The sequence below is a fragment of the Phyllobates terribilis genome, unplaced genomic scaffold, assembly GCF_046119375.1.
Source record: "Phyllobates terribilis strain yellow unplaced genomic scaffold, ASM4611937v1 Scaffold_1__5_contigs__length_1240528914, whole genome shotgun sequence".
Taxonomy (NCBI): Eukaryota; Metazoa; Chordata; class Amphibia; order Anura; family Dendrobatidae; genus Phyllobates; species Phyllobates terribilis.
The window spans coordinates 1109943498-1110087676 of NW_027362761.1; positions in this window are offsets into that span (position 1 = coordinate 1109943498).

A 144179-nucleotide genomic window follows, 5' to 3' on the forward strand; every position below is an offset into this window, starting at 1 on the left:
GCTTAGTAGTTCCATGGTCTTAGGCGATACTCACTGTCTCCCAACTTTTGGTTAGCCCACAGATTTTGTGTCTCCAGCCTGTATAGTCTGTATTCACATTCCAAAATCCTCCAGACAACATATAAAATGATAGAATCACAGGTATCCAGTAGCAACAGTCCTTTAAGAAAGTTTACCAAAACCAGACGACAGATCCAAAAACTGTTGAACGTTTATCCAGCCCAGTCAGCAGTCGATCTCTACTCCACATGCCATTGATCCATCCATTGTCCAGGTCCTCAGACTAGATCCTAGCCCTTCGACATAATTCCAACAACTGCTGACTAAACATGTGGCTCCTTTTCTCCTTTACTGGGATCAGCTCCCTCAAAGCTAAATGTGCATTAGGGGAGGTATTTTTCTCAGGTCTAACTCATCACCTGGGACTGCATGTGTGACTCCCTGTGGTGACGGCTCTGCTGGACCTACTTTCAACAGTCACACAATGGGCCTATTCACTGTTTGAACAGTAGCTTAAGGCTCCTGAGATACTGATGATAGTACTGGAATGCTGGACACTTTACAAGTGAAATTAGTGTATATAAACTGACGAGCAAGTAGAACATTAATAAAGCACAGCAAGCAAATCTCTAATAAAACAAAATAATAATATTGATGGAAATGGAGCTCCGTGCTGGAAAAGTCTGATAGTCTTTAGTAAGTGGACACCTCCTCACACACCTGATAACCCCTTCCCTGGAATTTAATGCAATGTACTTTTGCAGGAAGGGGTTAATATATCTTGTCACAGCAGTCTCTAATGTCTAGATTTTCTGAAAGCATCCTTTTAACTTCAAAATATTAATTAGGGCATTTAACATTGCTTGTTGTTGGTGCAGACCATCCAGGTGATATTGCAATTGTTACTTGTTTCTTTTATACTGAGTTTCATACACAATTTCATATAGTATTTTTGAAAATATTTTCTAATTTGTCTATGAAAAGTAACAGTTTTTAGAAAAATAACAGCAGTATTTACCAACACAGGTCACAAAACTAATGGACTTACAGGATGCAGTAGCCCCATTTGATAAAGTTAGAGGAAGCACACATGCAAAATACAGGTGAAACAACCACTCAGACACCTACCATTTCATGGAGGGTGGTTGCCTAAGAATTATAAATGCACAGGGATGTTTTGCCTTCAGCAGTGATATCATACCGACAGTGTGCATCACCACTGTTGCCCATCATTGAGCTTAGAGGCTGTGCCGAGGTAGACAACGCATGTTACCAAGCTCAGTAATTGGCTATGCAAGCTGCCAATGTAACATCAATGCTGCAAAACACTGAGAATAAAGAAAAGTTAGAAAGCCATCTCTAGATCAAGGAGGGGTGGGTAGCTTTGTTATTTTAGGTATTTTACAGCATTTGGGTCCACTTTTCTGCAAAAGTGAAGACAAAAAGCATCATAGCATCAGCTATGTATAGCAAAAATCACGATCTAACTAAGCTCTGGATTTAATAGGAGAATCATAATGACAAGCACAGGGGTTTTCAGCTGAACCTTATTTGTCAAGGTAATCCTTTGGCACCCACAATCACATATCAGGTGTGATGATGGGCCCAAGGAATGATTCACCCTCCTGCTGGTGTGTGTTGAATGCAGCTGTCATTGATTAACAGTGGCATTTAACATGTTAATAGCTCCTCTTCACATGTGGCTCTTAGAGGCTGATGATGGCTGAATAATTCAGCCATCATCAGCTGGGAAATGCGTGGGCTAAGCATGTGAGCCTACATCAAAGTCAGGGACACGACATATGACATATTTGTACATCATATGTCGCATATGTCATATGGGGTTAAGCTCTCTCTTTTTTTCCACTGTGTGCTTCTGTAATGTAGGTATTAGAAATGCAAGGCACAGAGACACTAAGTGAGGACAGTCAGAGATGTGTAAAAACAATATATATACAGTACAGACCAAAAGTTTGATCACACGTTCTCATTTAAAGATTTTTCTGTATTTTCATGACTATGAAAATTTTACATTCACACTGAAGGCATCAAAACTATGAATTAACACATGTGGAATTATATACTTAACAAAAAAGTGTGAAACAACTGAAAATATGTCTTATATTCTAGGTTCTTCAAAGTAGCCACATTTTGCTTTGATGACTGCTTTGCACACTCTTGGCATTCTCTTGAAGAGCTTCAAGAGGTAGTCACCAGAAATGGTTTTCACTTCACAGGTGTGCCCTGTCAGGTTTAATAAGTGGGATTTCTTGCCTTATAAAAGGGGTTGGGACCATCAGTTGTGTTGTGCAGAAGTCAAGTCGATACACATCGGATAGTCCTACTGAATAGACTGTTAGAATTTGTATTATGGCAAGAAAAAAAGCAGCTAAGTAAAGAAAAAGGAGTGGCCATCATTACTTTAAGAAAGGAAGGTCAGTCAGTGCGAAAAATTGGGAAAACTTTGAAAGTGTTCCCAAGTGCAGTTGCAAAAACCATCAAACGCTACAAAGAAACTGGCTCACATGAGGACCGCCCCAGGAAAGGAAGACCAAGAGTCACCTCTGCTTCTGAGGATAAGTTTATCTGAGTCAACAGCATCAGAAATCGCAGGTTAACAGCAGCTCAAATAAGAGACCAGGTCAATGCCAAACAGAGTTCTAGCAGCAGACACATCTCTTCAACAACTGTTAATAGGAGACTTTGTGCAGCAGGCCTTCATGGTAAAATAGCTGCTAGGAAACCACTGCTAAGGACAGGCATTAAGCAGAAGAGACTTGTTTGGGCTAAAGAACTCAAGGAATGGACATTAGACCAGTGGAAATTTGTGCTTTGGTCTGATGAGTCCAAATTTGAGATCTTTGGTTCCAACCACCGTGTCTTTGTGCGACGCAGAAAAGGTGGACGGATGGACTCTACATGCCTGGTTCCCAACGTGAAGCATGGGGGAGGAGGTGTGATGATGTGGGGGTACTTTGCTGGTTACATTGTTGGGGATTTATTCAAAATTGAAGGCATACTGAACCAGCATGGCTACCACAGCATCCTGCAGCGGCATGCTATTCCATCCGGTTTGCGTTTAGTTGGACCATCATTTACTTTTCAACAGAACAATGACCCCAAACACACCTCCAGGCTGTGTATGGGCTATTTGACTGAGAAGGAGAGTGATGGGGTGCTACGTCAGATGACCTGGCCTCCACAATCACCAGACCTGAACCCAATCGAGATGGTTCTGCAGAGTGAAGGCAAAAGGGCCAACAAGTGCTAAGCATCTCTGGGAACTGTTTCAAGATTGTTGGAATACCATTTCCGGTGACTACCTCTTGAAGCTCATCAAGAGAATGCCAAGAGTGTGCAAAGCAGTCATCAAAGCAAAAGGTGGCTACTTTGAAGAACCTAGAATATAAGACATATTTTCAGTTGTTTCACACTTTTTTGTTAAGTATATAATTCCACATGTGTTAATTCATAGTTTTGATGCCTTCAGTGTGAATGTACAATTTTCATAGTCATGAAAATACAGAAAAATCTTTAAATGAGAAGGTGTGTCCAAACTTTTGGTCTATACTGTATATATATACATTAGCTATTGAACACGTTCTATGCCCGGGTGGCGAGCATTTTTATTGGTATATGGTCTTCCATGCTGGTATGTGCTGCTCCTTTCCTGGTATTTGTGCTGCCCCCATCCTGTCCCCACCATCCTATCCTGGTATGCATGGCACCCCTCATCCCTATCCTGTAATGCATGGCACCCCTCATCCCTATCCTGGTATTCATGGCATCCCTCATCCCTATCCTGTAATGCATGGCACCCCTCATCCCTACCCTGGTATGCATGGCACCCCTCATCCCTATCCTGGTATGCATGGCATCCCTCATCCCTATCCTGTAATGCATGGCACCCTTCATCCCCAATCCTAGTATAGAAAGCACCCTTCATCCCCAATCCTGGTATGCATAACACCCTTCATCCTCAAACCTGGTATTCATGGCTCCCTCATCCCAAATCCTGGTATGCATGGCACCCCTCATCCCCAATTCTGGCATGCATGGCTCCCTCATCCCCAATCCTGCTATGCATGGTTCCCTCATCCCCAATCCTGGAATGCATGGCTCCCTCATCCCACAATCCAGGTATGTATGGCACCCCTCACCCCCAATCCTGGTATGCATATGCATGACACCCCTCATCCCCAATCCTGGTATGCATGGCTCCCTCATCCCCAATCCTGGTATGCATGGCTCCCTCATCCCCAATACTGGTATGCAAGGCACCCCTCATCCCCAATCCTGGTATGCATGGCTCCCTCATCCCCAATCCTGGTATGTATGGCACCCCTCATCCCCAATCCTGGTATGCATGGCTCCGTCATCCCCAATCCTGGTATACATGGTACCCCTCATCCCTATCCTGGTATGTATGGTACCCCTCCTCCTGGTATGCATGGTACCCCATCCCTCATCCTGGTATGCATGGTACCCCTCATCCCTATTCTGGTATGTATGGTACCCCTCATTATGATATGCATAGCATCCCGCATCCCAATTCTGGTATGTATGGCCACCTCATCCCTGAAACCTGGTATGCATAGCACCCAATCCCTCATCCTAGTATGCATGGCACCCTCATCCTCATCCTGATATGCATGGCACCCCATCCCTCATCCTGGTATGCATGGTACCCTGTATTCCTATCCTGGTATGTATGGTACCCCTCATCCCTATCCTGGTATGCATGGCACCCCTCACCCCCCAATCCTGGTATGCATGGCACCCCTCACCCCCCAATCCTGGTATGCATAGTCCCCTCACCCCCAATCCTGGTTTGTGTGGAACCCCTCCATCGTAGTATGCATGGTCCCCTCACCACCCAATCCTGGCATGTATGGTCCCCTCACCCCACAATCCTGGTATTCTTGGTACCCTTCATCCCCCAAATCCTGGTATGTGTGGTACCCCTCACCCCTCAATCCTGGTATGCATGGTCCCCTCACCTCGCAATCCTGGTATGCATGGTCCTCTCACCCCCCGATCCTGGTATGCATGGTGCCCTCACCCCCCAATCCTGGTATGTGTGGTACCCCTCATCCTGGTATGCGTGATCCCATCACCCAACAATCCTGGTATGCATGGTCCCCCCACCCCACAATCCTGGTATGCATGGTCCCCTCACTATACAATCCTGGTATGTATGGTCCCCTCACCCTACAATCCTGGTATGCTTGGTACCCCTCATCCCCCAAATCCTGGTATGTGTGGACCATTCACCCCAAAATCCTGGTATGTGTGGACCCCTCAACCCCCAATCCTGGTATGCATGGCACCCCTCATCCTCCAATCCTTGTATGTGTGGCCCGCTCATCCCCCAATCCTGGAATGCATGGCACCCCTCAATCTCAATCCTGGTATGCATGGCTCCATCATCCCCAATCCTGGTATACATGGTATCCCTCATCCCTATCCTGGTATGTATGGTACCCCTCCTCCTGGTATGCATGGCACCCCATTCCTCATCCTGGTATGCATGGTATCCCTCATTCCTATTCTGGTATGTATGGTACCCCTCATCCTGATATGCATGGCATCCCTCATCCCAATTATGGTATGTATGGCCTCCTTATCCCAGAAACCTGGTATGCATGGCACCTAATCCCTCATCCTGGTATGCATGGCACCCCATCCCTTCTCCTGGTATGCATGGTACCCTGTATTCCTATCCTGGTATGTATGTTACCCCTAATCCCTATCCTGGTATGCATGGCACCCCTCACCCCCAATCCTGGTATGCATGGCACCCCTCATCACCCAATCCTGGTATGAAGAGTCCCCTCACCCCCCAATCCTGGTTTGTATGGGCCCCTCACCCCACAATCCTGGTATGTGTGGAACCCCTCCATCCTAATATGCATGGTCTCCTCCCCCCTCCCAGTCCTGGTATGTATGGTCCCCTCACCCCACAATCCTGGTATTCTTGGTACCCCTCATCCCCCAAATCCTGGCATGTGTGGAGCCTTCACCCCCAAATCCTGGTATGTGTGGACCCCTCAACCCCAAATTCTGGTATGTGTGGACCACTCACCCCCCAATCCTGGTATGTACGGCAACCCTCATCCCCCAATCCTGGTATGTGTGGCCCCCTCATCCCCCAATCCTGGTTTGTATGGCACCCCTCATCCCTTTCACGCTTTACACACATACAAAAAAATAAACACTTATACTCACCTTTCTTCCCCGTGCTCCAGCGCTGCTGCATCCTGTTCTGACGGAGGCCAGGGGAGGAGTGTGGTGCCGGAGTACGCGTGTGCCCACACCACGCTGTCTGGCGCCATTTTGTTGAAGAGACACTGCAAATGTGTCTTCAGTAAAATGGCGCCGGATAGCGCTATGCGCATGTGCCGATCCGACCCCTCACTCCTGCCTCGGTCTCTGGCGAAGAGAGGCGCTGCGGCGCTATCCGGTCAGGTAAATACGTAAGTATGGGGCCGGAGATCGCTGTATGCATTCAGTGTCGCATCTCCCTTTATATTATATATATACATATAGATATATATATATATATATATATATATATATACAGTGGTGGCCAAAAGTATTGGCACCCCTGCAATTCTGTCAGATAATACTCAGTTTCTTCCTGAAAATGATTGCAATCACAAATTCTTTGGTATTATTATCTTCATTTAATTTGTCTTCAATGAAAAAACGCAAAAAGAATTGTCCTAAAGCCAAATTGGATACAATTCCACACCAAACCTAAAAAAGGGGGTGGACAAAAGTATTGGCACTGTTTGAAAAATCATGAGATGCTTCTCTAATTCGTGTAATTAACAGCACCTGTGACTTACCTGTGGCACCTAACAGGTGTTGGCAATAACTAAATCACACTTGCAGCCAGTTAACATGGATTAAAGTTGACTCAACCTCTGTGCTGTGTCCTTGTGTGTACCACATTGAGCATGGAGAAAAGAACGAAGACCAAAGAACTGTCTGAGGACTTGAGAAACCAAATTGTATGTGTGGACCCCTCACCCCCCAATCCTGGTATATATGGCACCCCTCATCCCCCAATCCTGGTATGTGTGGCCCCCTCATCCCCCAATCCTGGTTTGTATGGCACCCCTCATCCCTTTCACGCTTTACACACATACAAAAAAAGAAACACTTATACTCACCTTTCTTCCCTGTGCTCCAGCGCTGCTGCATCCTGTTCTGCCGGAGACCGGGGGAGGAGTGTGGTGCCGGAGTACGCGCGTGCCCACACCGCGCTGTCTGGCGCCATTTTGCTGAAGAGACACTGCAAATGTGTCTTCAGTAAAATGGCACCGGATAGCGCTATGCGCATGCGCCGATCCGATGCCTCACTCCTGCCACGTTCTCTGGGGAAGAGAGGCGCTGCGGCAATGCTCCTCCCAGTCAGGTAAGTATGTAAGTATAGGGCCGGAGATCGCTGTATGCATTCAGTGTCGCATCTCCCATTATATTATATATATATATATATATATAAATATATATACTGTGGAGGCCAAAAGTTTTGGCACCCCTGCAATTCTGTCAGATAATACTGAGTTTCTTCCTGAAAATGATTGCAATCACAAATTCTTTGGTATTATTATCTTCATTTAATTTGTCTTAAATGAAAAAACACAAAAAGAATTGTCCTAAAGCCAAATTGGATACAATTCCACACCAAGCCTAAAAAAGGGGGTGGACAAAAGTATTAGCACTGTTTGAAAAATCATGTGATGCTTCTCTAACTCGTGTAATTAACAGCACCTGTAACTTACCTGTGGCACCTAACAGGTGTTGGCAATAACTAAATCACACTTGCAGCCAGTTAACATGGATTAAATTTGACTCAACCTCTGTCCTGTGTCCTTGTGTGTACCACATTGAGCATGGAGAAAAGAAAGAAGACCAAAAAACTGTCTGAGGACTTGAGAAACCAAATTGTGAGGAAGCATGAGCAATCTCAAGGCTACAAGTCCATCTCCAAAGACCTGAATGTTCCTGTGTCTTCCGTGTGCAGTGTCATCAAGAAGTTTAAAGCCCATGGCACTGTGGCTAACCTCCCTAGATGTGGACGGAAAAGAAAAATTGACGAGAGATTTCAACGCAAGATTGTGCGGATGGTGGATAAAGAACCTCGACTAACATCCAGACAAGTTCAAGCTGTCCTGCAGTCCGAGGGTGCAACAGTGTCGACCCGTACTATCCGTCGGCGTCTGAATGAAAAGGGACTGTATGGTAGGATATCCAGGAAGACCCCACTTCTTACCCCGAGACAAAAAAAAGCCAGGCTGGAGTTTGCCAAAAGTTACCTGAGAAAGCCTAAAATGTTTTGGAAGAATGTTCTCTGGTCAGATGAGACAAAAGTAGAGCTTTTTGGGAAAAAGCATCAGCATAGAGTGTACAGGAAAAAAAAGAGGCATTCATAGAAAAGAACACAGTCCCTACAGTCAAACATGGCGGAGGTTCCCTGATGTTTTGGGTTGCTTTGCTGCCTCTGGCACTGGACTGCTTGACCGTGTGCATGGCATTATGAAGTCTGAAGACTACCAACAAATTTTGCAGCATAATGTAGGGCCCAGGGTGAGAAAGCTGGGTCTCCCTCAGAGGTCATGGGTCTGCCAGCAGGACAATGACCCAAAACACACTTCCAAAAGCACTATAAAATGGTTTGAGAGAGAGCACTGGAGACTTCTAAGGTGGCCAGCAATGAGTCCAGACCTGAATCCCATAGAACACCTGTGGAGAGTTCTCAAAATGTCAGTTTGGAGAAGGCACCCTTCAAATATCAGGGACCTGGAGCAGTTTGCCAAAGAAGAATGGTCTACAATTCCAGCAGAGCATTGTAAGAAACTCATTGATGGTTAGCGGAAGCGGTTGTTCGCAGTTATTTTGGCTAAAGGTTGTGCAACCAAGTATTAGGCTGAGGGTGCCAATACCTTTGTCTGGCCCATTTTTGGAGTTTTGTGTGAAATGATCAATGATTTGATTTTTGCTTCATTCTCTTTTGTGTTTTTCCTTGCAAGCAAATGAAGATGAGAATACCAAAGAATTTGTGATTGCAATCATTTTCAGGAAGAAACTGAATATTATCTGACAGAATTGCAGGGGTACCAATACTTTTGGCCACCACTGTGTACAGGCTTTAAATAAGGTGTTTATAACAAGAATGAACAGGTAATTTACAATAACAATGAACAATCTCCCAAAATAATGTGATGTGCCCTGGAGTGGGAGTCACCACAGCGGTTCTTTAACTCCGTGAATGGCCCTAGCGGGGGTCACCTGTTATTCCCACTAGGCCACAAGTCTTTTTCTAACAAAGTCAACTAAATCTAGTTTGGCTCTTTGCACTTCGCCCGTCCCCCTCCCAACCTGACATCCTAAACCCTACTGCCCCCGGTACCATGGATGATCATTTGAAGTGTCGGCCCTGTTCAGCGATGCAGCTCCCCTATTTCTGCTGGCGTGACTCCTCTGACGCAGTTCTCTCTTATCTCCTCTTTGCTCGGCCGCTAGAGGCGGTCTCTCGTGCCTTGGATAGCGGGGTCCGGACCTTGTCGGTTGACAGGCAATGTTGGGTACTGTGAAGTTACTCAGTACCACAAGCAGATCCCTGCTCTCCTCAGCGGCCGCGGTACTCGGGGGACCTCTGCAATGAATCTGGCATTTATTCACCGGCGTCCGCCTGTGCTGCCTTTTATTTCTCTACCTCCAACCTGTCAGGCTGGTTTCCTCAGCGCATCCCTCGCGCGCCTCTTTCTCTCTGCAGCTTGTCGCTGAAATCACCTCAGGTTTGGCGCGCTTGACCATTGTATTTAAAAACTCCTCACTGGACGTCACCTGACCGGGTTTCACGTTCAAATCTGTTTCCCCTTCAACATTCCTAAGGCATCTTGGTTCTGTGTGATTGCGGTCAACCAGCAGATGACAATAAGGCTTTTTGACTTCTATTACACTTCCACCATTTCTTTTTCCTTTAAAGACTCATAGGTTGCATAATACTTTATGAACAATTATTTCAGTTCTCTGAATTGATATATAAGCATCGTATATACATATGACCCCACTCATCATATAAATTATTCATCCTTTTTTGTGTTCATAGAGTATAAATTTCACCTATAAAAATAGACCACGTGATCATTATTGGCATATTCTTCCATTCAGGGAAAAATAGGCTCAGTTCCCTTCTTTATGATAACATTGACTTCTCAAATGGTTGGTATAAAATTTCCATCCTCCGAAAAGGAGTGGATTCTAAAACTTGAATTCCGACACAAAAGGCATTTATCACATTTGCTGTAGATAGCATTTAAATGGGTTTTTCCCACTTTAGACTAACTATACCCCATCATCTATATCTACCTCACTAAGCAAATTGGGACAACTTTACACCAACACAAATGATATAGGAATGAGATGTTTAAGTGTTCATATTTTTGTACATGTAGCTAAAATCTTCTGCAGCATTTCAATTCAATTTTCAACCTTTTTTTTTCATTTGTTTACTGAGAACTTTCTCGGTTGAACAAAGATCTTTTTATTTTCCTTTCATTCTATATTTTATTTGCTTTTGTTCTTTGCTCTTATTTTCCTACTTTACTTGCAATTCCTTGAGCCACTAAAAATATAGTACGGTCCCTAGAGACTTCCCAATAGCCTTTTATTCTTTTTGTAGTTTTAAAAGTATATTTTAGAAAAAACTCCTAACAAACTAAGTGCGGGTTAAACAAAATAATCTTTTGCAGACCTTTAGACATAATTGGTGCTGCAAACTGCAAAAGTAATTCAGCTTCCACTGGAACAAGTTATAAACAGCCCATTTACACAAAAGAACATTTAAGCATGCCGTTGTAGAGTTGAAATCCACTGTTCCATACTGCGGCAGTCCATGATTTTTAGAAAGAATCCTGGGGGCCAGAACCATTAGAGACATGGGAGCCCCATTAGGGATTTTCATACCTATGCATCAAAATAAGTACATTTCCTTAGGGAACCAATTTAATCAGGAAAAAATGCATTTGCTGCCTGGAAATACACTATGTCCTATTTATAAAAACACAATGACTGCAAATTACAGCATAAAAATATAACAAAAAATTATTGTAGTTTTATCCTTGAAAGATACATAAACTTCCTCACATTTATTTAAAGAAAAACAACTTCATCTCCAGACCACATTGATTGCTGATGTATTGTTGTTCCTTATATTCACAGAGAAAAGCTTTAACAGTGTGAATGTGATTTTTTTTTATTTTATGATTTCTTATTGTATTATGAATTTTACATGAAACAATTTGGAAATAGTGGCAATTTTGATGATTCATCTGTATTTATCTTATGAAAATAAAGATGATAACTCAAATGTACTCATCTCAATGTTTTTGTTCCAAAATTCCCTCAGTCACATTATACTTTATCTCCATTGATCTAATGATGCATAAACATATACATTACCTGACTAGCATTTTCTAGTAGAAAATCTACATTCTACCACTGAGTTAGCTAAATAAAAAGTTTAGAACATATACAGATATGAGACAACATTATCAGAATTGTTCACCAATGTATAAGAATATGAAATAAATGTCATAGAATTTTTCTATGACATTTAAAGGAATTTTCCATCACAGAAAGTTTCTTTTTAGCCACTGATACTTTCAGATAAATAATGGAGGCATTCTCACCTACCAGCAACCCAGAGGATCCAACACAGACCACTCCGGAGGTTTAGACCTGCTTAGAAAATTTTATCTGCTTTGTAAGAAAGTCACAGGACCGCTGAAACTTGTGATTGGCTGAAGTGCACAGTTGACTATAAGAATGCATTGGCGTAGAAGGGAGGAGGGGAGAGGAATTGTAGAAAGCTTACCACGTTCTCGATTTCAAAATCATATGTCAGCCGGAATCCATCCTGAGGGTGCCGCACCCATTGGTGATCACAAGCAAATGAAAAAGAAAAGGGAAATCCACCGGCACATCCAACAGGAAATAATTAAAAATTGTTCTTTATTGAAGAAAAAACTATAACATGCTAAAATGAAACCTCAGAAACCTGACGAGTTTCTGGTGTATACAATACCCTTATTCATAGGACGACTGAGGCAACATATAACAGACCTGACTTTATACCAAACTTGCAACAAATGAGCAAAAACAATAGGTAGAGCTCAAATCAATGCTGCAGAGGAAGTTGCAAACAATACAGGTGTTATTGTTTCTTCAATAAAGAACAATTTTTAATTATTTCCTGTTGGATGTGCCAGTGGATTTCCCTTTTCTTTTTCATTTATAAGAATGCATTATCAGAGAAAAATTGGTTCAGAAGCTGATTCTGATCTTCTGAGGGGCCTGCACTTGATCTATGGGGCTGCTCGTTGGTGAATATACTTCTATTTAAATGTTAAAAGCATCCATCCCGACAAAAATAAAAACCTTTGTTTGGACTACCTCTTTAAAGGGAATCTGTCAGTAGGATCAACCCTCCTAAGCCATCTATAAGGGCATGTAGGTCATAGGAAGCTGAACGTAAGAATACCTTGATATCTGCCATCAGATGCCTTATTCCAGAGAAATCCATGTTTTTCTCATAAGTAAATTAACTGCTCAGGACTATAGGCTGGACACAGATCTAGAAATTACCCCTATAAAAAATGCTTTCATTGGGGCAATATGACTCTAAGAAGCCCTATACTATGGATTACCCTCTAATACCTCCTGATGAGCCAATATCAACAATGGAGAAACATGTCAGGTCACTGTGTATTAGTAGCTATGCGGGTTCGTTTTTTGTTTAAGAGACATTCCTGTAATATGTTGTTCTAGTATTCATCTGAGGGCACAGTATATTAGCTGCTATATGGTGTCTTATTTTTTTTTAATGAGGACATCCCTGTACTTTGTTTCGTGGCTATTCACCTAACTGCATGTGGGTTACCTATTTTAATTTTCTCTTAGCCTCTTAGCTTTAGCACTAACAGCACTTTAATTACACTGTTGTGATAAAAGGAGATGTCTGGGACTTTAAAAAAAATGTGCCTAAGCACTAACATGCTTGTAGTTGCTAACAGAGGCAACTATCTTCCTATTGTACCAAGAGCTGGACATTGACCTCTCCTGCTAGAGATTGAGCTGCTCTGTCAACAGAGCAGAAGATTCTCTTCCTGTTGACAGGGTGGGACGACTGGCATCATACTGATTGACAGAAGGGAGCCTGTTCTCAATCAGCATGACAGCTGTAGTCCCGCCCTGTCAACAGGAAAAGAAACAGCTGCTCTGTTGACAAGACATCAGTGGTCGTCTGTGACTGCTCTCTGCCGATGGAAAATGGCTCTTGGCACAACAGGCAGGTAGGTAGCAACTACCTGCCTGTTAGTGCTTAGGCACATTTTTTCTTTTAAATCCTGGATATCCCCTACATATGCTGTTATACTTGCACTAGTAGCACCTTATATTGGATTTATGCCTTGCATGTGATTGCATAGCATTTAACTTGATTGGGATAGTCACTTTATAGATGTTCGGTCTTCCTCATATCAGGAGATCTCATCCATTATTTGAAGTTTGTCTTTATTCAGGGTTCCCTAGGGTCTCCTAGTGTATGTCGATGGCGAGCAGGCGCGATAAACTTGCGTGCTTTATTTAGGATGCCAACCTCCACAGTCAGGCAGGGCTACAGATAGAGGACACATTTAGCCCTGTACTTGTGTGGCAAAACTGTGGATATGCAAACCACCTGAGCCATCATATACTTTTTTGGGTAATTTCATGTTAGTCTTTTTTTAATAGGTAATAATAATGGTTTATTTTTTATAGGGGGTGATTTCTTGTTTTATCAGACACTGTAAATATATTTGTTGATGTTGTAAGTCCCTGTAAACAATCTGCCTCAAGAGATTATTTTAGATGAAAGGGGGCATTACCAGTGTGAGACATGTAACTAACACAGGACACTTTAACTGAACTTTGTCTGATGACAAACACATTAACAGCTGCAGCTCTACAGCTCTGCTGTATTGTAACACTAGTGCAACACTGACTGTGAGATGGAAACTAAAGCACTGAGAGGAACAATCACACACAGCTCTGCAGTGAAATGAAGAGAGCAGAGAGCATCACAGTGTTAACACCTCCTTAGTGTTCTGCCCATAGTTTGAAACAGCTCATTTACATATTAAGAAAAACAAGGATTTCTCTGGAATAAGACTTCAGATTACAGATATCAAAGTATCATTTTTTTCAGCTTCCTATGATTTACAAGCCTATATTGATGGGTTACAAGGGTTGATCCTACTGACAGATTCCTTTTAAGGTATGAATTCTCCTGTATGCATACATGGAGACTAAGCACTCTGAATAGTCTGTTCTGTTCTGAGTTCATTGAGGAAGTACAGCAAGTTTTATACCATGATTGACAATGGAGAGATGCATTGATATCCAATGACAATAGAGAAAATACCACCCTCATGTATATCTTAATAATCCAATAGTATTTGAGTAATACAGCTTTAAAGTATAATTAAACCTTAATAAGTTTTGTTTATATTTCAGTGCCCTTATAATTAAAATCGGATTGAAAGGGGTTTGGATCGCTGAATCTACTTTCAAGAAATGTGCAACTCGGCAGAAATGAGTGTACAGCAACTCCTGGCTGAGTGTGCACACAGAGAAGAATTTACAGTGGGGTGGTGCAATCTGTCAGCCTATCAGCAGCGCACACACGGAGCAAAGTGATTTTTTTCACACAAGCAAGGGCATGTGTCATTGGCAGTGTATGTCACATGTCCTTGCCCTATAAGACCCAGCCATTTTCTCCATCGCCACCATTTTCTCACTGCTGGAGCTGCGTGTTAGACGGCACCGCTGTTGCTGTGTTCATTTCAAGCCAATTTTCGCACAAATCTACAGATAGCTTGGAAGTAGGGAATAGTTGAGATTGCAGACATTTTAAGGACTTGGTTACAGCATTTCCTACGACTTTCATCAGGCAGGTCTGTGCTCTTAAATAGATAGGTTGGGAGTAAAGACTAATTGTAATTGCAGTCACTTCAGGACTAAGTTACATCAGTTCCAATCAGTTTTTGCCAGGCAGGCCTGTGCCAGTGCTGTGCAAGTTTTTTTCACAGCATTTGGCTAAATCTAGCAAAGCTAATCCTTTTTGGCCTATTGCAGAGTGTGCTAGTCAGTGGAGTAGCCTATCTGTGTTGCAAGCTACACCACCTGTGTATAGAATACCAATTTTTTTACTGCACCTAGTGAAGTAAAACCTTTTGGGCATAGCATCATTCTATTAGACCATCTATACTGACCTCCATCAGGTTGCCAATTGAATATAATTTTTTTCTGCATCTAGCTCTGAAAAAATATTTGGGCTTCTAGCAGTGTGTGGGACTTGATCTATTTGTCCATCTCTATTGACCTCCACCAGGTTGCATATTGAATATAATTTTTTTCTGCATCTAGCTCTGAAAAAATATTTGGGCTTCTAGCAGTGTGTGGGACTTGGTCTATTAGTCCATCTATACTGACCTCCATCAGGTTGCAAATTAAAAATAATTTTTATCTGCATCTAGCTCTGAAAAAATATTTGGGCTTCTAGCCGTGTGTGGGACTTGGTCTATTAGTCCATCTATACTGACCTCCATCAGGTTGCAAATTCAATATAATTTTTTTCTGCATCTAGCTTTGAAAAAATATTTGGGCTTCTAGCCGTGTGTTGGACTTGGTCTATTAGTCCATCTATACTGACCTCCATCAGGTTGCAAATTAAAAATAATTTTTATCTGAATCTAGCTCTGAAAAAATATTTGGGCTTCTAGCAGTGTGTGGGACGTGGTCTATTAGTCCATCTATACTGACCTCCATCAGGTTGCAAATTAAAAATAATTTTTATCTGCATCTAGCTCTGAAAAAATATTTGGGCTTCTAGCAGTGTGTGGGACTTGGTCTATTAGTCCATCTATACTGACCTCCATCAGGTTGCAAATTAAAAATAATTTTTATCTGCATCTAGCTCTGAAAAAATATTTGGGCTTCTAGCAGTGTGTGGGACTTGGTCTATTAGTCCATCTATACTGACCTCCATCAGGTTGCAAATTAAAAATAATTTTTGCCTGCATCTAGCTCTGAAAAAATATTTGGGCTTCTAGCAGTGTGTGGGACTTGTTCTATTAGTCCATCTATACTGACCTCCACCAGGTTGCAAATTGAATATAATTTTTTTCTGCATCTAGCTCTGAAAAAATATTTGGGCTTCTAGCAGTGTGTGGGACTTGTTCTATTAGTCCATCTAAACTGACCTCCATCAGGTTGCAAATTAAAAATAAATTTTATCTGCATCTAGCTCTGGAAAAATATTTGGGCTTCTAGCAGTGTGTGGGACTTGGTCTATTAGTCTATCTATACTGACCTCCATCAGGTTGCAAATTAAAAATATATTTTATCTGCATCTAGCTCTGAAAAACTATTTGGGCTTCTAGCAGTGTGTGGGACTTGGTCTATTAGTCCATCTATACTGACCTCCATCAGGTTGCAAATTGAATATAATTTTTTTCTGCATCTAACCCAGACAATAGTTTTGGCCTAGTACCACAGTTTGGCCACTCAGCTCTGCTCGGTTCCCATCCATTGATTTTTTGTGCAAACAACTCCAGAGTTGTGAATTAGTTAACCACCAAAATGAGTGGAAAAAGGCCTGCTGCTGGTGGAAAGGGGAATAGGCATGTTGGTAAGGGGAAAAAAGGTTGTGTCCGTGGGGTAGGTGTTAAAGCAACAGTAACATCTGCAGAAGAAAGACCATCTTCCAGCCAAACTATAATGTCTACTTCTTTTAGCGGACAATGTGATAAGATCCCTTTCTTACGGCCACACCAATCGCTGCAAATTCCAGATGAGGCACAAAAACAGCAGGTGCTTCAATGGATATCAAGTGCTCCTTTAAGTGGGCTCTCCTCCAGATCAACTTCAACATCACAAATACTCCAGTCCTCAGAGGTGTCACCCCAATCGCACTTGCTTGCTCACAGCTCCCAAATCTCCAGCTGCCCATCTGAGTATGAGGTAGAACAGATGGTTGAGTCTGCAGAGCTGTTTATTCATATTATAGCCTAGGAATCAGAGGTCGGCTCCAGCGCTTCTGTGAATCCAGACGAGGAAATGATCTGCACTGATGCCCAGAATCTTTATGAGTCGGATCCAGGACCAGACGCAGAAGGTTCTGACCATAATGTAGACCATCATTCCCAAACTGTAACTCCTTTTGGTGGAGACAATGAGGAAGACGATGATGAGACTCAAATACCTGATTGGAGCGACAACTTTAGTTTTTTATCAGGGCAGGAACAGGTTGGCTCTGAGTTCGACTGTTGTGATAACACACAGGATGATACTGATGAGGTTGGAGATCCCATTTACTGTCAACCCACAGTCAGCCAAGAGATGAGGTCAACAGAGGAGGTGGAGGAGAATGCTAGTGACGATGAGGTCAGTTTGCGCCTTCCTGGACAGAGACATAATACTGGAAGCACGTCAACAACTGCATAATCAAACACAACTCTGCCTCTCACCACAAGTCGTGGTGGCTCTTCAGGTCGCATGGGTGCTAAGCCTTGCATAGCCTGGGCATTTTTTCAGATCGATAAAGATGACCCAACTTGTGTTATCTGTAACATTTGTCAGCAAAAGCTAAGCAGAGGCCAAAAAAAGCATAGTTTGAGTACTTCATGCATGAACCGGCACATGGACATGAAGCATAAGTTGCAGTGGGAAGCTCACTGTGCTACAATGCGGCCTAGCCAGCCGGGCCAGCCACCGTCTGCCACATCTTGTGCATCCGCGGCCTCTTCATCCTCTGTGACTTGGGGGACAGCAGTCACACCTGTTTTGGGACGCAGACCTGCCACCTCTTTACCCGCAACAGCCAACGTGATTGGCAGGTCATCATTTTCTTTAGAGGTGGTAACACCAGCTGGTGTTGAGCGCTGTCCGACATCGATAGCACCACCTTTGGATCAAGGCAACCTAACATGTCCGCCTGCATATTCCTCACAGACCGGCAGTTTGCCGGGGACACCCTTATCAACCCCGTCTAAGCACAACAGCCAGCCCTCGGTCCCTCAGATGTGGACAAGTAAAAGACCATTTCCTCCTAGCCATGAGAAAGCTAAGAGGTTGAATTTCACCATCTGCAAGCTCTTGGCTACAGAAATGCTGCCTTTCCGCCTGGTGGACAAAGAGGATTTTCGAGACGTTATGTCGGTCGCAGTGCCCAAGTACCAGATGACCAGTCGGCACTACTTCTCAAAGAAAGGTGTGCCTGCGCTCCACCAGCATGTCGCACACAACATCACCGCTTCTTTGAGAAACTCTGTATGTGACAGGGTGCATTTCACCACAGACACTTCGACAAGTAGGCATGGACAGGGGCGTTACATGTCGCTGACTGGGCACTGGGTAACTATGGGGACAGCAGGACAAAGGGCTGCTGTCCAAGTCTTGCCGTCCCCACGAGTTGTGCGTCAATCCTCTTTATCTCAAAGTTCCTCCACTGCTTCTGCCTCCTCAACCTCCTCTCGGTCCTCCACCTGCACCCAAAGCCTGTCTGGTCAAGCCACAAGCTTTCTAACTGCGCAGAAGGGATCCTGCACACCTCCTTACTATGCTGGCAGTAGGGCTCAACGTCATGAGGCGGTTTTTACTTTGAAATGTCTGGGAAATGTGAGTCACACAGCTGAGGAGTTGTGGTCAGCTCCGGAGAACCAATTTCATGAATGGTTGTCTCCACTGGATCTGAAACCAGGGAAGGCCGTGTGCGACAATGCAGCAAACCTGGGTGCGGCCCTTCGCCGGGGCAATGTCAAACACGTGCCTTGTATGGCTCACGTGTTGAACCTGGTTGTCCAGCAATTTTTAGTCCACTATCCCAGACAAGATGGCCTTCTGCAGAGGGCACGGTCGCTGTGTGCTCACTTCCGCCGTTCGCATCCCGCAGCTCAGCGACTTATATCTCTACAGAAGTCGTTGGGCCTGCCACTTCACCAGCTAAATTGCGATGTGCCTACCCGGTGGAATTCAGCTCTGCACATGTTGCAGCGACTGTGGCAGCACCGACAAGCCCTGGTGCATTACGTTCTGACGTATAGCCTGGGCCAACGAGATCCAGAAGTGGGGCAAATCACGCTGGAGGAGTGGTCTCAGATCAGGGACCTATGCACCCTTCTGCACAGTTTTGAAATGGCGACGAAGATGTTTAGTGCTGACGATGCCATTATCAGCATGACTATTCCGGTGATATACATGCTGGAGCACATGTTAAACAGAATTCGGAGTCAGGTGGTGGCACAAGAGGAGGTGGAGGAAGTAGAGGAGGAGGAGTTGTATGCGGAAGGGCTAACATCTGCAAGGTCCAGACGGTCGGCAGCACCAAGGCGGCAGGCCTGTGAGGGTGGGGGAGATGGTTTTACCAGGGCGCTTGGTAGCAGCCAAACTAGTGATTAAGGTGCAGGAGCCCAGGAAGGAGTGGAGGACGCACTGATGGAAGACTCATCAGATGAGGGAGACCTTGATCACATTTCTGTTGTGCGAGGTTGGGGGGAGAGGACAGAGGAAGGAAGCATGATTGTTACCTCGCCACCAACACAACAGGGACTTGGTGCTCCTGGATACGCAAGACACATGAGTGCCTTCTTGCTGCACTACCTGCAACATGACCCTCGAATTGTGAGAATTAGAAATAATCCTGACTACTGGGTTGCCACACTGTTAGATCCCCGGTACAAAAGTAAATTTGCAGAAATTATTCCTGCCATAGAAAGGGATGCACGCATGCAGGAGTATCAGCAGAGACTGTTGCAGAATCTTACATGTGCTTTTCCACAAAACACCAGTGGTGCACGTAGTGAATCTCACAGTTCCAACTTGCCAACCGTGGGACCGTCGAGTGTTCAGCACTCAAACCGTAACAGAAACACAGTATCTGCTGGTAACATCAATTTTGCGGAATCATTTCACCACTTTTTTAGCCCATCCATTGCAAGGCCACAGGAGACAAGAAGTCTGACACATAGTCAACGCCTAGAGACGATGGTACAGGAGTTTCTCCAAGTAAACATTGAAGCCATGACTGTGTCACTGGACCCTTGCTCTTTTTGGGCTTCCAATCTGGATAAATGGCCGGAGCTCGCCACTTACGCCTTGGAGATCTTGTCATGCTCCGCAGCCAGCGTTCTGTCTGAACGTGTGTTCAGCGCTGCTGGTGGTGTGCTGACAGATAAGCGCACGCGGCTCTCCACTGATAATGTAGACAGACTCACGTTCATAAAGATGAACAAATCATGGATCTGAAACGACTTTTCTACCTCTGGGCTTTGTAGCAGTGTGCAGTACTGATTCTATTAGGCCATCTATACTAAGCTCCACCAAATTTAAAATTACTAATCATGTTTATCTGTATCTTGGCTGGAAAATAATTTGGGCTTTGTAGCAGTGTGCAGCACTGATTCTATTAGGCCATCTATACTAAGCTCCACCAGATTTAAAATTACTAATCATGTTTCTCTGTATCTTGACTGGAAAATAATTTGAGCTTTGTAGCATTGTGCAGTACTGATTCTTTTAGGCCATCTATACTAAGCTCCACCAGATTTAAAATTAATAATAATTTTTAGCTGTATCTAGCCCGGAAAATAATTTTGGGGCTCCGAGATGCGCAAGACACATAAGTGCGTTCTTGCTGCACTACCTGCAACATGACCCTCAGATTGTCAGAATTCGAAGTAATCCTGACTACTGTGTTGCCACACTCTTCGATCAACCTTTTCATTTTAATAAAGACCAAAAAATGGTCATTTTTGAAATTATAAGCATTAGCAGGTTATTAGAAAGTGAAATCAAACAGTTTTCAACTCAAAACTTTATTCTAGGTGATGTTACATTTGCACATAGGACCTGAATGGGGTAGAGGTCAGGGGAGCATGGGGGTCACACCATAAGTTTGTCCCCTTTTATGCCCATATCAGCCAGAGATGCAGATGTGTTATGTGCAGCATGAGACGGTGCATTATCATGCATGAAAATGATCTTGCTGTGGAATACACGGTTCTTCTTCTTGAACCATGGCAGGAAGTGCTGTTTGAGAAACTCCACATACATTATGGAGATCATCTTTACCTCTTCAGGGATCCTAAAGGGGCCGACAATCTCTCTCCCCATGATTCCAGCCCAAAAAATTACTCCACCTCCTCCTTGTTGGCGCTGTAGCCGTGTTTGCGTGGGGTCTGGACCATCGAGCGTTGCACGGCACTCATCCGTGAGCAAAACAGTTTTGAAATCAGTCTTCATGTATTGTTTGGCCCACTGGAGCCGTTTCTGCTTGTGTGCAGTGGATAGAGGAGGTCGACAGGATGGCGTACGCACAGCTGCAAACCTCTGAAGAACCCTGCATCTTGTTGTTCGGGGGACGTTGGAGGCACCAGCAGCTTCAAAAACTTGTCTGCTGCTATGACAAGGCTTTTTTGCCGCTGCTCTTTTAACCTGACGTAATTGCCTGTGGGAAAGAGTCCTCAATTTGCCCTTATCAGCACGCACACGTGTGTACTGTGAATCAGCTACATACTTCTTGATTACCAAGACACTTCATCCTGATCATCGCACAATGTTGATTGTAGTCATGCCTTGACCTAAACGCTCCACAATTTGTTGCTTCTCAGCAGCCAACACATCCTTTTTCTTTCCCATTTTGGCAGAAAATGTAGGCTGCTTAATAATGTGGGACAGCCTTCTTAAGTAGTCTTGCCTTTCATTGGACACACCTGCCAAACTAATTAGCACAGGTGTCTGCAATTACTTACAGTGATATAAAGAGCCCTGACACACATCACCATCAATGAGTTTAACTGACAAACAAATTCTTCCCTTATCACTCCTAAACACTTTTTGCATAATAATTTGGAACACAGTGTACGTGTGCTTTTCCACAAAACACCAGTGGTTCACGTAGTGAATCTTACAGTTCTATCTTGCCAACCATGGTCTGTATGGAGTTGTTCAATAAAGGGCCCAAAATTAAGATAACATAGATGGGAGAGGTCTCTATGAATAGGGATTCCTAAGTATTTGATACCCTGTGAGGGCCAGGCAAAGGGAAAGTTGGACTGAATGGAATCCTGTATGGATTTGAGGATGGGGACATCGAGGGACTCAGACTTCGCTGCATTGATTTTAAAATTTGACCATGTAACAAAGAGATCTATTTCAGCCATAACAGCAGGGATGGATATATGTGATTGAGTGATATATACTAGGACATCATCAGCAAATAGAGAGCACTTGTACTCGGTGCCTCCCACCTCAATCCACCTAATATTGGGGTTATGGCGAATTGATGAGAGCAGGTGCTCCGTCACTAGGATGTATAAGAGAGGGGGCAGAGGACATCCCTGCCTTGTCCAATTGGTGATTATGAAAGGTGATGAAAATGTTCTGATGCACCCCCTGGGCCTTGGGACACCCGGAGCTGGACCCTTTTTGGTGGATGCTGGTGGTTGTAGTCTCCGTGGCGGCAACCCGGTTCCGTGGCTCAGGGCGGTCAAACCAGTGGCGGAAGTATTTATGTGGTTTTGATGTTTAAACATCCGATTACGCCACCCGTGGATTGCTGTCTGAGTGAACCGCCGCTGCAGAGCAGACCGCTGAGGCTGGTGTTGTGGGTGCAGCAGAGCGTAGCATAACTCCCCACGGGAGGAGTATAGCCTCAGGGCAGTATATGCGGAGGATGGGGGTGATGGTGCAGGGCAGCAGCAGTAACGACACTGAGTCAGTGATGCAGTCCATGGCCTTTACTCACAGTTCTTATTATCCAGACCACGTCTGCAGGTAACGGCTGCCCACGTCGTACTGTGCTCACCAGGTGAGGGGCTCAGACAACTCCCAGATAACTTTGGAGCGCTTCACAGGACCCCCTTTGTTTGTCCTTTGTCTGGCCTTTCTTACCAACCCTTCTGTCCGGCTGCCTCGGGCCTCCTCTTAGTAAACTTGGCGCCAGTTTCCCTGACCCTATGTGGTGCCTTCCTAGCGGGTGTAGCGAGGGGCTGCGCAACATAAAATGTCACAGCCTCCGGTTTCTAGCTGAGGTTCGTTTCCCGCCTCCACTAGTTTCGGGGACCCGTCTCCCCCTTTGGCCTGACTCCTCCTCGCTGGTGGATTCGGGCGTGCAGTGGTGACTCACCCGTCCGCACCCCTGGGATCCCTTCATTCCTCGTTCCTGGAGCCTTCTCCGCTCCTCTTCCTTCCTTCTCCCTCTTCCAGGCCTGGGCCTCTGTTACTAGGCCCGCCTCCGGAGCAGAGCTCATGCAGGGCCCTGCTCCCTGTCACTTCTGCTCAGACTTCTCTGCACTGAACTTTATACTCCCTTCTCAATGCACCCAGGAACTGCTTCCTCCCTGCTCCTGCACTACAGGGTACCCCTTCCTCAATGTTCCCTCCCCCCACTCCAGCTTGGGACAGGGACTGTCGTGGCCCATCTCAGGGGCATATTGGTCGCCCTGCCCCACGGCAATGTGGTGTAATGCATGCAGGTGTCGGGTCCTGATCCACACTCCATCCTTACCTGAGAGTGAGATATCACACCTCTGAGTGAGGTGCAACACCTCTGTAGCAACCGAGCCCTCAGGGTGCTACAGTTCCATTTATCTTCAGCCTAGGTGACGTATTGCGATACAGGGCCGTGATTTTGGCTATAAAAGGGTCCCCTAGACCCCTACCCCAAGCTTTTAAAGAGAATAATATATGGCGTGCCAGGGGACTCTATGGAATGCTTCTCAGCATCCAACGAGAGTATCTAATTACAAATTTTTAACTGCATCTAGCCCAGGAAATACTTTGTGCCTAGTAGCAGTGTCTGCTAGTCAGCGGATTATCCCGGCTGTAAAGCAAGCTACACCACCTGTAGTTTGGACACTTAATTTTTTCAAAGGAAATGCTTCGGGACCACGGGATACTCAGTGAAGAGCATCAGGAGGCACCCCAAGGCATAGGGGCTGGGACTGGTGGTAGGATGCCTTGCGGTTGACAGCAGAGCTCGATCCTTATAAAAGTTTTTTAACTGCAGCTGCTTTAGTGGACGCTACTGGAGCTGGAATTACGCGGCTGCTGGCATGAGACTTGCCCTCCAATATATCCTTGTAAATGGTTTTAAAGTGTATTCATTCAAATTAGAGAGACAATTTAAATTAAAAAGCTTAGAGCTGCCTCCACCACAGGGGGGCTCACTCGACGCACCAGCGGACAGTCACCAGTATTGGGAGAGGGGGGCTGGCCGTCAGGGTCCACTGCGGCTCTGGCACAAACCCGACGACACGGAAGTGGCACGAGCAGGAACGGACTGGCCGTGTCGGCTTCTCACTTTTTGGATTTTAGAATGGCATGACATGCCTATATCTGTGTCTCCCCCTCCTTTTACTCCTCCACCTCTTTTCTTTTCGCATGACTATATGTACTTGTCACTTTTCCATGTGTTAGTTATGTCTTCTGAGCAGTTTGTCAGCTTTTGGACACCTTTGAAGGTGTTTTCTATGTGTTTCTATGTGTTTTTGTTTGCCTGCCATTGGTTTTAACGGTGTTCGAAGGTGTTCGATGAACAGTTCGACGAACAGTTCGGCGAACACACGGGCGTTCGACGAACCGAACTGAAATCGAACACTACGGGGGTGGCTCAACACTAGTCAATAGGACTTAGTTCAGGGCTCATAGAAGCCACTTCAGAAGAGTCCAGTGCTTTGCTCTTAGCCATTCTTCGATGTTTTAGTTGTGTGTGTTGGGTCTTTATCCCAATAGGGGACCCATCACTTGCTACTCATTCCAAACTTTCTGACACTGAGCAGCACATTTTGCTCCAAAATCCCTCGACAGTCTTGAGATATCATTGTACCCTGCACAGATTCAAGACACCCTGTGCCAGATAAAGCAAAGCAGCCCCAGAACATAACTAAACTCATCCATGCTTCATAGTAGGCGCAATGTTCTTTCTTTTGTATGCTTAATTTTTGCATCTGTGAACATAGAGCTGATGGGACTTGCTAAAAAGCTTCAGTTTTGTCTCATCTGTCCAAAAGACATTCTCACAAAAGCTTTGCGGCTTGTCAATATGCATTTTGCTAAATTCCAGTCTCAGTTTCTTTATTTGCTTTTAACTGCCAATGTGTTTTTTAACTTTAACAAAAAGGTACCAACTATTTTGTCCACATGTGTATATTTATATGTATGTTGAAGTGGTTGACCACAACATTGGAACTGGTCAGTAAAATCCATATTTGCTTAAAGAAGAAACCAATTTGCAATTGCGTTGAGCAAGCAGTTTGACCTTTTAACCCTAAAAATGAATCTTAATTTAATTAGAAGTTTAGATAAAATGAACAAAATGGTCATTCTATATTAAATTTCTCCTACAACAAGAATATGCCTCAAAGGTCCAGCAGAAGACAATCACATTTAGAAATGATATATTGCCAAATTAATACAGATATTTTTGCAACTCTACTCTTATTCTAGAGCAGTGGTTCTCAACACCTGTCCTTAAGACCCACCAATAGATCATGTTTTCAGGATTTCCTTAGTATTGCCCAGGAGATAATTCCATCACTTGTGCAATATGAATGGAAATCCTGAAAACATGATTTGTTGGTGCGTCTTAAGGACAGGTGTTGAGAACCACTGCTCTAGAGTACCTAGATCCCAACATCTTTATTTGAAAGATTTCATGTTCAAAGGTTTTTTTTCACTTCTTTTGTTTTTTGGAGGGGTGGGGGAGCATTTAAAAAAATTCTAACCATGACAAAACCTTGAGTTATATTAAAACAATCGTGTACAAGTAGATTTTTTCAATTTTCCAGTAATCCTGGTGACTCGAGGTTTCAGCCCATCACAGTTTGTAATTGCTTTCTACTTACTGAATTGGACTGGCATCTCAACAAGCTCAGTATTCCCCAGACAGTACATGGTTATTAAATATATGCTTTTGTTCGAGTGGACTTTGGATACAGGTGCATCAGACATGCAAGTGGCCTGAACATCCATGGAGAAAGCTGATCCAAGGCATGTAAATGTAGAAGTTATTTCAGCTCTGACATGATGTACATTCAGACATTGGATTGGACACAAAGTATGATTGGAGTGATATGTGTGATGTCAGTGGAAATGTGAAAGGAAATTTTATAAAGTATTATGTGCAGCAAGATCAGATCTAGTAATACAGAAGCTTTAAAATGCAAGTAATTAGGAAAGTTGCTTAAATGTACATGTTTAGTGTAACTGTTGGTAGAAAATTGGTCTTATACCAGAAATTGATGCAATTACATTGATGAATCATAATTATGTTAATTTGTTAACCAAAAATTTAAAAAGCCTCGATTCATGAAAGCAATTTCAGCAAAATTCTGGAGTAAATTTGCCAAATTCCAGAGCAATTTCAGAGCAATTTATAAGAATTCTGGCGTAAGCTACTTTGAAAAGTTGCCAAATTTTTGTGCAACTCGGAGTTGAGCAAAAATTTGGCAACTTTTGCCATTTTCATGCCAGTTTCTAGCAGCTCTGCCAAAATTGGCGGAGATTGAGTGGGATGGGGGGGCAACTTCACTCCAGTGACTGGAGTTTGATTTCTGGCGAGTAACACGGAGATGATCGCCCCTTGTCTGATTCTCCTGATTCATTAAGAGGCGTGGGCCAAAGTCTAATTTTGTTTCCTGCAAAAATATTGTCTACATAGAAGAAGTAACAAATGGAAAAAAAAATAAAATAAACAGAATTACAATGAAACAAACTAAGTATATCACTAAATCTAATATACCTCAGACAATCTGTTCTCATACTAGAACTGTCAGAAAAATCCACTATTTACCATAGAGGTGGATTTAAATGGATCTGCCTACAAATAGTGAGGTAATTGGGAATGGAAGCTGCAAACTGTTTAGATAAATTATTGACCCTAATATATGACTGCACTGAGTCATTTGGCAAATAGAGCTGTGTTTCCAGTGAGTTAAACTATGAGTCTATGACATATACAGTATTTTCAATAATATAATGGACAAGTATTTAAACAGATGAGACAATGGGACTAGTGTTGAGCCACCCCCGTAGTGTTCGTGATGTTCGTGGAACTGTTCATCAAACACCTTAGAACACTGTCGAACACCGTTAAAACCAATGGCAGGCAAATAAAAACACATAGAAAACACCTTCAAAGGTGTCCAAAAGCTGACAAACTGTTCAGAAGACACTCTCTTTAAAAAAGCCGACCGGCAATTCAGCATCGGTACCTGACAATTTATAACAGAAAGAATAGAGCATCACACATAGATTAGATAGATAGAAACATGTCAGTCACATATATAAGAAGTACAGTGACAGTGTTGGTTACATTACTTGTCATTTAGCGTTAAAATAAAGGATTTATTAAAAAAAAATTGGCGTGGGGTTCACCGTAATTTTAGTCTCTAGCGGGGGTTAAACAGAAGGCTGGGGCAAATGTTTGAAGCCTGGGAAGGGGGTAATAGCCATGGAGCTTCCCAGGCTACTAATATCAGCCTCCAGCTGAATACCTAGCCTTTACTAGCTATTAAAATGGGGGACCACCCAAAAAAATGACATGGGGTCCCCCCTATTTTAATAGCTAGCAAAGGCTAGGCGGACAGCTGGGGGCTGATATTAATAGCCCAGGAAGGGTGCCATGAATATTGGCCCCCTCCCAGGCTAGAAACACCAGCCGTCAGCCGCCCCAGAAATGGTGCATCCATAGGATGCGCCAATTCTGGCACTTAGACTCGCTCTTCCCACTGCCCTATAGCGGTGGCAGTGGGGTAATAGGGCTGGGGTTGAAGTCAGCTTATAATGCCAGATGACATCAAGCCCAGGTTAGTAATGGAGAGGCGTCTATAAGACACCCCCCATTACTAAACCCATAGTCAAAGTTAAAAAAAAACACAAACACCCAGAATAAAGCCCTTTAATTGAAATAAACACACAATTCTTTATTGTTCTAAATTAAACTATACTTACCATCACGCCCATTCCAGCTGAAGCCAACGATCTCCGACAATAAAAGTAAAATAATAAACCAACCTCAGCCTTACCTTTCCATGGTTCCCAGTTCTGCTACATCGAGATGACAGGCTGGATCGCAGCAGAATGGTGCCACCCATCTTGCCATGCTGCAGACACTGAGAAGCGCAAACATTCTTGCGCTCCTCAGTGTCTGGCTGTGACGGCATCCAAATGAGCCGAGTTCATGTCCAATGAACTCAGCTCACCTCATGCACGTCACTGACAGCATGGGAGAATTCTCCTGCGCATGCGGTGAGCATGAGAGAATTCTCCTGCGCTCACGGCAAGCGCAAGCGCAGGAGAATTTTCCCAAGCTTTCAGTGACGTGCATGAGGTGAGCTGAGTTAATTGAAAGTTCATGTATTTCATGAAATAATTAAAAAAAAAATTGCCGTGGGGCTTCGCCCTATTTTTGTGTCCAGCCAGGTACATCTAGGCAGCTGGTGGCTGGAATCCACAGCGCAGGAAGGCCCAAGCTTTCTGGTTCACGCCCTCCGCAGCCACCCCAGAAAATGGCGCGTTCATAGAAGCGCCATCTTCTGGCGCTGTACCCAACTCATCCAGGGCCCTGGTGCGGTGGCTCACTGGGTAATAAAGGGGTTAGGGCCAGCTTGGCATTATTAGCTGGCCCTAAGCCCAAAATTCATAGGGTCACGACTATATTAGACATGACTGTTATGAATTTCTAGTAAAGTATTTAAAAAAACACAACACCCAAAATAAAGTCCTTTAATTGAAATAAACACACAATTTTTTAATGTTCTAAATTAAACCATACTTACCATCACGCCCATTCCAGCTGAAACCAATGTCTTCTGCAATAAAAGTAAAATAATAATGCAACCTCATTCTTACCTTTCCATGGTTCCCACGACGGCTCCAGCTCTGCTACATTGACATGACAGGCTGGATCGCAGCCGAAAGTTCCCATCCAGCTTACCATGCCGCAGACACTGAGAAGCGCAGGCATGCTTGCGCTCCTCAGTGTCTCGCTGTGACGGCATCCAGATGAGCGGAGGTCATGTCCAATGAACTCAGCTCACCTCATGCACGTCACTGACAGCGTGGGAAAATTCTCCTGCGCTTGCTATGAGCGTAGGAGAATTCTCTCACGCTCACCGCATGCGCAGGAGAATACTCCCACGCTGTCAGTGACATGCATGAGGTGAGCTGAGTTCATTGGACATGACCTCGGCTCATCTGGATGCTGTCACAGCCAGACACTGAGGAGCGCAAGCATGCCTGCGCTTCTCAGTGTCTGCGGCATGGCAAGCTGGATGGCAGCTTTCGGCTGCGATCCAGCCTGTCATGTGAATGTAGCAGAGCTGTAGTCGTCCTGGGAACCATGGAAAGGTAAGGATGATGTTGGTTTATTATTTTACTTTTATTGCAGGAGATCGTTGGCTTCAGTTTTTAATGGGCGTGATGGTAAGTATGGTTTAATTTAGAACAATAAAGAATTGTGTGTTTATTTCAATTAAAGTACTTTATTCTGGGTGTTTGTGGTTTTTTTTTAACTTTGACTATGGGGTTAGTAATGGGGGTGTCTTATAGACGCCTCTCTATTACTAACTTGGCCTTGATGTCATCTGGCATTATAAGCTGGCATCAACCCCAGCCCTATTACCCCACTGCTACTGCTACAGGGCAGTGGGAAGAGCGAGGCTAAGTGTCAGAATTGGCGCATCCTATGGATGCGCCATTTCTGGGGCGGCTGACGGCTGGTGTTTCTAGCCTGGGAGGGGGCCAATATTCATGGCACCCTTCCTGGGCTATTAATATCAGCCCCCAGCTGTCTGCCTAGCCTTTGCTAGCTATTAAAATAGGGGGGACCCCACATCATTTTTTTGGGGGGTCCCCCATTTTAATAGCTAGTAAAGGCTATGTATTCAGCGGGGGGCTGATATTAGTAGCCTGGGAAGCTCCGTGGCTATTACCCCCTTCCCAGGCTTCAAACATTTGCCTCAGCCATCTGCTTAACCTCCGCTAGAGACTAAAATTACGGGGAACCCCACACCAATTTTTTTTTAATAAATCCTTTATTTTAACACTAAATCACAAGTACAGTAATCAACACTATCACTGTACTTATTATATGTGTGACTGACATGTTTCTATCTATCTAATCTATGTGTGATGCTCTATTCTTTCTGTTCTAAATTGTCGGGTACCGGTGTATGCCGCTGCTGAATTGCCGGCTTTTCATGTTTCACTGTGAGCACTGTTTCCATCGATTTGGGCCGCCACTATAATGCCACAACCACCATGGCTGTGACATTACAGTGAGTGGCAGACAATCCCTGCATGATGTGAAAAAATCCAGTTACGATTTTGCTGCACGAACAGTTATCGAACATAATCTCGAACAGCCGAATTTTTTGCAAATCGTTTGCGTTCGTCGAACGGCTCGAACACCGCCCAGAACAGCTCAAATTTGAGATTGGCAAACAGTTCTAGTCGAACACCGCTAATAACTAAATGAGACGTATAACCTCACTTTTTTAACTGTTATTATAACTAATAATAAATAAAACTTTATTCTTAATGCAAATGAAAAACGCTGAAAAGAGTTTAAAAAGTACTAATAAATAAAGATGAATATTTGATGACTACTTATAGCCACAACCAAATACATCTTGAGAATGGTGCACTGTATTGTGGGGAGGTGTGAATGGAGAGATTGCTGCATATGTCTAGATCTCTCAATTTACCTTCATGGGAGTTATAAAAATAGCCAAGTGTATGATTGACTCTTTTTTGAATTTACATATAAATGAATGGTGAGAGGCACTAATGGGAAGTGTTTTCTCCATTTGTTGCACCACAGGTTGAAGGTCTCCTGTTCTTAATATAGGTGTGGGTCTCCAAGGTGAGACCTACACCTATCAGACAGTAAAACCATACCCTGTAGATATGCATTAATTGTTTGCGATGTGAATAACCTTTTAGAGCAGAGCTTTATTGGAGTGTCTGTAGCGCCGGAGTACCAATGCGATTCCCATTCCCCTCTCCTTCGGCAGGGACACCGACCAACTCACTGCCCCAGCCCTCTGCCTACGCTTCTACCGGCTGCTGCTGTCGTCCGGGTTCTGCGCACATCTTGCAGATCCCGAGGAACTATGCTTAGGGCGCAAGCATGCATTGTTCTAAAGTTTTCTCAGCCAATAGCTGGGAGACACTTATTATTTAGGGCACCTCCACCTGTTGGGAGATGCCTAAGCAACGTGTTCTTTAAGTTTGTCTGCATGCTTGCTAGTTGTCAGGTCCCCTGTGCTTGTATCCCTGTATACCAGCCGTGTCCGCCAGCCTCTGCTGTGCATGTCTGTATACCAATAATGTTTGCCAGCACCTGCCGTGCTTGTCTGTATACCATCTGTGTCTGCCAGCACCTGGCGTGCCTGTCGGTATACCAGCCATGTCCACCAGAACCTACCATTTCTGCCTTTTTACCAGTCGTGTTCGCCAGCACCTGCCGTATCTGTTTGTATAACAGCCATATCCGCCAGTACCTGCCATGCCTGTCAGTATACCAGACGTGTCCGCCAGCACCTGCTGTGTTCACATGAATAGCAGCCATATCTGCCAGTATCAACTCAGCACCTATCTATGCCTACTGTGCCATCCATTCCAGGCCGTTCCAGCTTCCTTCCTTTGGGGTCAACTGCCGTATGTCTGAGGAGTCAAGTCTAACCACACCATCAGAGGCTCTAGTGAAGAGTCAGGTGTTCGCCTAGTCACAGCCCTCCAGGCTCTCCTCGGTCCACAGCACAGTGGTTCCACTGCTACATGCGTTATAGTGTAAGCATAATTGACCCAATTCTCTTGCATGAGAGAATCTATGTTCATGTGACCCTGTCCTAAATGACTTGATCAACAATTATACGTTACAATTAGAGATGAGCGTTGTTCTACTCGAACTGTTCGCCAATCTCAAATTCGAACTGTTTTGGGCGGTGTTCGAGCCGGTCGGCGAACACGAACAATTTGAGAAAAATTCGGCTGTTCGAGGTTATGTTCGATAACTGTTCGTGCACCAAAATCATAACTGGATTTTTTCTCAGTAATGATGAAAATTAATGTTAATACGCAGTTTGAGTGTACAGCGGGGCGGGGGGAGGGGCAGGGGATGGATCTCTGCAGGAACAATGAAGATCTCCATTTTTTTTTCTCTTTCCCGCATTTGCAGTGGGGAGGTGCAATCTGTCAGCCTATCAGCAGCGCACACACGGAGCGAAGTGCTTTTTTTCACACAAGCAAGGGCATGTGTGATTGGCAGTGTATGTCACATGTCCTTGCCCTATAAGACCAAGCCATTTTCCCTGTCGCCACCATTTTCTCACTGCTGCAGCTGCGTGTTAGACGGCACCGCTGTTGCTGTGTGCCCTATACCTTGTTAATTTCAAGCCAATTTTCGCACAAATATACAGATAGCTTGGGAGTAGGGAATAGTTGTGATTGCAGTCCTTTTAAGGACTAGGTTACAGCATTTCCTACGACTTTTATCAGGCAGGTCTGTGCTCTTAAATAGATAGATTGTGGGAGTAAAGACTAATTGTAATTGGAGTCCATTTCAGGACTAGGTTACATCAGTTCCTATCAGTTTTTGCCAGGCAGGTCTGTGCCAGTGCTGTGCAAGTTTTTTTCACAGCATTTGGCTGAATCTAGCAAAGCTAATCCTTTTTGGCCTATTGCAGAGTGTGTTAGTCAGTGGAGTAGCCTATCTGTGTTGCAAGATATACCACCTGTGTATAGAATACCAATTTTTTTACTGCACCTAGTGAAGTAAAATCTTTTGGGCATAGCATCATTCTATTAGTCCATCTATACTGACCTCCATCAGGTTGCAAACTGAATATAATTTTTTTCTGCATCTAGCTCTGAAAAAATATTTGGGCTTCTAGCAGTGTGTGGGACTTGGTCTATTAGTCCATCTATACTGACCTCCATCAGGTTGCAAATTAAAAATAATTTTTTTCTTCATTTAGCTCTGAAAAAATATTTGGGCTTCTAGCAGTGTGTGGGACTTGTTCTATTAGTCCTTCTATACTGACGTCCAGCAGGTTGCAAATTGAATATAATTTTTTTCTGCATCTAGCTCTGAAAAAATATTTGGGCTTCTAGCGGTGTGTGGGACTTGGTCTATTAGTCCATCTATACTGACCTCCATCAGGTTGCAAATTAAAAATAATTTTTTTCTGCATCTAGCTCTGAAAAAATATTTGGGCTTCTAGCAGTGTGTGGGACTTGGTCTATTAGTCCATCTATACTGACCTCCATCAGATTGCAAATTAAAAATAATTTTTTTCTGCATCTAGCTCTGAAAAAATATTTGGGCTTCTAGCAGTGTGTGGGACTTGGTCTATTAGTCCATCTATACTGACCTCCATCAGGTTGCAAATTAAAAATAATTTTTTTCTTCATTTAGCTCTGAAAAAATATTTGGGCTTCTAGCAGTGTGTGGGACTTGTTCTATTAGTCCTTCTATACTGACCTCCAGCAGGTTGCAAATTGAATATAATTTTTTTCTGCATCTAGCTCTGAAAAAATATTTGGGCTTCTAGCGGTGTGTGGGACTTGGTCTATTAGTCCATCTATACTGACCTCCATCAGGTTGCAAATTAAAAATAATTTTTTTCTGCATCTAGCTCTGAAAAAATATTTGGGCTTCTAGCGGTGTGTGGGACTTGGTCTATTAGTCCATCTATACTGACCTCCATCAGGTTGCAAATTAAAAATAATTTTTTTCTGCATCTAGCTCTGAAAAAATATTTGGGCTTCTAGCGGTGTGTGGGACTTGGTCTATTAGTCCATCTATACTGACCTCCATCAGGTTGCAAATTAAAAATATTTTTTTTCTGCATCTAGCTCTGAAAAAATATTTGGGCTTCTAGCAGTGTGTGGGACTTGGTCTATTAGTCCATCTATACTGACCTCCATCAGGTTGCAAATTGAATAAAAAAATTTTCTGCATCTAGCTCTGAAAAAATATTTGGGCTTCTAGCGGTGTGTGGGACTTGGTCTATTAGTCCATCTATACTGACCTCCATCAGGTTGCAAATTAAAAATAATTTTTTTCTGCATCTAACCCAGCCAATAGTTTTGGCCTAATACCACAGTTTGGCCACTCAGCTCTGCTCGGTTACCATCCATTGTTTTTTTGTGCAAACAACTCCAGAGTTGTGAATTAGTTAACCACCAAAATGAGTGGAAAAAGGCCTGCTGCTGGTGGAAAGGGGAATAGGCGTGTTGGGAAGGGGAAAAAAGGTTGTGTCCGTGGGGTAGGTGCAGAAGAAAGACCATCTTCCAGCCAAACTAAAATGTCTGCTTCTTTTAGCGGACAATGTGATAAGATCCCTTTCTTATGGCCACGCCAATCGCTACAAATTCCAGATGAGGCACAAAAACAGCAGGTGCTTCAACGGATATCAAGTGCTCCTTTAAGTGGGCTCTCCTCCACATCAACTTCAACATCACAAATACTCCAGTCCTCAAAGGTGTCACCCAAATCGCACTTGCTTCCTCACAGCTCCCAAATCTCCAGCTGCCCGTCTGAGTATGAGGTAGAACAGATGGTTGAGTCTGCAGAGCTGTTTACTCATACTATAGCCTGGGAATCAGAGGTCGACTCCAGCGCTTCTGTGAATCCAGATGAGGAAATGATCTGCACTGATGCCCAGAATCTTTATGAGTCGGATCCAGGACCAGACGCAGAAGGTTCTGACCATAATGTAGACCCTCATTCCCAAACTGTAACTCCTGTTGGTGGAGACAATGAGGAAGACGATGATAAGACTCAAATACCTGATTGGAGCGACAACTTTAGTTTTTTGTCAGGGCAGGAACAGGTTGGCTCTGAGGACGACGGGTGTGATAACGCACAGGGTGATGATGATGAGGTCGGAGATCCCACTTACTGTCAACCCACAGTCAGCCAAGAGATGAGGTCAGCAGAGGAGGTGGAGGAAGATGCTAGTGACGACGAGGTCAGGTTGCGCCTTCCTGGACAGAGACGTAGTACTGGAAGCACGTCAACAACTGCATCCTCAAACACAACTCTGCCTCTCACCACAAGTCGTGGTGGCTCTTCAGGTCGCATGGGTGCTAAGCCTTGCATAGCCTGGGCATTTTTTCAGATCGATAAAGATGACCCAACTCGTGTTATCTGTAACATTTGTCAGCAAAAGCTAAGTAGAGGCCAAAAAATACATAGTTTGAGTACTTCATGCATGAAGCGGCACATGGACATGAAGCATAAGTTGCAGTGGGAAGCTCAGTGTGCTACAATGCGGTCTAGCCGGCCGGGCCAACCACCGTCTGCCATATCTTGTGCATCTGCGGCCTCTTCATCCTCTGTGACTGGGGGGACAGCAGTCACACCTGTTTTGGGGCGCAGACCTGCCACCTCTTTACCCGCAACAGCCAGCGTGATTGGCAGGTCATCATTTTCTTTGGAGGTGGTAACACCAGCTGGTCTTGAGCGCTGTCCGACATCGATAGCACCACCTTTGGATCAAGGCAACCTAACATGTCCGCCTGCATCTTCCTCACAGACCGGCAGTTTGCCGGGGACACCCTTATCAACCCCGTCTAAGCACAATAGCCAGCCCTCGGTCCCTCAGATGTGGACAAGTAAAAGACCATTTCCTCCTAGCCATGAGAAAGCTAAGAGGTTGAATTTCACCATCTGCAAGCTCTTGGTTACAGAAATGCTGCCTTTCCGCCTGGTGGACACAGAGGATTTTCGAGACCTTATGTCCGTCGCAGTGCCCCAGTACCAGATGCCCAGTCGGCACTACTTCTCAAAGAAAGGTGTGCCTGCGCTCCACCAGCATGTCGCACACAACATCACCGCTTCTTTGAGAAACTCTGTGTGTGACAGGGTGCATTTCACCACAGACACTTGGACGAGTAGGCATGGACAGGGGCGTTACATGTCGCTGACTGGGCACTGGGTAACTATGGTGACAGCAGGACAAGGGGCTGCTGTCCAAGTCTTGCCGTCCCCACGAGTTGTGCGTCAATCCTCTTTATGTCATTTTTCCTCCACTGCTTCTGCCTCCTCAACCTCCTCTCGGTCTTCCACCTGCACCCAAAGCCTGTCTGGTCATGCCACAAGCTTTCTAACTGCACAGAAGGGATCCTGCACACCTCCTTACTATGCTGGCAGTAGGGCTCAACGTCATCAGGCGGTTTTTACATTGAAATGTCTGGGAAATGTGAGTCACACAGCAGAGGAGTTGTGGTCAGCTCTGGAGAACCAATTTCATGAATGGTTGTCTCCACTGGACCTGAAACCAAAGAAGGCCGTGTGCGACAATGCTGCAAACCTGGGTGCGGCCCTTCGCCGGGGCAATGTCACACACGTGCCTTGTATGGCTCACGTGTTGAACCTGGTTGTCCAGCAATTTTTAGCCCACTATCCCAGACTAGATGGCCTTCTGCAGAGGGCACGGTCGCTGTGTGCTCACTTCCGCCGTTTGCATCCCGCAGCTCAGCGACTTACATCTCTACAGAAGTCGTTGGGCCTGCCACTTCACCGGCTAAAATGCAATTTGCCTACCCAGTGGAATTCAACTCTGCACATGTTGCAGCGACTGTGGCAGCACCGACAAGCTCTGGTGCAATACGTTCTGACGTATAGCCTGGGCCAACGAGATTCAGAGGTGGGGCAAATCACGCTGGAGGAGTGGTCTCAGATCAGGGACCTATGCACCCTTCTGCACAGTTTTGAAATGGCGACGAAGATGTTTAGTGCTGACGATGCCATTATCAGCATGACTATTCCGGTGATTTACATGCTGGAGCACATGTTAAACAGAATTCGGAGTCAGGTGGTGGCACAAGAGGAGGTGGAGGAAGTAGAGGAGGAGGAGTTGTATGCGGAAGGGCTAACATCTGCAAGGTCCAGACGGTCGGCAGCACCAGGGCGGCAGGCATGTGAGGGTGGGGGAGATGATTTTACCAGGGCGCATGGTAGCAGCCAAACTAGTGAGGAAGGTGCAGGAGCCCAGGAAGAAGTGGAGGACGAACTGATGGAAGACTCATCAGATGAGGGAGACCTTGATCACATTTCTGTTGTGCGAGGTTGGGGGGAGAGGACAGAGGAAGGAAGCATGATTGTTACCTCGCCACCAACACAACAGGGACTTGGTGCTCCTGGATGCGCAACACACATGAGTGCCTTCTTGCTGCACTACCTGCAACATGACCCTCGAATTGTGAGAATTAGAAATAATCCTGACTACTGGGTTGCCACACTGTTAGATCCCCGGTACAAAAGTAAATTTGCAGAAATTATTCCTGCCATAGAAAGGGATGCACGCATGCAGGAGTATCAGCAGAGACTGTTGCAGAATCTTACATGTGCTTTTCCACAAAATACCAGTGGTGCACGTAGTGAATCTCACAGTTCCAACTTGCCAACCGTGGGACCGTCAAGTGTTCAGCACTCAAACCGTAACAGAACCACAGTATCTGCTGGTAACATCAATTTTGCGGAATCATTTCACCACTTTTTTAGCCCATCCTTTGCAAGGCCACAGGAGACAAGAAGTCTGACACATAGTCAACGCCTAGAGACGATGGTACAGGAGTATCTCCAAGTAAACATTGAAGCCACGACTGTGTCACTGGACCCTTGCTCTTTTTGGGCTTCCAATCTGGATAAATAGCCGGAGCTAGCCACTTACGCCTTGGAGATCTTGTCATGCCCCGCAGCCAGCGTTCTGTCTGAACGTGTGTTCAGCGCTGCTGGTGGTGTGCTGACAGATAAGCGCACGCGGCTCTCCACTGATAATGTAGACAGACTCACGTTCATAAAGATGAACAAATCATGGATCCGAAACGACTTTTCTACCCCTGTGTCATCCTGGGGAGAGTAAAAGCTTGATGATTGGTTAAAATCACCCTACCAACCGTTTTAAGCTTCCAAATTACTAATCATGTTTATCTGTATCTTGACTGGAAAATAATTTGGGCTTTGTAGCAGTGTGCAGCACTGATCCTATTAGGCCATCTATAATAAGCTTCACCAGATTTAAAATTAAAAATAATTTTTAGCTGCATCTAGCCCGGAAAATAATTTTGGGGCTCCGAGATGCGCAAGACACATAAGTGCCTTCTTGCTGCACTACCTGCAGCATGACCCTCATATTGTCAGAATTCGAAGTAATCATGACTACTGGGTTGCCACACTCTTAGATCCCCCAAACTTTTCGATCAACCTTTTCATTTTAATAAAGACCAAAAAAATGGTCATTTTTGAAATTATAAGCATTAGCAGGTTATTAGAAACTGAAATCAAACAGTTTTCAACTCAAAACTTTATTCTAGGTGATGTTACATTTTCGCATAGGACCCCTTGTTCGAAAGGAGCTTCTGAACTCTCTCGTCCATTGAATTTGTCAGGTTTTGGATGGTTTCTGCTTCAATTGTTTTGCATGAGGACAGAATACCCTCCCAGAGCTGTTGCTTAGATGTGAACTGCCTCCCGCCATCATAGACACTCCTTTTAATGATGCTCCAAAGGTTCTGAATGGGGTAGAGGTCAGGGGAGCATGGGGGTCACACCATAAGTTTGTCCCCTTTTATGCCCATATCAGCCAGAGATGCAGATGTTTTATGTGCAGCATGAGATGGTGCATTATCATGCAGAAAAATGATCTTGCTGTGAAATACACGGTTCTTCTTCTTGAACCATGGCAGGAAGTGCTGTTTGAGAAAATCCACATACATTATGGAGTTCATCTTTAGCGCCTTCAGGGATCCTAAAGGGGCCGACAATCTCTCTCCCCATGATTCCAGCCCAAAACATTACTCCACCTCCTCCTTGTTGGCGCTGTAGCCGTGTTTGCGTGGGGTGTCCATCAACCAGCCATCCTCCACTCCATTCATCTGGACCATCGAGCGCTGCACGGCACTCATCCGTGAACAAAACAGTTTTGAAATCAGTCTTCATGTAATGTTTGGCCCACTGGAGCCGTTTCTGCTTGTGTGAAGTGGATAGAGGAGGTCGACAGGATGGCGTATGCACAGCTGCAAACCTCTGAAGGACCCTGCATCTTGTTGTTCGGGGGACGTTGGAGGCACAAGCAGCTTCAAAAACTTGTCTGCTGCTATGACAAGGCTTTTTTGCCGCTGCTCTTTCAACCTGACGTAATTGCCTGTAGGAAAGAGTCCTCAATTTGCCCTTATCAGCACGCACACGTGTGTACTGTGAATCAGCTACATACTTCTTGATTGCCAAGACACTTCATCCTGATCATCGCACAATGTTGATTGTAGTCATGCCTTGACCTAAACACTCCACAATTTGTTGCTTCTCAGCAGCCGACACATCCTTTTTCTTTCCCATTTTGGCAGAAAATGTAGGCTGCTTAATAATGTGAGAGAGCCTTCTTAAGTAGTCTTGCCTTTCATTGGACACACCTGCCAAACTAATTAGCACAGGTGTCTGCAATTGCTTACAGTGATATAAAGAGCCCTGACACACATCACCATCAATGAGTTTAACTGACAAACAAACAAATTCTTCCCTTATCACTCCTAAACACTTTTTGCATAATAATTTGGAACGCGGTGTACATGTGCTTTTCCACAAAACACCAGTGGTTCACGTAGTGAATCTTACAGTTCTAACTTGCAAACCGTGGTCTGTATGGAATTGTTCAATAAAGGGCCCAAAATTAAGATAACATAGATGGGAGAGGTCTCTATAAATAGGAATTCCTAAGTATTTGATACCCTGTGAGGGCCAGGCAAAGGGAAAGTTGGACTGGATGGAATCCTATATGGATTTAGGGAGGGAGACATCGAGGGCCTCAGACTTCGCTGCATTGATTTTAAAATTTTACCATGTAACAAAGTGATCTATTTCAGCCATAACAGCAGGGATGGATATATGTGATTGAGTGATATATACTAGGACATCATCAGCAAATAGAGAGCACTTGTACTCGGTGCCTCCCACCTCAATCCACCTAATATTGGGGTTATGGCGAATTGATGAGAGCAGGTGCTCCGTCACTAGGATGTATAAGAGAGGGGACAGAGGACATCCCTGCCTTGTCCCATTGGTGATTGTGAAAGGTGATGAAAATGTTCTGACGCACCCCCTGGGCCTTGGGACACCCGGAGCCGGACCCTTTTTGGTGGATGCTGGTGGTTGTAGTCTTCGTGGCGGCGATCCGGTTCCGTGGCTCAGGGCGGTCAAACCAGTGGCGGAACTATTTATGTGGTTTTGATGTTTAAATGTCCGACTACGCCACCCGTGGATTGCGGTCAGAGTGAACCGCCGCTACAGGGCAGACCGCTAAGGCTGGTGTTGTGGGTGCAGCAGAGCGTAGCATAACTCCCCACGGGAGGAGTATAGCCTCAGGGCAGTGTATGCGGAGGATGGGGGTGATGGTGCAGGGCAGCAGCAGTAACGACACGGAGTCAGTGATGCAGTTCAGGGCCTTTACTCACAGTTCTTATTATCCAGACCACGTCTGCAGGTAACGGCTGCCCACGTCGTACTGTGCTCACCAGGTGAGGGGCTCAGACAACTCCCAGATAACTTTGGAGCGCTTCACAGGACCCCCTTTGTGTGTCCTTTGTCTGGCCTTTCTTACCAACACTTCTGTCCGGCTGCCTCGGGCCTCCTCTTGGTAAACTTGGCGCCAGTTTCCCTGACCCTATGTGGTGCCTTCCTAGCGGGTGGAGCAAGGGGCTGCGCCACATAAAATGTCAGAGCCTCCGGTTTCTAGCTGAGGGTCGTTTCCTGCCTCCACTAGTTCGGGGACCGGTCTCCCCCTTTGGCCTGACCCCTCCACGCAGGTGGATTCGGGCGTGCGGTGGCGACTCGCCCGTCCGCACCCCTGGGATCCCTTCATTCCTCGTTCCTGGAGCCTTCTCCGCTCCTCTTCCTTCCTTCTCCCTTTTGCAGGCCTGGGCCTCTGTTACTAGGCCCGCCTCCGGAGCAGAGCTCATGCAGAGCCCCTGCTCCCTGCCACTTCTGCTCAGACTTCTCTGCACTGAACTAAGATGGTGCCCACCTTTTATACTCCCTTCTCAATGCACCCAGGAACTGCTTCCTCCCTGCTCCTGCACTGCAGGGTTCCCCTTCCTCAGTGTTCCCTCCCCCCACTCCAGCCAGGGACAGGGACTGTCGTGCCCATCTCAGGGGCATATTGGTCGCCCTGCCCCACGGCAATGTGGTGTAATGCATGCAGGTGTCGGGTCCTGATCCACACTCCATCCTTATCTGAGAGTGAGATATCACACCTCTGGGTGAGGTGCAATACGTTTGTAGCAACCGAGCCCTCGGTGCTACAGTTCCATTTATCTTCAGCCTAGGTGACGTATTGTGATACAGGGCCGTGATTTTGGCTATAAAAGGGTCCCCTAGACCCCTACCCCAAGCTTTTTAAGAGAATCATATATGGCGTGCCAGGAGACTCTATGGAATGCTTTCTCAGCATCCAACGAGAGTATCTACTTACAAATTTTTAACTGCATCTAGCCCAGGAAATACTTTGTGCCTAGTAGCAGTGTCTGCTAGTCAGCGGATTATCCCGGCTGTTAAGCAAGCTACACCACCTGTAGTTTGGACACTTAATTTTTTCAAAGGAAATGCTTCGGGACCACGGGATACTTAGTGAAGAGCATCAGGAGGCACCCCAAGGCATAGGGGCTGGGACTGGCACTAGGATGCCTTGTGGTGGACAGCCGAGCTCGATCCTTATAAAAGCTTTTTAACTGCAGCAGCTTTAGTGGACGCTACTGGAGCTGGAATTACGCGGCTGCTGGCATGAGACTTGCCCTCCAATAGATCCTTGTAAATGGATTTAAAGTGTATTCATTCAAATTAGAGGGACAATTTAAATTAAAAAGCTTAGAGCTGCCTCCACCACAGGGGGGCTCTCTCGACCCACCAGCGGACAGGCACCAGTATTGGGAGAGGGGGGCTGGCCGTCAGGGTTCACCGCGGCTCTGGCACAAACCCGGCGACACGGAGGTGGCACGGGCAGGAGCGGACTGGCCGTCTCGGCTTCTCACTTTTTGGATTTTAGAAGGGCATGACATGCCTATATCTGTGTCTCCCCCTCCTTTTACTCCTCCACCTCTTTTCTTTTCGCATGACTATATGTACTTGTCACTTTTCCATGTGTTAGTTGTGTCTTCTGAGCAGTTTGTCAGCTTTTGGACACCTTTGAAGGTGTTTTCTATGTGTTTCTATGTGTTTTTGTTTGCCTGCCATTGGTTTTAACGGTGTTCGAAGGTGTTCGACGAACAGTTCGACGAACAGTTCGGCGAACACACAGGTGTTCGACGAACCGAACCGAACTCGAACACTACGGGGGTGGCTCAACACTAGTTACAATCACTGTGTAGATAATAAAAAAGGAAATATACAATTTAATTTGATAAAAGTGATCCAATGAGGAAATTTGACAAATCGCTAACACTTATGTGCCGACGATGCAGAAATTAAGCAGAAACTTTCCGGAGCATTTCTGCATGTCCTTAGCAGGAAAAACGCATGCAGATTTTACACTCGTTTTTGATGCATTTTTCAAGCCTTTTTACTTGCGAATTTGCCATGCGTTTTTTCCAATGCATTGTATAGGCAAATTTGCATGCGCAAACGCACAAGAAATGGTCATGCTGCGTTTTTTTCTGCACTAAAAGAAGGGGGGAAAAAATCCTGACAATGGGCACAGAACTTGCAAAATGTCATGGGATAAGATCTGCAATGCGTTTCTGCTGCATTTCCGCACAGAAAAAAATGCACAAAAATGCACCAAATCCGCATCATGTGAACATAGCCTTAAAAGGAATAAATGTATAAATCACAAAAAGAAAGAAAGACAAAGGGTATCATGGCTGCTATAGGACACTAATTCAGGAAATTCATCTATATTTAAAACAGTGTTCCTTAATACAGAGAATAATACATTTGTGGCTCTTCGGGAGCTTTGGGGGATGTGATAGGTTCACTTTAAACAATCATGAGGACTAGTCAGTTTTTTGGATGATAAAGAAAGCAGTGTTAACTGTAGTAAAGTAAATATTTTAGAGAAAGCATGAAGAAATCTCAGTAAAAAATGAAATTCTTAATTATAAATCAGTTTGGAGCGCTTCTGTTAACTTTAAGAAACAAAGTTTTTAAAACATGATGAGATAATACAGCAAGCGTTGCTTATTTGCAAAGTTATTGAACATAAAAATTCACATAATAGTTCCTTCACAGTGAGACAATTAAAAATAAATGGCTGCAGTTTTCTATACCAAATTTTATTGACTTTACCAAATCATCTTTAGTAATGAAAATAATAGGTTTACAAGATAAATGTAAATACATAGAGAGCATCATTTTCTTTAAAATGTGATCAGAAGTTTAGTATCATCAGCTGGATACTTGTAACATTATTACAATGGATAGTTTTCTAATAAACGTAGAAGTAGATGGATTATTGCATAATTGTTTTCAATGTTTCTTGACAACTAAAGGAACCTTATGTATTGCCTTTAAAGGGAACCGGTCACGTCCTAGCTACTATCTACACTGACCCCATAGCGTTGTTAGTGATGCAATGTGCATCAGTAACAAGCTTTTTTTCATAAAAGTTGTTGGTATTAGAATGATTTTATTTATTTATTTGAATATTGCTCCTGGCAAGCACTATTATTATGGGGTGCTGCGCATTTGTACATGTCCGTCCGAAGGTCGGTGGTGAGCCCTGGCTGCGCACTACGAAGGTGGTGGGTATTTGTTCTGCACTGTTGGAACGCGTGTCTCATTAAGGCAGAGGTTGAGGGCACAGATGGAGGCCCTAGAGGAGGCGGAGGAGGCAGAAGCAGTCGAGGAAGTGTTAAATACAGAGGTTTATCTCGCAAGACTTGGGGATTCCAAGACTTGTGGAGCAGCCCCTTTCTCTCCTGCCCCCACAGCCACTAAAGTCACCCAATGCCCAGTCAGCGAGATATAACGCCCCTGGCCATGCTTACTTGTCCACGTGTGTGAGGCGAAATGCACCCTGGCAGACATAGATTGGGTGATGTTTTCTGCGACATGCTGTTGTAGTACAGGCACAGCTTTCTTAGAGAAGTAATGGCAACTGGGCAACTGGTACTGGGGGACTGCAACAGCATCAGCTTTCGGAAACTGTCTGTATCCACCAGGCGGAAAGGCAGCATTTTTGTGCCCAACAAATTGGAGATGGTGGAGTTCAAGCTCTTAGCTTTGGCATGTGTAGGATCAAACACTCTTTTACGTTACCACAACTGTGGGGCCAAGGGCTTGCTGCTGCGCTGAGAGAGGGTGGAGTAGTGTGAACACGACAAACTGCTGAACAGTGAGTGAGGTGCAGGCGGAGTAGATACAGTGGATTGAGAAAGATGTGGTGTGCTCGGTGAAGCAAAATAGCAGGCATGTCCACTTCCATTACAGCTGATGGGCTCTCTCAGTCTGACTGGAGTGGGTAAACAAGTGGAGGTTCTGCGACCGGAGACCTGTGTGACAACACTTGGCACAGTGAGGGAGGAGGAACAAGCAGCAGATGCGGTTGATGGGGCCCGCTGTTCCGCATTTTATTGCAGTGAGATTCCCAGACTAACAAATGTTGATCATGCATTTGACAGCTCATGCATGTAGTAGTCAAATTATTGCAATTTTTCCCTCTACTGAGTAGTTTTTGCAAAGTTGGCAGATAGCTTTTAGAGATGAGCGTTGTTCTACTCGAACTGTTCGCCAATCTCAAATTCGAGCTGTTTTGGGCGGTGTTCGAGCCGTTCGGCGAACACGAACAATTTGAGAAAAATTCGGCTGTTCGAGGTTATGTTCGATAACTGTTGGTGCACCAAAATCATAACTGGATTTTTTCTCAGTAATGATGAAAATTAATGTTAATACGTAGTTTGAGTGTACAGCGGGGTGGGGGGAGGGGCAGGGGATGGATCTCTGCAGGAACAATGAAGATCTCCATTTTTTTTTTCTCTTTCCCGCATTTGCAGTGGGGAGGTGCAATCTGTCAGCCTATCAGCAGCGCACACACGGAGCGAAGTGCTTTTTTTCACACAAGCAAGGGCATGTGTCATTGGCAGTGTATGTCACATGTCCTTGCCCTATAAGACCAAGCCATTTTCCCCGTCGCCACCATTTTCTCACTGCTGCAGCTGCGTGTTAGACGGCACCGCTGTTGCTGTGTGCGCTATACCTTGTTAATTTCAAGCCAATTTTCGCACAAATATACAGATAGCTTGGGAGTAGGGAATAGTTGTGATTGCAGTCCTTTTAAGGACTAGGTTACAGCATTTCCTACGACTTTTATCAGGGAGGTCTGTGCTCTTAAATAGATAGGTTGTGGGAGTAAAGACTAATTGTAATTGGAGTCCTTTTCAGGACTAGGTTACATGAGTTCCTATCAGTTTTTGCCAGGCAGGGCTGTGCCAGTGCTGTGCAAGTTTTTTTCACAGCATTTGGCTGAATCTAGCAAAGCTAATCCTTTTTGGCCTATTGCAGAGTGTGTTAGTCAGTGGAGTAGCCTATCTGTGTTGCAAGATATAACACCTGTGTATAGAATACCAATTTTTTTACTGCACCTAGTGAAGTAAAATCTTTTGGGCATAGCATCATTCTATTAGTCCATCTATACTGACCTCCATCAGGTTGCAAACTGAATATAATTTTTTTCTGCATCTAGCTCTGAAAAAATATTTGGGCTTCTAGCGGTGTGTGGGACTTGGTCTATTAGTCCATCTATACTGACCTCCATCAGGTTGCAAATTAAAAATATTTTTTTTCTGCATCTAGCTCTGAAAAAATATTTGGGCTTCTAGCAGTGTGTGGGACTTGGTCTATTAGTCCATCTATACTGACCTCCATCAGGTTGCAAATTAAAAATAATTTTTTTCTGCATCTAGCTCTGAAAAAGTATTTGGGCTTCTAGCAGTGTGTGGGACTTGGTCTATTAGTCCATCTATACTGACCTCCATCAGGTTGCAAATTAAAAATAATTTTTATCTGCATCTACAGTACCTCTGAAAAAATATTTGGGCTTCTAGCAGTGTGTGGGACTATTTGTATTAGTCCATCTATACTGACCTCCATCAGGTTGCAAATTCAAAATAATTTTTTTCTGCATCTAACCCAGCCAATAGTTTTGGCCTAATACCACAGTTTGGCCACTCAGCTCTGCTCGGTTACCATCCATTGTTTTTTTGTGCAAACAACTCCAGAGTTGTGAATTAGTTAACCACCAAAATGAGTGGAAAAAGGCCTGCTGCTGGTGGAAAGGGGAATAGGCGTGTTGGGAAGGGGAAAAAAGGTTGTGTCCGTGGGGTAGGTGTTAAAGCAACAGTAACATCTGCAGAAGAAAGACCATCTTCCAGCCAAACTAAAATGTCTACTTCTTTTAGCGGACAATGTGATAAGATCCCTTTCTTACGGCCACGCCAATCGCTACAAATTCCAGATGAGGCACAAAAACAGCAGGTGCTTCAACGGATATCAAGTGCTCCTTTAAGTGGGCTCTCCTCCACATCAACTTCAACATCATAAATACTCCAGTCCTCAAAGGTGTCACCCAAATCGCACTTGCTTCCTCACAACTCCCAAATCTCCAGCTGCCCGTCTGAGTATGAGGTAGAACAGATGGTTGAGTCTGCAGAGCTGTTTACTCATACTATAGCCTGGGAATCAGAGGTCGACTCCAGCGCTTCTGTGAATCCAGACGAGGAAATGATCTGCACTGATGCCCAGAATCTTTATGAGTCGGATCCAGGACCAGACGCAGAAGGTTCTGACCATAATGTAGACCCTCATTCCCAAACTGTAACTCCTGTTGGTGGAGACAATGAGGAAGACGATGATAAGACTCAAATACCTGATTGGAGCGACAACTTTAGTTTTTTGTCAGGGCAGGAACAGGTTGGCTCTGAGGACGACGGGTGTGATAACGCACAGGGTGATGATGATGAGGTCGGAGATCCCACTTACTGTCAACCCACAGTCAGCCAAGAGATGAGGTCAGCAGAGGAGGTGGAGGAAGATGCTAGTGACGACGAGGTCAGGTTGCGCCTTCCTGGACAGAGACGTAGTACTGGAAGCACGTCAACAACTGCATCCTCAAACACAACTCTGCCTCTCACCACAAGTCGTGGTGGCTCTTCAGGTCGCATGGGTGCTAAGCCTTGCATAGCCTGGGCATTTTTTCAGATCGATAAAGATGACCCAACTCGTGTTATCTGTAACATTTGTCAGCAAAAGCTAAGTAGAGGCCAAAAAATACATAGTTTGAGTACTTCATGCATGAACCGGCACATGGACATGAAGCATAAGTTGCAGTGGGAAGCTCAGTGTGCTACAATGCGGCCTAGCCGGCCGGGCCAATCACCGTCTGCCATATCTTGTGCATCCGCGGCCTCTTCATCCTCTGTGACTGGGGGGACAGCAGTCACACCTGTTTTGGGGCGCAGACCTGCCACCTCTTTACCCGCAACAGCCAGCGTGATTGGCAGGTCATCATTTTCTTTGGAGGTGGTAACACCAGCTGGTGTTGAGCGCTGTCCGACATCGATAGCACCACCTTTGGATCAAGGCAACCTAACATGTCCGCCTGCATCTTCCTCACAGACCGGTAGTTTGCCGGGGACACCCTTATCAACCCCGTCTAAGCACAATAGCCAGCCCTCGGTCCCTCAGATGTGGACAAGTAAAAGACCATTTCCTCCTAGCCATGAGAAAGCTAAGAGGTTGAATTTCACCATCTGCAAGCTCTTGGCTACAGAAATGCTGCCTTTCCGCCTGGTGGACACAGAGGATTTTCGAGACCTTATGTCCGTCGCAGTGCCCCAGTACCAGATGCCCAGTCGGCACTACTTCTCAAAGAAAGGTGTGCCTGCGCTCCACCAGCATGTCGCACACAACATCACCGCTTCTTTGAGAAACTCTGTGTGTGACAGGGTGCATTTCACCACAGACACTTGGACGAGTAGGCATGGACAGGGGCGTTACATGTCGCTGACTGGGCACTGGGTAACTATGGTGACAGCAGGACAAGGGGCTGCTGTCCAAGTCTTGCCGTCCCCATGAGTTGTGCGTCAATCCTCTTTATGTCAAAGTTCCTCCACTGCTTCTGCCTCCTCAACCTCCTCTCGGTCTTCCACCTGCACCCAAAGCCTGTCTGGTCATGCCACAAGCTTTCTAACTGCGCAGAAGGGATCCTGCACACCTCCTTACTATGCTGGCAGTAGGGCTTAACGTCATCAGGCGGTTTTTACATTGAAATGTCTGGAAAATGTGAGTCACACAGCTGAGGAGTTGTGGTCAGCTCTGGAGAACCAATTTCATGAATGGTTGTCTCCACTGGACCTGAAACCAGGGAAGGCCGTGTGCGACAATGCTGCAAACCTGGGTGCGGCCCTTCGCCGGGACAATGTCACACACGTGCCTTGTATGGCTCACGTGTTGAACCTGGTTGTCCAGCAATTTTTAGCCCACTATCCCAGACTAGATGGCCTTCTGCAGAGGGCACGGTCGCTGTGTGCTCACTTCCGCCGTTCGCATCCCGCAGCTCAGCGACTTACATCTCTACAGAAGTCGTTGGGCCTGCCACTTCACCGGCTAAAATGCGATGTGCCTACCCGGTGGAATTCAACTCTGCACATGTTGCAGCGACTGTGGCAGCACCGACAAGCCCTGGTGCAATACGTTCTGACGTATAGCCGGGGCCAACGAGATTCAGAGGTGGGGCAAATCACGCTGGAGGAGTGGTCTCAGATCAGGGACCTATGCACCCTTCTGCACAGTTTTGAAATGGCGACGAAGATGTTTAGTGCTGACGATGCCATTATCAGCATGACTATTCCGGTGATTTACATGCTGGAGCACATGTTAAACAGAATTCGGAGTCAGGTGGTGGCACAAGAGGAGGTGGAGGAAGTAGAGGAGGAGGAGTTGTATGCGGAAGGGCTAACATCTGCAAGGTCCAGACGGTCGGCAGCACCAAGGCGGCAGGCATGTGAGGGTGGGGGAGATGGTTTTACCAGGGCGCATGGTAGCAGCCAAACTAGTGAGGAAGGTGCAGGAGCCCAGGAAGAAGTGGAGGACGAACTGATGGAAGACTCATCAGATGAGGGAGACCTTGATCACATTTCTGTTGTGCGAGGTTGGGGGGAGAGGACAGAGGAAGGAAGCATGATTGTTACCTCGCCACCAACACAACAGGGACTTGGTGCTCCTGGATGCGCAACACACATGAGTGCCTTCTTGCTGCACTACCTGCAACATGACCCTCGAATTGTGAGAATTAGAAATAATCCTGACTACTGGGTTGCCACACTGTTAGATCCCCGGTACAAAAGTAAATTTGCAGAAATTATTCCTGCCATAGAAAGGGATGCACGCATGCAGGAGTATCAGCAGAGACTGTTGCAGAATCTTACATGTGCTTTTCCACAAAATACCAGTGGTGCACGTAGTGAATCTCACAGTTCCAACTTGCCAACCGTGGGACCGTCAAGTGTTCAGCACTCAAACCGTAACAGAACCACAGTATCTGCTGGTAACATCAATTTTGCGGAATCATTTCACCACTTTTTTGGTCCATCCTTTGCAAGGCCACAGGAGACAAGAAGTCTGACACATAGTCAACGCCTAGAGACGATGGTACAGGAGTATCTCCAAGTAAACATTGAAGCCACGACTGTGTCACTGGACCCTTGCTCTTTTTGGGCTTCCAATCTGGATAAATGGCCGGAGCTAGCCACTTACGCCTTGGAGATCTTGTCATGCCCCGCAGCCAGCGTTCTGTCTGAACGTGTGTTCAGCGCTGCTGGTGGTGTGCTGACAGATAAGCGCACGCGGCTGTCCACTGATAATGTAGACAGACTCATGTTCATAAAGATGAACAAATCATGGATCCGAAACGACTTTTCTACCCCTGTGTCATCCTGGGGAGAGTAAAAGCTTGATGATTGGTTAAAATCACCCTACCAACCGTTTTAAGCTTTCAAATTACTAATCATGTTTATCTGTATCTTGACTGGAAAATAATTTGGGCTTTGTAGCAGTGTGCAGCACTGATCCTATTAGGCCATCTATACTAAAGCTTCACCAGATTTAAAATTAAAAATAATTTTTAGCTGCATCTAGCCCGGAAAATAATTTTGGGGCTCCGAGATGCGCAAGGCACATAAGTGCCTTCTTGCTGCACTACCTGCAGCATGACCCTCATATTGTCAGAATTCGAAGTAATCATGACTACTGGGTTGCCACACTCTTAGATCCCCCAAACTTTTCGATCAACCTTTTCATTTTAATAAAGACCAAAAAAATGGTCATTTTTGAAATTATAAGCATTAGCAGGTTGTTAGAAACTGAAAACAAACAGTTTTCAACTCAAAACTTTATTCTAGGTGATGTTACATTTTCACATAGGACCCCTTGTTCGAAAGGAGCTTCTGAACTCTCTCGTCCATTGAATTTGTCAGGTTTTGGATGGTTTCTGCTTCAATTGTTTTGCATGAGGACAGAATACCCTCCCAGAGCTGTTGCTTAGATGTGAACTGCCTCCCGCCATCATAGACACTCCTTTTAATGATGCTCCAAAGGTTCTGAATGGGGTAGAGGTCAGGGGAGCATGGGGGTCACACCATAAGTTTGTCCCCTTTTATGCCCATATCAGCCAGAGATGCAGATGTTTTATGTGCAGCATGAGATGGTGCATTATCATGAAGAAAAATGATCTTGCTGTGAAATACACGGTTCTTCTTCTTGAACCATGGCAGGAAGTGCTGTTTGAGAAAATCCACATACATTATGGAGTTCATCTTTAGCGCCTTCAGGGATCCTAAAGGGGCCGACAATCTCTCTCCCCATGATTCCAGCCCAAAACATTACTCCACCTCCTCCTTGTTGGCGCTGTAGCCGTGTTTGCGTGGGGTGTCCATCAACCAGCCATCCTCCACTCCATCCATCTGGACCATCGAGCGCTGCACGGCACTCATCCGTGAACAAAACAGTTTTGAAATCAGTCTTCATGTAATGTTTGGCCCACTGGAGCCGTTTCTGCTTGTGTGAAGTGGATAGAGGAGGTCGACAGGATGGCGCATGCACAGCTGCAAACCTCTGAAGGACCCTGCATCTTGTTGTTCGGGGGACGTTGGAGGCACAAGCAGCTTCAAAAACTTGTCTGCTGCTATGACAAAGCTTGTTTGCCGCTGCTCTTTCAACCTGACGTAATTGCCTGTAGGAAAGAGTCCTCAATTTGCCCTTATCAGCACGCACACGTGTGTACTGTGAATCAGCTACATACTTCTTGATTGCCAAGACACTTCATCCTGATCATCGCACAATGTTGATTGTAGTCATGCCTTGACCTAAACACTCCACAATTTGTTGCTTCTCAGCAGCCGACACATCCTTTTTCTTTCCCATTTTGGCAGAAAATGTAGGCTGCTTAATAATGTGAGAGAGCCTTCTTAAGTAGTCTTGCCTTTCATTGGACACACCTGCCAAACTAATTAGCACAGGTGTCTGCAATTGCTTACAGTGATATAAAGAGCCCTGACATACATCACCATCAATGAGTTTAACTGACAAACAAACAAATTCTTCCCTTATCACTCCTAAACACTTTTTGTATAATAATTTGGAACGCAGTGTACATGTGCTTTTCCACAAAACACCAGTGGTTCACGTAGTGAATCCTACAGTTCTAACTTCCCAACCGTGGTCTGTATGGAGTTGTTCAATAAAGGGCCCAAAATTAAGATAACATAGATGGGAGAGGTCTCTATGAATAGGAATTCCTAAGTATTTGATACCCTGTGAGGGCCAGGCAAAGGGAAAGTTGGACTGGATGGAATCCTATATGGATTTGGGGAGGGAGACATCGAGGGCCTCAGACTTCGCTGCATTGATTTTAAAATTTTACCATGTAACAAAGTGATCTATTTCAGCCATAACAGCATGGATGGATATATGTGATTGAGTGATATATACTAGGACATCATCAGCAAATAGAGAGCACTTGTACTCGGTGCCTCCCACCTCAATCCACCTAATATTGGGGTTATGGCGAATTGATGAGAGCAGGTGCTCCGTCACTAGGATGTATAAGAGAGGGGACAGAGGACATCACTGCCTTGTCCCATTGGTGATTGTGAAAGGTGATGAAAATGTTCTGACGCACCCCCTGGGCCTTGGGACACCCGGAGCCGGACCCTTTTTGGTGGATGCTGGTGGTTGTGGTCTTCGTGGCGGCGACCCAGTTCCGTGGCTCAGGGCGGTCAAACCAGTGGCGGAACTATTTATGTGGTTTTCATGTTTAATTGTCCGACTACGCCACCCGTGGATTGCGGTCAGAGTGAACCGCCGCTACAGGGCAGACCACTGAGGCTGGTGTTGTGGGTGCAGCAGAGCGTAGCATAACTCCCCACGGGAGGAGTATAGCCTCAGGGCAGTGTATGCGGAGGATGGGGGTGATGGTGCAGGGCAGCAGCAGTAACGACACGGAGTCAGTGATGCAGTTCAGGGCCTTTACTCACAGTTCTTATTATCCAGACCACGTCTGCAGGTAACGGCTGCCCACGTCGTACTGTGCTCACCAGGTGAGGGGCTCAGACAACTCCCAGATAACTTTGGAGGACTTCACAGGACCCCCTTTGTGTGTCCTTTTTCTGGCCTTTCTTACCAACACTTCTGTCCGGCTGCCTCGGGCCTCCTCTTGGTAAACTTGGCGCCAGTTTCCCTGACCCTATGTGGTGCCTTCCTAGCGGGTGTAGCGAGGGGCTGCGCCACATAAAATGTCAGAGCCTCCGGTTTCTAGCTGAGGGTCGTTTCCTGCCTCCACTAGTTTCGGGGACCGGTCTCCCCCTTTGGCCTGACCCCTCCACGCAGGTGGATTCGGGCGTGTGGTGGCGACTCGCCCGTCCGCACCCCTGGGATCCCTTCGTTCCTCGTTCCTGGAGCCTTCTCCGCTCCTCTTCCTTCCTTCTCCCTCTTCCAGGCCTGGGCCTCTGTTACTAGGCCCGCCTCCGGAGCAGAGCTCATGCAGAGCCCCTGCTCCCTGCCACTTCTGCTCAGACTTCTCTGCACTGAAGTAAGATGGTGCCCACCTTTTATACTCCCTTCTCAATGCACCCAGGAACTGCTTCCTCCCTGCTCCTGCACTACAGGGTTCCCCTTCCTCAGTGTTCCCTCCCCCCACTCCAGCCAGGGACAGGGACTGTCGTGCCCATCTCAGGGGCATATTGGTCGCCCTGCCCCACGGCAATGTGGTGTAATGCATGCAGGTGTCGGGTCCAGATCCACACTCCATCCTTACCTGAGAGTGAGATATCACACCTCTGGGTGAGGTGCAATACGTCTGTAGCAACCGAGCCCTCAGGGTGCTACAGTTCCATTTATCTTCAGCCTAGGTGACGTATTGCGATACAGGGCCGTGATTTTGGCTATAAAAGGGTCCCCTAGACCCCTACCCCAAGCTTTTTAAGAGAATCATATATGGCGTGCCAGGAGACTCTATGGAATGCTTTCTCAGCATCCAACGAGAGTATCTAATTACAAATTTTTAACTGCATCTAGCCCAGGAAATACTTTGTGCCTAGTAGCAGTGTCTGCTAGTGAGCGGATTATCCCGGCTGTTAAGCAAGCTGCACCACCTGTAGTTTAGACACTTAATTTTTTCAAAGGAAATGCTTCGGGACCATGGGATACTTAGTGAAGAGCATCAGGAGGCACCCCAAGGCATAGGGGCTGGGACTGGCAGTAGGATGCCTTGCGGTGGACAGCCGAGCTCGATCCTTATAAAAGCTTTTTAACTGCAGCAGCTTTAGTGGACGCTACTGGAGCTGGAATTACCGCGGCTGCTGGCATGAGACTTGCCCTCCAATAGATCCTTGTAAATGGATTTAAAGTGTATTCATTCAAATTAGAGAGACAATTTAAATTAAAAAGCTTAGAGCTGCCTCCACCACAGGGGGGCTCGCTCGACCCACCAGCGGACAGGCACCAGTATTGGGAGAGGGGGGCTGGCCATCAGGGTTCACCGCGGCTCTGGCACAAACCCGGCGACACGGAGGTGGCACGGGCAGGAGCGGACTGGCCGTGTCGGCTTCTCACTTTTTGGATTTTAGAAGGGCATGACATGCCTATATCTGTGTCTCCCCCTCCTTTTACTCCTCCACCTCTTTTATTTTCGCATGACTATATGTACTTGTCACTTTTCCATGTGTTAGTTATGTCTTCTGAGCAGTTTGTCAGCTTTTGGACACCTTTGAAGGTGTTTTCTATGTGTTTCTATGTGTTTTTGTTTGCCTGCCATTGGTTTTAACGGTGTTCGAAGGTGTTCGACGAACAGTTCGACGAACAGTTCGGCGAACACACGGGTGTTCGACGAACCGAACCGAACTCGAACACTACGGGGGTGGCTCAACACTAATAGCTTTAGATGGCTCATCCTTTGTGGTCTCAAAAAAGGCCCACTCAAGGCAACCCTTGCCACCCCTTTGATCTTCAGACCTTGGACTTCTGCTGGCCACAGCCACAGCTAAGGATGCAGTGCTCATCGTGGTTACATCACTCCATGCGTGTTCGATAGGGCACAATGTAACCTCCTCTTCATCCACCGTCTCCACCTCCTAAGCTGAGCTACTCAGCTACGTGCCTCTGGGTTCACACCAAGTGGGATCTACATCCTCATTATCATCCTCTCTATTCTCCCATTCCTCACCCTGAAAGTCACCCTCCTCCACTTCCTGCCCTAACAGCACAGTGCACCTCAGATATCTGAGTCTCATCAGGATTAACTTACCCCAGGGGTTAACATCTGGTTATGAGGGTCAGGATTCTGCTCAGACCCTATATCGACCTGCCCCGGATCCAACAGAAAAAAAGTTGGGCATCAGTGTGCATGCTTTCCTCCTCTTGAGCCTGTGAATCTTTGGAGCAGACTTCTGATGCCCATTGCATAGAATGTGTGAACAGCTCTGCAGACTCGCCCATCTGTGGTTCCTTACAATCAGTAGGGTGGTTGGAGAGTTGAGATGCAGGGGAAACAAGGGTAATTGGGATGCCAGCTCTGAGGACTCTACTGTGTGTGATGTTGATGTGGAGGACGAGGAGGAGAGGCCACTTGATGTAGCGCTTGCCATCCACTGGAGCACATGGTCTTTTGGCCCTCATCTACTTGGCATACCACTGTGCGGCTGCCAAAGAAAGGGAGTGGAGTAGCCTGTCCAGTAATAGAAGTTGTCAGTTGTATTTGGAAAGAATGTGATGATGTTGGTTTGGTAAAGCTTTCACTAACCATACCACCTACCCCATGTACACCTTGAGCACCAAGCCTATCCCCCTTCAACCACAACCTTGCTTTTTCCCACTCATATTGGATGTACCATTTCCCTCTTTTAACCAGCTGTTTAACAAACCTATGCCCAGACCTCTGAGTCACCAGTCAGTAAATTGCCAATCAGTATTTATTTGCTCAGATAGTGTTGCTGGAACATGTTATTAGTAACCAAAAATTAGATTTTCTACTGTGGAGACCTGAATAAAGCAACATTTCAGAGCAAGAGAATTAGAAGCCGAGATGTGTCCTGCTGTATGTATCACAGTAGTAACAAAATAAATGAGATTTTTTTACTTTGGACGAGCCCTGGATACAGCAGAATCTCAGCACAAAATAATTAGAAGCTCATATGTGGCCTGCTGCATGTATCACGGTAGTAACAGAAGAAATTAGATTTTTTACTGTGGATGAGTCTTGGATACAGCAGAATCTCAGCGCAAAAGAATTACAAGCTGATATGTGTCATGCTTTATTTAGCATGGTAGCAACAAAAAAAAAAAATATTTTTTACTGTAGATGAGCCCTGTATACAACAGAATCTCAGCGCAAAGGAATTACAAGCTGAGATGTGGCCTGTTGAATGTATCACAGTAGTAACAGAAGAAATTATATCTTTTACTGTGGATGAGCCCTGGATACAGCAGATTCTCAGAGCAAAAGAATTATAAGCTGAGATGTGACGTGCTTTGTGTAGCATGGTAGGAACAGAAAAAAGACCTCTCCCCTCCCCCTCTCCCCATCAAACACGTGTCCCCCCAATACGTGTCCCCATCTGCTCATCATATAGCATCACTATCCTAGCCAAAGTCCTAAAAAATACAGTAATGGAAAAGCGAACATTTACCGGACTTTTGCCGAATTTTGCCGAATTTCAGTAAAATGCTCAGGGTCTGATCATGATTCCGAATGTGCAATGTTCGTGCCAAATTTGAAAAAGCCGAATGTTTTCCAAATATATTCGCTCATCTCTATTCATGACATGTTCTACTTTATGTTAATGGTACATTTTGGTCAATATGATTTGCATTTATTTATGAAGATATTGAAAATGTAACAAAATAGCAATTTTCAATCTTTGAATTTTTATGCCGTTTAACTAGATAGTTTTACCACACAAAATAGATAATAAATAGGGATGAGAGGAGCCGTGGAAGCTCAGGTTTGTAGGGGTTCATCCAAAGTTCGTTTTGGGTATCAGATCTTGACCTTAACTTGACCCTGAATTCGAACCCCATATAAGTCAATGGTGACTCGAACTTTGGTGGTGTAAAGTGGTTGTATTAAAGGCTATAGGGCTGAAAATGGAAGCAAATTGGCGGTAAGAAGCAGGACAATTGCTCTGCAAATAAATGTGGATAGGGAAATTACTTATATATAAAAATAATACTCTTGAACAAGGAGGCAGAGGTCCAAGTGAAGGAGTGAAGCAATGCATTGTGTGTGCAGTTTACTGTACTTGTTAATAAATAACAAGTACAGTAAACTATCTACCAGCCAAGGGAAATCAGACAGCTGTGAGCTGGTCTTGTACTAGGAAAAGGCCAATATCCATGGAGCTTCTCAGCCTAATAATATCAGCCCCAGCTGTTTGCTTTGCCTTTGCTGGTAATAAAAATGAGGAGACCCAGGAAAAATTACACGCCCCCCCTATTTTTAATAACTAGCTAAGGCAAAAGCAGATAGCTGGGGGCTGATATTAATAGGCTGGGATGGTCCATAGATTTTGGTCCCTTCTCTGCCTAATAAGACCAGCCCAAAACCTCCCCAGAAATGGCCCATCTTTTAGATAGGCCAATTCTGTCGCTTAGCCTCGACTTTTGCCGATTGCCTTGGTGCAGTGGCAAACAGTGTAATAGTTTTTGGGGTTGATGTCAACTGTGTAATGTAAGCTGACATCAAGCCCAGTGGTTAGTAATGGAGATGCGTCAATCAGACACCCCCATTCCAAACCCGTATTTAAAAATAAAAAGACACACACACAGGAAAAGTTAATTTGAATAAAGACTCCACCACACATTCCCTGGTTAACCCATTTATTATTAAAACATAATCCCAGCAGTTCCGACATAATCCTCGGTTTTCCCACTATGTCTACCAATTCTCTAGTGCAAAATATGAAGCATCATTCTGAGAATAACGCTTCATAGGTTACTCGTGTTCATGTCCCATGAGCGTTGACGTCAATAATGTCATCACCCATGAGACATGACCACGAGTGACCTATGCAGCCTCGTTCTCAATGAAAGAATGAAAATGTTACTTTTGGGGATACAAGTGACCCCATTTTGAATTTTAGCAATCAATATATCTATAGGTGTGGTGAGCAACTTGAACTTGCAGATGCTTCACAGAATTTTATAATGTTGAGCCGTGAAAATAGAATAATCAAATTTTTCCCACAAATATGGTGCTTTACCCCAAATTTTTAATTTTCAAAAGGGTAACAGGAGAAAATGGACCTTACAATTTGTTGTACAATTTCTCCTGAGTATACCCATGCTTCATATACTGGGAAACTACTTTTTGTGCCCATTGCAGGGCTCTAAAGTGAAGAAACACCATTTGACTTTTGGAGCACAAAATTGTCTGGAATGGATAGAGGATGCAATTTCGCATTTGCAGAGCCCTTGATGTGCCTAAACAGTGAAAAACTCCCCACAGGTGTCCCCATTTTGGAAATTACACCTCTCAAGGAACTTATCTAGAGGTGCTGTGGGCACCTTGAAGCAACAGGTGTTTCGCAATATTTTATAGCATTGAGCCGTGAAAATGAAAAAATATATTTTCCCACAAAAATGTTTCTTCAGACCCAAATTTTTCATTTTCAAAGGGGTAACAAGACACAATGGACTGTATAATTTGTTGTGCAATTTCTCCTGAGTACATGGATACCCCATAGGTGGTGGAAAACTACTGTTTGGGTGCACGGCAGGGCTTAGAAGGGAAGGTGTACAAGTTGAACTCTGGAGCACAATTTTGGCTGGAATAGATTGCGGATGCCATGTCACGTTTAAAGAGCCCCTGACATGCCAAAACAGCAGAAACCTCCCAAGTGACCACCACCTCTTGAATTAATCTGGAGATTGACAGAATTGTATAACATTGGGCTGAGTCAATGGAAAATATTTTACTATTACTATTTTGAATTTTTTTCCACTAAAATGTTGCTTTGGCCCTAAGTTTTCAAGTTTTCTATAGTAAAAACGTATAAAAGGAGAAAATGAACAGTAAAATTTGTTACATAATTTCTCCTGAGTATGTATATACCCTATAAGTGGTGGAAAACTACTTTTGAGGCACAGTGCAAAACTTAGATGGGAAGGAGCTCCATATTGTAGTTCAGATTTTTCTGGAAGAGCCCTTGAGGTGCCAGAACAGCCGAATCTTCCCAACAGAACACTCCATCCCATTACAAAATACATCTCAATGAATTCATCTAAGGGTGCAGTGATCATATTGACACCACAGAATTTTATACCATTGGATAGGGAAGAATAAACTATTTTTACAAAAAAATTTAGTTTTAGCCCCAGATTTTACATTTTCACAAGGGAAAATGGGTAAAAATGCCACCGAAATTTATCACATAATTTTTGCTGAATGTGGCAATACCCCATATGTGGCTGTACAGTTCTGCATAGTCACACGGTGAGACTTGGGAGGAAAAGAGCACAATTTATCTCTTGGAAAACAAATTATAATTTAATAGTTTGCATACTCCATACAAAGAACTTCTAAATGCCAGAAAAGCATAATTCACCATCAAGTGACCTCATTTTGGATATTATACCCCTCTGGGAATTTATTTAGAAGTGTAGTGAAAATTTTGACTCCATATGTGTTTTAAGAAACACACTACGTGGTAAATCTGCCATTGTAGTGTCAGTACATTGTAGTGGCCATACATTTTAGTGCCCATACATTGTGCCCAGGTCATGCTTCTGGAGACATGGACCCTGTAAATTAAGTGGCCTCTCTTTGCTAAACATGTGGATGCTAAATGTCATTTAGTGGTTTAGGCACACTATGGGGCTCAGCAGGAAGGTGGGCATTTGGATTTGGTAGTATAGAATTAGCTGGATTTCTGACGTATAGGTACGTCAAATGTCGTGAAGGGGTTATAAGTAGTGTTGAGCGAACATGCTCGACACTGCTCGGTACTCGCCCGAGCATCACGCTACTCGGGATGTTCGGCGAACACCGAGCATTTCCGGGTTACTCGGGCGGGAGCTTGAGTCTCCGTCCTGCATGTTTGGCGCTCTTTACAGAGCCAATGAACATGCAGGGATTGCCAGCCAGTCACTGTAATGCTGCAGCCATGTTGGTTGTGGGCATTACAGTGATTGGCTGGCCGCACAGCGTCACCTCAAGTATTTAAAACGGGGCGCCGCCATCTTGGACACAGTTGCTCCGGATTAGACAGTGTAGGGACAGCGCTGCTGATTTAGGGAGAGATATAAACTGCGAAATAGTTAGTGTAGGGTCTGTACAGGCTGCCAGAACAAACAAACAGTCCTTTTCAGGACTAATATCCATCCCAGATACCAGGCAGGCAGGCTGTATAGGAGACACAGTGGTTATACCAGCAAACGCTGCATTACAGTCCTGTGTGCTCCTGTTGCTGAAATTGCTGGACTTAGCACCAGGTGTTAGGTGCCAGGAAAAATCCTTTTTTTTTCATCTAAATCTTCCTATTTTTTTCATCCTTCACAGTGTACAAATACCCGTCTTATTAACCTTTTGGTGTGTCCCCCCCCCCCAAAAAAAAAGCGTGTCTCTGATTTTTCAGACACAAATATAACTGTTGAAAATAGTCTGGTGTAGGCTAGAGAAACAGAAGTGTTGTTTTGCACTTCCACGGTTCAAACCTCTGTATTATCCGTTTTGGGCCATTTGTATCTAAAAAAAACCAGTTTGAGTGTGTCGCTCACTGTTTAGCCGCAAATATCTCTATTTAAAAAAGTGTGGTATACCCCAGTAAACAATAACTGTGGTTTTGCCATCCCACGGTAAAAAATCTCTATTATTCAGCTTTTGGTAGTTTTTTCCGTAAAGAAAAACAGTAGTGTCTCCTGACTGTTGTGACACAAAAATATATCTGTTGAAAATAGTCTTGTGTAGGCCCAACATCCCCGTGTGGTTTCGCAGTTCCACGGGTCAAATCGCTGTACTATCCAGTTTTGGGCCTTTGGTATCTAAAAAAAAAGCAGTTTGAGTGTGTCGCTCTCTGTTCAGCCGCAAATATCTCTATTTATAAAAGTGTGGTATACCCCAGTAAACAATAACTGTGGTTTTGCCATCCCACGGTAAAAAATCTCTATTATTCAGCTTTTGGCAGTTTTTTCCGTAAAGAAAAACAGTAGTGTCTCCTGACTGTTGTGACACAAAAATATATCTGTTGAAAATAGTCTTGTGTAGGCCCGACATCCCAGTGTGGTTTCGCAGTTCCACGGGTCAAATCGCTGTACTATCCAGTTTTGGGCCTTTGGTATCTAAAAAAAAACAAGTTTGAGTGTGTCGCTCACTGTTCTGCCACAAATATCTCTATTTAAAAAAGTGTGGTATACCCCAGTAAACAATAACTGTGGTTTTGCCATCCCACAGTAAAAAATCTCTATTATTCAGCTTTTGGTAGTTTTTTCCGTAAAGAAAAACAGTAGTGTCTCCTGACTGTTGTGACACAAAAATATATCTGTTGAAAATAGTCTTGTGTAGGCCCGACATCCCAGTGTGGTTTCGCAGTTCCACGGGTCAAATCGCTGTACTATCCAGTTTTGGGCCTTTGGTATCTAAAAAAAAAGCAGTTTGAGTGTGTCGCTCACTGTTCAGCCGCAAATATCTCTATTTAAAAAAGTGTGGTATACCCCAGTAAACAATAACTGTGGTTTTCCTCTTCCACGGTTCTAATCTACTCTTTATTACCCTTTTTCCATTGATAGTGCAAGTGTAAGCTATTTTACTTCATTTACAATGGGCAAGGCGCGTGGCAAGGGATGTGGAAGTGGACGTTCTGGTGATGGTTCGTGCAGAGGACGGGGCCGTGGCCAAGGTGAAAATGTGCCACAACCAACAGCCACATCTTCTCGCTCCCACTTCTTGACCGAATTACTAGGGAAGCACAGAACAACACCAGTATTGAGAACTGATCAGTGTGAACAGGTTATTAATTGGTTAGCAGATAATACTTCCAGTTACCTGGGCACCACCACCTCCAGTCTGTCTTCCACACGGTCAACTCTTAGTAGCCGTGAGTCTCGACCGCATACTCCTCCTCACCAAGATGCTCCTTCCTCCCACCATGCCGAGTGTCGTCAGACATCAAGCGATCCCACACTTGGACACTCTGAAGAGCTGTTCACTGGCCCATTTCCATATTTGGGCCCCTCGCATGATACGCTTGAAGTCGTGGAAGAGGAGATCCCATGTTGCGATGCCCAAATATTTGAACAGCCACGGCCACAGGAAGTCGACGTTGGCAATCTGTCACAAGACGTGGACGATGACGAGACACAATTGACATGAAGTGAGGAGGAGGATCGTGGTGTGCAAGTGGAAGAGGAGGAGGTGGTGGATAGAGATGAGCGGTGTTCGACTAGAACTGTTCGCCAATCTCAAATTCGAGCTGTTTTGGGCGGTGTTCGAGTTGTTCGACGAACCCGAACGATTTGCAAAAAATTCGGCTGTTTGAGGTTATGTTCGATAACTGTACGTGCACCAAAAGCGTGTCCTGCATGTCTGGCGCTATTTAGAGCACCAATCATGCAGGGATTGTCTGCCACTCACTGTAATGCCACAGCCATGGTGGTTGTGGCATTACAGTGATTGCCCAAATCGATGGGAACAGTGCCAACAGTGAAACATGAAAAGCCGGCAATTCAGCAGCGGCATACACCTGTACCCGACAATTTAGAACCGAAAGAATAGAGCTTCACACATAGATTAGATAGATATAAACATGTCAGCCACATATATACGAAGTACAGTGACAGTGCTGCTTACTGTACTTGTCATTTAGCGTAAAGGATTTATCAAAAAAAATAATAGTGTTTTCATGCACCGTCTCTTTAAAAAAGCCGGCGGCAATTCAGCAGCGGTACCCGACAATTTATAACAGACAGAATAGAGCTTCACACATAGATTAGATAGATAGAAACATGTCAGCCACATATATATGAAGTACAGTGACAGTGCTGCTTACTGTACTTGTCATTTAGCGTAAAGGATTTATCAAAAAAATAATAGTGTTTTCATGCACCGTCTCTTTAAAAAAGCCGGCCGGCAATTCAGCAGCGGTACCCGACAATTTATAACAGACAGAATAGAGCTTCACACATAGATTAGATAGATAGAAACATGTCAGTCACATATATATGAAGTACAGTGATAGTGTTGGTTACTGTACTTGTCATTTAGTATTAAAATAAAGGATTTATTATTAAAAAAATTGGCGTGGGGTTCCCCTTAATTTTAGGCTCTAGCGGAGGTTAAGCAGACGGCTGGGGCAGATGTTTGAAGCCTGGGAAGGGGGTAATACCCACGGAGCTTCCCAGGCTACTAATATCAGCCCCCCGCTGAATACATAGCCTTTACTAGCTATTAAAATGGGGGACCCCCCAAAAAAAATGACGTGGGGTCCCCCCTAATTTAATAGCTAGCAAAGGCTAGGCAGACAGCTGGGGGCTGATATTAATAGCCCAGGAAGGGAGCCATGAATATTGGCCCCCTCCCAGGCTAGAAACACCAGCCGTCAGCCGCCCCAGAAATGGCGCATTCATAGGATGCGCCAATTCTGGCACTTAGCCTCGCTCTTCCACGCTGCCCTGGTGCGGTGGCAGGGGGTAATAGGGTTGGGGTTGATGTCAGCTTATAATGCCAGCTGACATCAAGCCCAGGTTAGTAATGGAGAGGCGTCTATAAGACACCCCCATTACTAACCCCATAGTCAAAGTTAAAAAAAACACAAACACCCAGAATAAAGTCCTTTAATTGAAATAAAGACACAATCCTTTATTGTTCTAAATTAAACCATACTTACCATCACGCCCATTCCAGCTGAAGCCAACGATCTCCTGCAATAAAAGAAAAATAATAAAGCAACCTCATCCTTACCTTTCCATGGTTCCCACGACAGCTTCAGCTCTGCTACATCGAGATGACAGGCTGGACCGCAGCAGAACGCTGCCATCCAGCCTCTCATCCCGCAGACACTGAGAAGCGCAGGCTTGCTTGCGCTGCTCAGCGTCTCTCTGTGACGACATCCAGATGAGCCGAGTTCATGTCCAATGAACTCGGCTCACCTCATGCACGTCACTGACAGCGTGGGAAAATTCTCACGCTGAAGCGGTGAGTGCAGGAGAATTCTCCCACGCTGTCAGTGACGTGCATAAGGTGAGCTCATGTCCAATGAACTCAGCTCACCTCCTGCACGTCACTGACAGCGTGGGAGAATTCTCCTGCACTCAGCGCTTCAGTGTGAGAATTCTCCCACGCTGAAGCGCTGAGTGCAGGAGAATTTTCCCACGCTGTCAGTGACGTGCATGAGGTGAGCCGAGTTCATTGGACAATAACTCGGCTCATCTGGATGCCCTCACAGAGAGACACTGTGGAGCGCAAGCAAGCCTGCGCTTCTCAGTGTCTGCGGGATGACAGGCTGGATGGCAGCGTTCTGCTGCGGTCCAGCCTGTCATCTCGATGTAGCAGAGCTGAAGCTGTCATGGGAACCATGGAAAGGTAAGGATGATGTTGCTTTATTATTTTTCTTTTATTTCAGGAGATCGTTGGCTTCAGCTGGAATGGGTGTGATGGTAAGTATGGTTTAATTTAGAACAATAAAGAATTGTGTGTTTATTTCAATTAAAGGACTTTTTTCTGGGTGTTGTGTTTTTTTAAATACTTTACTAGAAATTCATGGTGGTCATGTCTAATATTGGCGTGACCCCATGAATTTCGGGCTTAGGGCCAGCTGATAATGCCAAGCTGGCCCTAACCCCTTTATTACCCAGTGAGCCACCGCATCAGGGCCCTGGATGAGTTGGGTACAGCGCCAGAAGATGGCGCTTCTATGAACGCGCCATTTTCCGGGGTGGCTGCGGACTGCAATTTGCAGCGGGGGTGGCCCAGAAAGCTTGGGCCTCCCTGCGTTGCGGATTCCAGCCCCCAGCTGCCTAGTTGTACCTGGCTGGACACAAAAACAGGGCGAAGCCCCACGTCAATTTTCTTTAAATTATTTCATGAATTTCCTGAAATAATTTAAAAAAATTGAAGTGGGGCTTCGCACTATATTAGTGTCCAGCCAGGTACAGCAGGCAGGAACGGGCTGCCCCCATCCACCAGCTGCCTATTTGTACCTGGCCGGACACAACAATATAGGGAAGCCCTTTTTTTCTTAATTATTTCATGAATTTCATGAAATAATTAAAAAAAATTGAAGTGGGGCTTCGCACTATATTTGTGTCCAGCCAGGTACAGCAGGCAGGAACGGGCTGCCCCCAACCACCAGCTGCCTATTTGTACCTGGCCGGACACAACAATATAGGGAAGGCCTTTTTTTCTTAATTATTTCATGAATTTCATGAAATAATTAAAAAAAAAGTACGTGGGGCTTCGCCCTATTTTTGTGTCCAGCCAGGTACAACTAGGCAGCTGGGGGCTGGAATCTGCAGCGCAGGGAGGCCCAAGCTTTCTGGGCCCCCCCCCGCTACAAATTGCAGTCCGCAGCCACCCCGGAAAATGGCGCGTTCATAGAAGCGCCATCTTCTGGCGCTGTACCCAACTCATCCAGGGCCCTGGTGCGGTGGCTCACTGGGTAATAAAGGGGTTAGGGCCAGCTTGGTATTATCAGCTGGCCCCAAGCCCAAAATTCATGGGGTCACGCCAGTATTAGACATGACCGCCATGAATTTCTAGTAAAGTATTTAAAAAAAACACAACACCCAGAATAAAGTCCTTTAATTGAAATAAAGACACAATTCTTTATTGTTCTAAATTAAACCATACTTACCATCACACCCATTCCAGCTGAAGCCAACGATCTCCTGCAATAAAAGAAAAATAATAAACCAACCTCATCCTTACCTTTCCATGGTTCCCACGACAGCTTCAGCTCTGCTACATCGAGATGACTGGCTGGACCGCAGCAGAACGCTGCCATCCAGTCTGTCATCCCGCAGACACTGAGAAGCGCAGGCATGCTTGCGCTCCTCACTGTCTCGCTGTGACGGCATCCAGATGAGCCGAGGTCATGTCCAATGAACTCGGCTCACCTCATGCACGTCACTGACAGCGTGGGAAAATTCTCACGCTGAAGTGCTGAGTGCAGGAGAATTTTCCCACGCTGTCAGTGACGTGCAGGAGGTGAGCTGAGTTCATTGGACATGAGCTCACCTTATGCACGTCACTGACAGCGTGGGAGAATTCTCCTGCACTCACCGCTTCAGCGTGAGAATTTTCCCACGCTGTCAGTGACGTGCATGAGGTGAGCCGAGTTCATTGGACATGAACTCGGCTCATCTGGATGTCGTCACAGAGAGACGCTGAGCAGCGCAAGCAAGCCTGTGCTTCTCAGTGTCTGCGGGATGAGAGGCTGGATGGCAGCGTTCTGCTGCGGTCCAGCCTGTCATCTCGATGTAGCAGAGCTGAAGCTGTCGTGGGAACCATGGAAAGGTAAGGATGAGGTTGCTTTATTATTTTTCTTTTATTGCAGGAGATCGTTGGCTTCAGCTGGAATGGGCGTGATGGTAAGTATGGTTTAATTTAGAACAATAAAGGATTGTGTCTTTATTTCAATTAAAGGACTTTATTCTGGGTGTTTGTGTTTTTTTTAACTTTGACTATGGGGTTAGTAATGGGGGTGTCTTATAGACGCCTCTCCATTACTAACCTGGGCTTGATGTCAGCTGGCATTATAAGCTGACATCAACCCCAACCCTATTACCCCCTGCCACCGCACCAGGGCAGCGTGGAAGAGCGAGGCTAAGTGCCAGAATTGGCGCATCCTATGAATGCGCCATTTCTGGGGCGGCTGACGGCTGGTGTTTCTAGCCTGGGAGGGGGCCAATATTCATGGCTCCCTTCCTGGGCTATTAATATCAGCCCCCAGCTGTCTGCCTAGCCTTTGCTAGCTATTAAATTAGGGGGGGCCCCACGTCATTTTTTTTTGGGGGGGTCCCCCATTTTAATAGCTAGTAAAGGCTATGTATTCAGCTGGGGGCTGATATTAGTAGCCTGGGAAGCTCCGTGGGTATTACCCCCTTCCCAGGCTTCAAACATCTGCCCCAGCCGTCTACTTAACCTCCGCTAGAGCCTAAAATTAAGGGGAACCCCACGCCAATTTTTTTAATAATAAATCCTTTATTTTAATACTAAATGACAAGTACAGTAACCAACACTATCACTGTACTTCATATATATGTGACTGACATGTTTCTATCTATCTAATCTATGTGTGATGCTCTATCTTTCTGTTCTAAATTGTCGGGTACCGCTGCTGAATTGCCGGCCGGCTTTTTTAAAGAGACAGTGCATGAAAACACTATTATTTTTTTAAATAAATCCTTTACACTAAATGACAAGTACAGTAAGCAACACTATCACTGTACTTATTATATATGTGACTGACATGTTTCTATCTATCTAATCTATGTGTGAAGCTCTATTCTTTCTGTTCTAAATTGTCGGGTACAGATGCTGAATTGCCGGCCGGCTTTTTTAAAGAGACGGTGCATGAAAACACTAATATTTTTTTTAATAAATCCTTTACACTAAATGACAAGTGCAGTAACCAACACTGTCACTGTGCTTCTTATATGTGTGACTTACATGTTTCTATCTATCTAATCTATGTGTGATGCTCTATTCCTTCTTGTCTAAATTGTCGGGTACCGGTGTATGCCGCTGCTGAATTTGCCGGCCGGCTTTTTTAAAGAGAGTGTCTTCTGAGCAGTTTGTCAGCTTTTGGACACCTTTGCAGGTGTTTTCTATGTGTTTCTATGTGTTTTTGTTTGCCTGCCATTGGTTTTAACGGTGTTCGACGGTGTTCTAAGGTGTTCGACGAACAGTTCGACGAACAGTTCCTCGAACATCCCGGTGTTCGACGAACCGAACCGAACCCGAACACTACGGGGGTGGCTCAACACTAGTGGTGGATGATCTAGTAACTGACCCAATGTGGAAGGAGGACATGAAGAGTGAGGCCAGCAGCACACAGGGGGAGGGAGGCAGAGTAACCCAACAGGCAGGAAGAAGCAGTGTGGTGGCTGCAGACAGAAGGCAGGCAACCGTTCCCCGTAACACCAACACGAGGGACGTTGCCAGTACAAGCGGTAGGTCTTTCAGAGTCTGGAATTTTTTTAAAGACTCTGCTGATAACCCCAAAAAGGCCATATGTTCCACCTGCCATGCCAGCATCAGCAGGGGTGACAAAACTACCAGCCTGACCACCACCAGCATGATCAGGCACATGGCAGCAAAGCACTCAACTTTGTGGGGCGAAACCCAGGGTCCACGACCAGTGTCAGCGGGTGTCACCCCCTGCTTTTTCCACTGTTGTGCATGCAATAGAACCCCCTGTTGTGTATGCAAGTCAATCCCCTGTCCTTACTGCATGTAAAGATGCCCCCTCCTCTCAGTCTTCACTTGTTATGGCAGTTTCTCAAGAAACAGCATCAACGTCCACTTCCACGTCCCACCGCAGTGTTCAATTGTCCATATCCCAGACCTTTTAACGAATGCGGAAATTCGCAGCTAACGCCCCACAGGCCACAGTCCTAAATTCGCACATTTCACGACTGCTTGTATTGGAAATGCTGCCTTTTAGGCTGGTGGAGACGGAATCCTTTCGCAATCTTATGGCGGTGGCCGTCCCTCAGTACTCGGTCCCCAGCCGACACTATTTTGCCCGGTGTGCCATCCCCGCACTACACAAGCACGTGTCCCACAGCATCTGCCGTGCCCTCAACAACGCAGTTACTGGGAGAGTCCACCTGACAACGGACACGTGGACAAGTGCTTGTGGCCAGGGGCGGTACATCTCTCTGACGGCACACTGGGTAAACATAGTGGAAGCCGGGACCCAGTCGGACCTTGGGACGGAACACATCCTCCCCACACTGAGGATTGCGGGCCCTATGTCAGTCAGAGTTGCCCCCACGGTGTACAGCTCCTGCGCATCCTCCTCCTCCTCCTCATGTTCAGCCTCCATCTCAGATATCACCACATCAGTTAAAAGCTGGAAGTATTGCAGTACTGCCTCCGCCAAGCGGCAACAGGCTGTGCTGAAACTCATAAGCTTAGGTGATAAACCTCACACTGCTTGTGAGTTGTGGACAGTTGTGAAAGAGCAGGCAGATCTGTGGCTGAGACCGCTGAACCTACATCCCAGCATGGTCGTGTGTGACAATGGCCGTAACCTGGTGGCGGCTCTGAGGCGAGGTGAGATCACACACGTACCATGCCTGGCTCATGTGCTTAACCTCGTGGTTCAGCGGTTTCTTAAATCGTACTCCGAGTTGCCAGATCTGCTCGTGAAAGTACGCCGCCTGTCAGCTCATTTTCGCAAGTCGTCTACAGCTTCCGCCGCCCTTGCTGTGTTGCAGCAACGTTTGCAGCTTCCGGCACACCGACTGGTGTGTGATGTCCCCACACGTTGGAACTCTACCCTCCACATGTTGCAAAGGATTTGTGAGCAGAAGAGAGCAGTTGTGGAGTACCAGCTGCAACAAGGCCGTCGATATTCAGGTCAGACTCCACACATAAGACCTCAGGAGTGGACCTGGATGTCTGACATATGTACCATCCTGACAAACTTTGAGGAGGCCACCAAGATGGTGAGTGGCGATGACGCCATCATTAGTGTCAGAATCCCACTTGTCTGTCTTTTGCAGAGAATTAAAGAGGAGGCATTGCAGCCAGAGTATGATGAGATGGATCAAGAAGCCGTAGCGGGCGATTACACACAGCCCAGCCTCATCTCATCCCAACGTGCATTGGGGGACAATGAGGGAGAGGAGGAGGAGGAAGAACAGGAGCTGCTATCATACGTTGTAGACGGTAGTACCTGTACAAGTGTCATACCGTCTGTTCAGTGTGGGTGGCCTGAGGACAGGGGGGAGGAGGAAGAGGAGGAGGAGGAGGAGAGCATGGTCAGTCGTCATCTTGGTGAGGACACGGAAATCTTGCCCGTTACCAGTCTGGCACGCATGGCTGACTTTATGTTACGCTGCCTTAACCGTGACCCTCGCGTCGTCAAAATGTTGGGTGACAGTCATTACTGGTTGGTGACACTTGTAGACCCCCACTACAAGGGGAACTTTCACTCTCTTATTCATGAGGTGGAGAGGTCTGCAAAAATGGGGCAATACCAGAAGGCCCTTGCTGCAGAACTCTTAAAAAAATTCCCATCTGAACATGCCAGCGGCAGAGGTCACAGTTCGTTGCCCAACCAAGGCGTACAGGCGAGAGAGATGCAACTCCAATCCAGCAGAGGCAGGGGAACACTGTCAACATTCTGGGACAGTTTTCTGACACCCGCCCAGCTTACAGGCCCTGAGGCGCGGGGTACTCTCACAAGGAGTGGAAAGTTTCAAAAGATGGTGAGGGAGTACCTTGCCGATCGTACCAGCGTCCTCCGTGATTCCTCTGTGCCTTTTAATTATTGGGTATCCAAGCTGGACACTTGGAATGAACTCGCTCTGTACGCCTTGGAGGTCCTGGCCTGCCCTGCCGCTAGCGTGTTATCGGAGCGTGTTTTTAGTGCCGCTGGGGGAATTATAACTCGCCTGTCAACTGACAATGCTGACAAGCTGACCCTTATCAAAATGAACAAGGGCTGGATTGGGCCAGACTTCTCATCACCACCAAATGACAGCAGAGTAACATAAAGTCAAATCCACTGTGTTATTTCGGGAGGTGTATTCACATGCACCGCTTCACACCCACACATGGGTATACGCTTCCTCGTTTCGGCTGTTTAATCTTCTTCTCCTTCTCCTCAGCCTCCACCACCACAATACCACCAGGGTGCCAGCATTGCAAGTTCCTCCGTCCTAATTTTTGGCAGCTTTTGCTTGCAAGGCATAAGCAAATACAATGGGACACCCACTCCCCAATAATGGGACTTATGTTTGTAATATGCTGTACTGCATGGCTCTTGTAAGGGGCATTGCAAGTTGCTCCGTCCTTATTTTTGGCAGCTTTTGCTGGGAAAGCATAAGCAAATACTATGGGACTCCCACTCCCCAATAATGGGACATATGTTTGTAATATGCTGTACTACATGGCTCTTGTAAGGGGCATTGCAAGTTGCTTCGTCCTAATTTTTGGCAGCTTTTGCTGGGAAAGCATAAGCAAATACTATGGGACACCCACTCCCCAATAATCGGACTTATGTTTGTAATATGCTGTACTGCATGGCTCTTGTAAGGGGCATTGCAAGTTGCTCCATCCTAATTTTTGGCAGCTTTTGCTGGGAAAGCATAAGCAAATACTATGGGACACCCACTCCCCAATAATGGGACTTATGTTTGTAATATGCTGTACTGCATGGCTCTTGTAAGGGGCATTGCAAGTTGCTCCATCCTAATTTTTGGCAGCTTTTGCTGGGAAAGCATAAGCAAATACTATGGGACACCCACTCCCCAATAATGGGACTTATGTTTGTAATATGCTGTACTGCATGGCTCTTGTAAGGGGCATTGCAAGTTGCTCCATCCTAATTTTTGGCAGCTTTTGCTGGGAAAGCATAACCAAATACTATGGGACACCCACTCCCCAATAATGGGACTTATGTTTGTAATATGCTGTACTGCATGGCTCTTGTAAGGGGCATTGCAAGTTGCTCCATCCTAATTTTTGGCAGCTTTTGCTGGGAAAGCATAAGCAAATACCATGGGACGCCCACTCCCCAATAATGGGACTTATGTTTGTAATATGCTGTACTGCATGTGACGTGCCCCCTGGGCCGTGTGTACACGTGTGTGGGATACCCGGTGCCGGGTCTGTAGTCTCCGTGGCGGTGACCCGGTCCCGTGGCTCAGGCTGGTCAAACCAGTGGCAGTCTTTCTTTGGTTTTGAGGTTAATTGTCCGACTGCGCCACCCGTGGATTGCGGTCAGGGAGTATCACCGCTGCGAGGCAGACCGCTGAGGCTGGTATTGTGTGCGCAGCATAGAATGGGATAACTCCCCTCGGGAGGAGTATAGCCTCAGGGCAGTGAGTGTGGATGATGGGGTGATGGTGCACGAGCGCAGCAGGAATGACTCAGAGTCTTTGCAGTACAGTTCAGGGTCTTTACTGATGATTATGGGAGTACTGGGTAGCATAAGAGGCCTGGTCAGTCTGTGAGCAAGCAGGAGTTCCCCTGGCCAGGTGGAGTTGTAGGCCTCCCCGTCTGTCTGCACTCTTCCTGGCTACCTTGCTGTAAGCGGGTAGAAGTAGCCCACGTCCCTGAGTGTACCGTGTAGTGCTCACCCGTATGGCTGGTGACTTGGGGCTTTCTGTTAGCCTCCACTCCACGATGGCGGTGCTGGTCCCTTGCTTGTGACTGAGCCTCCGGGCTTCTATGGCCAGAGGACCTGAAATCCCCTGCCGGCTGGTTTCTGCTGCTGGATATATAAGTCCTCACAGCTTCGGACTCGTGTGTCCGGTTCCTATTGTCTTCTGCCAGGGCGAGCTCTGCTCAGCTTCCAGACCCTGGTCTTTAGCTCCTAGATCCTACAGAGCTCCTTGCTGTTACTTTCCCTTGCTCTCACTCTGACTCTGACTGTTCTCTGACTCACTCAACCCCGCCCCAGATCCAGTTTATAAGGGCAGAATTCTCCTCTCCCAGGATTGGGGCAGGAGGATGTTGCATGTTTAAGGGATCCTGACCAGGAAACCTCCCACTTGCTCTCCGACGTAATATCTCTATTACTGTGGTGACCAAACCCCTGGGGTGCCACACATGGCTCTTGTAAGGGGCATTGCATTTCCTCATAATTATTGGAAAGCTTTCCATTCACTGCTTAGGCCAACAATGCACGGGAGACCCAGCTGCAATAAATGGAAAAAAGGTTTAGTTAACGCCCTCTGACCTCCATGTCATTTCCAAGGGGCATTGGAGTGGCTCGAAATTTTTGGTACGCAATGCACTCACTGTATGCCCTATAACTGTGTAGCCGAACCGCTGTTTTTGTTACAGAAACATATCCTACAAGACATATCTGGTTGACTGGCCTTATATTGATGTGACTGGTCCCTGTTCCTCCTGCTCTTTCTCCTTTGCCACTACTTCATCCATCATTTATCACCTGAAGCTTTGTTTTAATGGGAGTCATAGAACTTGGTTAGTAGCAGGAAAACATCCAGCAATCCTCGGAGGAGGTAGGATATGCGCCAAAACGCTGACCACCTCAGGCCTAGCCGCTACTACATACATGCGCTTGCATTACAACAAAGCAAAGCAGATGCTAACTTCTATCATCCTCATCATGCTCCTCACCTTGGCACTCTCAACTCCCCTGATGGAGAAGCCAGGGCCCACCGGAGGAGTCTGATAGTCCGGTGGGCTCGGCCAATGCTGCCCTAACGCAGGCCAGGCTAAGAAAAGTGTGGGAAAGGTTACCGGGACAAATAGGGGTGGCTGGGGACCAAGTATGGACACCTGGCCACCCCCTGGAGGCTGGGGAACAAGCGGGGATACCCGGCCACCAGGCGGCTGGGGACTGAGTATGGATACCAGGCCGCTAACACAGCCATGGCGTGGTGGCCAGATTCCGCTTCCACATGCCTAAAAGGCCCAATTTAAAGTGCAAGCAGGCAAGCAGTATGCTATTGCAGCCTGGGTGTGGGTGGGTGGCAGGCTGCATACTTGCGCTTGCATTGCAAGGAATGGGAGAGGTACAATTGAACACTGCCCTGGGACAAGGACTTGAATGGGGATAGTTGCAAGTCTGCAACGACAGGTGCAAGGTGGGAGGCATCTTCGCATGTACCATGAACAGGGGTTTGGCATGCACACACTACAGCGGAATAGGCTCTCCTTCTGACTAAATGCACTGGGGAGGGCACAGGTAATGTTTTGGTATACGCGCTTAATCTTATGTATAAGGCACACCAGGACAAATAGGGGCGGCTGGGGACTGAGTATGGATACCTCGCTGCCGAAGCAGCCATGAGGAAGTGGCCAGCTTCGGCCTCCTCCAAACTAAAAGGCCCCATTTCAAGTGCAAGCTAGCAGTATGGAATTGCAGTCTGGGGGTGGGTGGGTGGCAGGCTGCACACTTACACTTGCATTAAAAGAAAACATAGCAGATGCTAACTTCTGTCATCATCATCATGCTCCTCACCTTGGCACTCTCAACTCCACCGATGGAGAAGTCAGGGCCCACCGGAGGAGTCTGGTTCTCTGGTGGGCTCGTCCAATGCTGCCTAAACCAGGCCGGGCTAAGAAAAGTGTGTGGGGGGATGTGCCAAGGAGAAATAGGGGCGGCTGGGGTCCGTTTATGGACACCCGGCTGCCCCCAGGCGGCTGGGGACCATGTGTGGACACCCGGCCGCGGGGCGGCTGAGGACCGAGTTTGGACACCCGGCCGCCGCGTGGCTGGGGACTGAGTATAGATTCCAGGCCGCCAACACAGCCATGACGTGGTGGCCAGATTCCGCCTCCACATGCCTAAAAGGCCCAATTTCAAGTTCAAGCAAGCAAGCAGTATGGTATTGCAGCCTGGGGGTGGGTGGGTGGCAGGCTGCATACTTCAGCTTGTATTGCAAGGAATGGGGGAGGTACAATTGAACACTGCCCTGGGACTAGAACTTGCATGGGGATAGTTGCAAGTCTGCATCTTCTGATGCGGTAAGGATCACTTATGATGGGCACACTTTTAGACAGTGACCAGGGAGTCAGAGATGCTTCCAGGGTTCTTCCCCATGCTGTTTCCTTGTCTTTTCAGCACTTTATGCATGTGTCACACAGCACATGGCCAGATAAGGTTGTAAAATGTTAAAATGACATTTCACGGTGAATGAATTTGTCATAGTTGAAAGCAATACAAAAGTGCAAAAACGCATAAAAAATGCTACTTGTGAACATAGCCGAAGGTGTGGAGGAGTATTTTTGTTTTTGGTCATTTATTTTAACTTATGCACAAGTCTTTACCCTGGAAAGGATGTTCCTTAACATATTTCACAGGAAAAAAGTTTCACTTTCGTTTTTGAACGTTTTATTGTGAGCTTGTAAAAGTGGCTTAATATCTCTGACCACGTTGTTGACAGCAGTGACCTGGGGGTCAGAAATGCTTCCTGGGGCGATCCCCATGCTGTCCCCATGTCATTTGAGCACTGTCACTATCGTTTTGGGCACTTGTTAGGCTTTTAAAAGACTGCTGGGGGTGCCACCGCAAAAATGCTCGAGTCTCCCATAGACTAACATTGGGCTCGTTGCTCGGGTCGAGCACCCGAGTATCACGGCGAGCTCGGCCCGAGCTTCGAGCACCCGAGCATTTTAGTGCTCGCTCAACAATAGTTATAAGAAATCTCAGGTTCTTTAACGCTATTAAGCTGCAGATATAAAGATAATATGTAGGTTAATAGCATTATGCCCGCTGGCAGTACTGAAAGTGTGGGACCAGGAAGAAAACTTCCATTATTTGTCCCGGGATCCCCCAGCTTTCAGTTATACAGGCGTGCCAGTAGTAGCTATAGTCTTCACACACAGCACGGTGAGTGGCAGCTATAAGCATGCCCCGACAATGACTGCCTGCCGGCTCTACGGTGCATAGCTGGCTGTCAGTGCCAGGACGTTCTTACTGCTGCTCTCTCTGTGCTGTAACTATAATTACTCAAAGCATGCCTGCATAACGGAAAGCTGAAGGCTCCCAGGAGAAAAAAAGTTAGTTTTCTCCTGAGTGCTGCACTTTCAGTACTGTGGCTAGCCACCTCCATAATGCTATAAATCTTCAGATTAACCCTATAACTGCAGGTTAAAGGACATATCCAGGACTTTATGTAAAAACAAAAAATCTGCTTAAGCACCAACAGGCAGCTAATTGCAACTAACATGCCTGTTGTGCACTGCGCCGTTTTTCCCCAGCACTGAGTGGTCACAGATCGCTCCTGCCAGGAATTCCGATGCCCCTGCTGATGCGACAGGGCGTGACTTACGATGTCATCCTGATTGACAGCTCACTCACCCAGTTAGGCAGTGGGGATCTGGTTGTCAATCAGAATGGCGTCGGAAGTTCCTCCCTATCAACAGAGCGGAGCGGAAAAGAAGACTCCGCTTTGTAGACGTGACGTCAGCAGAGGCTTCCGAATCCATGGCCGGAGTGGTCTGTGACCGTTCTTTGCTGAGGAAGAAACGTGCTGTGCACAACAAGCGGGTAAGTTGCAATTACTTGCCTGTTAGTGCTTAGGTACATTTTTTGTTTTTTATAAAGTCCCGGATATCCCTTTAAATAGTGATATCAGACCTGACAGGTTACCTTTAAAAAATAGTGCATCAAAATGAAGAGACATTCAACTTTACTTTACCAAATATTCCAGTTAAATCATCTAGTATCGAAAATTAAACCCATTGTTACAATACACAGTGATTTATAAGCAACAGATAAGGTGTTAGTAATGTGTTATAGACAAAAAATACTATCATGTAGATGAGAGAAATGTCTAACCTTCTTCCGCTATGTATTTACTTGCTTGACTCATGCTATTTTGCTGTTTAGAAGTTTTTTATGTGGATATTATACTTTCCCTATGTAGCTCAAATTTGATAAAATATAAGTAGGGGTGTCTATACACACACACACATATACAGGTGCATCTCACTAAACTAGAATATCATCAAAGAGTAAATTTATTTCAGCTCTTCAATACAAAAAGTGAAACTCATGTATTATATAGACTCATTACAAACAGAGTGATCTATTTCAAGTGTTCATTTCTGTTATTGTTGATTATTATGGCTTACAACCAATGAATACAAAAAAGTCATTTTCTCATTAAATTATTTTAACAAAAAACACCTGCAAAGGCTTCCTAAGCACTTAGAAAGGTCCCTTAGTCTGTTTCAGTAGACTCCACAATCATGGGGAAGACTGCTGACTTGACAGATGTCCAGAAGGCAGTCATTGACACGCTCCACAAGGTCCCAGAGTTCCAATTTTCTAATTTTCATTTGGAAATCAAGGTCCCAGAGTCTGGAGGAAGAGGCACACAATCCAAGTTGCTTGAGGTCTAGTGTCAAGTTTCCACAATCAGTGATGATTTGGGAAGCCATGTCATCTGCTGGTGTAGGTCCACTGTGTTTTATCAAGACCAAAGTCAGCGCAGCCATCTACCAGGAAATTTTAGAGCACTTCATGCTTCCCTCTGCTGACAAGCTTTTTGGAGATGGAAATTTCATTCTCCAGCAGGACTTGGCACCTGTCCACACTGCCAAAAGTACAAATGCCTGGTTTAAAAACAACAGTATCACTGTGCTTGATTGGCCCTCAAACTCGCCTGACCTTAACCCCATAGAGAATCTATGAGGTATTGTCAAGAGGAAGATGAGAGACACCAGACCCAACAATGCAGACGAACGGAAGACTGCTAACAAAGCAACCTGAGCTTCCATAACACCTCAGCAGTGCCACAGGTTGGTCGCCTCCATGCCACGCTACAATGATGCAGTAATTGATGCAAAAGGAGCCCCGACCAAGTATTGAGTGCATTTACTGAACATATATTTCAGTAGGCCAACATTTCGGATTTTAAAATAATTTTTCAAGCTGTTGTTATAAAGTATTTTAGTTTGCTGAGATAATGACTTTTGTGTTTTCATTGGCTGGAAGCCATAAACATCAACATTAATAGAAATAAACACTTGAAATAGATCACTCTGTTTGCAATGACGCTATATAATTTATGAGTTTCACTTTTTGTATTGAAGAACTGAAATAAATTAACTTTTGATGATATTCTAATTTAGTGAAATGCACCTGTATGTGTATATGTGTATATGTATATATATATATATATATATATATATATATATATTTATATATATATTTAAATATAAGATAAGATAAAATAAAGTATATCTTATCTTATCTTATCTTATATTTATATATATATATATATATATATATATATATACATATATATATACATATACTGTCAGAGTACTGATAGCTTTACTTTAAGACACCCTCCTACTCTGCACTTATTACCTGTATTAATTACACCTGTTTAAACTTGTTACAAGTATTTAAGATTAGAGATGAGCAGTGTTCGACTAGAACTGTTCTCCAATCTCAAATTCGAGCTGATTTGGGCAGTGTTCGAGTCATTCGACGAACGCGAATGATTTGCAAAAAATTTGGCTGTTCGAGGTTATGTTCCATAACTGTTCGTGCACCAAAAGCGTGTCCTGCATGTCTGGCGCTATTTAGAGCACCAATCATGCAGGGATTGTCTACCACTCACTGTATTGCCACAGCCTTGGTGGTTGTGGCATTACAGTGGTTGCCCAAATCGATGGGAACAGTGCTCACAGTGAAACATGAAAAGCCGGCAATTCAGCAGCGGCATACACCGGTACCCGACAATTTGGAACAGAAAGAATAGAGCATCACACATAGATTAGATAGATAGAAACATGTCAGTCACATATATAAGAAGTACAGTGACAGTGTTGGTTACTGTACTTGTCATTTAGCGTTAAAGGATTTATTAAAAAAATAATAATAGTGTTTTCATGCACCGTCTCTTTAAAAAAGCCGGCTGGCAATTCAGCATCGGCACCCAACAATTTAGAATAGAAAGAATAGAGCATCACACATAGATTAGATACCTAGAAACATGTCAGTCACATATATAAGAAGTACAGTGATAGTGTTGATTACTGTACTTGTCATTTAGTGTTAAAATAAAGGATTTATTTAAAAAAAAAATTGCAGTGGGAATCCCTGTAATTTTAGTCTCTAGCTAGGCATTCCTGCGCTCTGCAGTGTCTATGAAGGATGGCATGCTGGATGGTAGCGCTCAGCTGCGATCCAGCCTGTCATCTCAATGCCATCCCAGTATGGGAGAATTCTCCTGCTGATGCGCTGAGCGCAGGAGAATTTTCCCACGCTGTCAGTGACGTGCATGAGGTGAGCTGAGTTCATTGGACATGACCTCGGCTCATCTGGATGCCATCACAGCCAGACACTGCAGAGCGCAAGCATGCCTGCGCTTCTCAGTGTCTGCGGCATGGCAAGCTGGATGGCAGCTTTCGGCTGCGATCCAGCCTGTCATGTGAATGTATCAGAGCTGGAGCCGTCCGGGGAACCATGGAAAGGTAAGGATGAGGTTGCTTTATTATTTTACTTTTATTGCAGAAGACATTGGCTTCAGCTGGAATGGGCGTGATGGTAAGTATGGTTTAATTTAGAACATTAAAAAATTGTGTGTTTATTTCAATTATAGGACTTTATTCTGGGTGTTGTGTTTTTTTAAACACTTTACCAGAAATTTATGGCTATCATGTCTAATATTGGCGTGACCCCATGAATTTCGGGCTTAGGGCCAGCTGATAATGCCAAGCTGGCCCTAACCCCTTTATTACCTAGTGAGCCACCGCACCAGGGCCCTGGATGAGTTGGGTACAGCGCCAGAAGATGGCGCTTCTATGAACGCGCCATTTTCTGGGGTGCCTGCGGACTGCAATTTGCAGCGGCGGGGGCCCAGAAAGCTTGGGCCTCCCTACGCTGCATATTCTAGCCCCCAGCTGCCTAGATGTACCTCGCTGGACACAAAAATAGGGCGAAGCCCCACGTATTTTTTTTTTTTAATTATTTCATTAAATTCATGAAATAATTTTAAAAAAAAAGGGCTTCCCTATATTGTTGTGTCCGGCCAGGTACAAATAGGGAGCTGGTGGTTGGGGGCAGCCCATTCCTGCCTGCTGTACCTGGCTCGACACAAAAATAAGGCGAAGCCCCAGGTATTTTTTTTAAAATTATTTCATGAAATTCATGAAATAATAATAAAAAAAAAGGGTTACCTATATTGTTGTGTCCGGCCAGGTACAAATAGGCATCTCGTGGTTGGGAGCAGCCCGTTCCTGGATGCTGTACCTGGCTGGCAAACAAAAATATGGTGAAGCCCACGTCAACATTTTTGGGAAAAATTAATTTAAAAATAATAAAAAAATAATAATAATTTAGGGACTGCATCTTTATTAACCCCTCACGTGGAGGGGTTAATAAAGATGCAGTCCCTAAATGTGTTTTTTTTTTTAATTTTTATTGAATTTTTCACCAAAAATTTGACGTGGCCTTCGCCATATTTTTGTGTCCAGCCAGCTACAGCAACCAGGAACGGGCTGCCCCTAACCCCCAGCTGACTATTTTTACCTGGCCGGACACAACAATATAGGGAAGCCCTTTTTTTTTTTAATTATTTAATGAATTTCATGAAATAATTTAAAAAAAAAATACGTGGGCTTCGCCCTATTTTTGTGTCCAGCCAGGTACATCTAAGCAGCTGGGGGCTGGAATCCACAGCGCAGGGAGGCCCAAGCTTTCTGGGCCACCCCACCGCTGCAAATTGCAGTCCGCAGCCACCCCAGAAAATGGCGCGTTCATAGAAGCGCCATCTTTTGACGCTGTACCCAACTCATCCAGGGCCCTGGTGCGGTGGCTCACTGGGTAATAAAGGGGTTAGGGCCAGCTTGGCATTATCAGCTGGCCCTACGTCTGAAATTCATGGGGTCACACCATTATTAGACATGACCGCCATGAATTTCTAGTAAAGCATTAAAAAAAACACAACACCCAAAATAAAGTCCTATAATTGAAATAAACACACAATTTTTTAATGTTCTAAATTAAACCATACTTACCATCACGCCCATTCCAGCTGAAGCCAATGTCTTCTGCAATAAAAGTAAAATAATAATGCAACCTCATTCTTACCTTTCCATGGTTCCCCGGACGGCTCCAGCTCTGCTACATTGACATGACTGGCTGGATCGCAGCCGAAAGTTGCCTGCGCTTCTCAGTGTCTGTGGCATGGCAAGCTGGATGGCAACTTTCGGCTGTGTTTTTTTTTTTAACTTTGACTATGGGGTTAGTAATGGGGGTGTCTTATAGACGCCTCTCCATTACTAAAGTGGGCTTGATGTCAGCTGGCATTATGAGCTGACATCAACCCCAGCCCTATTACCCCACTGCCACCGCTACAGGGCAGTGGGAAGAGCGAGGCTAAGAGCCAGAATTGGCGCATCCCATGGATGCGCCATATCTGGGGTGGCTGACGGCTGGTGTTTCTAGCCTGGTAGGGGGCCAATATTCATGGCAACCTTCCTGGGCTATTAATATCAGCCCCCAGCTGTCTGCCTAGCCTTTGCTAGCTATTAAAAAAGGGGGGACCCCACGTCATCTTTTTGGGGGGTCCCCCATTTTAAGAGTTACATAGTTCCATAGTTTATAAGGCCGAAAAAAGACAAGCGTCCATTCAGTTCAGCATAATTCTTGTGCACTGCAACTATTCCGCAGCGTTGATCCAGGGGAAGGCAAAAAAAAAACCATGCGGTATAGGCCAATTTACATCATTGAGGAAAAAATTCACTTTCCGACACCAATCTGGATTAATTAACTATCACTAAGCATAAGATGTAATTTTATTGTTCTCAAGAAAGGCGTCCAGGCCTCTCTTGAACTCATTAAGTGAGTTGGACATCACCACTTCCTCTCCCAGAGAGTTCCAGAGTCTAACGGCTCTGACCGTAAAGAATCCCCTTCTATGCTGGTGCAGGAACCTCCTTTCCTCCAGACGCATAGTGTGCCCCCTCGTCTTTGTCACCATCCTTGGTATAAAAAGGTCATGGGAGAGATCTCTGTACTTCCCCCTGATGTATTTATACATGTTTATGAGGTCTCCCCTAAGCCTTCTCTTTTCCAACGTAAATAGGCCTAATTTTGACAACCTCTCTGGGTATTCTAGTCCCTCCATTCCCTTTATTACCTTAGTCGCCCTCCTTTGTACCCTCTCTAGCTCCAATATGTCTTTCCTGAGCACCGGAGCCCTGAACTGTGCACAATATTCTAAGTGCGGCGTTACCAGCGCTTTATACAGAGGAAGAACAATGTTCTCATGATATGCCCCTATTCCTCTTCTGATGCATGCCATGACTCTATTTGCCTTCGCAGCTGCTGCCTGACACTGGGCACTCCAATTTAATTTGCTATTAACCAAGACGCCCAGGTCCTTCTCCATGTCAGATTTCCCCAACGTTTTCCCATTTAATATGTATGGGTGACTGCTGTTTTTCTTTCCCATGTGCATGACCTTACATTTATCGGCATTGAACCCCATTTGCCATTTTTTGGCCCAACTCCCCAATTTATCTAAATCCTCCGGTAGCTGTGCCCTATCCTCATCTGTATTAACTACTTTACAAAGTTTAGTATCATCTGCAAATATTGCTATTTTACTATGCAACCCTTCGACTAGATCATTAATAAATATATTAAATAATATAGGGCCCAAGACAGACCCTTGAGGCACCCCGCTAGTAACCCTGACACACCCTGAGCTTACTCCTTTGATAACCACCCTCTGCTTTCTATCACTCAGCCAGCTATTTACCCACTTGCACACATTATCCCCCAGACCAAGCATTCTCATTTTATATACCAACCTTTTGTGTGGCACGGTATCAAACGCTTTGGAGAAGTCAAGGTATACAACATCCACTGACTCTCCCCGGTCCAGCTGTGAGCTCACTTCCTCGTAGAAGGCAATCAGGTTTGTTTGGCAGGAGCGATCTCTCATGAATCCATGTTGATATGGAGTTAGACAGTTATTATCATTAAGATATTCTACAACAGCATCTCAAAGAAATCCTTCAAGCAATTTACCCACAACAGACGTTAAGCTGACTGGTCTATAGTTCCCAGGGACACTTTTAGACCCCTTTTTGAATATTGGTACCACATTTGCTTGGCGCCAGTCTAGTGGGACAGTCCCTGTCCGTAAAGAGTGCTTGAATATAAGATACAGCGGTCTGTCTATCACATTACTTAATTCTTTTAGTACCCGGGGGTGTATGCCATCTGGGCCTGGTGACTTGTCTATTTTGATATTATTTAGGCGTTTCTTAACTTCCTCCTGGGTTAGGTGGGTGATATTTAGCGGAGGGTTTAGTTTATCACTTTGCATTTCCTCCGATAAATTGTTTTCTTTTGTGAAAACAGTGGAGAAGAAGCTATTGAGTAGGTTTGCTTTACCCTCATCGCCCTCTATGATTTTACCCATGTTATTTTTCAATGGGCCAACTCCATCAGTTTTAATCCTTTTACTGTTTATATAGTTAAAGAACAGTTTGGGACTCGTTTTACTTACCTTGGCAATTAGTCTCTCTGTCTCCTCTTTTGCTATTCTTATTTGTTTCTTACAGATTTTGTTCTTTTCCCTATAAGTTATTAGCGCTTCCTCGCTGCCTTCTTGTTTAAGTTTACCGAAAGCCCTTTTTTTGTTTTTCATTGCCCTCTTGACTTCCTTATTTAGCCACATTGGCTTCCTCCTATTCCTAGCCCTTTTATTCCCATAAGGTATGTAGCTTCTACAGTGACTATGTAGGACTGTTTTGAAAATTTTCCATTTTCTATCCGTGCTCCTATTACTGAAGATACTATCCCAGTCTATAAGGTGAAGGGCATCTCTTAGTTGATCAAACTTTGCCCTCCTGAAGTTCAGTGTTTTTGTGACTCCCTTGCTGGGCACCCTACTGAAGCACATGTGGCACATAGCTAGTAAAGGCTAGGTACTCAGCTGGGGACTGATCTTAGTTGCCTGGGAAGCACCGTGGGTATTACCCACTTCCCAGGCTTCAAACATCTGCCCAAGACATCTGCTTAACCTCCGCTAGATACTAAAATTACGGGGAACCCCACGCCAATTTTTTTTTTTAATAAATCCTTTATTTTAAAACTAAATGACAAGTACAGCAATCAACACTGTCACTGTACTTCTTATATATGTTACTGACATGTTTCTGTGTATCTAATCTATGTGTGATGCTCTATTTTTTCTGTTCTAAATTGTCGGGTACCGATGCTTAATTGCCGGCGGCTTTTTTAAAGAGACTTTGCATGAAAACAGTATTATTTTTTTAATAAATCCTTTATCACTAAATGACAAGTACAGTAAGCAACACTGTCACTGTACTTGTTATGTATGTGACTGACTTGCTTCTATCTATCTAATCTATGTGTGATGCTCTATTCTTTCTGTTGTAAATTGTCGGGTACCGGTGTATGCCGCTGCTGAATTGCCGGCTGGCTTTTTTAAAGAGAGTGTCTTCTGACGAGTTTGTAAGCTTTTGGACACCTTTGACAGTGTTTACTATGTGTTTTCTATGTGTTTCTATGTGTTTTTGTTTGCCTGCCACTGGTTTTAACGGTGTTCGACGGTGTTCTAAGGTGTTTGACGAACAGTTCCACGAACATCCCGGTGTTCAACGAACCGAACCAAACCCGAACACTACGGGGTTGGCTCAACACTATTTAAGATACCTTTCCACACACTCAATCAATCACACTCCAACTGCTCCACTATGGCTAAGACCAAAGAGCTTTCTAAAGACACCAGGGACAAAATTGTAGATCTGATCAAGGCTGGGATGGGCTACAGGAAAATAGGCATGCAGCTTGGTGACAAGACAACAAGTGTTGGCAAAATTATAAGAAAATGGATGAAACACAATGTGACTGTCAATCTTCCTCAGTCTGGGGCGCCATGCAAGATCTCATCTCGTGGGGTAAGGATGATTCTGAGAAATGTCAGGAATCAGCCCAGAACTACACGGGAGGACCTGGTCAATGACCTGAAGAGAGCTGGGACCACAGTCTCAAACATAATTGTTAGTAACACATTACGCTGTCATGGATTAAAATCATGCAGGGCAAACAAGGTCCCCCTGCTCATGCCAGCACAGGTCCAGGACTGTTTGCAGTTTGCCAATGGCTATCTGGGTGATCCAGAGGAGGCATGGGAGAAGGTTATTTGGTCAGATGAGACCAAAATAGAACTTCTTGGTATCAACTCCACTCGCCGTGTTTGGAGGATGAAGGATGAGTACAACCCCAAGAAAACCATCCCAACCATGAAGCATGGTGGGTAAAACATCTTACTTTTGGGGGGTCATTTTCTGTAAAGGGGCAGGACGACTACAACTTATTGAAGGGAGGATGGATAGGGTCATGTATCGCGAGATTGTGACCATCAACCTCCTTCCCTATATAAAAGCATTGAAGATGGGTCGTGGCTGGATATTTCAGCATGACAATTGCCCAAAACAGACAGGCAGCGCCACTAAGGCGAGGCTCCATAAGAAGCATTTTAAGGTGCCGGAGTGGCCTAGTCAGTCTCCAGACCTGAATCCAATAGAAAATCTTTGGAAGGAGCTGAAACTTAATGTTGCCCAGCAACAAACCCAAAACCTGAAACATCTGGAGAAGATCTGTATGGAGTAGTGTGCAAACTTGGTCAAGAACAACAGGAAACATCTGACCTCTGTAAGTGCAAACAAAGGTTTCTGTACCAAATATTAATTTCTGTTTTTCTACTGTATCAAATACTTATTCTATGCAATAAAATGAAAATTAATCATGTAAAAATCATACAATTTGATTCTTGGATTTTTTTTTAAGATTCTTTCTCCCTCAGTTGAAGTGTACATACTATAAACATTACAGACCTCTCCATTCTTTGTAGGTGAGAAAACTTGAAAAAAATCAGCAGTGTATCAAATACTTATTTTCCCCACTGTATATATACAGTATATGTATATATTATATATATATATATATATATATATATATATATATATATATATATATATATATATATATGTGTATATAAATATATATTTTTTTTTGCTATAAATCATATCAAGCATTTTTCAGATTCCAAAATATCAAGTATAGAGACTTTGAAATTGATTCAGTTATTTTCATTCATCCATTGGGACTCATTCATGCAAGACATACACATAATGAAGACATTAACAATGATTGTAGTACATAAAAATAAAAGATTTCAGATGAAGACAAAATGTAATTAAAATAGCATATTATAGGTTATACTGCTGACAGTAATATATTAATACAACATCAATAAAAAGACACAGGAGCCATCTTAAGTATTCAATATATGTGACAAGGTATTGCCACTTGCCAGCCAGTGACCTTTTTATCATTACCACCTCACAGGAAGAACTCACCTTCTAAAATAAAATCCAGATGCTTCATTTATATGTTTCATAAATACTTTGCCCCAAATAATAATACTTTTTAATTATAATTTCTACCCTATTAATCAGCAGCATATTTATTTAAACCTTGAAATTCATTTAGCAACTTCACCTCAAAAAAATTCAAACATTTTAGGCAGATGTGGAAAAAATGCTGCAAAGTAAGAATGTTTAATTAAAAATATGTTCAGCATAAATAAGAATAAGGAGTCCTGGAGGTGATGATATGGCCCCACAGAGCCCAGATCTCAACATCATCGAGTCTATGTGGAAATACATGAAGAGACAGAAAGATTTCCTCAAGCGACATCTACAGAAGATCTGTGGTTAATTCACCAAGATGTTTGGAACAACCTCCCTGCTGAGTTCCTTCAAAATCTATGTGATGGTGTACCTAGAAAAAGGAATGCTTTAATGCTGTTTTGAAGGCAAATGGTGTTGATTTGATTTAGATTTGACTTTTCTTCTTACATCTTGCATTTTGTTAATTGATGAAAATAAATGATTAACACTCTTATTTTTTAAGCATTCTTACCTTGTAGCATTTTTTCCACACCTTTTTTATTTAGTGCACTGGAAATGTTCTCTAGAAGCTGATGAAAAGTTGTCAACTTCAAAACAGTCTGTTGTCTTGGCATCTGGCTGTCTTCTTTAGACTACATTTTCAAATTTTAGAGTGTCAGCCTATTGCATGAGATTTTCAATCTGAAGGGTCCGATAATAAAAAAAATTAAAAAAAACAGTTGTCCCTTACAGAAAAAAAATATTAAAACATATAATGTGGCACCCCAGGGGTCCGGTTGCCACAGTGGCATTGCCTCCCTCAGAAGAGGTGATGCCATACCTGGGAGCAAGCAGGGGTCCCCTAGTCAGGTATACTAGCATGCAACAATTTTCTGGCTCCAGACCAGCAAGGGGAGCTCCTCCCCTTAGCAACCGGAATCTGGAGGCAGGGTTAGTTAGAGTTAGTGAGAAGAGTTGAAGTCAGGGCAACGAAGAGGAAAGACCTGGGTAGTGGAGCTGCATGGCCGCTCACCCCCAGAGAGGAGCGTAGAAGAACCTGACACCGAAGTCCGAGGTTGTGGGGCACTGAAGGCCCAGCAGCAGAAACTGGAGGGCTGAAGACTGCAGGTCTCCTGGCCCCATCAGACGCCTAGAAGCTCAGCAGCACATAGGGCCCAGCGCCCCCACGTGGGAGCGACACTCCAGGAAGGCCCGAGCTGCCTGCCATACGGGTGAACACAAAGAAGTTTTACTCAGGGATGAGGGTCACAGCACTGCTATAAGCAGCAGGGCCAAAGAGATTAGCACAAAGGGAAGGCCTCCAACTTCACCTGTTGAAGTGGATTCTCAACTTGCTTCCAGGCCGCCCGGTCCTCAACTACCAGCTAGTACCCGTACCACCCCGGTCTGCCTAACCACCGCAAGTAAAGATAAGAGGAAACCGTCATTAAGTTGTGGACTGGTTATTATCTACACCACCCCCTGCACTACACTGCACAGCAACATCTTAAACATCACCATTTCCTGCCCTGGAGCTAAGCTCTGCCCGTGGAGAGCTGTCCCAAACCTGCTGCGTCATCATCAGCTCCAGAGGATCTGCACCGCAGTGGCGGCTCCATATAGCCGCATACCACAGGTGGCGTCACAAACATTAAACTATAAAAACTATAATCCCCTTTTATTGACCGCCCTGGGTCACGGACCGGGTCACTGCCACTGTGACATCCCCTGCACCGACCGGCCTGGCACCGAGTACCCCACGGCCCAGGGGGTGCGTCAATAGCATTTCCCCAGACAAGAGAGTGCTACAGCCATGCAGTAGGAGAGTGACATAGTACTCTATTTTATTATCTTTAATCATTCTGGATGCTTTGATGAAGCTGTATCTAGTACCATTTAGATCATAAATACAGCTTCCTAATAATCTCTTTGATACCTGGGCGTGATTGACATCCTACAGTCTTGCAGTTTCATTGCTTCTATGCTTGAAATCTCATGCATGAACATGATGTCTTTGCATCGGAGGCAAAGATGAAAAGAAGCAGCTAGTCAGCAGGATGTCAATCACATACTGAGGGCATGATTACAATCTGAAGAATTCTCATTGAAGAAATGCCTCCTCCCACTTTTCACCCAGGTTTCTTTGCACATGACAAGGATGCATTGAAAGTTTATTTTTGATAATAACAACTATTGTCTAAGTTATAAGAAACATTACAGGGAAGCTGGATTCCCATTCTAAATTGTACTGGTGGCAGTTTCTGAGGATTGACTGACCTGAGAAGATACTTTTAATACTACTGCCCTACTATCAGTATTTGGTCAGTATTTTTCCTCAGTATTTGTAAACCAAAACCAGGTGAGGAACAATCAGAGAAAAGGTATAATAGAAACAAGTGCACAAATTCTGCATTTTTGACCCACTCCAGGTTTTGGCTTACAAATACTGAGGAACAATACTGACCAAATACTGATAGTGGGGCTGTAGCCTAAACACAACTTCAGGAGTAAACCACTTCTTTAAAGAAAAATTGTCGTTTTCACTACAGTTTCGTTTATGATTTTAGTTTTACTACTAAAGGTTCAAAATAATGTGGAAAAAAGTAGTGTGCGCACTAAAGGAGCTTATACTATTAAAATCAATTGGAAACTTATTCAAAGAGTATTTAACTGATCTTGGGAGATGAGATCTTGTGCCACCACTGAACGCCTTATCCTACCAGCATGGGGATCGCAGCCATCTCCTGACTCCGGCCTCTGAACACCCCGTCCTACCTCCGCAGCATCTCCTGCCTCTGCCAGCAGCGATTGTGCCAACTGGGCCCCCTCTTCACCAATGCCGCCGCCGCCCTCCAGGTAAGCTATTTTCCTCCCCAAAAATTGGGTGCATCTTATAAACTGGTGCGTCTTATAATCTGCAAAATATGGTATGTACTTTCAATATGCCATAAGTGTCACAAAAGATAATACCCCTTTAATTTTTAGTGTGGCCTCCAGATTCGTTCAAAATGACAATGTGGTCCTTGAGTCAAAAAAAGTTGTGCACTCCTGATATAAAGGATGACATTGCACTTGACTTAGCTGTAAAGAAATTGCTACAAATATGTATAATATGTTCAACAAAATGATTCTATTTGTAATTCAAATGTTTTTTTTTTACCTTGGATATAAAAAAATTGTGCCTCTTTTTTCTGACAAATTTTGCCTTCCTTTAATTCAGCATTACAGGACAATAACTAAAATTAGAACAAAATTTTGGTGTTTTCCACACTTATGTCACTATGTTTACAGTATGAAAAAAAAAATAATTTAGAAAACAGCACTATGAACTCAAAAAAATAAAAAGTGCAAAAAGTATGTCAATTTCACATGAACATAAAAAGGTACTTAAAAATAACCTTCACACTATTGATTGTCTTTGTTTGTTATAGCTCCCAGGTAGGATTATAGAACTAGAAGAAGAAATGTGTACAGAGCATCAAAGAAAATGAATATGTAAATACATCTGTGCTGATGGGTTTCAACTATTAATTATTAAAGCATACATTTTGCATTATAATCCTCAAATGTATAAATCATCCATAACAATCTCAATGTATAAATATGTGTATCATTACCTGGGTATTTAACAAGAAAGAAGACAATAGTTTTTGCTGTGTGGAAATCACTCTATATAAGAGTAATTTGAGAGAATAAGACATTACTGTGATGGGTGCCATGAGTATACATAAAACCATGCAGTGTGTAAGAAGTGTTGTCAGTGCAGAAAAGCATATGTGTTGTGCTATAAAATAACACAGTCCTCGGCTTTTTAATGGTCAAAAATGAAACGTTTTTCTTACCTAAATCCTCAGTTTGCTTAACCTTTGTAGTGTCAATGGAAAGGCTTTAAATTTCCATTAGGATGTTCATTGCATTTAAAGAACTATTGTTTGTGAAACTCTTTGGTGAGAATGAAGTCATTGCAGAGAATGAAGTAATGAAGCAATCAGGAACTGGACAGCAATATACACTGAATTAAAATGAATGTTTTTCTAAGTTCCGATTTATTTTTTAATATTTATCTTCATAGAAGCTGAAGCTCCATTTTTCTGATGCAGAATTTTAAATTTCCTGTTTAAACATAAGTTTAATGCCTGACTCTGTGGATGCCTGAAGCCACCACTAGATGGTGTGTAGGGGACTACTGCATACTATTTTTACATTTAATTCCATAATGTCATATTATGCAGTAGACTCTATGGCTATATTGACAGAGGAATAAGTTGACTCTCCAGGGTCTCAGTGAAAATTATGTAATGTAGCCCAACCTACCATGTGCCATGTATATTTTGGATAGAGATGATGAAAACTTTTAAAATTTGAATTTTCCAAGTTTGACAAATTTTTCCCCAAAATTAAATTTGCAGTGAATCAATATGTTTAATATCACAAGTATGGCTAAGCCTTTAATTGCTCAGAAAAAAAAGAGTTTAATACACTAAGATGAGGACTCCTAAGACTAAATGAAACATATTTTATACTCTTTAACTGCTTTGGAGGTGGTAGTGTGCCCCCGCTTTTCTTGGACCCCTGCAAAGCTGCACAAGCAGGACCAATTGTATGTTCGCCCCTGTATCAATGTGTACATAGTTTATACTAATGATCCCCAACCTATTTACCAAGAAAGCCATATTGACCACTGATAGATGATTATAAGCCATATTCAGCAGGACCCCTCCCATTTACACCAATGTGACACCAAGAGACCCATGGTACTAAGGACAGCCAAAGCTTCCCCATAAGAAGCATAACGAAACTTTGTGCCATGCTACCTTATAGACAATAAATTTATCTTCACTTATATACTTACATACAAGGATTCCACTTAAGCCCCATTCAGTTTTCTTGCATCAAGCACATTCATCACACTATCGCACCCAACTTCAATCACCTCCTCTATCTGACAGTATCATCTGTACTTGATTTATTCCTCCTCCCCATCAGTATACACATATTTACATCTATTCTACTCACAAAAGTCACGATCTGGAGACCTTCTCTTCATACTTGTTTGCTAGATCTGGTGCCAATGCACGAACCAGGCATCATGGGCCCATAAGCCACATAGGGCTCCGGATCTGCAGATTGGGGACCCTTGTTGTATACCATCTTGAACACTTCTCTATCATTTATTCCACACTATCTTTCATACATTAAAACATGTCTGGCTCTTGAATATATTATCATCGAGCACCCATCTCCTATGCAGAGTATTAATATTGCTATATATTTACTATCGGTATAATCCTTACTTGTATTTATTTGTGTTTCATTGCTAATCTGGTTTAACCATATTTTTATCTGATGCTATATGTTCTTTTGAATATACATATAAAATGTTAATCAGGCATGAATGAAGAATATACTTTTTATTGATATTTATTGAGTTTTTTACTTCTTCATCGTATATGTTAAAGTGGTTGTCCGGTCAAAAGTGATAAGTCTGCAGTCACTCTGTGTGACTGCAGACTTATGAATCCCCCAGCACAGGCACTAGAGGAAAACTGCTTGCCTGGAGCAGAAAAAAGATGTAGATAGCAAACTACACAGTATACCTAAACTACAGTATGTAGCTCTGTATGCACAGATATAGCTTTTAAAGGGGCTGTCCGGTCAAAAGTGATAAGTCTGCAATCACTCTGTGTTGCTGCCAACTTATAAATCCCCCCAGCACAGGCACTGTGCGCTGTGGGGATTCGCCGGTATGAGATCCGGTAACAGAGGGTATGTATACGTTATACATACCCCCGGCCAGTGGGCGCGGCCTCACTCTCCATACACTAGTATTGAGTGAGGCCACCCCTTCTAGTCGGACGCGCCCACTGGCCATCTATGTCACTAGACTGGGCATAGCCTCGTTCCATACAAGTGTATGGAGTGAGGCAGTGCTGAATGGCCGGAAGTATGTATAAAGTATAAATAGCCTCCGGTCCCGGGTCTCATAACAGCAAATTGCCAAATCCACATCTCTTTTCTGCTCCAGGCAGCCAGTTTTCTTCTGCATCTGCCCTTACTTTTTTATGTCTGCCAATGTGTCCCACCTTGCTCATTTGACTACTCTCCAGCAGAGCCTATTGTCCAAGTCCTTACTATTCCATGTGTCTTCCACCCTGCTGTACCCCAACCCTGGGTCCAAGTTTGCTTCATGTATCTACATCACCAGGTGAGCCTAGTGATAAAAATGGAGGTGTTTTGAATCAAACCTGAGACTTGGGGAAGCGGTCATGTCAGTTGAAGAAGATATGGAGGATGTGTAGGAGGAAACAGATTATTGCCTCCTTGGCATTGTTAAGACATGTATTGTAGCTCACAGTCACACAGGTTTTACAACCTGTCCTAGCTGGTACTGCATTTCTGCCACTCAAAACATTTACCCAAAGGGCTGTAAGACTTTTGCATTTTCCCTGAGCATAGTTACTGTTTCAGGTGTCTACAGTGCAGTATACTTTGAAGCTCAAAGACAAATCAAGAGAGCCACTCACATTTTTATGCAGTGCAAGCTACTTGACCAGGTAGAAGTTTGGTTGGCACACAAGTAGATTACTGGGACACATATGCCAGTTTATTTTATCAACACACGATCAGAAATTGATATCTGGAGGTGCCATGGTAAAAGATCAATAATTCTCAAATTATGACAAGCATAATTGGTGTAAGACAATAATGGTGATGGTTACACCAACCAGGTACTACTTGAGGATGCAATCTGGCTCATAGAAAGACAGGTTTGAGGAGAAGGTGTAGGAGGCCAACTTTAGGCTTTTCTCTAATTCCTCCTATGGAAGCTACAGACTGCAAAGATTCATCTTTCGGAAAACTATAAAATAACTCCCATACACGAGATTACAATTCAGGACCACATAGACCAGAGCTTCCAGGCACTACACCAAAATATGCATGACTTCACCTGATCCGCCAATGCTAGCGACAGAGCAGTCAATTTCTTAACCGCATGTCGCCTCCACTGTATATTGCTGAGGTCATCACTCTTCTCGGATAACATCACTTCTTCGTCACTGCTATCTGGTTCCCAGGTCTTCTTTACTGCAGAGTTGTCATCATTGTCATCATCCCTAATAAGGCTGACAGTTGCCTGTGTGTGGAAAATGTCCTATGCTCCTTTATCTCCCCATCAAATTCTGAAATGCTTCCTGTCTTAGAGTATCCCTACCACTGCCAGTGCCACACCCACCATGGCTCACAGAGGTGTTTTAATCATCTTCATCTCCTCTGTCCTAATTTCATCTGAGTTCAAAGGTTTGCTGTTCATCTCTTCTAATAAATGGACTGAAAATTTTTTTTTCGTTAAAAATTTTCCTTAGCCCATGGGGCCTATCACTTTCAACATGTTGCTGTATTAGTGTGGCATGTTTGGATGTAAAGTTTAACTAGCAAAAGAGAGAAAATAAAACTGGTACACACACTTTGTTTGGTGCATAGTCACAGTTAAATATCTACATTATTGGAATTTCCTTCTGTTTGTTTAAAAACATGATTATTTTCCCTTTCACAAAAATTATTTCACAAGAACTGGAAAAAACTCACTACGGTCACTCGTGACAAGCGTCTAGCACTGACTTCAGTTTTTTTTGTGCAAAAAATATAGTATGCATTGCTTCTACTTTCTATTGCAAAAATGAAAAAAAAATGTATAATTGGGATTTCAATGAAGCAGGACAGATCGCAGGTATATCACATCACTGAATAATCATGAAAGTCTGTCTCTGTTGCCAGCACCTCACCTATTTCTCTCTGACCCCTTATCAATTGAATGTCTGTATTATTTGCAGAATACTACTCGTATGTTCTTCACTGCTGCAGTTATTCAATACATTATTGTATGCAGCATTTGTCCAATGCTTTAGGAATTTCTCTTCTTATCTCTATTGCTGAGCTGTGAGCTCTGATATCCTCTCTCTATCCTAAATCCCCCTAAAATACTGCTGCATTTCCTGCTTCTGCTTTCATACATGCTATGAAAGTCATTCCTTATAGTTATGTTATACTTTGTGTTGTGATATCTGCAGGGCATTATTGGGAAGCCCATGCAGTCGAACCTAATGTCATATCAACCTTCTGAAACTAATGCAATGTTTACAATGTGTAAAATGGAGGCAGGCATATTATTTTTTTTGCGATTCACGCAAATTGAATCGCAAAATGTTTGAATTCACCAGGACTTGGGGATTTAATTCAATCCAGCTCAAATTCGATTTGGTTCAAATCGATTCAATCTTATGTAATGTCTATTGGGTCTGGGCTATAGTTACTACATTCATTGGAGATGGATAGTCAAATAAGACGTAGAGGCAGTGAAAAGATGGCTTCCTATGTATCATCAGTGGCATGTTTTTACTTGTGGTTTACCAAAATGATTCCAAAACTGCATTGTCTTTTCTGTGATTTTGGATAATGGAGCTACTGCTCCTTCTGTATATTGCACTCACTGAGTATATGTATATGAAACACAGATAATAAAACAAGTTAAATTTAATTTTGTCTTCATTCAGGGTCAATGCTGATCTTTGGCAGCAGATGAAAGGATGTTCGTCATCCTGATTATTCGGACAGCCTGCTTACATGAATGCTTTAAGCACCTGGGCTGCCTGCCATAAATTCAGTATATGTCAGACAGTTTTTACCAGATAAAATGGACCTACAGTATAATTATACTATGCTTCCAATTGAAGATCAACATAGTATGACAAGTCTGTACAAAAGGGTCCATAAAATATTGTAAAAATTATCTTAAAATATATGAGACATAATTATAAGTTTGATGTTTTCAAAAGAAATGATCCTCTACCTGAAGCATCGCACATCTCAATGTAGAGGACGGCACTTAGTGATGTCATCGCGCTGAGACGTCAGACGCTGATGAAAAATGATGGAAATAGGAAGCATCAACTGACGCTCCCTCCTCCATTGCTTTCAACTGTATCGACAGATGCCAATACAGCTGCACCCTCTGACCCCCGGTAGCTACGCTACTTTCCTCTACTCTTTTTCCACATTTCCCCATTTTAATCAACAGTATAAATCTTGGACGTGTATCTCAATTGTGATGTGTTAATCCGTTATATTTTTATTAGTATCTAATATTCCAAGATTTAAGCATACACAATATAATAAAAAGAAATGACCATAACTCACTTTTTGATTCACTCTAGTGATTGTCTGCAGTGGCCACACATGGACAGCAAGTAATCACTGCAAGACAAGTAAGCACAAACTGGTGGAAACTACTGGAGGAGCAGCAGCACTGAATCACCAAGGGATTGCAAAGATGAGATATGGTTAACTTTTACCTTTACTGCTTTTGCTGCTTTTGGGGAACTATTTAAACATTTTGGACAACCTCTCTAAATAGGAGAATATTGTATGTTGATAGATTTGCTTTAACCTGGGATTCTTTACTATCAGCAGTTCTGTGTAGAGTAATAATACCATCATAATAAAATCCATATTCTAGGTTAGTTTTTTTATTTAGAAAATGAGATAGAAGGATTTATGACATATAGTAGGTTTGGATGGAGATGGAGTATATATGCCCTATGGCAATAAGGAAATGCAGAATCCTATGCAGCTATAGAGTGCATGACCATTCATAAATCAAGTAAACAGAAAGCAGAAAATAGATGTCCAGAGGTTCATTTTGATGGAAAAAATCTTGTTGTGATATTCGCATTGCTTTCTGTAAGGCTCTGGATGTAGACTTCATTTTGTGCCGTTGTTCCCAGCAGGTAATCACTTACTTGTCTTCAAGTATCTGTGTCACTTCTTCACATACTCTAACTGATCTTTTTCCTTTTCTGATATCTGAAAAACTCTTTTCCTGCAAAGTCCTTTTCGCATATTCTACAGCTTCTACAAAACTGCAGCTATTTGTGCTCTGATTGAAATATTGATCTTCCCACAGAATCTCGTTTTTGCTTCAGCAATGTTTTGAAATCGTCTCGCTTAAACTTACTTTTAGCCGATTAGATGTATTATTTTTTGGCTGAATATTCACTAACTTGCTTAACTGAAATTTTCAATCCTTAGCGTTTCATATCTATATTTCCTTCCTTATGTTTGAGCTCTAGACTCTGACTTTACTCACTGTTACTATATTTAGTAAATTTAGATCATGCAAAACATAACAATCTTTCCCTTGTAATCATGAAAAAAAAATTCTGCTTCAAAATAACGTCTCTAAATACTTGTTATGGCATCTCCTGGTCATCCTTACATTTTATCTAAGAGCATCCACGAGGTATGTCTAATGCTAGTGGTTACAAATGCTCAGTGTCTGAATTTCCCCATCTGTCATACTCTTTGTACACTAGTAGTTCAGTGATTACTACTATTTTACAATTAAGTGATTTGAACAACAAGCACAATCTTTCTTTTATGTATGTTGTAAAATAAAACAATAGAAAGAGGAAAGAAAAATATGCTAAACTGCTGATGTCACTCCAACATTGTGTAACATCAGTCCAGGGGTAAGGTAACGTTATCTATTTTCACCATATAGTGTCTTAAAAGGTTGCGCATTTTGGGAATTGTGACATCGATGCTGGTGCCTGGACCTATCTACTCCTGCTTCACTCATCTGCAATTGCAGAGTCATTGTTCAGTAACCACAGTTTATTCCTGGGACTTGTGGCTCTGGCCAGTCCAGAAGCTATGGGGTTAATTATGTTATTTATTTGTTTCTTCCTGCTGTCAGCACTAAGTGAGGCTGCTCACTATATAAATCCCTGAGAGTCAGTTTCCACTGCCAGTTAATGTTTGTGTTACTTGTAGTGTTGAGCGAGCACTAAAATGCTCGGGTGCTCGAAGCTCGGGCCAAGCTCGACGTGATACTCGGGTGCTCGACCCGAGCAACGAGCCCAATGTTAGTCTATGGGAGACTCGAGCATTTTTGCGGTGGAACCCCCGGCAGTCTTTTAAAAGCCTAACAAGTGCCCAAAACAATAGTGACAGTGCTCAAATGACATGGGGACAGCATGGGGATCGCCCCATGAAGCATTTCTGACCCCCAGGTCACTGCTGTCAACAACGTGGTCAGAGGTATTAAGCCACTTTTACAGGCTCACAATAAAACGAAAGTGAAACTTTTTTCCTGTGAAATATGTTAAGGAACATCCTTTCCAGGGAAAAGACTTGTGTATAAGTTAAAATAAATGACCAAAAACAAAAATACTCCTCCACACCTTCGACTGTGTTCACAAGTAGCATTTTTTATGCGTTTTTGCACTTTTGTATTGCTTTCAACTATGACAAATGCATTCACCGGGAAATGTCATTTTAACATTTTACAACCTTATCTGGCCATGTGCTGTGTGACACATGCATAAAGTGCTGAAAAGACATGAGAACAGCATGGGGAAGACCCCTGGAAGCATCTCTGACTCCCAGGTCACTGTCTAAAAGTGTGCCCATCATAAGTGATCCTTGCCGCATCAGAAGATGCAGACTTGCAACTATCCCCATGCAAGTTCTAGTCCCAGGGCAGTGTTCAATTGTACCTCCCCCATTCCTTGCAATACAAGCGCAAGTATGCAGCCTGCCACCCACCCACCCCCAGGCTGCAATACCATACTGCTTGCTTGAACTTGAAATTGGGCCTTTTAGGCATGTGGAGGCGGAATCTGGCCACCACGTCATGGCTGTGTTGGCGGCCTGGAATCCATACTCAGTCCCCAGCCGCCCGGCGGCCGGGTGTCCATACTCAGTCCCCAGCCGCCCCGTGGCCGAGTGTCCACACGGTCCCCAGCCGCTTGGGGGCAGTCGGGTGTCCATAAACGGTCCCCAGCCGCCCCCATTTCTCCTTGGAACATCCCCCCACACACTTTTCTTAGCCCGGCCTGCTTTAGGCAGCATTGGACGAGCCCACCAGAGAATCAGACTCCTCCGGTGGGCCCTGACTTCTCCATCGGTGGAGTTGAGAGTGCCATGGTGAGGAGCATGATGATGATGACAGAAGTTAGCATCTGCTATGTTTTCTTTTAATGCAAGTGTAAGTGTGCAGCCTGCCACCCACCCACCCCCAGACTGCAATTCATACTGCTAGCTTGCACTTGAAATGGGGCATTTTAGTTTAGAGGAGGCCGAAGCTGGCCACTACCTCATGGCTGCTTCGGCAGCGAGGTATCCAAACTCAGTCCCCAGCCGCCCCTATTTGTCCTGGTGTGCCTTATACATAAGATTAAGCGCGTATACCAAAACATTACCTGTGCCCTGCCCAGTGCATTTAGTGGGAAGGAGAGCCTATTCCGCTGTAGTGTGTGCATGACAAACCCCTGTTCATGGTACATGCGAAGATGCCTCCCACCTTGCACCTGTCATTGCAGACTTGCAACTATCCACATTCAAGTCCTTGTCCCAGGGCAGTGTTCAATTGTACCTCCCCCATTCCTTGCAATACAAGCGCAAGTATGCAGCCTGCCACCCACCCACCCCCAGGCTGCAATACCATACTGCTTGCTTGAACTTGAAATTGGGCCTTTTAGGCATGTGGAGGCAGAATCTGGCCACCACGTCATGGCTGTGTTGGCGGCCTGGAATCCATACTCAGTCCCCAGCCGCGCGGCGGCCGGGTGTCCATACTCAGTCCCCAGCCGCCCCGTGGCCGAGTGTCCACACGGTCCCCAGCCGCTTGGGGGCAGTCGGGTGTCCATAAACGGTCCCCAGCCGCCCCCATTTCTCCTTGGAACATCCCCCCACACACTTTTCTTAGCCCGGCCTGCTTTAGGCAGCATTGGACGAGCCCACCAGAGAATCAGACTCCTCCGGTGGGCCCTGACTTCTCCATCGGTGGAGTTGAGAGTGCCATGGTGAGGAGCATGATGATGATGACAGAAGTTAGCATCTGCTATGTTTTCTTTTAATGCAAGTGTAAGTGTGCAGCCTGCCACCCACCCACCCCCAGACTGCAATTCATACTGCTAGCTTGCACTTGAAATGGGGCATTTTAGTTTAGAGGAGGCCGAAGCTGGCCACTACCTCATGGCTGCTTCGGCAGCGAGGTATCCAAACTCAGTCCCTAGCCGCCCCTATTTGTCCTGGTGTGCCTTATACATAAGATTAAGCGCGTATACCAAAACATTACCTGTGCCCTGCCCAGTGCATTTAGTGGGAAGGAGAGCCTATTCCGCTGTAGTGTGTGCATGACAAACCCCTGTTCATGGTACATGCGAAGATGCCTCCCACCTTGCACCTGTCATTGCAGACTTGCAACTATCCACATTCAAGTCCTTGTCCCAGGGCAGTGTTCAATTGTACCTCTCCCATTCCTTGCAATGCAAGCGCAAGTATGCAGCCTTCCACCCACCCACCCCCAGGCTGCATTACCATACTGCTTGCTTGCTTGCACTTTAAATTGGGCCTTTTAGGCATGTGGAGGCGGAATCTGGCCACCACGCCATGGCTGTGTCGGCGGCCTGGTATCCATACTCAGTCCCCAGCCGCCTGGTGGCCGGGTGTCCCCGCTTGCTCCCCAGCCTCCAGGGGGTGGCCGGGTGGCCATACTTGGTCCCCAGCCACCCCTATTTGTACCGGTAACCTTTCCCACACTTTTCTTAGCCTGGCCTGCTTTAGGGCAGCATTGCCTGAGCCTACCGGACTATCAGACTCCTCCGGTGGGCCCTGGCTTCTCCATCAGGGGAGTTGAGAGTGCCAAGGTGAGGAGCATGATGAGGATGATAGAAGTTAGCATCTGCTTTGTTTTGTTGTAATGCAAGCGCATGTATGTAGTAGTGGCTAGGCCTGAGGAGGTCAGCGTTTTGGCGCATATCCTACCACCTCCGAGGATTGCTGGATGTTTTCCTGCTACTATCCAAGTTCTATGACTCCCGTTAAAACAAAGCTTCAGGTGATAAATGATGGATGAGGTAGTGGCAAAGGAGAAAGAGCAGGAGGAACAGGGACCATTCACATTAATATCAGGCCAGTCAACCAGATATATCTTGTAGGTTATGTTTCTGTAACAAAAGGAGCGGTTCGGCTACACAGTTATAGGGCATACAGTGAGTGCAATGCCCCTTGGAAATGACATGGAGGTCAGAGGGCATTATCTAAACCTTTTTTTCCATTTATAGCAACTGGGTCTCCTGTGCACTGTTGGCCTAAGCAGTGAATGGAATGCTTTCCAAAAATTATGAGGTACTGCAATGCCCCTTACAAGGGCCATGTGTGGCACCCCAGGGGTCTGGTCACCACAGTAATAGAGATTACGTCGGAGAGCAAGTGGGAGGTTTCCTGGTCAGGATCCCTTAAACATGCAGCATCCTCCTGCCCCAGTCCTGGGAGGGGAGAATTCTGCCCTTATAAACTGGATCTGGGGTGGGGTTGAGTGAGTCAGAGAACAGAGAACAGTCAGAGTCAGAGTGAGAGCAAGGGAAAGTAACAGCAAGGAGCTCTGTAGGAGCTAGAAGCTAAAGACGAGAGGCTGGAAGCTGAGCAGAGCTCGCCCTGGCAGAAGACAATAGGAACCGGACACAGGAGTCCGAAGCTGTGAGGACTTATATATCCAGCAGCAGAAACCAGCTGGCAGGGAATTTCAGGTCCTCTGGCCATAGAAGCCCGGAGGCTCAGTCACAAGCAAGGGACCAGCACCGCCGTCGTGGAGCGGAGGCTAACAGAAGGCCCCAAGTCACCAGCCATACGGGTGAGCACTACACGGTACACTCAGGGACGTGGGCTACTTCTACCCGGTTACAGCAAGGTAGCCAGGAAGAGTGCAGACAGACGGGGAGGCCTACAACTCCACCTGGCCAGGGGAACTCCTGCTTGCTCACAGACTGACCAGGCCTCTTATGCTAGCCAGTACTCCCGGGAGAGTCTACCTTATAATCATCAGTAAAGACCCTGAACTGCACTGCAAAGACTCTGAGTCATTCCTGCTGCGCTCGTGCACCATCACCCCCTTCATCCACACTCACTGACCTGAGGCTATACTCCTCCTGAGGGGAGTTATCCCATTTTATGCTGCTCACACAACACCAGCCTCAGCGGTCTGCCTTGCAGCGGTGGTACTCCCTGACCGCAATCCACGGGTGGCGCAGTCGGACAATTAACCTCAAAACCTAAGAAAGATTGCCACTGGTTTGACCAGCCTGAGCCACGGGACCGGGTCACCGCCACGGAGACTACAGACCCCAGAGACCCGGCACCGGGTATCCCACACACGTGTACACACGGCCCAGGGGGCGCGTCACATGCAGTACAGCATATTACAAACATAAGTCCCATTATTGAGGAGTGGGTGTCCCATAGTATTTGCTTATGCCTTGCAAGCAAAAGCTGCCAAAAATTAGGACGGAGCAACTTGCAATGCCCCTTACAAGAGCCATGCAATACAGCATATTACAAACATAAGTTCCATTATTGGGGAGTGAGTCTCCCATAGTATTTGCTTATGCTTTCCCAGCAAAAGCTGCCAAAAATTAGGATGGAGCAACTTGAAATGCCCCTTACAAGAGCCATGCAGTACAGCATATTACAAACATAAGTCCCATTATTGGGGAGTGGGTCTCCCATAGTATTTGCTTATGCTTTCCCAGCAAAAGCTGTCAAAAATTAGGACGGAGCAACTTGCAATGCCCCTTACAAGAGCCATGCAGTACAGCATATTACAAACATAAGTCCCATTATTGGGGAGTGGGTCTCCCATAGTATTTGCTTATGCTTTCCCAGCAAAAGCTGCCAAAAATTAGGACGGAGCAACATGCAATGCCCCTTACAAGAGCCATGCAGTACAGCATATTACAAACATAAGTCCCATTATTGGGGAGTGGGTGTCCCATGGTATTTGCTTATGCTTTCCCAACAAAAGCTGCCAAAAATTAGGACGGAGAAATTTGCAATGCTGGCACCCTGGTGGTATAGTGGTGGTGGAGGCTGAGGATAAGGAGAAGAAGATTAAACAGCCAAAACGAGGAAGCATATACCCATGTGTGTGTGTGAAGCGGTGCATGTGAATACACCTCCCGAAATAACACAGTGGATTTGACTTTATGTTACTCTGCTGTCATTTGATGGTGATGAGAAGTCTGGCCCAATCCAGCCCTTGTTCATTTTGATAAGGGTCAGCTTGTCAGCATTGTCAGTTGACAGGCGAGTGCGCTTATCAGTTATAATTCCCCCAGCGGCACTAAAAACACGCTCCGATAACACGCTAGCGGCAGGGCAGGCCAGGACCTCCAAGGTGTACAGAGCGAGTTCATTCCAAGTGTCCAGCTTGGATACCCAATAATTAAAAGGCACAGAGGAATCACGGAGGACGCTGGTACGATCGGCAAGGTACTCCCTCACCATCTTTTGAAACTTTCCACTCCTTGTGAGAGTACCCCGCACCTCAGGGCCTGTAAGAATGAGATGAGGCTGGGCTGTGTGTAATCGCCCGCTACGGCTTCTTGATCTATCTCATCATACTCTGGCTGCAATGCCTCCTCTTTAATTCTCTGCAGAGAGCGTTGCAAAAGACAGACAAGTGGGATGCTGACACTAATGATGGCGTCATCGCCACTCACCATCTTGGTGGCCTCCTCAAAGTTTGTCAGGATGGTACATATGTCAGACATCCAGGTCCACTCCTGAGGTCTTATGTGTGGAGTCTGACCTGAATATCGACGGCCTTGTTGCAGCTGGTACTCCACAACTGCTCTCTTCTGCTCACAAATCCTTTGCAACATGTGGAGGGTAGAGTTTCCTACGTGTGGGGACATCACACACCAGTCGGTGTGCCGGAAGCTGCAAACGCTGCTGCAACACAGCAAGGGCGGCGGAAGCTGTAGCCGACTTGCGAAAATGAGCTGACAGGCGGCGTACTTTCACGAGCAGATCTGGCAACTCGGGGTACAATTTAAGAAACCGCTAAACCACGAGGTTAAGCACATGAGCCAGGCATGGTACGTGTGTGATCTCACCTCGCCTCAGAGCCGCCAACAGGTTACGGCCATTGTTACACACGACCATGCCGGGATGTAGGTTCAGCGGTCTCAGCCACAGATCTGCCTGCTCTTTCACAGCTGTCCACAACTCACAAGCAGTGTGAGGTTTATCACCTAAGCTTATGAGTTTCAGCACAGCCTGTTGCCGCTTGGCGGAGGCAGTACTGCAATGCTTCCAGCTTGTAACTGATGTGGTGATATCTGAGATGGAGGCTGAACATGAGGAGGAGGAGGAGGAGGAGGATGCGCAGGAGCTGTACACTGTGGGGGCAACTCTGACTGACATAGGGCCCGCAATCCTCGGTGTGGGGAGGATGTGTTCCATCCCAAGGTCCGACTGGGTCCCGGCTTCCACTATGTTTACCCAGTGTGCCGTCAGAGAGATGTACCGTCCCTGGCCACAAGCACTTGTCCACGTGTCCGTTGTCAGGTGGACTCTCCCAGTAACTGCGTTGTTGAGGGCACGGCAGATGCTTTGGGACACGTGCTTGTGTAGTGCGGGGATGGCACACCGGGCAAAATAGTGTCGGCTGGGGACCGAGTACCGAGGGACGGCCACCGCCATAAGATTGCGGAAGGATTCCGTCTCCACCAGCCTAAAAGGCAGCATTTCCAATGCAAGCAGTCGTGAAATGTGCGAATTTAGGACTGTGGCCTGTTGGGCGTTGTTAGAACCTTGTTCTTAGGTTTTTTCCTTTGCTGGTCACATGACCTTGTTGGCCTATTTAATCCTGCTCCGCCCTTCTGGCTTTGCTGGACTTCATTGTTTAACTACTTTCTAGCTAGCCTGTGCTCTGTATCTAACTCTGTTAGTTTGCTTGGTCTACGGACCTCTATGTTCTATATATTTTGTTTGTTCGTCTGTCTGCTACTATTTCTGTTAGGAGGTGTCCCATTTTCCTCCCAGTCCTTAGTACTTGTAGGGATTCCTTCCCCACATCTATAGGTCTCCGTACAGACTAGCTTAGGACTTTAGCAGGTCTGATCGCAGGATCAGGTTCCCTGTTACATCGTAGGGATTAAGCTGAGTTCTATCGTAGGGACAGATCTCCTCTCTTTCCTTAGCTCTGGTAGCAGAACATAACAGTAAGTCCAGCCCAGCAAATGCTCTAAGGAAAGATTTTTTCTGTTCCATCATGGTGTCGGTTCTGGATTTGGCTAAACACCTGCAGGGACTCTCTTTGGAGGTGGCTGAGCTCCGTCAACACGTGAGTAACTGTCCTGGAGCACATTTCTTGGAGCCTAAGGTACGTTTGCCGGATTTATTTTTTGGTGAACACCGAGAATTTTTTTTCATTTAAAAATGCTTGCTTATTGTATTTTCGTTTGAGACCCAAGTCCTCTGGGGATGATTCCCAGCGCATAGGGTTTATAATGTCACTTTTGCGCAAAGAGCCTCAGGAGTGGGCCTTTTCTTTGCAACCTAGTGATACATGCTTCAGTTCAGTGGATAGTTTTTTTTCTGCTTTGGGACTATTATATGATGATCCTGACCGTGTCTCATCAGCTGAGACTGAGTTAAGACGTTTAAGACAGGGATCAGGTAATGTGGAAAAATATTGTACTCATTTCCGTCGATGGTCTACTCAAACAGGGTGGAACGATTCTGCTCTGAAAAGTCTATTTCTTGCTGGGCTCAGTGAAAGGGTTAAAGACCTGCTAATTGCTTATCCTACACCTGAAGATTTGCAACAGGCTATGCAATTAGCTATACGGGTGGATAGGAGACTGCGTGCAAGGGTTAATGAGAGCAAATCCTCTGCTATGTCAGTTTCTGGTTATGAGAATATGTGTACTAACAGTGGTGAATCGATGGAGATTGGAGCGATGGCACCTCGCTCTCAAGAAAAAGATCGCAGATTTTCTGAAGGCTTGTGTTTCTATTGCGGAAAATCTGGTCATTTAATTTAAGACTGTAAGCTTCGTATCAAGAAAGAAAAAAAAATGGTCAGTCATGCCCGTATTGCCTGTTTAAATTCCAAGGGTGTATTTTTAGCTGCTTCCACGATTGCTCAGGAAAAATTAATGGAATTTCGGGTGTTTGTTGATTGTGGGTCTACTCTGAATGTTATTGATGGGGGATTCTTGGAAAGACTCAATTTAAAACCCGAACCTTTATCATCCCCCATTGCTGTGGTTTCTGTGGATGGTTCCCCTTTGAAGAATATTACTCTCAAGGTCTGTGAATTTCCTCTCACTATTAATGGTGTTCACCAAGAGAAATTGGATTTGGTAGTGTTGAATAACTTGCCTTCTCCAGTAATATTGGGATTGCCCTGGTTAAAATTTCACAATCCTGTACTGGATTGGTCTACCAGTGAAATTAAATCCTGGAGCCATAAATGTTATGACAAGTGTTGTAACGGGCGTATTGCAGCTTTGGATAGGGGAGAATTGCCTGTTCCTATTCAGGATTTTTGAAGAGTTTTTTCTGAGAAGGAATCGCAGGTTTTGCCTCCCCATAGAGACTATGATTGTTCTATTGAATTTGTCCCTGGAGCGACTCTTCCTAAAAGTCGTTTATTTAACCTTACTATTCCTGAGAGAAAGGCTTTGGAGGAATACATACAGACAAGTTTGGCCGCCGGTCACATTAGGCCCTCTAAGTCTCCTGTGGCGATTGGATTTTTTTTTGTGAAAAAAAAGGACGGCGGTTTACGTCCTTGTCTGGATTTTCGTGAGATTAACAAAATTACTGTACGCAATCCTTACCCACTGCCATTGATTCCTGATCTGTTTAACCAGTTAATGGGGGCCAAGTGGTTCTCTAAAATCGACCTTAAGGGGGCATACAATCTGTTGCACATGAAGGAGGGTGATGAATGGAAGACTGCTTTTAACACTCCTGTGGGTCATTTTGAGAATCTGGTTATGCCTTTTGGTCTTACTAATGCTCCTGCATTTTTTCAGAATCTTATTAATGACATCCTTAGACCTTTGATCGGCAAAAATGTGGTTGTGTATTTGGATGACATTTTGATTTATTCGCCGGATCTGGAGTCTCATTGGCGGAGCGTACGTGAGGTATTACAGTTATTAATGGACAATTCGCTTTTTGCTAAGCTGGAGAAATGTGAGTTCGCTGTACAGAGAATTAGTTTTTTGGGCTACATTATCTCCAGCGAAGGTTTTGAGATGGACCCGGTTAAAGTTCAAGCTGTACAGGAATGTTCTAGGCCTATTGGTTTGAAATCGATACAGAGGTTTTTGGGTTTCGCCAATTATTACAGAAAATTCATAAAAAATGTTTCTAGTATTGTCAAACCTCTGACCGATCTCACCAGGAAGGGTGCTGATGCGGTTCAGTGGTCTTCTGAGGCCATTGAAGCTTTTGTGTATCTCAAGGAGAGATTCACCTCTGCTCCCATCCTTATGCAGCCTGATGTGACTAAGCCGTTTTTGGTTGAGGTTGATGCTTCCTCTGTGGGGGTTGGCGCAGTATTGTCTCAGGATAACGGGGATGGATTACATCTCTGTGCCTTTTTTTCAAAAAAATTTTCGGAGACTGAACTGAATTACGATATTGGTAATCGGGAATTATTGACTATTAAACTCGCATTTGAACACTGGCACCACTTCTTGGAAGGTGCGGAATTTCCCGTTCAGGTTCTTACGGATCATAAAAATCTGATATATCTTGATGCTGCCAAGCGCCTGAATGCCCGTCAGGCTAGGTGGGCACTGTTTTTCTCGCGGTTTAATTTCTCCGTTACTTACATCCCTGGTACTAAGAATGTTAAGGCGGATGACTTGTCTCGCAGTTTTTCTCCCATAGTCGGTGCTGAGAAAGAGGAGAACATTTTACAAGAAGGTGTTGTGATAGCTGCTTTGGACTCCGTTTTGGAAGATGAGATTCTTAAAGCACAGGAGAATGCCCCATCTAACACTCCTCATGGGAGGTTGTTTGTGCCTGGGACCTTTAGGAGAGATTTGTTTGTTGAGTGTCACGAATCTCGGTTGGCAGGTCATCCCGGAATCTCTGAGACCAAGAGACTGGTGGGTTGCAGTTTTTGGTGGCCTGGATGGCAGAAGGAAGTCATTAAGTGGGTGCGCCAATGTACTATATGTGCTAGATCTAAGTCCTCACATACTCCTGCTGCGGGGTTGCTTTGTCCTTTGGAGGTTCCCAGTGCTCCTTGGACACATTTGGCTATGGACTTTATAACTGACCTTCCCCCCTCTGAGGGTTTTACTGTCATCTGGTGGTCGTGGACCGTTTTAGCAAGATGTGTCACTTGGTTCCCTTCGTCAAACTGCCCTGCGCTAAAACTCTCGCTAAGGCCTTTGTCAAGGAAATTGTCAGACTTCATGGCGTTCCTACTGACATTGTTTCTGATAGAGGTCCTCAGTTCGTGGCTCGTTTTTGGCGTGCCTTTTGTGACAGGCTGGGAGTTCATTTGTCGTTCTCGTCAGGATATCATCCTGAATCTAATGGCCAGACAGAAAGGAAAAACCAGGATGCTGAGCAGTTCTTGCGTTGTTTTGTGGCAGACAATCAAGAGGGGTGGTCTGAGTTTCTGCCACTTCCTGAATTTGCTCTGAACAATCATACATCTTCTTCTGCTGGTTGTTCGCCTTTTTTTTGTTGTTCTGGGAGACATCCGTCGTTTGGGTCGTTCTCCAAGTTGGGATCTGCCGTGCCTGAGGAGGAGAATTTTTCCGGTGATTTGGAGAGAGTTTGGACGGATGTGCGTGGTAATCTTCAGGAGGCCAACAGAAAATCTAAAGACTACTTTGATAGGAAACGACAGGAGGTTTTGTTCGCTGTTGGTGACATGGTTTGGTTGTCCTCTAGGAATCTGCGGTTGATGATTCCTTCTAAGAAATTGGGTCCCAAGTTTGTAGGGCCCTTTAAGGTGCTTCAGGTTGTCAACCAATCTGCTGTTAGGTTGGAGGTTCCTACCTCCTGGAGAATTAATCCGGTATTTCATGTCTCTCTGTTGAAAAAAGCTGTTGTATCGGATTGTGACGCCTCTACCTCTGTTCCTCCGGTGGTGGAGGACGGGGAATATAAAATTTCTCGCATCCTTAACTCTAGACAGTATAGAGGTAGTTTGCAGTATCTTGTGGCCTGGAAAGGTTTCAGACCCGAGGATAACTCTTGGGTGAGGTCGGATGATGTTTCCGCATCCAGAGCGTTTCACAGGAGATTTCCTGATAAGCCTGGTCCTAGGGGATCCGGAGGATCCTCTTAGAAGGGGGGGTACTGTTAGAACCTTGTTCTTAGGTTTTTTCCTTTGCTGGTCACATGACCTTGTTGGCCTATTTAATCCTGCTCCGCCCTTCTGGCTTTGCTGGACTTCATTGTTTAACTACTTTCTAGCTAGCCTGTGCTCTGTATCTAACTCTGTTAGTTTGCTTGGTCTACGGACCTCTATGTTCTATATATTTTGTTTGTTCGTCTGTCTGCTACTATTTCTGTTAGGAGGTGTCCCATTTTCCTCCCAGTCCTTAGTACTTGTAGGGATTCCTTCCCCACATCTATAGGTCTCCGTACAGACTAGCTTAGGACTTTAGCAGGTCTGATCGCAGGATCAGGTTCCCTGTTACAACGTAGGGATTAAGCTGAGTTCTATCGTAGGGACAGATCTCCTCTCTTTCCTTAGCTCTGGTAGCAGAACATAACAGGCGTTAGCTGCGAATTTCCGCTTTCGTTCAAAGGTCTGGGATATGGACAATTGAACACTGCGGTGGTACGTGGACGTGGACGTTGATGCTGTTTCTTGAGAAACTGCCATACAAATGAAGACTGAGAGGAGGGGGCATCTTTACATGCAGTATGGACAGGGGATAGTCTTTCACACACAACAGGGGGTTCTATTGCACGCACAACAGTGGAAGAAGCAGTGGTGACACCCGCTGACACTGGTCGTGGACCCTGGGTTTCGCCCCACAAAGTCGGGTGCTTTGCTGCCATGTGCCTGATCATGCTGGTGGTGGTCAGGCTGGTAGTTTTGTCACCCCTGCTGATGCTGGCATGGCAGGTGGAACATATGGCCTTTTTGGGGTTATCAACAGAGTCTTTAAATAAATTCCAGACTCTGGAGGACCTACCGCTTGTACTGGCAACGTCCCTCGTGTTGGTGTTACGGGGAACGGTTGCCTGCCTTCTGTCTGCGGCCATCACACTGCTTCTTCCTGCCTGTTGGGGTACTCTGCCTCCCTCCCCCTGTATGCTGCTGGCCTCACTCTGCATGTCCTCCTTCCACGTTGGGTCAGTTACTAGATCATCCACCACCTCCTCCTCACTTCCTGGCAATTGTGTCTCGTCATCGTCCACCTCTTTTGACAGATTGCCAACGTAGACTTCCTGTGGCCGTGGCTGTTCAAATATTTGGGCATCGCAACATGGGATCTCCTCTTCCACCACTTCAAGCGTATCAGGCGAGGGGCCCAAATATTGAAATGGACCAGTGAACAGCTCTTCAGAGTGTCCAAGTGTGGGATCACTAGCTGTCTGACGACACTCGGCATGGTGGGAGGAAGGAGCATCAGTGTGAGGAGGAGTATGCGGTCGAGACTCACGGCTACTAAGAGTTGACCATGTGGAAGACAGACCGGAGGTGGTGGTGCCCAGGTAACTGGAAGTATTGTCTGCTATCCAATTAATAACCTGTTCACACTGATCAGTTCTCAATACTGGTGTTGTTCTGTGCTTCCCTAGTAATTCGGTCAAGAAGTGGGAGCGAGAAGATGTGGCTGTTGGTTGTGGCACATTTTCACCTTGGCCACGGCCCCGTCCTCTGCACGAACCATCACCAGAACGTCCACTTCCACATCCCTTGCCACGCGCCTTGCCCATTGTAAATGAAGTAAAATAGCTTACACTTGCACTATCAATGGAAAAAGGGTAATAAAGAGTAGATTAGAACCGTGGAAGAGGAAAACCACAGTTATTGTTTACTGGGGTATACCACACTTTTTTAAATAGAGATATTTGCGGCTGAACAGTGAGCGACACACTCAAACTGCTTTTTTTTTTAGATACCAAAGGCCCAAAACTGGATAGTACAGCGATTTGACCCGTGGAACTGCGAAACCACACTGGGATGTCGGGCCTACACAAGACTATTTTCAACAGATATATTTTTGTGTCACAACAGTCAGGAGACACTACTGTTTTTCTTTACGGAAAAAACTACCAAAACCTGAATAATAGAGATTTTTTACCATGGAACAGCAAAACCACAGTTATAATTTACTGGTGTATACCAGGCTTTTTAAAATATATAAATCAGGGAGACACTATTATTATTTTTATACAGCAAAAAATGCCAAAAACAGGATAATAGAGATGTTTTACCGTGGAACATCAAAACCACAGTAATAATTTACTGGTGTATACCAGGCTTTTTAAAATATAAATATATTTGCGGCTGAACAGTGAGCGACACACTCAAACTGTGTTTTTTAGATACAAATGGCCCAAAAGTGGATAATACAGAGGTTTGTACCGTGGAACTGCAAAACCACACTTGTATTTCTCGGGCCTACACCAGACTATTTTCAACAGATATATTTGTGTCTGAAAAATCAGGGAGACACTATTTTTTTTTTTCACAGCAAAAAATGCAAAAAGCAGGATAATAGAGATTTTTTACCGTGGAACAGCAAAAGCACACTTCTGTCTCTCTTGCCTACACCAGACTATTTTCAATAGATATATTTGTGTCTGAAAAATCAGGGAGACACTATTATTATTTTTATACAGCAAAAAATGCCAAAAACAGGATAATAGAGATGTTTTACCGTGGAACATCAAAACCACATTAATAATTTACTGGTGTATACCAGCTTTTAAAAATATATATATATATTTGCGGCTGAACAGTGAGCGACACACTCAAACTGTTTTTTCTAGATACAAATGGCCCATAGAACTGAAAAACCACACTTCTATTTCTCTGGCCTACACCAGACTATTTTCAACAGATATATTTGTGTCTGAAAAATCAGAGGCACACTTTTTTTTTGGGGGGGGGGGCACCAAAAGGTTAATAAGATGGGTATTTGTACATTGTGAAGGAGGAAAAAAAAAAGAGGATTTAGATTAAAAAAAAGGATTTTTCCTGGCCCCCGGGACCTGGAGCTAAGTCCAGCAATTTCAGCAACAGGAGCAGCACACAGGACTGTAATGCAGCGTTTGCTGGTATAACCACTGCGTCTCCTATACAGCCTGCCTGTCTGCCTGCCTGATATACCTGGGATGGATATTAGTCCTGAGAAGGACTGTTTGTTTGATCTGGCAGCCTTTACAGACCCTACACTAACTATTTTGCAGGATATATCTCTCCCTAAATCAGCAGCGCTGTCCCTACACTGTCTGATCCGGAGCGACTGTGTCCAAGATGGCGGCGCCCAGTTTTAAATACTCGAGGTGACGCTGTGCAGCCAGCTAATCACTGTAATGCCCACAAACAACATGGCTGCGGCATTACAGTGACTGGCTGGCAATCCCTGCATGTTCATTGGCTCTGTAAAGAGCGCCAAACATGCAGGGCGGAGACCCGAGCTCCCGCCCGAGTAACCAGGAAATGCTCGGTGCTCGCCGAACATCCCGAGTAGCGTGATGCTCGGGCGAGTACCGAGCAGTGTCGAGCATGTTCGCTCAACACTAGTTACTTGTCATTACATGTGTTCTGTGCATCCATTGTTTCATCCTTTGCATCCATTGTTTCATCCTGCATCCATTGTTTCATCCTGACTATCTTTCCTGCCAACCTGCACCATTGAACAGCAGCTGACAGCTGACTCCATGGCTGTAACCCAGGTGCCCCTGTATAAGTCTAGATGCCTGTACCCGGGTTAAAGGATGAAGGCCAGGACAACCCCTGAGTTCTAGAAAACAGAGTAGCTACTACCAAGCCTGATCATGGTAGCCATTTTTGAGCTGCCAGGTAACCACGGACAGTACCTTCATGATAGAGATCTGCTTTCCTTCATCAGGCAAAAAAAGAATTGTGTACATATACTGAATATGTGCACAAAAACAAAAGTTTGGATGTTGGAGATAGTCGTGCTATAGGGGCGTAGGAACATCATTTGATTGAAATTTCACTAAATAGATAAAATACTAATTCATTAGATTTGAGAAGATCAGGCACAATTCTAATTTGACCGTTCAAATGTATTTTCCTGGGAAGTTTGATTATGAAGGAATTTAATGTCTTTATTATGATCTGGGGGTCACAAAAACCCAAAGGTATAAGAAACGCAAGATGTAAAAAATAGAAGAATCCTTACAATCACCTTACCGCTACCCTTTCCGTCTCCTGGATGGATCTTCAGATCAACACCTTTCTTGGTCTAGAATAAGAGGCAAGGAAAGGTTATTTGCAAATGCATGCAAGATCACAGCACACATCATTACACCATGATGCCGTGATCTTTTAGGCACTTACATGTTATCTTTTTGGGTCGCATCAAAGCCGGAAGTCTGGGTCCAGTGTGTGAGGCTCAGGGATTTCACCGAAAGCAGTAGTGATCTGAAGATGCAGCAAGGACCTGACAGGTCATGAGGAAGGTCTGGAGAAGTGAGCAGTAAAGTGTGTATAAGAATTATTTTATATTTGTTAACACTTTGATGGCCTTTCATAGTTGAAAAAAATGGCGGACAGTGCCCACTATCTAGCTCGATTTATGCAAAAGCGAATTACAATTACGGGTAGCATGGTAGCTCAGTGGTTAGAACTGCAGCCTTGCAGCACTGGGGTCCTGGGTTCAAATCCCACCAAGGACAACATCTGCAAGGAGTTTGTATGTTCTTCACTTGTTTGCTCCCACACTCCAAAGACATACTGATAGGGAATTTAGATTGTTAGCTTCAATGGGGACAGTGCCAATATTGTCTTTGAAGCACTGGGGAATTAATGGTGCTATATTAGTGAGTAAAAGAAAGAAATAAAAATTTTGATGAATGCGGGTTTTTGAAAAATTTGAGAAGAATTTCATTCCATTTGATTTAGTTGCTCAACTTCAATCAGTTATTGACATTTTATGAATTAATTTGTATTTGTGCATTTATTAAGGATGTCAATTAAGTGGTGATCCCCACCCCTGTAGCTCCATTTCCTCTTTTAACCCAATTCTTGTTTTTGGCTGCAATTTTGTACAAAAGGCAGGTGAAATAACTATTGAACACGTCACCAATTTTCTAAGCAAATATATTTCTACAGGTGCTATTGACATGAAATTCTCATCAGATGTCAGTAACAGCCCATCCAATCTACATAAGCAAAGAAGTCAAACCATAGAATTAAGTTATGTGTATAATAATGAGAATTGACATGGGAAAAAAGTATTGAACACATGAGACAAGAGAGGAGTGAAAAACCATGGAGAATCATGACACCAACTGAAATCTATCAGTAAATAGAAGGCAATCCTGGCACTTAGTGAAAAAAATTATGAGCTGGTTCAACTGATGGCCTAAAGAAAGGTGTCTCATTACCAAGGTGCTACACAAAAAACATTTCATGATGGATAAAACTAGTGAGCTTTAAAAGACCTTTGCAACCTTATTGTTACAAAACATATAAATGCCATTAGCTACAGAAGAATTTCTAAACTATTGATGTTTCCAGTGAGCACTTTTGGGGCAATTATCTGGAAAAGGAAAGAACATAATTTCACCATAAACTGGCCATGATCAGGTACTCCCCGCAAGATTTCAGACAGAGGAGTGAAAATAATTATCAGGAGAGTTGTCCAAGATCCAAGGACCAGCTGTGGAGAGCTACAGAAAGACCTGGAATCAGCAGGTACAATTGTTTAAAAGAAAACAATAGGTAATGCGCTCAACCTTCATGGCCTGTATGTATGCTCACCACGTATGACTCCATTGCTGAACAAAAAGCATAATCAAGTGTGTTTAAAGATTGCTCAACAATATATTAGACAATCCTGTAAAACATTGGGAGAATATAGTCTGGTTAGATGAGACCAAAATTGAACTCTTTGGATGCCATAATACACACAAATGTTTGGAGGCCAGGCAGGAGGCAATGTATATCAGCTCAAAAACACCATACCAACTGTTAAGTTTGAAGGTGGAACAACATGGTGTCTGGCTGTTTTTCAGTATATGACACTAGCAAACTTTACATTATTGCAGAAGGAAAGATGAATGGACAAATGTACCAAGATGTTCTTGAAAAAAATCTGCTGTCATCTACCAGGATGATGAAGATGAAACAACAATGAATATTTCAGAAAGACTATGATTCTAAACACACAGTCAAGGAAAGCCTCATTTGGTTTCAGAAAAAGAACATAAAGCTGCTAGAATGGCATAGCCCATCACCTGACCTGAGTCCAATAGAAAATTCATGGAAGGAACTAAAGTTCAGAGTTCATAGAAAGAGGCCACAGAACCTTCAGGATTTAAAGAGTGTTTGTATGGAAGAATGGTCCAAAATCACATTTAAGCAATGCATGCGGCTAGCTTCTCCATACAGTAGGCATCTTGAAGCTGTCATCACCATCTAACGCTTTTGTATGAAGTAATTAAATTTCAGTAAGACTGTTCAATACTTTTTCCTTGTGCCATTTCTCATTTTTACACATAATTAAATTTATGGATATCTATGGTTTTATTTACTTGCCTGTGAAGATTGGATGGGTTGTTACTGACATCTAGTAAGAATTTCATCTCAATAGCATCTATAGAAATATATTTACTTAGAAGATTAGTGACATGTTCAATACTTATTTCACCAACTGTATATACTGTGAATATACAAACTTCTGTAGATGTCTTGTTTAATTCTGATGAAGGGGAGTAGTTTCCTGAAATGTATAAAAGAAACCTGTCACCAATTTTCTTACTTATAAACCATGCCAATCTCCTTTACTATCATAAAAATGAGGATCCTACAACCCCTTTATATCCTCAGACATGCCCCTGCATATCTCAGAAAAAGTGTTTTATATTTGTCCAGTGCTGTGTGTAAATTGTGTGATTCAATCAAATAGGTGTTTACAAATTGTGATCAGTGCCACCCCGGGTCCCTTCAATAGCCACCCCAGTACCGTCAAAAGCCTCCTCTAATAACTGCATGTAATTGAATGATGCCTCTCCGTTATCCACGTAGTGCCAAAAGGCTTGTGCCTGTGTAGTGGAATCGGAGAGCTGCGCAGGCGTGCCTCACTGTGTCCTATTGAACAGCCAATAATTCCACCGGTCACAAGACCTCATGCACATACATGCAGTTAGAAGAGGCAGCATTTGAAGGAACTGAGGTGGCGCTGATCATAATTTGGAAACACCCATCTGACCGGACCACGCAATTTACATACATGGCGGGAAAAGTTTAAAACACTTTTTCTGAAGTATGCAGAGGTAAGTCTGAAGATATATAGGTTGTGCAGCATCCTCATTCTTCTGATCTTAAAGGTGATGGGCATAGTTTACAAGCAACAAAACTGGTGACAGGTTCCCTTTAAGACTCTGTATGAATAAAATAGCATTTTAACCAGAGTTGCATTAAACTTTTGGAAACTTTTTGTGTTTTTGAAAATTGTGCAAAATTTCACCAAGAGGAAGTGTGGCTAAATGCAGCAGGCAAATTCATATAAAAGGGCCATAAATTATGACAGAAATGTAATCCAGTCTAATACCTGAGTACAATTTTTGCAAGGGTGCATCACAGCTGAAACATACACCAAATTAATTAAAAGTCAAAAGACTCTTAATGAATTTGGCGCATCCTACTCCAGCACACTGTTCATCAATAGTTGCATACAAAATTATAGTCTTGATGAATCGAAGGAAAAGTCTGCAAATTGCAATAAAACGTAAGTTTTATATCAGTTAATTCTGCATGCTTGTAATAATGGAAAGGAAAAGTCATTCATCTTTTATATTAATCTTTCAGTGGGTAGCCCTATGGCCTTGATATACACTGCTCAAAAAAATAAAGGGAACACTTAAACAACAGAATATAACTCCAAGTAAATCAAACTTCTGTGAAATCAAACTGTCCACTTAGGAAGCTACACTGATTGACAGTCAATTACACATGCTATTTTGCTAATGGAATAGACAATAGATGGAAATTATTGCCAATTATCAAGACACCCTCAATAAAGGAGTGGTTCTGCAGGTGAGGAACACAGACCACATATCAGTACCAATGCTTTCTGGCTGATGGTTTGGTCACTTTTGAATGTTGGTTGTGCTTTCACACTCGTGATAGCATGAGTCGGACTTTACAACCCACAGAAGTTGCTCAGGTAGTGCAGTTCATGCAGGATGGCACATCAATGAAAGCTGTGGCAAGAAGGTTTGTCGTGTCTGTCAGCGTAGTGTCCAGAGGCTGGAGACGCTACCAGGAGACAGGCCAGTACACCAGGAGACATCAAGGGGGCCGTGACTGCTACCTCCGCCTTTGTGCAAGGAGGAACAGGAGGAGCACTGCCAGAGCCCTGCAAAATGACCTCCAGCAGGCCACAAATGTGCATGTGTCTGCACAAACGGTTAGAAACCGAATCCATGATGGTGGTATGAGGGCCCGACGTCCACAGATGGGGGTTGTGCTCACAGCCCAACAGCATGCAGGATTAGTGTTGAGCCAACCCCGTAGTGTTCGAGTTCGGTTCGGTTCGTCGAACACCCGTGTGTTCGCCGAACTGTTCGTCGAACTGTTCGTCGAACACCTTCGAACACCGTTAAAACCAATGGCAGGCAAACAAAAACACATAGAAACACATAGAAAACACCTTCAAAGATGTCCAAAAGCTGACAAACTGCTCAGAAGACATAACTAACACATGGAAAAGTGACAAGTACATATATTCATGCGAAAATAAAAGAGGTGGAGGAGTAAAAGGAGGGGGAGACACAGATATAGGCATGTCATGCCCTTCTAAAATCCAAAAAGTGAGAAGCCGACACGGCCAGTCCGTTCCTGCCCGTGCCACCTCCGTGTCGCCGGGTTTGTGCCAGAGCCGCGGTGGACCCTGACGGCCAGCCCCCCTCTCCTAATACTGGTGCCTGTCCGCTGGTGGGTCGAGCCCCCCGCGGTGGGGGGGGAGTAACATCTGCAGAAGAAAGACCATCTTCCAGCCAAACTAACATGTCGACTTCTTTTCGTGGACAATGTGATACGATCCCTTTGTTACGGACACGCCCATCGCTACAAATTCCAGATGAGGCACAAAAACAGCAGGTACTTCAGCAGATATCAAGTGCTCCTTCAAGTGGCTCTCCTCCACCTCAACTTCAACATCACAAATACTCCAGTCCTCAGACGTGTCACCCCAATCGCACTTGCTTCCTCACAGCTCCCAAGTCTCCAGCTGCCCGTCTGAGTATGGGGTAACACAGATGGTTGAGTCTGCACAGCTGTTTACTCATACTATAGCCTGGGATACGGAGGTCTGCTCCAGAGCTTCTGTTAATCCAGACGAGGAAATGATCTTCACTGATGCCCAGAATCTTTATAAGTCAGATCCAGGACCAGATGAAGAAGGTTCTGAGCATAATGTAGACCCTCGTTCCCAAACTGTAACTCCTGTTGGTGGAGACAATGATGAAGACGATGATGAGACTCAAATACCTGATTGGAGCGACAACTTGACTTTTCGGTCAGGGCAGGAAGAGGTTGGCTTTGAGGACGACGGGTGTGATAACACACAGGGTGATGATGACAAGGTTGGAGATCCCACTTACTGTCAACCCACAGTCAGCCAGTCGATGAGGTCACCCGGGCCTTTGCCTTTGCCTGGCCTTTGGGATGTCGCAGTGGTCGGCTCCCTGGCCCGTACCCTGGGGTCACTCTTTAAAAGGGTGGATAATTGTTAATTTTATAAGAGTTTGTGACACCAGCTGGGTCAGAGCAAGAACGGAAACGGACACGGCAGTCACTTCAGTACCTTTTACTGGAGGAAATTCAGGCACATCCTGGAGCACTGTAGGGTGAAGGGTGCATATCAGGATCCTCCCCAATGAGCGGGTGTAGGGCCTCCTGTTTCTTGCCTCTGCGCAGTAAGTTTCTGACCTGCCTGGAGCTAGGCCTAACTTTGTCTCTGTCCTGCGCTGGCTGACCTTGTGGTAGGGCCTTCTCTTGAAGTTCACGCTCCCAGTATGCGGGGCCTAAGCGTCTCCTGGCTCTGTTACGTATCAGCACCTTAGCGATCCTGGGACTTGTAGTTCTCCAGGGATTCCGGTTATGCCTTACTGGGTCATAGAGATCCCGGTAAACTCGGATCCGGTGTCCGGTAAATGCTTCGGGGTGAGCTGGTTAAGCTCCTCTGCCCCTTATGTACTAACTCGCCACTCGCCTTCGGCCTACTCGGGCCCTCAATAGGCTATACACACTAACGGCAGCTTGCCGCGCTTCACCAATCTTATGACGCCGGCACACCTTAAGCTCTATCTGGGCTCCCTGAATCTAGCTAGCAGGAGCCTCGTGCTCCACTGCTGAACTATTAACTGAGTTCTCTAGACTAGACTGAGCTCCACTGCAGACTGACCTCTCTTAGGCTTCTCTACTGCAGGAACTCTTCAGAGGAACTGAACTGCCTAGCTCCACCTTCCCTATTTATATCCCTAACGGGCTCGCTCTGCTGGTCTGAGGTGGAAGGTGGAGATGTGTGAATGTTTATGGGGGCCTCTTGTGGAGGATTCCATCAATACACTCTTCTAGGATCTGTGATACCAAGCGCAGCGGGGCGTCACAGATGCTATTGACGACGAGGTTAGGTTGCGCCTTCCTGGACAGAGACGGAGTACTGGAAGCACGTCAACAACTGCATCCTCAACCACAACTCCGCCTCTGACCACAAGTCGTAGTGGCTCTTCAGGTCGCATGGGCTCTAAGCCTTGCATAGCCTGGGCATTTATTCAGATCGATAAGGATGACCCAACTCGTGTTATCTGTAATATTTGTCACCAAAAGCTAAGTAGAGGCCAAAAAATCCATAGTTTGAGTACTTCATGCATGTACCGTCACATGGATATGAAGCATAAGTTGCAGTGGGAAGCTCACTGTGCTACAATGCGGCCTAGCAGGCTGGGCCAACCACCGTCTGCCCCATCTTGTGCATCCGCGGCCTCTTCATCCTCTGTGACTGGGGGGACAGCAGTCACACATGTTTTTGGACGCAGACCTGCCACCTCTTTACCTGCAACAGCCAGTGTGATTGGCAGGTCGTCAGTTCATTGGGAAGTGGAAACACCTGCTGGTGTTGAGAGCTCTCTGACATCGAGAGCACCACCTTTGGATCAAGGCAACCTAACATGTCCGCCTGCATCTTCCTCACAGACCGGCAGTTTGCCAGGGACACCCTACTCAACCCCGTCAAAGCACAACAGCCAGCCCTCGGTCCCTCAGATGTGGACAAGTAAAAGACCATTTCCTCCTAGCCATGAGAAAGCCAAGAGGTTGAATTTCACCATCTGCAAGCTGTTGGCTACAGAAATGCTGCCTTTCCGCCTGGAGGACACAGTGGATTTTTGAGACCTTATGTCCGTCGCAGTGCCCCAGTACCAGATGCCCAGTCGGCACTACTTCTCAAAGAAAGGTGTGCCTGCGCTCCACCAGCATGTCGCACACAACATCACCGCTTCTTTGATAAACTCTGTGTGTGACAGGGTGCATTTCACCACAGACACTTGGACGAGTAGGCATGGACAGGGGCGTTACATGTCGCTGACAGGGCACTGGGTAACTATGGTGACAGCAGGACAAGGGGCTGCTGTCCAAATCTTGCCATCCCCGCGAGTTGTACGTCAATCCTCTTTATCTAGAAGTTCCTCCACTGCTTCTGCCTCCTCAACCTCCTCTCGGTCCTCCACCTGCACCCAAAGCCTGTCTGGTAATGCCACCTGATTTCTAACTGCGCACCTCCTTACTATGCTGGCAGCAGGGCTCAACGGCATCAGTGTTTACTTTGAAATGTCTGGGAAATGTGAGTCACACAGCTGAGGACTTGTGGTCAGCTCTGGAGACCCAGTTTCATGAATGGTTGTCTCCACTGGACCTGCAACCAGGGAAGGCCGTGTGCGACAATGCTGCAAATCTGGGTGCGGCCCTTCGCCGGGGCAATGTTACACACGTGCCTTGTATGGCTCACGTGTTGAACCTGGTTGTCCATAAATTTTTAGCCCACTATCCCGGACTAGATGGCCTTCTGCAGAGGGCACGGTCGCTGTGTGCTCACTTCCGCCGTTCGCGTCCCGCAGCTCAACGACTTACATCTCTACAGAAGTCATTGGGCCTGCCAGTTCACTGGCTGAAATGCGATGTGCCTACCCGGTGGAATTCAACTCTGCACATGTTGCAGCGACTGTGGCAGCACCGACAAGCCCTGGTGCAATAGTTTCTGACGTATAGCCTGGGCCAACGAGATCCAGAGGTGGGGCAAATCACACAGCAGGAGTGGTCTCAGATCAAGGACCTTTGAAGTTGACGCGCCCCCTGGGCCGTGGGGTACCCGGAGCCGGGCTGGTAGACACTGGGGGTTGTAGTCACTGTGGCGGTGACCCGGTCCGTGACCCAGGGCGGTCAATCCAACGGTAATTTGTATATATGGATTTTATAATGTCCGACTACGCCACCTGTGGAGTGCGGCCAAAGGGGCCGCCGCTGCGGAACAGTCCTCTGAAGCTGGTGGTTTTGCTGCAATGGTATTATTACTCACCACAGGAAGAGTGTAGCTTCAGGGCAGTGTGGGTGGATGATGCTGGTTGTAGTGCAGGGAGTCAGTAATGAACACAGAGTCCGTGTGATGCAGTCCCAAGATCTTTACTCACAGTTGTTGCAGTCCAGATTACAGGTACCAGAGCTATCTCACCCGTCGTGCTGTGCATACTCAGTGAGGGGCTCAGTCCACCCCCAGATAGCTCCGGAGTACTTAGCAGGACCCCCTTCTGTGTGTCCTTTCTCTGGCCTTCTCCCTGCACCTCACACCCAGTGACACTTCTATCCGGTATCCTCGGGCCTTGGCGGGCGACTTGTGTTCCGTCCCCTGGGTCCTATGTGGCTACCTTCTTAGTGAGACTGGTGTGGACTTTTGCCTGCAGTACATGAAATGCTGCAGCCTCCGGTTTCTAGTTGAGCCTTGCTGTTTCTCCTCTAGTTGAGGGACCGGTTCCCCTTATCTGGTGTGACCCCTCTACCTCCTGGTAGCAGAGGGAGTGCAGGTGGCCTTCTGCACGGCCCGTAGCCCTAGGGTCCCTTCGGTTCCTGGAGCCTTCCTGCTCCCACTCCTCTCTTCTCTCCTTCAGTCCTGGGCATCCCAGGCTAGGCCCGCCTCTGGAGCAGAGCTCATGCCGAGCCTCTGCTCCTGTCACTTTTCCTCCTCTGACTGGCTTGCTCTTTCCAAGATGGCTTCCTATTTATACTCTCCCTGTCATGTGCTCCCCTAAGCTGCTCCCCTAAGCACCCACTACATACGATCCTCCCACCAGCTAGGGACCCCCGGGACTGTGCTCTCCCTTAGGAGCAATCTCGCCCTAACCCCACTGCGGGTATGTGTTGGATGCAGGTGTTAGGGTCCCGAGCCATACGCCTTCCTTACCTGAGGGTGAGATACCACACCTCTGAGTGAGATGCAGTAACTATGTGGTGACTGCACCCTCAGGGGCGCCACACACCTTTCTGCACAGTTTTGAAATGGCGACGAAGATGTTTAGTGCTGACGACGATGCCATTATCAGCATAACTATTCCGGTGATTTACATGCTGGAGCACACATTAAACAGAATTCAGAGTCAGGTGGTCGGACAAGAGGAGGTGGAGGAAGTAGAGGAGGAGTCGTATGCGGAAGGGATAACATCTCCAAGGTCCAGACGGTTGGCAGCACCATGGAGGCAGGCATGGGAGGGTGGGGGAGAGGGATTAAACAGGGCGCATGGTAGCAGCCAAACTGTTGAGGAAGGTGCAGGAGCTGAGGAAGAAGTGGAGGATGAACTGGCGATGGGCATGGAAGACTCATCAGATGAGGGAGACCTTGATCACATTTCTGTTGTGCGAGGTTGGGGGGAGAGGGCAGAGGAAAGAAGCATGATTCTTACCTCGCTACCAACACAACAAGGACTTGGTCCTCCTGGATGCGCAAGACACATGAGTGCCTTCTTGCTGCACTACCTGCAACATGACCCTCAGATTGCAGAATTCGAAGTAATCTCGACTACTGGGTTGCCACACTCTTAGATCCCCGGTACAAAAGTAAATTTGCCGAAATAATTCCTGCCATAAAAAGGGATTGACGCATGCAGGAGTATCTGCAGACGCTGTTGCAGAATCTTACGTGTGCTTTTCCACAAAACACCAGTGGTGCACGAAGTGAATCTCACAGTTATAACTTGCCAACCGCGGGACTGTCGAGTCTTCATCACTCAAACCGTAACAGTAACACAGTATCTGCTGGTAACAGCAATTTTGTGAAATCGTTTCACCACTTTTTTAGACCATCCTTTGCAAGGCCACAGGAGACAAGAAGTCTGACACATAGTCAATGCCTAGAGAGGATGGTGCAGGAGTATCTTCAAGTGAACATCGAAGCCATGACTGTGTCACTGGACCCTTGCTCATTTTGGTATTCCAATCTGGAAAAATGGCCGGAGCTCGCCACTCACGCCTTGGAGATCTTGTCATGCCCTGCAGCCAGTGTTCTCTCTGAACGTGTGTTCAGCGCTGCTGATGGTGTGCTGACAGATAAGCGCACGCGGCTGTCCACTGAGAATGTAGACAGACTCACGTTCATAAAGATGAACAAATCATGGATTCGCAAGGACTTTTCTAATCCTGTGTTATCCTTGGGAGGCTAAAAGCTTGAGCATTTGGTAATATCACCTCACCAACCATTTTAAGCAACTGTGGGGCAATTGATGCCACTTAACCCTAGAACGCATGATCATAAAAATCTACACTTTCATATACCTGGGGCCTTTTAGGCCCGTGTGCAAATAACATTGAATAACTCAAACTCAAATGACAAACAACTATATACATGAAGAATACCTAGAGTTTCAAAATTCTAACTAAAGTAATCTTGCAGAAAATAGAAAACAATTAACAGGGCGGGACTGCGAGGCCCCAGGTATGCGTTCTAGGGTTAAGTGGTGTCTGTGCCACAATTTTGGGAAAAAATGGAAACTCTTTTTGGAGTCCCCTTGCTGTGTCTTACGTGACGTTGGCATCGTCAATTCCAGGTGGGTTGGGTCGCTCCCCCCCCCTTTTAACTGTAAGAAACTACATACACTATGGCTTGGGGTAACACAGATGATTGAGTCTGAAGAGCTGTTTACTCAGAGGTCTGCTCCAAATCTTCAGTGTCTGCTAGTCAGCGTAGAATTTTTAACTGCATCTAGCCTAGGCAATACTTTGGGCGTAGTAGCCCAGCTGCGAAGCAAGCTGCACCGCCTGTGTATCTAATAAGAATTTTTAAATGCATCTAGCCTAAGCAGACTGTGGGGACCCCCAACCAAACCCAGACGCTCAGCCCCCCTACCGCCCCCCTATCCTTGACAATACAATAATGTAACTCTTACAACTGGATGGGTGAGGATCGGTCACAGCTTTATTAACTCTTTATACTCATTCCATTAGAAAGACATTTTATTTCTAAAATAATTCAGCTTGTTGCAGCATGCCCTGGGTCTCCACTCCGGCAACTTGGCCAACAAGTGTAACTCTCCAACATGTCCTTTCTATTTCCAGGCCACGGAGGATCCTGCGTACTCGTATGCAGGACTCTGACCCCCACCCATCACTCTTAACGCTTGTTCCACTCCGTCCTGGAGTCCTGACAGGAATATGTCCAGTCCAATATCCATTAAGTGAACACCGTCAGGCCGTATGAGGCCTGCTTTATCTCCTTCCAGTTGTCGGTGTCGTACCACTACACCGCCTCTGTCTCTTCTAAATTTTGCCATCCGAATATTTATTACCCGCCTTGTCCATTCGATGGCCGTGATGTCTCGCGCACCTTGCCATACCGCTATCGGCACAATCTCTGACCATACTATAGCTAGTTTTGTGAAAAATTCTCTGGAGCGCTCAGTGTCTAGTTTCATTATTGCCATTAGTTATGCGCTCTTGTGATGACCTAGGTTGTTTCCCCCGGCCTGTATAACTAAGATGACCAGACATCTTGCCTCTCTCCCTACCTTGATTACCTCCATTAGTACCTGTGGCCATAGCAGGCCTCTAATACCTCTCCAGTTGAAATATGTGTTATGAAACTCTAATTTCCTCCCGCCTGGGCGGACTTTCGCCCTTTAATCTGCCCAATATATATACGAGTGGCCTATCACCCACACTGTTGGCTTAGCGTCACCTGTAAAAGAAACAAACCACGTTAGGATAACAAGTCCGGTCTTATGTATCTTGCCAAACACGTGGATCACCATCTCTCTATCCTCTGAACTTCCGTTTCTGACAGTCCTGCTCTTGCTGCTTCTGTGGCCGCGCCTATGCGGAATGAGTGTGTCCCGTAATCTTTGGGGTGGTTCCCTGCCGATGTTATGCATTTATTAAATATAGCTTGGAACTGGTATCTTGATAATGGCGTCCCATCAATGTGTGATAGGAACAAATTACTTTGTGATCTGATGGTTAGATATGGTTTTACTATTGTTACCCGACTCAGTGTACCGTTTGTGGGTTGTAGAAGTACCCAAGTGCCCCTGCCCGCTGGAACCATTTTCGATTTGTGTATGCGTAGACGTATTGCATTATTGCCTATGATTACGTCCTGGTGTAATAAGCCTCCACTGGTGCTAATTTTGGATTGAGAGACTAATTCGCTTATGCATAGCGCCCCGAAGAAGGTGATCACAAATGCAGTAGACAGTAGTGTTGCTTCAAATTGTGAGTGTCATGTTAATGGTGTTAGGGATATGATGTGAGAAATCAGTTTTAGTGACACGGGACGGGACGTCTACACTCCTGACTTGGCTGACCCCTTTTCCACCCTTTTATGGATTGTCTGATGATGAATCTTTGTCACATCTCCCCAATTCAGTAGTTGGAAGTGAAATGCTACTCCGGTCAGACACCGCTGCGCTGACGCCCCTGATATGCCCCTCATCATTAGCTGGTGGAGAAATTCTATGGTGACTTGTGATCTGGCTTGTTCACATTGGTCAACCCGTCTGCCTGCTACTAGTCGTGTCCACTCTTCCCATGCCTTACCATATGCTTGCCACGTCGACGGGGCAACTGACGCTCTGATTAATGGCATCAACTATTCGCCACTAGATCCCATAGGGAAGGTGGGCAACTGTTGTCCCGATGGGTGGGCATTGTGGAAGAGTTCTGTGAAAATCTGCCAATTGAATTGTTATAAAGCGTTAGCAGCAGCTTTAGACCCCTCAGCATAGTGGCTAGCGCGGACCCATACATTGTGTTTTAGGCACAGGAATGTTAGCCTGGGTAGCAGGCCTAGCACTGGGAGAGACGATGATGCCATCTTATTAATGCAGTGCGCTAAACTGGTGTTTTTTGTTATGAATCGTATATTTTTGTAAGCCAGGAGCGCGCCCCATATTACCATTGCTACCACTATTGGGAAGAAAAATTATTTTCAGGGCTAGATGCAGCGAAAAATTATTATTAATTGAAAAGCTGGTGGAGCTTGGTATAGATGGCCAAATACAATGAGACCCACACACTGCTAGAAGGCCAAATATTTTTTCAGAGTTAGATGCAGAAAAAAATTATATTCAGTTTGCAACCTGATGGAGGTCAGTATAGATGGACTAATAGAACAAGTCCCACACACTGCTAGAAGGCCAAATATTTTTTCAGAGGTAGATGCAGACAAAAAATTATTTTGAATTTGCAACCTGATGGAGGTCTGTATAGATGACTAATAGAACAAGTCCCACACACTGCTAGTAGGCCAAATATTTTTTCAGTGCTAGATGCAGAAAAAAATTATATTCAGTTTGCAACCTTATGGAGGTCAGTATAGATGGACTAATAGAACAAGTCCCACACACAGCTAGAAGCCCAAATATTTTTTCAGAGGTAGATGCAGAAAAAAATTATATTCAGTTTGCAACCTGATGGAGGTCTGCATAGATGGATTAATAGAACAAGTCTCACACACAGCTAGAAGCCCAATATTTTTTCAGAGGTAGATGCAGAAAAAAATATATTCAGTTTGCAACCTGATGGAGGTCTGTATAGATGGATTAATAGAACAAGTCCCACACACAGCTAGAAGCCCAATATTTTTTCAGAGGTAGATGCAGAAAAAAATATATTCAGTTTGCAACCTGATGGAGGTCAGTATAGATGGACTAATAGAACAAGTCCCACACACTGCTAGAAGGCCAAACATTTTTTCAGAGCTAGATGCAGAAAAATATTATATTCAATTTGCAACCTGATGGAGGTCAGTATAGATGGACTAATAGAACAAGTCCCACACACAGCTAGAAGGCCAAAAAATTTTTCAGAGGTAGATGCAGAAAAAAATTATATTCAGTTTGCAACCTTATGGAGGTCAGTATAGATGGACTAATAGAACAAGTCCCACACACAGCTAGAAGCCCAAATATTTTTTCAGAGGTAGATGCAGAAAAAAATTATATTCAGTTTGCAACCTGATGGAGGTCTGTATAGATGGATTAATAGAACAAGTCCCACACACAGCTTGAAGCCCAATATTTTTTCAGAGGTAGATGCAGAAAGAAATATATTCAGTTTGCAACCTGATGGAGGTCAGTATAGATGGATTAATAGAACAAGTCCCACACACAGCTAGAAGCCCAATATTTTTTCAGAGGTAGATGCAGAAAAAAATATATTCAGTTTGCAACCTGATGGAGGTCTGTGTAGATGGATTAATAGAACAAGTCCCACACACAGCTAGAAGCCCAATATTTTTTCAGAGCTAGATGCAGAAAAAAATTATATTCAATTTGCAACCTGATGGAGGTCAGTATAGATGGACTAATAGAATGATGCTATGCCCAAAAGATTTTACTTCACTAGGTGCAGTAAAAAAATTGGTATTCTATACACAGGTGGTATATCTTGCAACACAGATAGTCTACTCCACTGACTAACGCACTCTGCAATAGGCCAAAAAGGATTAGCTTTGCTAGATTCAGCCAAATGCTGTGAAAAAAACTTACACAGCACTGGCACAGACCTGCCTGGCAAAAACTGATAGGAACTGATGTAACCTAGTCCTGAAAAGGACTCCAATTACAATTAGTCTTTACTCCCACAATCTATCTATTTAAGAGCACAGACCTGCCTGATAAAAGTCGTAGGAAATGCTGTAACCTAGTCCTTAAAAGGACTGCAATCACAACTATTCCCTACTCCCAAGCTATCTGTAGATTTGTGCGAAAATTGGCTTGAAATTAACAAGGTATAGCGCACACAGCAACAGCGGTGCCGTCTAACATGCAGCTGCAGCAGTGAGAAAATGGTGGCGACGGGGAAAATGGCTTGGTCTTATAGGGCAAGGACATGTGACATACACTGCCAATGACACATGCCCTTGCTTGTGTGAAAAAAAGCACTTCGCTCCGTGTGTGCGCTGCTGATAGGCTGACAGATTGCACCTCCCCATTGCAAATGCGGGAAAGAGAAAAAAAAATGGCGATCTTCATTGTTCCTGCAGAGATCCATCCCCTGCCCCTCCCCCCACCCCGCTGTACACTCAAACTGCGTATTAACATTAATTTTCATCATTACTGAGAAAAAATCCAGTTATGATTTTGGTGCACGAACAGCTATCGAACATAACCTCGAACAGCCGAATTTTTCTCAAATTGTTCGTGTTCGCCGAACGGCTCGAACACCGCCCAAAACAGCTCGAATTTGAGATTGGCGAACAGTTCGAGTAGAACAACGCTCATCTCTATGCAGGATACTTGGCATTTGCCACAGAACACCAGGATTGGCAAAATCGCCACTGGCGCCCTGTGCTCTTCACAGATGAAAGCAGGTTCACACTGAGCACATGTGACAGACGTGACAGAGTCTGGAGATGCCGTGGAGAGCGATCTGCTGCCTACAACATCCTTCAGCATGACCGGTTGAGCAGTAGGTCAGTAATGGCGTGGGGTGGCATTTCTTTGGAGGGGCGCACAGCCCTCCATGTGCTCACCAGAGGTAGCCTGACTGCCATTAGGTACCGAGATGAGATCCTCAGACCCCTTTTGAGACCACATGCTGGTGCGGTTAGCCTGGGTTCCTCCTAATGCAGGACAATGCCAGACCTCATGTGGCTGGAGTGTGTCAGCAGTTCCTGCAAGATGAAGGCATTGAAGCTATGGACTGTCCCGACCCTTTCCCCAAACCTGAATCCGATTGAGCACATCTGGGACATCATGTGTCGCTCCATCCACCAACGTCACATTGCACTACAGACTGTCCAGGAGTTGGCGGATGTTTAAGTCCAGGTCTGGGAGGAGATCCCACAGAAGACCATCCCCAACCTCATCAGGAGCATTCCCAAGCATTGTAGGGAGGTCATACCGGAATGTGGAGGCCACACACAATACTGAGCCTCATTTTGACTTGTGTTAAAGAAATTACATCAAAGTTGGATCAGCCTGTAGTGTGTTTTTCCACTTTCATTTTGCGGGTGACTCCAAATCCAGGCCTCCCTTGGTTAATAAATTTGATTTCCATTGATGATTTTTGTGTGATTTTGTTGTCTGCACATTCAACTTTGTACAGAACAAAGTATTCAATGAGAATATTTCATTCATTCAGATCTAGGATGTATTATTTGACTGTTCCCTTAATTTTTTTGAGCAGTGTAGATTATATTATCTGTTGTGATGTATAGAACTGCACTTGAATGTTCATGACAGAAATGATTATTGATTGGTCAGTGGTTACTGTAGTAGCCCTACCACTCTGTACATTTAGTAGTAGTGTTGAGCCACCCCCGTAGTGTTCGAGTTCGGTTCGGTTCGTCGAACACCCATGTGTTCGCCGAACTGTTCGTCGAACTGTTCGTCGAACACCTTCGAACACCGTTAAAACCAATGGCAGGCAAACAAAAACACATAGAAACACATAGAAAACACCTTCAAAGGTGTCCAAAAGCTGACAAACTGCTCAGAAGACATAACTAACACATGGAAAAGTGACAAGTACATATAGTCATGCGAAAAGAAAAGAGGTGGAGGAGTAAAAGAAGGGGGAGACACAGATATAGGCATGTCATGCCCTTCTAAAATCCAAAAAGTGAGAAGCCGACACGTTCAGTCCGCTCCTGCCCGTGCCACCTCCGCGTCGCCGGGTTTGTGCCAGAGCCGCGGTGAACCCTGACGGCCAGCCACCCTCTCCCAATACTGGTGCCTGTCCGCTGGTGGGTCGAGCGATCTCCCCTCTGGTGGAGGCAGCTCTAAGCTTTTTAATTTAAATTGTCTCTCTAATTTTAATGAATACACTTTAAATCCATTTACAAGGATCTATTGGAGGGCAAGTCTCATGCCAGCAGCCGCGTAATTCCAGCTCCAGTAGCGTCCACTAAAGCTGCTGCAGTTAAAAAGCTTTTATAAGGATCGAGCTCGGCTGTCCACCGTAAGGCATCCTAGTGCCAGTCCCAGCCCCTATACCTTGGGGTGCCTCCTGATGCTCTTCATTGAGTATCCCGTGGTCCCGAAGCATTTCCTTTGAAAAAATTAAGTGTCCAAATTACAGGTGGTGTAGCTTGCTTAACAGCCGGGATAATCCGCTGACTAGCAGACACTGCTACTAGGCACAAAGTATTTCCTGGGCTAGATGCAGTTAAAATTTGTAATTAGATACTCTCGTTGGATGCTGAGAAAGCATTCCATAGAGTCTCCTGGCACGCCATATATGATTCTCTTAAAAAGCTTGGGGTAGGGGTCTAGGGGACCCTTTTATAGACAAAATCACGGCCCTGTATCGCAATACGTCACCTAGGCTGAAGATAAATGGAACTGTAGCACCCTGAGGGCTCGGTTGCTACAGAGGTATTGCACCTCACCCAGAGGTGTGATATCTCACTCTCAGGTAAGGATGTAGTGTGGATCAGGACCCGACAACTGCATGCATTACACCACATTGCCGTGGGGCAGGGCGACCAATATGCCCCTGAGATGGGCACGACAGTCCCTGTCCCTGGCTGGAGTGGGGGGAGGGAACACTGAGGAAGGGGAACCCTGTAGTGCAGGAGCAGGGAGGAAGCAGTTCCTGGGTGCATTGAGAAGGGAGTATAAAAGGTGGGCACCATCTTAGTTCAGTGCAGAGAAGTCTGAGCAGAAGTGGCAGGGAGCAGGGGCTCTGCATGAGCTCTGCTCCGGAGGCGGCCTAGTAACAGAGGCCCAGGCCTGGAAGAGGGAGAAGGAAGGAAGAGGAGCGAAGAAGGCTCCAGGAACGAGGAACGAAGGGATCCCAGGGGTGCGGACGGGCGAGTCACCACCGCACGCCCGAAGCCACCTGCGTGGAGGGGTCAGGCCAAAGGGGGAGACGGGTCCCCGAAACTAGTGGAGGCAGGAAACGACCCTCAGCTAGAAACAGGAGGCTGTGACATTTTATGTGGCGCAGCCTCTCGCTACACCCGCTAGGAAGGCACCACATAGGGTCAGGGAAACTGGCGCCAAGTTTACCAAGAGGAGGCCCGAGGCAGCCGGACAGAAGGGTTGGTAAGAAAGGCCAGACAAAGGACACACAAAGGGGGTCCTGTGAAGCGCTCCAAAGTTATCTGGGAGTTGTCTGAGCCCCTCACCTGGTGAGCACAGTACGACTTGGGCAGCCGTTACCTGCAGACGTGGTCTGGATAATAAGAACTGTGAGTAAAGGCCCTGGACTGCATCACTGACTCCGTGTCGTTACTGCTGCTGCCCTGCACCATCACCCCCATCCTCCGCATACACTGCCCTGAGGCTATACTCCTCCCGTGGGGAGTTATGCTACGCTCTGCTGCACCCACAACACCAGCCTCAGCGGTCTGCCCTGTAGCGGCGGTTCACTCTGACCGCAATCCACGGGTGGAGTAGTCGGACATTTAAACATCAAAACCACATAAATAGTTCCGCCACTGGTTTGACCGCCCTGAGCCACGGAACCGGGTTGCCGCCACGGAGACTACAACCACCAGCATCCACCAAAAAGGGTCCGGCTCCGGGTGTCCCAAGGCCCAGGGGGCGCGTCAGAACATTTTCAACACCTTTCACAATCACCAATGGGACAAGGCAGGGATGTTCTCTGTCCCCTCTCTTATACATCCTAGTGACGGAGCACCTGCTCTCATCAATTCACCATAACCCCAATATTAGGTGGATTGAGGTGGGAGGCACCGAGTACAAGTGCTCTCTATTTGCTGATGATGTCCTAGTATATATCACTCAATCACATATATCCATCCATGCTGTTATCGCTGAAATAGATCACTTTGTTACATGGTCAAATTTTAAAATCAATGCAGCGAAGTCTGAGGCCCTCGATGTCTCCCTCCCCAAATCCATATAGGATTCCATCCAGTCCAACTTTCCCTTTGCCTGTCCCTCACAGGGTATCAAATACTTAGGAATTCCTATTCATAGAGACCTCTCCCATCTATGTTATCTTAATTTTGGGCCCTTTATTGAACAACTCCATACAGACCACGGTTGGCAAGTTAGAACTGTAAGATTCACTACGTGAACCACTGGTGTTTTGTGGAAAAGCACATGTACACTGTGTTCCAAATTATTATGCAAAAAGTGTTTAGGAGTGATAAGGGAAGAATTTGTTTGTTTGTCAGTTAAACTCATTGATGGTGATGTGTGTCAGGGCTCTTTATATCACTGTAAGCAATTGCAGACACCTGTGCTAATTAGTTTGGCAGGTGTGTCCAATGAAAGGCAAGACTACTTAAGAAGGCTGTCACACATTATTAAGCAGCCTACATTTTCTGCCAAAATGGGAAAGAAAAAGGATGTGTCGGCTGCTGAGAAGCAACAAATTGTGGAGTGTTTAGGTCAAGGCATGACTACAATCAACATTGTGCGATGATCAGGATGAAGTGTCTTGGCAATCAAGAAGTATGTAGCTGATTCACAGTACACACGTGTGCGTGCTGATAAGGGCAAATTGAGGACTCTTTCCTACAGGCAATAACGTCAGGTTGAAAGAGCAGCGGCAAAAAAGCCTTGTCATAGCAGCAGACAAGTTTCTGAAGCTGCTGGTGCCTCCAACGTCCCCCGAACAACAAGATGCAGGGTCCTTCAGAGGTTTGCAGCTGTGCATATGCCATCCTGTCGACTTCCTCTATCCACTTCACACAAGCAGAAACGGCTCCAGTGGGCCAAACATTACATGAAGACTGATTTCAAAACTGTTTTGTTCACGGATGAGTGCCGTGCAGCGCTCGATGGTCCAGATGGATGGAGTGGAGGATGGCTGGTTGATGGACACCCCACGCAAACACGGCTACAGCGCCAACAAGGAGGAGGTGGAGTAATGTTTTGTGCTGGAATCATGGGGAGAGAGATTGTCGGCCCCTTTAGGATCCCTGAAGGCGCTAAAGATGAACTCCATAATCTATGTGGATTTTCTCAAACAGCACTTCCTGCCATGGTTCAAGAAGAAGAACCGTGTATTTCACAGCAAGATCATTTTTTTGCATGATAATGCACCATCTCATGCTGCACATAAAACATCTGCATCTCTGGCTGATATGGGCATAAAAGGGGACAAACTTATGGTGTGACCCCCATGCTCCCCTGACCTCTACCCCATTCAGAACCTTTGAAGCATCATTAAAAGGAGTGTCTATGATGGCGGGAGGCAGTTCACATCTAAGCAACAGCTCTGGGAGGGTATTCTGTCCTCATGCAAAACAATTGAAGCAGAAACCATCCAAAACCTAACAAATTCAATGGACGAGAGAGTTCAGAAGCTCCTTTCGAACAAGGGGTCCTATGTGAAAATGTAACATCACCTAGAATAAAGTTTTGAGTTGAAAACTGTTTGATTTCAGTTTCTAACAACCTGCTAATGCTTATAATTTCAAAAATGACCATTTTTTTGGTCTTTATTAAAATGAAAAGGTTGATCGAAAAGTTTGGGGGATCTAAGAGTGTGGCAACCCAGTAGTCATGATTACTTCGAATTCTGAAAATATGAGGGTCATGCTGCAGGTAGTGCAGCAAGAAGGCACTTATGTGTCTTGCGCATCTCGGAGCCCCAAAATTATTTTCCGGGCTAGATGCAGCTAAAAATTATTATTAATTTTAAATCTGGTGAAGCTTTAGTATAGATGGCCTAATAGGATCAGTGCTGCACACTGCTACAAAGCCCAAATTATTTTCCAGTCAAGATACAGATAAACATGATTAGTAATTTTAAATCTCGTGGAGCTTATTATAGATGGCCTAATAGAATCAGTGCTGCACACTGCTACAAAGCCCAAATTATTTTCCAGCCAAGATACAGATAAACATGATTAGTAATTTGAAAGCTTAAAACGGTTGGTAGGGTGATTTTAACCAATCATCAAGCTTTTACTCTCCCCAGGATGACACAGGAGTAGAAAAGTCGTTTCGGATCCATGATTTGTTCATCTTTATGAACGTGAGTCTGTCTACATTATCAGTGGAGAGCCGCGTGCGCTTATCTGTCAGCACACCACCAGCAGCGCTGAACACACGTTCAGACGGAACGCTGGCTGCGGGGCATGACAAGATCTCCAAGGCGTAAGTGGCTAGCTCCGGCCATTTATCCAGATTGGAAGCCCAAAAAGAGCAAGGGTCCAGTGACACAGTCATGGCTTCAATGTTTACTTGGAGATACTCCTGTACCATCGTCTCTAGGCGTTGACTATGTGTCAGACTTCTTGTCTCCTGTGGCCTTGCAAAGGATGGGCTAAAAAAGTGGTGAAATGATTCCGCAAAATTGATGTTACCAGCAGATACTGTGGTTCTGTTACGGTTTGAGTGCTGAACACTTGACGGTCCCACGGTTGGCAAGTTGGAACTGTGAGATTCACTATGTGCACCTCTGGTATTTTGTGGAAAAGCACATGTAAGATTCTGCAACAGTCTCTGCTGATACTCCTGCATGCGTGCATCCCTTTCTATGGCAGGAATAATTTCTGCAAATTTACTTTTGTACCGGGGATCTAACAGTGTGGCAACCCAGTAGTCAGGATTATTTCTAATTCTCACAATTCGAGGGTCATGTTGCAGGTAGTGCAGCAAGAAGGCACTCATGTGTGTTGCGCATCCAGGAGCACCAAGTCCCTGTTGTGTTGGTGGCGAGGTAACAATCATGCTTACTTCCTCTGTCCTCTCCCCCCCAACCTCGCACAACAGAAATGTGATCAAGGTCTCCCTCATCTGATGAGTCTTCCATCAGTTCGTCCTCCACTTCTTCCTGGGCTCCTGCACCTTCCTCACTAGTGTTGAGCCACCCCCGTAGTGTTCGAGTTCGGTTCGGTTCGTCGAACACCCGTGTGTTCGCCGAACTGTTCGTCGAACTGTTCGTCGAACACCTTCGAACACCGTTAAAACCAATGGCAGGCAAACAAAAACACATAGAAACACATAGAAAACACCTTCAAAGGTGTCCAAAAGCTGACAAACTGCTCAGAAGACATAACTAACACATGGAAAAGTGACAAGTACATATAGTCATCTGAAAATAAAAGAGGTGGAGGAGTAAAAGGAGGGGGAGACACAGATATAGGCATGTCATGCCCTTCTAAAATCCAAAAAGTGAGAAGCCGACACGGCCAGTCCGCTCCTGCCCGTGCCACCTCCGTGTCGCCGGGTTTGTGCCAGAGCCGCGGTGAACCCTGACGGCCAGCCCCCCTCTCCCAATACTGGTGCCTGTCCACTGGTGGGTCGAGCGAGCCCACCTGTGGTGGAGGCAGCTCTAAGCTTTTTAATTTAAATTGTCTCTCTAATTTGAATGAATACACTTTAAATCCATTTACAAGGATCTATTGGAGGGCAAGTCTCATGCCAGCAGCCGCGGTAATTCCAGCTCCAGTAGCGTCCACTAAAGCTGCTGCAGTTAAAAAGCTTTTATAAGGATCGAGCTCGGCTGTCCACCGCAAGGCATCCTACTGCCAGTCCCAGCCCCTATGCCTTGGGGTGCCTCCTGATGCTCTTCACTAAGTATCCCATGGTCCCGAAGCATTTCCTTTGAAAAAATTAAGTGTCTAAACTACAGGTGGTGTAGCTTGCTTAACAGCCGGGATAATCCGCTGACTAGCAGACACTGCTACTAGGCACAAAGTATTTCCTGGGCTAGATGCAGTTAAAAATTTGTAATTAGATACTCTCGTTGGATGCTGAGAAAGCATTCCATAGAGTCTCCTGGCACGCCATATATGATTCTCTTAAAAAGCTTGGGGTAGGGGTCTAGGGGACCCTTTTATAGCCAAAATCACGGCCCTGTATCGCAATACGTCACCCAGGCTGAAGATAAATGGAACTGTAGCACCCTGAGGGCTCGGTTGCTACAGACGTATTTCACCTCACCCAGAGGTGTGATATCTCACTCTCAGGTAAGGATGGAGTGTGGATCAGGACCCGACACCTGCATGCATTACACCACATTGCCGTGGGGCAGGGCGACCAATATGCCCCTGAGATGGGCACGACAGTCCCTGTCCCTGGCTGGAGTGGGGGGAGGGAACACTGAGGAAGGGGAACCCTGTAGTGCAGGAGCAGGGAGGAAGCAGTTCCTGGGTGCATTGAGAAGGGAGTATAAAAGGTGGGCACCATCTTAGTTCAGTGCAGAGAAGTCTGAGCAGAAGTGGCAGGGAGCAGGGGCTCTGCATGAGCTCTGCTCCGGAGGCGGGCCTGGTAACAGAGGCCCAGACCTGGAAGAGGGAGAAGGAAGGAAGAGGAGCGGAGAAGGCTCCAGGAATGAGGAATTAAGGGATCCCAGGGGTGCGGACGGGCGAGTCGCCACCGCACGCCCGAATCCACCTGCGTGGAGGGGTCAGGCCAAAGGGGGAGACCGGTCCCCAAACTAGTGGAGGCAGGAAACGACCCTCTGCTAGAAACCGGAGGCTCTGACATTTTATGTGGCGCAGGCCCTCGCTACACCCGCTAGGAAGGCACCACATAGGGTCAGGGAAACTGGCGCCAAGTTTACCAAGATGAGGCCCGAGGCAGCCGAACAGAAGTGTTGGTAAGAAAGGCCAGACAAAGGACACACAAAGGGGGTCCTGTGAAGTGCTCCAAAGTTATCTGGGAGTTGTCTGAGCCCCTCACCTGGTGAGCATAGTACGACGTGGGCAGCCGTTACCTGCAGACGTGGTCTGGATAATAAGAACTGTGAGTAAAGGCCCTGGACTGCATCACTGACTCCGTGTCGTTACTGCTGCTGCCCTGCACCATCACCCCCATCCTCCGCATACACTGCCCTGAGGCTATACTCCTCCCGTGGGGAGTTATGCTACGCTCTGCTGCACCCACAACACCAGCCTCAGCGGTCTGCCCTGTAGCGGCGGTTCACTCTGACCGCAATCCACGGGTGGCGTAGTCGGACATTTAAACATCAAAACCACATAAATAGTTCCGCCACTGGTTTGACCGCCCTGAGCCACGGAACCGGGTCGCCGCCACGAAGACTACAACCACCAGCATCCACCAAAAAGGGTCCGGCTCCGGGTGTCCCAAGGCCCAGGGGGTGCGTCAGAACATTTTCATCACCTTTCACAATCACCAATGGGACAAGGCAGGGATGTCCTCTGTTCCCTCTCTTATACATCCTAGTGACTGTAACGGGTCTGGGAGGCGGAACCTCTGAGCTACTATACAAGGGGGCGGTCCTTGTAAGGGAGCGGGTGGCAATCAGGGATGACGGGCAGGCAGTCACAGCAGGTGACCGGGACAGTCTCTGAGTGGACGGGCTGGAGGTCACGGAAAGTGACCGGGGCAGTCTCTGGATAAACAGGCAGGGAGTTACGGCAAGTGACCGGGGCAGTCTCTGGATGAACGGGCAGGGAGTTACGGCAAGTGACCGGGGCAGTCTCTGGGTAAAGGGTAGGTACGACCTGTGATGGCAGAGCCTCCGGGTAGGCTAGCAGGCAGATGGTAGATGTGTGCTCCCAGGTGAGCAAGCGAGAGTCTCTGGAATGGTAGGTGGTCACAGCACGTGACGGCGAAGCCTCCAGGTAGGCTAGCAGGCAGGTAACAGGTGGGCGCTCCCAGGTGAGCGGGCAGGAGTCTCTGGAAAGGCAGATGGTCACAGCACGTGACGGCGGAGCCTCCAGGTAGGCTAGCAGGCAGGTAACAGGTGTGCGCTCCCAGGTGAGCGGGCAGGAGTCTCTGGAAAGGCAGATGGTCACAGCACGTGACGGCGGAGCCTCCAGGTAGGCTAGCAGGCAGGTAACAGGTGTGCGCTCCCAGGTGAGCGGGCAAGCTGGTCCATAGACAGACTGACAGGAGTTGGAAGGCAGACCGTCGGACCTCAGGCTAGCAGGCAGGTGACTGGATATCAGGCAGGACAAAGGCAGCAAGCTGGCAGGAATCTGGCAGGTAACTGGCAACGGGACCTGAGGGCTGAAGCACAGGTGAGACACAGGTGCAAACAACATTGCTCGGGCACCTCCATTTTGGAGGAGGTGCCCTTTATATGGGAGGTCCTCCGGCAATTGGCCGGGGACTCCTTAGGACGGCGCGCGCGGTCCCTTTAAGAGAGGGGGAGCGCGCGCGCGCCCTAAGCACACTGCCGGGAAAGGAGCGCGCGCCGGAAGCAGCGGGGAGAACAGCGCTGGAGGACGCCGCGCCAGGAGCGGGGAGGTGAGAGGGACGGCGTCTCTGCCTAGAACGGGGCAGAGACGTCGATGCTACAGTACCCCCCCCCTTTAGGCCCCCTCTTTTTTAGGCCAGAAAGAAATTTTTCAAGGAGAAGCGGGGCGTTGATGTTCTCCCTGGGTTCCCAAGTTCTCTCCTCAGGACCAAACCCCTTCCAATCTACCAGAAAAAAGGTTTTTCCTCTTACCCTCTTGGAGGCCAGAATACTCTCTACCTCAAAGATGTCATCAGCAGAAACCGGAGCAGGAGGGGCACCTGGATTTTTGGAAAAAGAGTTAAAGACAACGGGTTTGAGGAGAGATACGTGGAAGGAGTTGGGGATCCGTAGGGTGGCCGGGAGTTTTAATTTGTAGGCCACAGGGTTAATTTACCTGAGGACTTCGAAGGGGCCGATGAATCGAGGACCCAACATGTAGGAGGGTATTTTGAGCCGCACATGTTTGGATGAGAGCCAAACCTTGTCTCCCGGACGGAATTGGGGCGGATCCAGACGTCTCTTATCAGCATATCTCTTCATCCGCTCAGAGGAGAGAAGAAGAGCGGACCTGGTGCTCTCCCAAATAGTAGAAAATTCGCTGACAAGAGACTCCACAGCAGGGTTGTCCACAGAAACGGAGACAGGAAGTGGAATCCGGGGATGTTGGCCACCAACTATAAAGAACGGGGATTTGGAAGAGGACTCGCTCTCATGGTTGTTATAAGAGAACTCGGCCCACGGTAGAAGATCCACCCAGTCCGAGTGGTGAGCATCCACGAAGTGCCGGAGGTAGCTGGACAAGATCTGATTGATCCGCTCCACTTGACCATTGGACTGAGGGTGGTAAGCGGAGGAGAAATCCAGGGTAATGTCCAGCAACTTACAAGTGGCTCTCCAGAAACGAGAGGTGAACTGAACCCCACGATCCGACACGATGTGGAGGGGCAGACCATGGAGACGGAAGATGTGGCGGATAAAGTCTTTAGCCAACTCGGGTGCAGACGGAAGACCAGGCAGGGGAATGAAGTGGGCCATCTTAGAAAAACGGTCAGCGACAACCCAAATGACGGTACAACCGGCAGAAACTGGAAGGTCGGTGATAAAGTCCATAGCGATGTGTTGCCAAGGAGCAGCAGGTACGGGAAGGGGCAGGAGATGGCCGGCAGGTAGATGTCGGGGAACTTTGTTACGAGCACAGGATGAACAGGCCGCGACGAAGTCTACCACGTCCTTACGTAGGGTAGGCCACCAGTAATGCCGGGCAATAAGTTGAAAGGTCTTTTTTTGGCCAGCATGGCCAGCTAGTTTAGAAGAATGTCCCCAGCGAAGAACCCTCTCCCGATCTGGCACAGCTATGAACGTCTTACCGGGTGGAAGACGAGTTAGATCCAAGGGAGCCACATTCATCACCTTGGAGGAGTCGATGATGTGCGTAGGTTCCTCCTCTTGATCGGAGGACAGGAAAGACCGAGACAAGGCATCAGCTTTGACGTTCTTGTCCGCCGGACGGAAATGAAGAGTGAAGTCGAAGCGGGCAAAAAACAACGACCACCGGGCCTGGCGAGGATTGAGCCTCTGGGCATTTTGGAGATATGCCAGGTTTTTGTGATCCGTGAAGATAATTACCGGGTAGAGAGCCCCTTCAAGCAGATAGCGCCACTCTCCTAGTGCCAATTTGATGGCTAGCAATTCCCGGTCTCCAATGGAGTAGTTGCGCTCCGACGAGGAGAATATTTTGGAGAAGAAGCCGCACGTTACCATTCTCCCGGTAGAAGACTTCTGGGTGAGCACCGCTCCGGCTCCGGAGGAGGAAGCATCAACCTCCAGGTAGAATTGTTTATTACAGTCCGGACGGTGCAGGACGGGAGCAGAGGCGAAGGCTTTCTTTAGGGAAAGGAAGGCCTCCTCGGCTTCAGGCGACCATATCCTGGGGTTAGCCCCCTTACGGGTAAGTGCAGATATGGGAGCAGTCCGAGACGAGAAGTGTGGGATGAAAAGACAATAATAATTAGCGAAGCCCAGGAATCGCTGTATCGCCTTCAAACCTTCAGGACGAGGCCATTTTAAAACGGAAGAGAGCTTCTCGGGATCCATTTGCAGACCTGTTTGGGAGATGACATAGCCCAAGAACGGAAGGGAGGTCTGATAGAAGAGGCACTTCTCGTATTTGGCGTAAAGGTGGTTCTGCCGAAGCCTAAGCAGGACCTGACGAACATCCCTCCGGTGTGTGGGGAGATCCGGAGAGAAGACCAAGATATCGTCCAGGTATACCACTACGCAGGAGTACAGGAGGTCACGGAAGATGTCATTGACTAGTTCCTGAAAGACCGCGGGAGCATTACAGAGACCGAAGGGCATCACAAGGTACTCGTAGTGACCGTCCCGGGTATTGAATGCCGTCTTCCACTCGTCTCCTTGACGGATACGGACCAGATTATATGCTCCTCGAAGATCCAGCTTGGAGAAGATCCTGGCGCCCTTGAGCCGGTCAAACAATTCGGAGATGAGTGGCAGGGGATATTTGTTTTTTACCGTAATGAGATTGAGTCCTCTGTAGTCAAAACAGGGACGTAGCGAGCCGTCTTTCTTTTTGACAAAGAAGAATCCGGCTCCAGCCGGGGAGGTAGATTTTCGGATAAATCCCCTAGCCAGATTCTCTTCAATGTACTCAGACATGGCTCGGGTCTCGGCTGCAGATAACGGGTAGATACGCCCACGGGGAGGAGTGGTGCCAGGTACCAGGTCGATCGGGCAATCGTATGGCCTATGGGGCGGCAACGTCTCAGCTTCCTTCTTACCAAAGACGTCCGCATAGGGCCAGTAGGGAGCCGGGAGACCAGGTAAGTTAGCTGGAGTAGGCTGAGGGCGAAGTGGACGGACCGGAACCAGGCAGGTCCTATGGCAGTCAGGACCCCATCGGAGTACTTCACCGGACCGCCAGTTCAATACGGGTTCATGTGTCTGGAGCCAAGGTAGACCTAGCAACAAGGAGTGAGAAAGTCCGGACAGCACATGGAATGAGATCTCCTCAGAGTGCAGCATTCCCACCTGTAGGGTTATAGGTTCGGTGACGAGCAGGATGGTCTCCGAGAGAAGTCTTCCATCCACGGAAGCAACTGACAATGGCTCCGCCAGGGACTTGGTGGGAATATGGTATCTCTCTACCAGAGACTGGGCGATGAGGTTTCCAGCAGCTCCAGAATCCAGATGGGCGAGTTCGAAGAGACGGTTTTCTCCCCAAGCAATAGAGACCGGTAAGGTCAGAGACGGAGAGGACTTACTTTTGTCTAGGACGACCTCTCCGAGTGGTCCCAGACACTGGCGTTTCCCGGCTTTTCCGGGCAGGAACGGATGAAGTGCTTCTTACTGCCACAATAGAAACAGCTTCCCTCGGCTCGGCGAGATTCTTGGCGAGAACCGACCATCTTGGTCTGGTCGACCTGCATAGGCTCAGGAGAGACGGAGGGAGTGACGGGTTGCTGAAAAGTAGGAGCTAGGCGTGGAAACCTCCTCTCACGGGTGACCTCTTTGGCACGCTCCTGGAACCGCAGGTCAATCCGGGTGGCAAGAGCTATCAGGTCATCGAGGGTGGTAGGAATGTCCCGACCGGCAAGTTCATCTTTAATACGGCCGGACAGACCCTCCCAGAAGACTGAAACCAGAGCGTCATTATCCCAGGCCAGCTCCGAGGCAAGGGTACGGAACCGTATGGCATATTGGCCCACGGTGAGGCTTCCCTGACGGAGGCGTAGCAGTGACGATGCGGATGAGGTCTTCCGTCCGGGTTCGTCGAAGACTTTCCGGAAGGCCGTGAGAAAGGCAGGCAAGTTGGACACCAGGGGGTCTCCTCTCTCCCATAGAGGATTTAGCCAGGCCAGAGCCTCTCCGGTGAGATGGGACATGATGAAGGCAATTTTGGCCCGGTCGGAGTTAAACTGGTGGGACAGGAGTTCAAAGTGCAGGGTGCACTGATTTATGAAGCCCCGAGCCTGAGCGGAGTTGCCTCCGAAGCGAGGAGGTGCAGAAAGCCGGGGTCCGGGGTAGGATACCATAGTGTTGGTGGACAGCGGAGCTGTCGGATTGCGAATCATGGCGCTGGCGGAGGTTGCTGGCGGAGCAGTCAGAGTGTCCAGGCGAGAATTGACATTCCGCAGGTGACCCAGGATGGACTCCTGTTGGGACCTCTGGCGGGACAGTTCATGACACAGGTCCGAGAGCGAGGGAGCTTGGGTGCCACCGGGCTCCATGGCCCGAGCAAACTGTAACGGGTCTGGGAGGCGGAACCTCTGAGCTACTATACAAGGGGGCGGTCCTTGTAAGGGAGCGGGTGGCAATCAGGGATGACGGGCAGGCAGTCACAGCAGGTGACCGGGACAGTCTCTGAGTGGACGGGCTGGAGGTCACGGAAAGTGACCGGGGCATTCTCTGGATAAACGGGCAGGGAGTTACGGCAAGTGACCGGGGCAGTCTCTGGATGAACGGGCAGGGAGTTACGGCAAGTGACCGGGGCAGTCTCTGGGTAAAGGGTAGGTACGACCTGTGATGGTAGAGCCTCCGGGTAGGCTAGCAGGCAGATGGTAGATGTGTGCTCCCAGGTGAGCAAGCGAGAGTCTCTGGAATGGTAGGTGGTCACAGCACGTGACGGCGAAGCCTCCAGGTAGGCTAGCAGGCAGGTAACAGGTGGGCGCTCCCAGGTGAGCGGGCAGGAGTCTCTGGAAAGGCAGATGGTCACAGCACGTGACGGCGGAGCCTCCAGGTAGGCTAGCAGGCAGGTAACAGGTGTGCGCTGTCAGGTGAGCGGGCAGGAGTCTCTGGAAAGGCAGATGGTCACAGCACGTGACGGCGGAGCCTCCAGGTAGGCTAGCAGGCAGGTAACAGGTGTGCGCTCCCAGGTGAGCGGGCAAGCTGGTCCATAGACAGACTGACAGGAGTTGGAAGGCAGACCGTCGGACCTCAGGCTAGCAGGCAGGTGACTGGATATCAGGCAGGACAAAGGCAGCAAGCTGGCAGGAATCTGGCAGGTAACTGGCAACGGGACCTGAGGGCTGAAGCACAGGTGAGACACAGGTGCAAACAACATTGCTCGGGCACCTCCATTTTGGAGGAGGTGCCCTTTATATGGGAGGTCCTTCGGCAATTGGCCGGGGACTCCTTAGGACGGCGCGCGCGGTCCCTTTAAGAGAGGGGGAGCGCGCGCGCGCCCTAAGCACACTGCCGGGGAAGGAGCGCGCGCCGGAAGCAGCGGGGAGAGCAGCGCTGGAGGACGCCGCGCCAGGAGCGGGGAGGTGAGAGGGACGGCGTCTCTGCCTAGAACGGGGCAGAGACGTCGATGCTACAGTGACGGAGCACCTGCTCTCATCAATTCGCCATAACCCCAATATTAGGTGGATTGAGGTGGGAGGCACCGAGTACAAGTGCTCTCTATTTGCTGATGATGTCCTAGTATATATCACTCAATCACATATATCCATCCCTGCTGTTATGGCTGAAATAGATCACTTTGTTACATGGTAAAATTTTAAAATCAATGCAGCGAAGTCTGAGGCCCTCGATGTCTCCCTCCCCAAATCCATATAGGATTCCATCCAGTCCAACTTTCCCTTTGCCTGGCCCTCACAGGGTATCAAATACTTAGGAATTCCTATTCATAGAGACCTCTCCCATCTATGTTATCTTAATTTTGGGCCCTTTATTGAACAATTCCATACAGACCACGGTTGGCAAGTTAGAACTGTAAGATTCACTACGTGAACCACTGGTGTTTTGTGGAAAAGCACATGTACACTGCGTTCCAAATTATTATGCAAAAAGTGTTTAGGAGTGATAAGGGAAGAATTTGTTTGTTTGTCAGTTAAACTCATTGATGGTGATGTGTGTCAGGGCTCTTTATATCACTGTAAGCAATTGCAGACACCTGTGCTAATTAGTTTGGCAGGTGTGTCCAATGAAAGGCAAGACTACTTAAGAAGGCTCTCTCACATTATTAAGCAGCCTACATTTTCTGCCAAAATGGGAAAGAAAAAGGATGTGTCGGCTGCTGAGAAGCAACAAATTGTGGAGTGTTTAGGTCAAGGCATGACTACAATCAACATTGTGCGATGATCAGGATGAAGTGTCTTGGCAATCAAGAAGTACGTAGCTGATTCACAGTACACACGTGTGCGTGCTGATAAGGGCAAATTGAGGACTCTTTCCTACAGGCAATTACGTCAGGTTGAAAGAGCAGAGGCAAAAAAGCCTTGTCATAGCAGCAGACAAGTTTTTGAAGCTGCTTGTGCCTCCAACGTCCCCCAACAACAAGATGCAGGGTCCTTCAGAGGTTTGCAGCTGTGCATACGCCATCCTGTCGACCTCCTCTATCCACTTCACACAAGCAGAAACGGCTCCAGTGGGCCAAACATTACATGAAGACTGATTTCAAAACTGTTTTGTTCACGGATGAGTGCCGTGCAGTGCTCGATGGTCCAGATGGATGGAGTGGAGGATGGCTGGTTGATGGACACCCCACGCAAACACGGCTACAGCGCCAACAAGGAGGAGGTGGAGTAATGTTTTGGGCTGGAATCATGGGGAGAGAGATTGTCGGCCCCTTTAGGATCCCTGAAGGCGCTAAAGATGAACTCCATAATGTATGTGGATTTTCTCAAACAGCACTTCCTGCCATGGTTCAAGAAGAAGAACCGTGTATTTCACAGCAAGATCATTTTTCTGCATCATAATGCACCATCTCATGCTGCACATAAAACATCTGCATCTCTGGCTGATATGGGCATAAAAGGGGACAAACTTATGGTGTGACCCCCATGCTCCCCTGA